We start from the raw sequence: 117,100 nt of genomic DNA on the forward strand, positions 1-117,100 counted from the left end.
TTATTAAATTTTCATAATTCATTAAAAATATTTTTAAAGTCTGCACAAAATAGTATTTTATATATATATATATATAACAAAAAAAATATTAATGTACATGAGCAAAAGAAGATAAAGAAGGAATGTAATTACATTAATGACCCAATTGAAAAAAAAATAGCTTAAGGATCAAATTGAAGATTCATGAATAGATTGAAGATTCATGAATAGATTAGAGACGAATGTTGCACGCTATGCACTCTTCATTCACCTTTAAGTACTTGCTCTTTGCTGACAAAACTACATCCACACATGGAGGTCCGACCCCACAATGCATTGATGTCATGCACAAGGCTTTGAGTTTTTGATTCGCAAAATCTCTGAGCCTTATCTGCACACACTCAGCTTCTTGGTTTCTCCACCAAACACTCCTCTTTCTGTATCTTCCACAGATTCTTGCTTGCATTATACAGTACTTCACAAAGCTCCCATCTTCCATTTCTATTATTATACCTTCTCATAGTTTTTCTTCTCTTCTTCTGTTCTTTCCTTTTCTTCGTGGCCGAACTCTTTCTTTCTCTTGTTGTTTGGCCAGTAGTTTCGTGGGAAAAAGATTATTATCATTTCAGGCTGTTTTTTGAGCTCCTTTGAAACATATGTTTCACCGTCTCATTTACTGTATGCTGAGTACACTTAAAAGGTAGAGAGAAACTGGAGAAGGTGTAACCAAGTGAGGATCTGCTAAAAGAGAGGAGGAGGTTTGGTCTGTTTTAAGCAAGATGAAGATTCAGTGTGATGTGTGTGAGAAAGCACCCGCCACAGTGATTTGTTGTGCTGATGAGGCTGCACTTTGTGCTAAATGTGACATAGAAGTTCATGCAGCAAACAAGCTTGCTAGCAAGCACCAAAGGCTTCTTCTCCAGTGCCTCTCCAACAAGTTGCCTCCATGTGATATATGCCAAGTACTTTTCTTTATCACCTTTGGTATAATTATTTAATTCTCGACTATTAGGTGAACCTATTGCATTTGTGATCTATCTATGGCTAATTGTTTTGTGTTTGCAAAATATGGAATTTGAGCGTGTATATTTATTTATTTACTTGTACTCATTCTGAGTTCCAAGAAGACATAAGAGGGGGAAAGCCCTAAGGAATCATTGCTGAAGGTTGAGATCTTGAATGATGATTGTAGAATCAATTTCTTGTGTTGTGTTTTGGCAGATATTTAAGCATTAACTTATTGAGGACTTTTTTCCTAAGATGTATTCAATTGTTGATCTACTCTGATACCTTGTTCAAATCAAGAAATTCGTTGTAGATTTTATGGATCTTGAGATGTTTATGGTGATTCATAGGAGAGAAAAAAGTTAAATTGAAAGAGATAGAGTTTCACAGGGTTAGTCTATGGAAAAGGGACCGGCTAGGAATGTGTAGTTGAGGCATTCATCTTGAATTCAATTACAAAAGACACCTAGGCGGCCTACATTAGCCGATGAGAAGATGAAGCCTTGAAGGTTTTGTCCACTTATTAAGGGTTAATCTATGAGGGGTGCCTTTTATGTTTTTTGAATAACAGATGAAGTTACTTGATGTGTAAAATGCTCAATTTTAGTTTTAATTATCAAATGAGCTCTTCATTGAGTTTTCGTATATCCATTAATTTCTATTCTTATGATTGGGAGGTGTTTCTCATCTGTCTCTCAAATTTATTTGATTTTTCAGGAGAAGGCAGCTTTCATTTTCTGTGTTGAAGACAGGGCCCTCTTTTGCCGGGATTGTGATGAACCAATCCATTCAGCTGGTAGCCTTTCTGCGAATCACCAGCGGTTTCTGGCCACTGGAATCCGAGTGGCTTTAAGCTCGAGTTGCTCCAAGGACACGCAGACGATTTCTTCAGGGCCACCAAATCAGAGCGCACAGCAAACTCCCATGAAAATCCCTGCACAGCAAACATCGAGCTTCGCCACTTCATGGGCAGTTGATGACTTGCTACAGTTTTCCGAGTTTGAATCATCCACTGACAAGGTAATAAGAAGTTTTTGTGAGGACCAAATACATTCCCTTGGATTTTGTTTACATCCAATATTGTCTTCCCAGAGAATGAAAAGATTTGGATAAAGTGGGAATTGCCTGCCCAAGATCTTAGGACATAGACTATTGATTGACTGTATAATGGTATATAGTTCTTCCAAATATAGTTTGCCCTAATCCCAACCCAAGATAATCTGTCTCTCGGAGAACAAGGAAGTTATAGTAGCTCTCTAAATATGGAAACTAGCAGTTACTTTCTGATTTTGCATTTCAATGACCCCTCTGAGCACCCAACCTTGCCTTTGTGAAATGTAGGCTAATGTTTTTTCATTTTCCTCTTATATGATGACGAAAAATAATTGATGTCAAAGCTGTTGGATTGAGCATTGTCGCTCAAATGTCAATGTCCTTTCGTAACTTTCTTGTTTCTTACCTGTGCAGAAAGAGCAACTTGAGTTAGGAGAGTTTGAGTGGCTAGCTGACATGGGTCTTTTCGGTGAGCAACTTCCTCAAGAAGCTCTAGCAGCAGCTGAAGTTCCTCAACTGCCAATCTCACCGCCAACCAATGTGAACTCATGCAGACCCACCAAATCCAGCATGCCCCATAAGAAGCCTAGAATTGAAATCTCAGACGATGACGACGAGTACTTCACTGTGCCTGATCTTGGCTGAACTTGGAGTGTTGAACTCAGCACTTTCGGGTTGCGCTTGCACATATAAAATTGAACACGAAGCTAATGTTTGGTGAAGTTCAATGGATGACATTGGCACCTTGTTTGCTAAATTACCTCTTGTGGGTCAGAGTCTTTGAATTTCCTCCTTGAAAGAACATTTCTCATGCTGTTTTTTTAGATCAAAATTGAGGATCACCATCTTGTTTTTCTAAAGAAGGGTAGTTGAAATGGTTTCAAGTGGAATGACCGCCATGAAATCATTCTTTAAACGTTTCTAAATCACTTTCTTGCAATGAAATAGTCATGAATCATCCGTGTATAAGTGTGCGAAGTCTGTGATAGCCAAGCAAACCATCGAAAGTTTAGATCGCCTGCCTTTCCTTGAACCAATGGCCAAACAACTGGGCTCCCTCCTTTCTTCTTGCTTGCTTTCTGTCACTGTATCCATAGTTCTACTCCATATACCATCTCGAGTTCATTCAGTAACATTGAAATCAGATATTGAAGCCCTTCAGGCACTGATGCAGGCTGTCGATCCCGTCTCGATTGTGAGGTATTCCTACCTCCATAGCTGGGATTTCGCATTCGATCCATGTGAGGCTGCAGGGGTATTTCAAGGGATCTTGTGCACATTCCCTACAGACAAATCGGCCAACCGTATAATGGCAATTGATCTTGATCCTGCTGGGTATGATGGCTTTCTAACAGCATCGATCGGGAATCTGACAGAGCTTACCTCCCTTAGGATAAGCAAAAACAACTTTCGAGGGCCAATACCAGAAACCATAGCCAACCTTCAAAAGCTCACCAGACTATCATTGCCTCAAAATCTCTTCACTGGGAGAATACCTCAAGGAATCATTAATCTCAAGCATCTTCAAATCTTAGACCTGTCACAGAACAACCTCTCTAGCAAAATTCCTGCCGATATTACAACTTTGAGAAGCTTGGTGCAGTTAAGCTTGTCAAACAATGCATTGTCTGGCAGAATTCCAGACCTCTCCGCATTGTGGCAGCTGAGCACATTGGATCTTAGTAGCAACAATCTAGATGGAATTGTACCCAATCTTCCAATAAACTTGAGAAAATTGTCGCTGAGCCATAATGTACTATCAGGACACATTTCACCTGTGAGCGTCCTCCACCACCTCACAGTACTAGATTTGAGTGATAACAGGTTTTCAGGTCTCATTCGTCAGGAAATTCTCACTTTGCCTCTGATGGAACGCCTTAACATCTCAAATAATCAATTCACGGAAATGGAGCCAATGCCATACCCTAGGGAAGGTTTACAGCTTCGTGTGCTGGACGCACACGCTAACAGGCTGCATGGTCATCTGCCCATCAGCTTGGTTAATATAGCGAATTTATCATCAATTGATCTATCCCATAATCTGTTCTCTGGACGAATCCCACTAGAATATGGAGCCAAACTGGGGAGTTCATGGAAAAGCTTGCTCTTAGAAGACAATTTTCTGATAGGAAATCTTCCACCGCAGTTTATTAACGGGACAGTGGCAGTTAGAGCCAACCTTGCCCACAATTGCTTAAGGTGTCCACCAAACATTCGGTTTTGCAGAGGAGGGCAAAGGGCAAACACAGAGTGTGTCGAGCAGCAAGATCACAGCACTTGAGAAGTTACTGATAATTCACAACGGTTCGTCATAAAAATTCCATGTACTCAAGCTTATAATAAAGTCCAGTGAGGCAAGCTTCCACTTCCTAATCAGTGGTTCCGGCGAAGGAGAAGGTGTCATAATCTGTACTCTTCATTAATGCATTTCAAGTGTTGAACAAATGTCCATTTATCCATAGGATAAATTTATTATCTGTAATGTTGAAACTTACATTTTCTCAACACATCAAACAACAGACTTTCCCAGATTTCAAAGTGGATGAAAAGAGCAGTGGATTCACATGCTTATCAGCAAAAACAATCACCTCGAAATCAGCTAATATACCAAAAAATTTTGATATTTCATAACTCTACAAATACATGTTTCTACAACATAACAGAGCAGTTTAGAGAAACCAATTGACACTAACATTGCCAAGCCATGCGAAAAATGGGAACTGAACCAAAGCGATGAGGAGCAAGAGAAAATGGTGTCTGCTAGAATCAAAGCTCCTCACCTCTGCAAAAAGTACTCTCTTCATTGTCTTCACCAAGAAAATTCCCATGCATAAGCAGGCACATGGCATCAAAATGTAGTAAGAGTATCCAGATAAGATCTTTCCAAGGACAGCAAAACACATGCCTGTGAAGGTATACCCAGCATATGCAACAATGTCTAACAAGGGCGCCTCCCCACTACCCAATGAAAGGAGTATCATTTTGAGCAATGCAACCTGCATAAACCAGCCGAGCAATCCCTTGACAAACAGCCAATTGAGAGCTTCTGGGCTAAATCTGGAATCAAATGGAATTAAACTTCAGAGCTTAGAGCGTGAAATTAATTTCCAAATTAAAGATAAAGAAAGTTGAAGTTCAATGATGTGATCCAATTCCAGATATTTTTTGGCTGGTTTGAACAAAGCATCCTGTCCAGACCAGCCACAGCCAATTGATAGCTTCTGGGCTAAACCTAGCGTCAAATGGAATTAACTTGATCTCAGATAAATGAAGTTAAAGGCAAAAGAAAATGAAATAGAAGATCTGGTGGAATCAAAGATGTAATGCAGCTAATGGTTCATCAGGCTGAGAAATTACTTGCTTTATTAAAGCTTACAGGTACAAGCACACATATCCCTGGACAAGCACAAAAATTATGGAAGAGGAAGAAAAATATGAAAGACAAAGAAGCTGGAGTGCAGGATCAGGGGATTAGAGTGATAACATTAAACAACACTGTCACTCACAATTGCCAACATATGATTACTGCAACTAGGGTTAACAGAGGTGATATTCATAGATGCATCCAACACAGAAAAGTGATCAAGCTTGCTGGCAGCACATGTAGTAGTTATTAAGGTTAAGCTGGGTTGACTGGAGAATATAATCTACTTACTTTCCATTAAGTCCCAACGACAAGCCAGCAAGAACAACATAGGTACCAAATGCCATGAATGGAATGTACAGGTCTGGTGCATTTATATCATAGATTGGGGGTTTATAGGAAAGCCTGCCCCCTACTGGCTCGGTTATCCTCATCCAATGTCCCTGAGAAAAGCATGGTAAGGACAAAAGTTCACGACAATATGAAAAAAATGGTGTGGGCTAGAAAAAAGCATTAGATTAGATAAGTTACCCTGTGCAGAAATGGAAACAAAACAACCTTCAGTTTGTTCCTCACATACTGGTCATTCACTTGGAAATAGTACTGTGGATCAGAGAAGTATCTACTTATCTGTTTATTTAAACGAAAATGTGGTTAAAATCACATAGTTATCAAACTAAAGTACAACAATCTAATCTTCCCAAGAATGAAATGTTGAAATGGGAATAGAAAATTTTATCTTTCTTTTCATTGAAAAAATTTCTAAAATGAACCCATAACATTTATGTAAAAGAGGAATGAATTGGTGCAATGCCAGTGGTTTAAAGACATTGGCATGAGGTTTCGAGGTGTCAAACATAAATCACATCTGAACTGCATGCTTAACCAGAACGGAAGCATTTGGCTAACAGCAAGCTTAAACCACAATGATTTGACATAAAAGCCTCAGAATGCTACTTACATTGCTTTGTACATACTCAGAACTTGAGCCCAAAATTTTCTCTCCATATGCACCCAGCCCACCTTTCATAAGTCCTGAACCAGCTCCGTAGAAGGAATTCCCAAATGGATTGGGCTGGGAGTTGGCTGGAGGTCTTGGCACCCCAGGCTGAGGTCCCACATTGTTATACATTTCTGCACTTAGGAGCGAAAAAAATCAGAACAAATTTGTTTCCATAAGAACTGCTCATTAGCACTGAATGTCTCTTAGCTGAGTCAATCAAGCACTGATTACTAAGGATACTTAAATTCTAATTTTTTTCAGAAACCAATTAAATCCATAAGGTCATTCAAATAAAATAGAAGAAAAGTTTCAAGCTCAACAGGGAACAACTGATATCACTTAATATTATTAAGAAAGAGGATGACTTATGCATCCTTAAAATGAAATTGTTAACTTGAGGCTTATGAAGTTTCATATAATACTAAAATCAAAATACATTCTCCTCCATCTACTGCATATTCTCATGGTTTAATTGGCATATGGACCATCTTCCAAATACCCCCCCCCCCTACTATCAAATCACCAGTATATACAGGCCTGGAAAAGATATAACTTCCAATCTGACCACGTCCTAAGCAACCGACACGGACTCAGGATCTCATGTGGAGCTCATGAAAAAAAAGGCAAAAGGGAGGTTCCCAGTACATCCATTGTTTGTAAAAACACAGCCGCACCTCCATCCACAGTCAAAATCCTCACGCATCCTTTATTCCTAAACATATTCCTCTTTCTTTCTAAACAATTAAACACCGTCACTAAACCTCCCAAAACTCTCCTGCCAATCCAAAACACATCAAGCACCTAGCAGCACCTTTCCTTCAACTTCCCCAACAATTGACATCATACACCACAACTCAAAAAAAATTAACCTACCCAAAACTGCATGCCTACAAGACCCATTTACCGATCCTCTTCAGAAACCAAACTAATCACTCAAAGGCCACTAAAAACTTCTTTTTCATCCATAAATCCTCTATAGTTCCAGACTTTTCCAATAAAAACAATAAAACCACCTCTCTATGGCCCATCACGAAACTCCCTCAATGACACAAAATCTTAACAACCCATTTTAATAAATCCCAAAAAATTCTTAAACCCCGATTCCCATCAAAATCACAGCACAAACACGTGCCATTCAATCAATCTACCTAATCTATTTGCATTAAAACATACACACAAACGCATACAGAAAAATACAGTTAAACATGGATCTAAGAATGTGACCTGGAGCCGGAGATTTAGGTGGCGTTTTCTGGCGATCGTATCTTGGGTTTACCGGTGATGCGATTTTATTCTAAAAAGGAACCTAGGAAAAGAAAACTATGTATGCAAGTAACGGTTTGTGGATTCTGGAGAAGGAATGCGAATTATGTAAGGGTGGTGGCACGTGCTGTGCACGTGCAAAGGAGCGTTGGTTCTTTTTCTTTATATAGATTTGAGTAATTTTCTTTGCATCATTGGGCCAATTAGGGATTGACAAGTAATGGGTCGGAGCTCCAAATTAAAAGGTGAGAGTTTTTTACAATCTACTAGCTTGCCGACTGCCCTCCGCCATAGTTGGAATCATATTATTTTTAAAAAACATAACCCAAAAAAATATTCAAGAAATATTTTATATTATTATTAAATTTAATTTAATGTGTCATTCTTAAATCTTTTTATTAGACATTTAAAATTAAACTATATAAAAAATATTTTAATATGATTCAAATAATTTACCTAGATCATAAATAATTTGAATATTTAATAAAAAAAAGTTTGATAATAAAATTTTAAAAAAATTAAATTAAAAAATTCTATCAACCAAACTTTTTAGTGTAAAAATTGCTATGACGTGACTCGATCAATTTAATTATCGTTTTGTTATTATCTTAGAAAAAAAACGAAGATAATGAGAATATGTAATTCTATACTTTTTGTTTTAAAATATAAAAATTTATTCAAAAAATGTTGTAGAAAATAATTTATTTTAAGTTTTTATATCTTTAACCAAATATATTTTTGTTTTTTTATATAAGTTTTTATTTTTACTAAAGTTATAAAACCTGATGTGAGAATTAATTTAAAGCAAGTTTTAGATCACAAATTGGGAGGATAAATCCAAGTTGATCCATGTTAATCTTCTAAAAATTTTTTAATAAAAAACCCAAAATTATATTGTTTTGTAAAAAATATAAAAAAAAATTTGGTTGATTAACTAGGTGAATGCAAGTCATATACAAGTCACTTTTTTTATATATAGATAAATTTAATTTTCAAATTTAATTTTTAAATTTAATCAAATTTAAATTTGAAAAAGAATTAAAAAAAAAGAAAGAAGATAAAAAAAAAAGAGTTAAGTTATTTTCTCCTATACACAGTCTTCTAACCCGACGAAAAACACAAAGAGAACACGTGAGCCAAAACTCTCAACCTTTTCCCTCACATTGTTTTTGTTTTCCCATGCTCTTCTTTACAAAGCATACTTAGAGCTAATGGTTAGTTTCATAATTCCATTCTAATTTTTTTCTAAAATTATTATTTTTTAAAAAAATAAAAAACAATAAAAAAAACCTATCAACTTGGTAAGAGTTGGCTACAAAAACTTTTAAATACATGGAGGAATCAAACTAGAGTTTTGGACAAAATTGAAAGCTCAGTTGTACCTTATTATATCCAAAACTGAAAAACAATACAGATTCAAAGTCAAACAAAATAATTATTAGATAAATCTTCATAAAAATTAAGTTTGGGGATTTAATTAGACTTTTAATAGGTCAATTTGATTTAATTATAGATCTAATAAAGAATTAATTAAGTTTAAGAATTAATTTGGGTCAAATCAAAAGAATTAATTAAGTATAAGGACTTAATTAGACTTTTAATGAATCAAATTAATTTTATTAAAGACTTAATCAATGAAAATTAAGTTTGAAAGTCTAATTTCATCTTAATTGATAAGATTAAAATTTTAAAGGACAAAATATAATTTATACAAGCTCGATTAGGTGAAAAGACGAATAAAATTACAAGAAAATCAAAGTTTGAAAATTAATTAGACATTAAATTGAAGAATTTTGAAACCAAGGACCACTTTGTGAAAAAACATAAAAATTTAAGGGTCCAATCAAAGAAAACCAAGGGTGAAATTGCAAGGGATTCAAAAAATTAGTGCTGATTGAGGGTTTCATTACAAAATTCTAAAAGTTTAGGGATCAAATTAAAAAACACCATAATTTCACTATTCATCATCTTCTTCTCATTTAAACAAGAGAAAAGGATGTTTAAGTGCTCTCTTTCCAGCCCTAATTTCTTCCTCATTTCTTTACCATTCCACACAAATCTTATAAAAATTTATGCTCAGGTATTTGTACTTCACTATAAACTAAAATTCCAGCTCTTATTACATTAAAAAGACCAGCAAATTCTCTCCCAAAAAATTACCCAGCATACTCTACCTGCAAAAATAATCTTGTATCTTCTGTTGTCAATTTCTCAACATAAGGATTGATATTCCATTAACCCATGAATGGCAATACTAGTCTCAGCTAAGAAGTCACACCAACACCAGCACACCTGTGACTTCATCTTCTCCATTCATAGCAGCTACAACGACAAGTCATAGCAATACTAGTTCAGCCGAGAGCCACGTCAACAACAGCATAGTCTTCAAACCGTGAGTAGTTCAACCTTCACCTCCTCTACACTGTGAGCAACAGTAGAGGGTCTTTTTCATCAGCAGTCAACTGGTCACGATACAACAGCTTCCTTCACGTAGCAGTAGCAGAGTAACAACTGGTCTTTTCCTCTCCATCATAGCAACAGCAGAGGTTTACAGTTCGGTAACTTCTCTAAGCCCTGCACAGCAATGGAAGCAAACACATCCTCTGTGCAGTCGGGAGCCTCCAGGTATAACCCTTCCTTATCTTGTTACGATAGTACTGCATGTTTAGATGGACTGTGCTCTCTTTAGTTAACATCCTAGTTTGAAACTGGCAAAAACATGAATAGGAGTACCATTTCCATTTGGCTGGAAAATGCATGTTTCTGGGTAAATATGAATGCTGGGGATGTAGGTAAATTGAGAGTTTTTGGGTGCAGATCCTTTATCATTATTATGGTTTATGTCTTCTTGTTTGATGGGCTGCTATTTAAGGCTCGGGTATTTTGAGTTATTTATTTTGGATGGGTTGTGCTTCAATTTGAAATATTTGAATAAACTTTATCAGCTGTTTTGAATTTTAGTTGGATAAACTTTTGAGTTTTTGGTCGGTCCATGAGCCCGGTCCGGTCTATGGCTGGGATAAGCTTTTCAAAGCTTACAATATAAAAAAAAATTTATTGAGGAGAACTTTTATTAAATATTTAACAGATAAATAGTTAGAAAATATTACAATATATTGGTTTATATCAAAGAAATAAACAATGCAACTTACCTTATATAAAATGTATTTAGGGTGATATATCTTTCTTATAAATTTCTTATTACTAGTCACCTTATACAAATAATAAAACTAGTTAGGGTTTCTAATTACTAAAATACTAGGTAACAACTCTATTCTTTTTTAACTGATAAGAAATAAAGAAATAAGAATTTCTTATTCTTTTCACCCATCACCACAAAGATCCCGACCTGAAAAGACAATAATCACAATGCCACACACATGCGACAGTCAGGACAAAGAGGCAAAATTGTATTTAAAAGGCAATTTGATCCTTCAAGGTAAAAGTGAATAAAGAACACTTCTAGCAACAAGACAAGGGAGTAATGAATGATTCCCTCATATTGATAAGTGAGAAAGAGAATTTCTAGCAAGTAAATAGATTGTGATAGGCATTATAAAGATTGAACTGTGTAAAATTGAAAATATTATGGAAAAAACTTACATAGGCTAGCTCGAGTGAGATAAAAGTTAAGTGATCAAAAGGACTCGAATAAAAAATATCAGACCTCACCAATCAAGCAAGAAAGAGACTAAGAAGAAATGAGGGTCTATATTTCAAACCAGGTAAAGATGCATGTCGTCTAATTCCAAAGCATTGAACAATGTTTTTTTGCAGAGAATTTACAAGAAAAATCCCTACGGGATCCATTAAAAGGCAAGCCACCTCAAAATAACCAAATTTGAAAATACTTCTGAAAAATCTTTCTATATTTTTCACTTTAGCAGGTCACTCATTATAATGAAACCTACTAAAAAATCTTTGTATTTCTCACTTGGCAGGTCACCCATGAGAATTAGACCACCTGAAAAATCTTTGTGTTTTTCACAGCCGAGAAGGTTACCCATAAGAATTAGACAAATCTTTGTATTTTTCACAGTTGGGTTAGTCACTCTTTACAATGAGATCAATGTTGAAAAACTTGTATTTTTTTCATGAACGGGTAGGTCACCTGGAAAAAGTAGACCAATTGTGAAAAATCTTTGTATTTTTACTAGTGGGTAGGTCACCAATGAAAATTAAACCAATGTTAACATTACTTTTATGTATTTCACAAACAGGTAGTCACCTAAAAATAAAATCATTGTTGAAATCACTTTCATGTATTTCACAAATAGACAAGTCGTCTGAAACAATTAGAACATTTTAAAAAAATCTTTGAATTTTTCACACAACAGGCAAGTCACCTGAATCAATTAGATTTTTTTAAAAAAAATCTTTATATTTTTTTTCCCAATGAGCATGTCGTTTAGAACAATTGGATCACTTTAAAAAATATTTGATTTTTTAACAACAATGGGTAGGTCAGCTCTAACAATTAGACCATTTCTGAAAATATTTGAGTTTTTCATTGACAAGGTAGATCTCTTCTCAAATAACCGCTTTCGAAGTTTTTCAAGATTTGAAAAATAGGGAGGGGGCTTTCATGCTTATTTTTCTTTACAAACTCACTATACAAAGCCAAAATAAATAAATTTTTCAATGACTTTGTATCATAAGTATTGTAAAGAGGAAGCAATTGTCATAACTTAAATTTGACCCTATTTGTTTTAATTTATTTTTTTAAAGGGGCTAAAATTTAAAAATTAAAAGATAAGGGACCAACATTTATTTAGAGGTGTGATGAGTCAACTTGTGGGAAAATTAAGGGCTATATTGTGTTTTGTTTAAACAAACTATAGATAAATCTATTTTTCAAATTTAATTTTTAAATCTGAATCAAATTTAAATTTGAAAAGACATGTGTTTATATTTGTTTTGGAATTTGAGACTCTTTATACTCTATACTAAAAGGCATCATCCTTTCGTTATGCGAATCCACAATGAAATGGTGATTTTGCCTTTGGTGGGATAGCATGAGTTTAGGGGTTAGAAGGTAATTTCACATTTTTAGCTACAATATAATTACTAAACGGCCTATGGAGAAGGAAAAAAACCCTTTAGGTTTAAGGGCTTTTTAGATTTTATGTATTCTTTTGTACTTAAATGCCTCTCAAAGATAATCTCTATTAATAATGGAGGCAGGGGCACTTTTGGTTTTTTCTCATTGTTTTTTTGTAATTCTTATGTTGGATTAAAGGTGATTGGGTAATTTCATAAATGTAAATTAATATTTTATTCAAGAAGTGGTTAGCGCGTGCAAGAAAATGACGTCGTCCACGCCCTTCAGGTGGTGCATGTAGCGCACTAACACCTAACGCTGCTTTTCAGGGCAGCGTTAGATGCGTCGCGTCACCCCCATCATGATGGTTCGATGTGTGTACGGTGAAGAGGCGTGGTGGAGCTCCGGCAACAAGTTTTTTCCTCGCCCCCACTCTTTCCTCTTTTTCCTCCTAGAAAACCGTGCAAGTCATTGCAAAAATACAAGAAAGTATGTCTATTTGTTTGTTAAGTTAAATTAGATCCTTATTTTTTTTATTACAATATATTTGGTCTTGAATCATTTATTGAGTTGATTTGTTTTTTCAATTTCATCCCTTGATACTTGATTTTTATATCAAATTTGGTTATTATTCTTTTAATTACAAAGTGTTTAATCTTCAATCATTTATTAGATTAATTTATTTTTCAAATTCATCTCTTTACCCTTGATTTTATATTGAATTTTTATAAATTATTTAGGCATTAGTTTAGAAAAAAACAGAGAGAGCGCAGCGGACAAGGTTTTTAACAAATGTCTTCCTTGAAAGAACATTTCTCATGCTGTTTTTTTTTAATCAAAATTAAGGATCACAATCTTGTTTTTCTAAAGAAGGGTAGTTGAAATAGTTTCAAGTGGAATGACCGCCATGAAATCATTCTTTAAAGGTTTCTAAATCACTTTCTTGCAATGAAATAGTCATGAATCATCCGTGTATAAGTGTGCGAAGTCTGTGATAGCCAAGCAAACCATCGAAAGTTTAGATCGCCTGCCTTCCCTTGAACCAATGGCCAAACAACTGCGCTCCCTCCTTTCTTCTTGCTTGCTTTCTGTCACTGTATCCATAGTTCTACTCCATATACCATCTCGAGTTCATTCAGTAACATTGAAATCAGATATTGAAGCCCTTCAGGCACTGATGCAGGCCGTCGATCCCGTCTCGATTGTGAGGTATTCCTACCTCCATAGCTGGGATTTCGCATTCGATCCATGTGAGGCTGCAGGGTTATTTCAAGGGATCGTGTGCACATTCCCTACAGACAATTCGGCCAACCGTATAATGGCAATTGATCTTGATCCTGCTGGGTATGATGGCTTTCTAACAGCATCGATCGGGAATCTGACAGAGCTTACCTCCCTTAGGATAAGCAAAAACAACTTTCGAGGGCCAATACCAGAAACCATAGCCAACCTTCAAAAGCTCACCAGACTATCATTGACTCAAAATCTCTTCACTGGGAGAATACCTCAAGGAATCATTAATCTCAAGCATCTTCAAATCTTAGACCTGTCACAAAACCACCTCTCTAGCAAAATTCCTGCCGATATTACAACTTTGAGAAGCTTGGTGCAGTTAAGCTTGTCAAACAATGCATTGTCTGGCAGAATTCCAGACCTCTCCGCATTGTGGCAGCTGAGCACATTGGATCTTAGTAGCAACAATCTAGATGGAATTGTGCCCAATCTTCCAATGAACTTGAGAAAATTGTCGCTGAGCCATAATGTACTATCAGGACACATTTCACCTGTGAGCGTCCTCCAACACCTCACAGTATTAGATTTGAGTGATAACAGGTTTGCAGGTCTCGTTCGTCAGGAAATTCTCACTTTGCCCCTGGTGGAACGCCTTAACATCTCAAATAATCAATTCACGGAAATGGAGCCATTGCCATACCCTAGGGAAGGTTTACAGCTTCGTGTGCTGGACGCACACGCTAACAGGCTGCATGGTCATCTGCCCATCAGCTTGGTTAATATAGCGAATTTATCATCAATTGATCTATCCCATAATCATTTCTCTGGACGAATCCCACTAGAATATGGAGCCAAACTGGGGAGTTCATGGAAAAGCTTGCTCTTAGAAGACAATTTTCTGATAGGAAATCTTCCACCGCAGTTTATTAACGGGACAGTGGCGGTTAGAGCCAACCTTGCCCACAATTGCTTAAGGTGCCCACCAAACATTCGGTTTTGCGGAGGAGGGCAAAGGGCAAACTCAGAGTGTGTCGGGCAGCAAGATCACAGCAATTGAGATGTTACTGTGAATTCACAACGGATCATCAAACAAATTCCATGTACTCAAGTATAATAAAGTCCTGTGAGGCAAGCTTCCACTTCCTAATCAAGGGTGGGATGCGAGTTTAATTTTCATCCAAAATATAGTTCAGTGGTTCCAGCGAAGGAGAAGGTGTCATAATCTATAGTCTTCATTAATGCATTTCCAGTGTTGAACAAATTTCCATTTATCCATAGGATAAATTAATTATCTGTAATGTTGCAACTTACATTTTATCAACACATCGAATAACACAGACTTTCCCAGATTTCAATGTGGATGAAAAGAGCATGGATTCACAAGCTTATCAGCAAAAACAATCACCTCGAAATCAGCTAATATACCAAAAATTTATGATATTTCATAACTCTACAAATTCATGTTTCTACAACATAACAGAGCAGTTTAGAGAAACCAATTCACACCAACATTGCCAAGCCATGCAAAAAATGGGAACTGAACCAAAGCGATGAGGAGCAAGAGATAATGGTGTCTGCTAGAATCAAAGCTCCTCACCTCTGCAAAAAGTACTCTCTTCATTGTCTTCACCAAGAAAATTCCCATGCATAAGCAGGCACATGGCATCAAAATGTAGTAAGAGTATCCAGATAAGATCTTTCCATGGACAGCAAAACACATGCCTGTGAAGGTATACCCAGCATATGCAACAATGTCTAACAAGGGCGCCTCCCCGCTACCCAATGAAAGGAGTATCCTTTTTAGCAATGCAACCTGCATTAACCAGCCGAGCAATACAATTGTATTTTTTTATAGCTTGTATTTAAAATTAAATTTTATAAAAATTTCCGGTGACTTGTTCGATCCATAGATAATCTAAACAATTAAAAAAAAAATTTGATTATAAAATTAAAAAAAATAATGAAATAAAAAGAAAAAAATCTCTTGACTCGACTCCTTATTTAAAATCACGTTGCAAATTAAACCATGTTGAAATTTATACAACTTAACCATCATTTAGTTATTATTTCAAGATAAAAAATAAAATAAAAAATCAGAGGTAATTAAAACATGTATTTTTATATGTTTTGTTTCAAAATATATAAATTCATTCAAAAACATTTTATAGGGACAAAATTTATTTTAAGTTTTTATCTTTTAAACTAAATATATTTTTATTTTTTATATATATATTCTTTCTGAAACTAAAGTTGCTAAACCTAATTTGGGGATTGATTTAAAGCTAGGCTTGGATTACGAATAAAGAGGGTAAATCTAAATTGATGTAGGTTAACCCTGTACTTTTTTTTTAACAAATAGTTTAATATGATATTATTTTTATAAAAATCTTCAAAATAAAATCAACAAGTTGACTCACTTTTTTTTTCCCTATTTTTTCATTAACACCGGTTTGACCGATCATGGCCAACCAGCAGAGGCAGTTTGTGTTATACAAGAGTGAACACTAGACTAACTATAAAATCTTTCCATTCATATATATATATATATATATATATATATATATATATATAAAGATTTTCGAAAATTTTCTTTCCTTGCATGAAACTCGTGAGGGTGTACAAGGCTCATAGGCCTCCGTATAGACCTATCAACTGTCAAGGCCTTTTCTCCATGTACACGAACCCAATCTCTTCTTTCTGAACGCCAACACTAAACTCTCAGACAAATCCCTTGCCCATGTTTGTCTGTCTGGCATAACAGGTGAGTTTCGTACTCCATTGTTGTAAGTTGCAACGTTGCTCCATCTTTACACCACCCACATGGTTCTTAACAGTTTACATTACACCAACTGGGTTCTTACAGATTTTGGTAAAGTTGGTTTCTTTGGTCATGTTTTTTCCTGTTGTTTGTATATAACAGTTGTAAAAAGTTGTGTTTTTTTGGTGATTTATGGTGCTTGGGTTTGTTCTACTAGGCAATGCTTGGTCTCTCACCTGGGAATTGATGATGGAAGTTTAGAAAGGATTGTAATGTTAGTGAACCAAAGAAAATTAAACAAAAGAATGGAAAGAGATATCATTCCATTTTGAATCTTAGAGTGAACCAAATATTACCCTTTTGTCTGAAGTTTCAATCTTTTTTACTTTAGGTAGTGTTTGGTTTACTTAGGAATTGATGGTGGAAATTAGAATGATTTTGCTAATTGATTTTAGGAAGCCAAGAATGTTAAACAAAAGAATGGAAGGAGATTATGTTCCATTTCCATCAATCTTGTGTGAACCAAAAATGACCCATTTGTTTAAGATTTTTATCTTTTTTATTTTATTTTGATGAATATATTATCTATTTCTGCTTGATATTGCAGGGGATTCCATGGAATAATATCAAAAGCTATACTCAGTTTATTTGAAGTACTTTAGTGACTAATACGACTCTATTCACTTAATAAGAAAAAAATAAGACCCAAATGGGAATTTCTGCGCTAGGACCAGCTACTTCGCTCCGGTTAACCCCGGGGTCAACTCTCCGGTTGCTATCCTTCTACCCCAAATCAAACCCTAGTAACCTGTCTGGTATCCTCAAAACAATAACGAAACCTCATGCCATACCTCCAAAGTTCCACCATCTGTTGCAACTTTCGGGTTTGCCTTGTCGGAGGTTCTTCTGCAGTGTAATTTCCGGAGCTCTACAGTCTAGCGAGAGTGCAAAAGTAGAGAAGAAGGGTGAAATTGGGAATAGAGTTGGAGAATTTAGAAGGAAGGTGAAGATTGCTGATATAAAGGGTGGTCCAGATGAAGGGTTGGATCGTGTAGGGAAGACCATCATTGTGATGGGTTGGGTTCGTACACTTCGAGTTCAAAGTAGTGTTACTTTTATTGAGGTAATAATGGTGGTTACTCCTATGATTTCCATGTTAATGGTGTTTTAAATTTTACTTCTGTGATTAGCTGATTGGATCTCTGTTATTAAACACAAACAGGTTAATGATGGTTCATGCCTGTCAAACTTGCAAGGTGTAATGGACTTGGAGGCTGAAGGTTATGATCAGGTATCACCATAGACAATAATTTGTCTATGTATAGTTTCTAGATTTTAATTTGCTCTGGAAGATAATCTCTTTGGACTTGACATCTAAGCTTCTCTTCTTAAGTTTGGTTGGCAGAACTAAATTAACCTTTGTGTAAACAACTAGTAACAAGGGTACTTTTGTTCACCTTCTTTTTTCTACATTTATTTATTTATATGAAAATTTAGTTTCTGAAATGTTAAGCTGCATCAATTTTCTGTCTTTCAATAGAATTTCAAAAGCTCTCATAGTATGTTTATACAATGATGTATTCATCTTTCATGTGGTCTGTGTTGCTGTCACTTTACATTTATTCAAGCTTTGGAGCTTATTAACAGGTAGAATCTGGCTTGGTAACAACTGGCGCATCAATATGGATGCAAGGAACTGTGGTGAAGAGCCGAGGGTCAAAACAAAAAGTGGAACTGAAGGTCATTAAAATAGTAGCGGTATGATACTCTTTGGCATTCCTGGTAGATAGGGAGCTAATTTTCACTTGAACTCATCTATACATAATTTGATTACTTGCATTTACTAAGTGGTAAGGGATTGCTGCTGAAATTTTTACAGATTAATTAATTTTCTTCTCTCATGCCTTAGAAAGGGCTACTGCTAATTCTAATATCACTTCACCCCCAGATTACTGAAAAGCTACTGCCAGTAAAATTGAATCCTTTTGAATTTATAATGACAGGACTATCAGATGAGGCAAATTAAAAGATGGCAGGAAGAAACAGGGATCCAAAAAGAGTGCACTAAAGCAAATAGAAGTTATTAAGATTTTTCACTTTTTCACGTCTTATACGACTCAAATAAATTGCAGTAAATCTGTACTTGTATAAAACCATACACTTTAAAGAAGTGAAAGAATGAACTCAATGTCTTTGGGCGATTGTTTTCATACTATTCTATCCCCAATGATATTCTGGATAACAAGCAATTGAAAAAACTGGTCCTCGTATATTAGGATATGGTTCTTTCTGTTTCTCATGTGATCTCTATCGGCATTTGAGTGTCAATCTACATGCTAGTTTTCACCTGAAACCTCCTTTCTTGTTATAGGTTGGCAAGAGTGATCCTTCCTATCCCATCCAAAAGAAAAGGGTCAGTAGAGAATTTTTGAGAACTACAGCTCACCTTCGTCCTCGAACAAATACATTTGGTGCGGTATGGTTCTAGTTCTTCTTTCTGTTTCCACTTTTTGGTTGGGTGTAGTGCCTTCTCAATGATGTATAACATTACCCACTTAATATGGCAAGCATGTTTTATACTCTCTTTTTTCCAATGGATCTTATTCTTGATTTTTTTGACATCTTTGTAAATGATGCTAATTGATTCTAGGTTGCAAGGGTGAGGAATGCTTTGGCATATGCCACTCACAAGTTTTTTCAAGAAAATGGGTTTGTTTGGGTCTCAAGTCCTATTATTACAGCTTCAGATTGTGAAGGGGCCGGTGAACAGTTCTGTGTGACTACTTTGGTATGCACCGCTTATGTTGTTTATGACTTTTGATGGTTAATATCTTAATGTTCACATATTTTATTTTCTTGTAGAAACATTATTATTAAGATACTGAAAAGTACACCAAGATTTCTGTTATTAGCTGTAATTTGGTTTACATGGTTTGCTTCAATCCTATCTAACTAGTATTTTGAAATATACAAACGTGCACAATTTTGCTAACATTACTTGAGGACAGAATGCACTTGACAAAGCTATGTAATTCCCCAGTAACTAACATTGCAATAGTTTTATAAAAATACTGTTGCCCTTATATTGTAGGGATTTCATTGTGCTTCTGAAAAATAATTTTAATGAACAGATTCCAGGTTCTCAAGAAGCTGTCAATTCTCCGGTGGATGGGATTCCAAAAACAAAGGATGGGTTAATTGATTGGTCACAGGTGAGTTGAACATTCTTTTTTCTTGCTAGTATGCTCAAAAGTAGACTTTTAGTATAGCATGTCCCTCCCTCCATTCCCTTATCTGTCCTGCCGCAAAAATCAAAGTGAATTACAGACAGGTTTCATAAGGAACAAGGTACATCTTTAGCTATCTGAAAATTTTATTCTTGCATGTCCCTCGGAAAACCTTCATGTTAGATCAACATTGTGATTAAGAAGCTTGTTAGTGCTGGCAGCTGACAGACCCCCCCCCCCCCCCCCCCCCCAACCAGCAAACTGAAACTGAGCTTATCTCTACATCAATTTGGAAACATGGAAAGCAAGTTGATAATGCAGTGTTATTGAGCTCCACTGATACAGTTTTCATTGCCTTCATTCATTTCTCAGGACTTTTTCGGCAAACCAGCTTTTCTGACGGTCTCTGGCCAGCTCAATGCTGAAACATATGCTACTGCTCTTTCGGATGTATATTTTTCCACTTATTCTTTACTCATTATTTTAATGTCAGATAGTAAATAAAAAACTATTTGAACCTTTTCTTATAGTACAATTTTTCTCTTCTTTAGGTATACACATTTGGTCCCACGTTTCGAGCTGAAAATTCTAACACTTCTAGGCACTTGGCTGAATTTTGGGTAGGTGTACTCTGTTTTTTTAAAGAGACAAGTTTTGTTCTTCTGGATAATGCATTATACGAGTTTCATATAATTTTTCTGTTTCTTTAATTAAGATGATTGAACCAGAACTTGCATTTGCTGATCTGAATGACGACATGGCCTGCGCCACTGCCTATCTCCAGTATGTAGTATGTTACTTTTTGCACATCTTCTCTATTGTTAATTTAACACTATACGGGCTAAAGGCAAGCTTGCACATGCACTTATGCACACAAACTTACATATTTTTCCCATCCCATAATTGATTGACAAAACTTTATATGGAAGGTGAGACATATCCTTGAAAACTGCAAGGAAGACATGGAATTTTTCAATACTTGGATTGAGAAGGGAATCATTGATCGATTGAGTGTATGAGCTCTCTAGTGTAACTTATCTTTCTCCAAACTTTCTATCTTGTGCTTCATACTTTCCAGTTGTTTCAACACAGTTCTTGTGCTGTTTTGGCTCTGGATGTAATTTCCATATTTTTCTTACACAATTTTCTTTGCTTTATAAAGGATGTGGCTGAGAAAGACTTTGTTCAGTTGACTTACACTGATGCAATTGAACTTCTTCTGAAAGCAAAAAAGAAGTTTGATTTCCCGGTACTACATACTAATCCTGATATTTAGACTTTTCTGGTGACTTTCTTGCAGATGCTGATGTGTATGAGCCCGCTGTTACTACTAGCTGTGTCTTAGATTAGATCAGAAACTGTATTTCTCTGTTAAATTTCCTTTATTTTTCCTGATTACACGCCAGAAATAGTTATATCATACTTGTAGTATCATAAACCTAAATGCATATATGCTGATTATGCCTTTGAAGTTTGTCTTGCTCTTGGTTTCTAATAAGATTCATCACTATTATCGGTTTCTGTCTCATCTGAGTGATGACAAGATCACTTATTGCAGCCTTGATTCATTACAGTAATGAAATGTTGTCTGATTTGGCAAAATGACACGTTAATGGACTGTGGTGAGCCAGAGGATAAGCATCATAGTCTATTGATTAAAACATGAAAACCTGCATTTTAAGGCAGTTTGAAGTTGCAATGTTAAACTTTCACTATGAAGTATTGATTTAATCTTTCTATGGTTGGAACTGCTTTAGTAATCTTAGCCAATTTACCATTCCTTAAATAATAAATGAAGATTATACAGGGTATTTACTGCTTAATAATGAATCTGGGACTTGTAGTTGGAATGGGGACGTGATTTGCAAAGCGAGCATGAGCGATATATAACTGAAGAGGTATTTGGTGGGTGCCCTGTCATCATCAAAGATTATCCAAAGGTATGCATCAGATAGCCACCTGGTCCATATTATTTCCGCTTTTAAAGGAAGTAAAAACATATTGTGGAGTGTATATTGTCCTTGGAATTAATGTTAATGTCTTGCAGCTCTTCAATCTAAAACTCTCAGGACATCAAAGCATTTTATATGCGGCAAAATGATGATGGTAAGACTGTTGCTGCCATGGATATACTAGTTCCTCGGGTAAATATCCATTTCCTGATTCCATTTTAACTTGTTTTTTGACTGTCAAGGAACTATTGGTTGTCATATTCTAAAGCATTTAATGACCTCATCACAATGGAGTGGATTGCATAGAGCAAGAACCTATTATGATTTACTTCAACGTGAGCCCTTGTTAGGGAGGTTAAAATGAATTATTCAGGCATAAGTTTAGAAAAAACAGAGTGCAGGGGACAAGGTGTTTAGCAAATGTTATCTTAGCGGAATGTATCATGTAAGAATTTGTTGATTTGTCAGGTTGGTGAGCTTATTGGTGGAAGCCAAAGAGAAGAACGGCTGGAATATCTAGAAGACCGTTTAGATGAGCTAAAGCTGAACAAGGAGAGCTTCTGGTGGTATCTTGATTTGCGCCGTTATGGTTCAGGTGAGAATCAATTTTTGAAGTTCACAATTTCTCTCAAGTTGCTGAGGTTTGTGCTTTGAAGCTGATGGTCTAATTTCTATCTTGGTCATTTGAAGATTTTAGTTCTGAGCATTTCATTTCTATTTTGAAGTTCTCTAAGTTCTTGGAAACTTCAATTAAGTACGGAAAACAATTTGATGTCAGTTTTTATCCTACATAGATTTCAGTAGTACACAGTGCATACAATGCATAGTTTTCAGGAATTTGTCTTATTTTTATTCGATTGCTTCAATATCCTCAAGTAGCTGAAAATCTGCCTAACATGCATTGTTCTGATCTCTTTTGTTTCGGTATGGTCAGTTCCTCATGCAGGTTTTGGACTGGGTTTTGAAAGGCTCGTTCAATTTGCTACAGGAATTGAAAATATAAGAGATGCAATACCTTTCCCTCGGGTACCTGGTTCGGCTGAATTTTAATGGAAAATCATCTGATTTGATTTTCTTTTTTCCTTCAATCTTCTCTGTTGTTATTCCTGTTACTTCAAATCATTGGTCTTTGTTTTCTCCTCCCTTACCAATTTTGTATTTTATAGCTCCAAAACCTCTTAGGTAGCATAGAACATTTAAGTCTCAAGTTTGCTGCCTTTATCCAGCATGATGGTTAACATTCTATGTACAATATATGAAGTGATTAAACCAATTGTACATCCATTTATCACTGAATCACAATCTGACTGCGAGAATTCCCAGCATGATATCTGCTAAGAGTCCTGGATTGCCTATCGATGAGTTAAAGATGAGTGCTTTAACATGTTCCTGCCAACACTGCTAATTGATTGATGAACAAACTTAATGGACAGCTCATGATAAATCACTCAATGGTTCTGGCCCGATGAGAAGCCAGTAAGAACAAAACAGTGGCTCTGCATGTGTGCATTGCATGAACTGTCTCATGTTCTGAGGGAAATGTGTCTGATCACATTCCAAATTATCAGCATTAGGTGTGAAATAAGAGATGATTCAAATCCAGAATCTGAGGTCCAATCAGGAGTTGTGTCCCAGTGGGTTCCTTAACTAAATGTCAAATTTTAAATTAGTGCTTTGTTGGATTCTTGAGGCTTGGTTGGGATGGTAAGTGAATTTGTCATCGTGAGTTATTGTCTTTGGTTCAAAACCAAGGGAGGGAGGCTATTATAGAGTAATCTCCTATGTTTGGATTATTGTGGATATGAAAGTCTATCTAAAATCTGATCGAGAAATGATTTGGAGTTGGTGTCTGAAATACTTAAACATTTGAACAAAAAAATCAAGAATTTTGATTGCACAACATCCCCGACAAAGAATCATAAAGCCTAGCTAATAAGTTGTGGTTTATGGATCTCCCTGTTTTTCAGACTGAGGCTCTTTCGATTTAAAAGCATGTATCCAACCTAGCATTTTGATTTTTTTGTAATTCGTCAACTTGGAGCTTGGCATGACAGGTTTATCTGATAATCTCTCAACCTAAAGACAAAGTTTGGAGGATTAACCTAGAAATCTGTTAGCTTTAAGTCTGGTCTAAGTGTGTATTATTTCAAGCAGGTCTAGAGATTGATTCAAATAAACCTGAATAAGACCTCGCGACTTGATTTTGTAGGTTAAAGGTTGTTTAAAAATGTCATTTATTGTTTTTTAACGTGTTTTTCATGCTGAAATATATTAAAATGATATTTTTTTATTTTTTTAAATTATTTTTAAGATCAGTGCATTAAACGATTTAAAATATAAAAAAAATTAATTTTTAATAAAAATAATTATATTTTTTAAAAACATAAATATAATTGTATTTTCAAACACTCACGAATCAATTTGGAGCTTGGCTTGTCAGGTTTATTTGATATTATGTAAACTCAAAGGAAAGGAAAGCATGATATGTCAAGCTAGTAACATGTAAGTTTTAAAGATTTGATTGGCATTGTTGTCAAAATGATGTTTACCTAAAATTTAAATATTTTTTTAGTATTTTATTATCATTTTATTATGCTAATATCAAAAATAAATTATAAAAAATAAAAACAATATTATTTTGATACACTTCTAATTAAAAAAAAAACATTTTAAAATACAATTTTTACCCTATTTCTAAACAAAAACTAAATTAATTCTGTGTTTTATTCCAAGAGGTCTAGAAATTAATTTCATCTAATCCAAATAAGACCTTGTAAGGCCCACTTTAAGGTTTTTTTATTTTAATTGATTCAGATTAAATCAGCAAACCTGTGAACTTGGCAGGCTATGATAACCATGATTCAAAGAAAAGAACCACCGAAGCCGAAAGCAGGCAAGTAAACGACGAGTCTTTAGATGAAGATTTCTGTTTTAGACGACCTGTCACCTTGTTAGATTTTTGGGCAGAAAGAGAGAACTTGTCCTCCCCCTTGTGTCCGGATAGGAAAAAAATATATGGAGGAAGCAATAAATGTGTTGGACTCTGCTCTCTCTCACATCAAATGGCGCCTCAAATTTCCAGCCAAAAATCGTCTTCAAATAGGTCCCTCTCATCGCTTTATGATATATAGATTTCTGGGTTTCCTTCAAAATCTGGACTTGATTTCATTTTTGTGGTTTTTCTTTGCGGGTTATCTTTGGCAGATATTGTAGCTTTGCTGACAGAAATGAGGGCAGTTATAATGGTTGACTATGGTGGAAAGTTGCCTGAATTACAAGACCATCTTTGTGCTCTTGTTAAATTTTGTCAACAGGTATTATGTATGTCCCGTGTTGTCCTAAAAATTATCACTTTTTAAGACAATATAATGCTCAAAGACATAAGCTTTTGCTGTTTTGATGATAAATTTTGTTTTTTACTCCTGATTAAGGCATAATATTAGTTTTGGTTAAAATCTTTTAAAGTTCGATCAAGTTGGTGTTTGATAAACTACGTGATTGTTAACTTGTTAGTCTTGCTGTTAGTGTTGTGCCTTTGAATTTCTGTTTTGTTCCCTGATTGCCATTACTATGTTCTATGTGTAAATTTGGCAGGAGTCGGCTATTTTTGAGAATCTTAGAGTGATGGTGATAGAAGATATGATATATTTGATCCATGTAAGAGGGCTTGCTGAGTATGTTAAGTCAAGCTTGAATTTGGAAGTAGAATTGTTCTTCGTCAATCTTGAAGAGGATCCTCCCAAGGTTGCTGTCTTCTTTATTCTTTTATCAAGTAATAGAGCATTTAATCATTTGCTGCTTGACACGCAAATTCTGCCTTGAATCTGTCCGTGATTAAGACTCATTTCTTTTTTGTTTTTTTTTTTTTTCCTTACAAAGATGGTAACACAAGCGGAGGAAAGCACTTTAGTTACAGAGCTTATAAGAGTTCAGAAGTTGTTCTCTTCATTTTTTCCCTTGAATGGAAATAGCAATGACCTCTTGTCACATCAGATGCTAGATAGTGTGGTTAATGCTGAATCCTCCATCAATAAGCCTGCCACTTCTCAATCATCTGAGTTTATTGATCTTAGTTGCTGCATGCAGGACACCGAGATCACCGTGCCAACTTTAAATGGGTAATTTCCTATTTAAAGAAATGTTTTGATTCAATCTGTATTAAAAATGTGTTTACTTCATAATAACAGACATCTGGTGGACCATATTCTTCTATATTCTCAGCCAATACCAACTGTATAAATACGTATTCGATGTGTTAATAGCTTTGTATTTGATGCAGTAAAACTGAATAACTGATTTGTTTGACACAGTAACTCAGTTAGCGCTGCAAGTGTTAGTACAATCCTGGTATAGTGCAATAAAACCGTTCATCTAATGTGCTTCAGGTGGCTCCTTGGCTATCCAGTCGTGTACTTGTTCAGCAAGCAGCACATTGAAGATGCCATATATAATCTTTCCACTAAATATCTTCGTATCTTCCAAATTATAGTCAGCAGGTTTGTTTTACCTGATTCTCCTCTGCTGATTATAAGAATTACTTGTAGTGGTCATCAGAACAATATTAATAACCATTTGGCCAGCGTACTGTAGAAGCCTTCCATCTTGAAGTCAGCTTTAATTCACTTCTCGAATACTTCATTAAAATTCCATCACTTTGTTGGCATCTAAGAAAGTGATTTTGTCCAAGTGGAAATTTCATTTAGTTGCAATACTTCACAAAGATTTAACTTTGTTAACAGAATGATAAAAAAAAAAAAAAAGAACTTTTGCGTGAATACTATCTAAAATTCTGAATAATCTTTGATAACAGAAAGATAGTCAGGTCATTTATATCGTGCTTTGGAGTCTGATTTGTACAGTCTGCCAAAAATATGATAGTGGTCTTTAACATCACGAAGCAAAATGCATGTTTATAGTTGATGAACAGCATGAGATAGTTTCTTATCAAAGATGTTGCTAGGAGTAGTGGATAGTATCAATCGATGCTAAAACTTTATTAAGTACTATCAAATCATGGTTCCTGCAGGTATGCTTCACCCAAAAAAGGATCTCAGCCAGAAGAACTGCTGAGGTAATACTCTATTCCATATTCTATTGCAAAATATAGGCCAGTAGGTGGCAAAGATGTGTTAAGTTTGACTAGAAATTTGTAACAGAGACCAAGATAAAGGAACAAAATATTTTAAGAGATGAAAAGGTGGTTGCGGTGGTGGTGGAGGTGATAAGGTCACAACTGGGTTTCTGTGGCCTTGCAGATAGGAAAAAAGAAAGAGAAAAACAGAGGTACACATGATTTTGCTGGTGAAAAATGCATTAGAAAGGAGGGTTATCCTAGTATAAATGTGTAATCTGGTTGGGGTTCGTTAAAGCTGCTGCTAATCTGAACTAGCCTCGATTTTTCATCCTTATTTACACAAACCAGCCCATCTCCATTTCATTTCTCCTGTACAAGGGATCCAGTTGGGGCAGGACGGAGCAGCTGTGACCGGTTAAACATCGGAGATCTCATCTGCAGTCATTTAGATACTACTTGTTTAATGCTATCCTCGTTCTGAACATCTGCATGCTTGTTTCAAAATGTTGTGACAGCTTCTCAGTGCCATATGAACTGAGCATGGGAGGAAGCAAAGAACCATGGGCCGTGGCATTTCTTGCCCAAATGCAGACAAAGTGGGCAAAATGCAAGCCAACTTGGAGGTCCTTGAAGATGGAGGTGAGTGAGTGCTATCCACAGGCAATCGTCTTGTAGCAATGACCCGTCAAACTCCAACTCTTCAAGCCCACAGAAGGAAGTGGAGGACTGGTTTCTTTGCTCAAATATAATTATTTTGCTGTGTCGGTATGCAAAATGTCATTGGAGGATACCTTATACTTGAAAAGAAAAGGAACAGGTTCTATTTATGCATGTATGAAAGACCTGACTGAGTTCCATCGTTTTAATTAATCCGATTTGCGATCAGATCGCTGATTTGAAATGAAACTCGGTCTAGGTTCTGGGTTGTTAACTCACTAAATCAAGTTTTCTTTGCCATGTTTTATAACTAGTGATGAAGAGGCTTGCAACTCGATTTTCATTAAAATTTTAATTTTTTGTTTTAAATTAATTTTTTTAATATTTCTACATTATATTTTATATTATTTTAATACATAAACAACGTCTGCAACTTTTTTGTTTGGCAGAAATTTTAGCTTTAAACAAATAGTATAATATTTGGAGAAAGCTAACACTTTGATGATTGCTGCTTGATGCCCAGGATCAATTTGTTTAAAAGAAAATATTTATTTGGCAAGACCTTAAAGCGCAAGTCTTTTCCATCATTACACTCAAAGAGAAAAAGGCGAAAATTTGAGATTGCAACAGCTCTTCGATTGAATTGAGAACCAGGAGCTGAAAAGGAAAGGGATAAAATGCAGTGCGGATTAAAAAAAAAATAGTTTATTTTCCTTCTTTCACCAGTTTGAGGGCATCGGCCGGAGTAGGCAGAGCAGGGATTGCTCCCTTTTTGGTGGTTGTAATGGCTCCACAAGCATTTGCAAATCTAAGTATCTCTCTCAGCCTTGGCTCATCCTGAAAATCAAGATGTCAACAAATGTTAGAGACAGCAATACAAGAATTGCTTTTTTATTACCAATTTAAATGGAGACGGATGGTTTATAGAATTTACCTCAAGCACAGATTGGTCATCAACAATCTTGCAAAGGAGAGCACCAACAAATGAATCACCAGCACCTGTGGTATCAACAGTGTCCACGTGGAAAGCCTCAACTGATCCATGGAAATTCTGTATTTCAACAACACAATTGGAGAATATTTAGAAAATCCAGTCCGTTTATGGTTAGATTGGATATTTTTCATTCACCTAACATTTGTGTTCACATCTGACAACTATTTATGGCACAAAGTCTGAGTCTCCTATGAAACAAGACAAGAGCACTGTTCTTGGGTTGCTAGGAAATAACACAGCAACTAGCTTGGTGCAGAGATCACATAGCAAGCATTAACTTTTTGAATGCCCCCCAAGAAAGAAGATTGTTATATGATTTAACTTGAAGATCAATCTTGTAACCCAAAAGAGAAGAAGCAAGTTTCCAATCTAATCATATAAAAACTTATTACAAGCATTTTCCCTGTAAATTATGTACAAAAATCATCCATATTTGCAGTAAATGTTTCCTGTCATCAAACAAATCAAATTAAGTTATTAATAGAGCTCCAGGTTCATCCAAAGCACCCCACATACGCTTTTTTCCGATCTAGACAATAGCTTCATCCGCTTAGCAAGTAATCTAGTTAGGTAAACAATTTATACTTTAGTTGGCCGCACTCCACTATGCTTAGGATATAAATAAATGCAAACCAAAACTCCCTTTCAACATGCAGTGTGGGCCAAGAACCAACCATCATATACAACAAACAAGGCAGCTATATCCATTTGAGTGGTTGGGGATTTTGACTAGGATAATGACAACACGCCTAAATGGACACGCCTGGTTTCTGACCCAAGCCAGTAGTTTTGTCAGCATTTAAGGGATTTCTTGATCAATGCCACTGCAAGCTTATTTGACCGCTATTATGTTCCAAACAAAATTCATGCACATAAGCTTTGATCATGATTTCAAAATTAACATCATGAAAAGCATGAATGAGGACTGCCGACAAGTATCAAATCCTACAAGATTAAAGCATACTCCTTGTTAAACAAATCAGGTTTGTATCCCTAATTAAAGCAAGTTTACTAAAATATATGGTCTTGCATCTGGGAAAAAGCATGAGATCCAACACCCCATTAGCAAGTAGCCTCATAGACAGTCATAAAATTCATCGCCTACCCTTCTTCCGGCCAAAATCCCGGTTGAGTGACAATGTAACAGACAGCATTACTTACAACAAGGATCGTATCATAGTTAACCAAAAAAGATTAAGAATCTGACACTGAAAGACTGAACTAAAATTACTCACCTTGGTGTAATAATTGCAACCCTTTTCACCAAGGGTGACCAAGAGCAACTTAAAGTTAGGACGCCAAAGTGACATGGCAGTTTCATCATCAATTTTGTTACTTCCAGTGAGGAACTCAAGCTCATTATCACTGACTTTGACCACATCTGCCTCGTCCCAGATGCTCAATATCTGCTCACGCGCCTCCTCTTCTGATGGCCACAATGGCAGCCTCAGATTTGGGTCATACGAAAGCAATGCACCAGCATCCTTCGCCACCCTCATTGCCTGTAAATGTGCTGATCTGCATGGCTCCACAATCAAACTTATGGATCCATAGTGGAAAACCTTAGCCTGTATACACAAAAATCAAAGACAACACTTCTGAGAACATTTTAAGCGCGTGGGCAAACACAAACACAATCAATAACATAAATACAAGATTTTTCCGCAGTTTGCCTCAAAAACCCGCGACAAAAGACCGATCCAAACAGGGTTTTAAATTAATCTTTGTGAAAAATGAGTTCTTAATCAGAATTTTTTTACAGTTGACTCGGCAAAACTCAATTCAAACTCGGATCAAAATTAAAAAACAAAAGAACTTATTTTAATAAAAATAATGGACACGGATTGGAACAACTACCCGATAAAGCGGGTCCTTTTCCGGGTATAAAAGGCTATGACTTTAGCTATATTTTACACACAATCTGTGCAAATTTTCTAAATACAATTCTTTTTTCTATATATAATATTTTCCACCAATTTTAACCGCAGTAAGAAAAAAAATCACTGTAAAAATAAAATCTTTAACCATAAATCATTTACGGTAAATAATTAAGACAGAAAATGACAACACTTACAGATCTAATTAACTCAAGATTTAACTCTTCTGGCCTTAGTAACATATCAGCACTTGGATTTCTATAAAACATAAACTCACGCTCTCCATCAGCGCGTAGAGTAACAAACGCGAGAGCAGTCCTAGCACCTGTGTCAAAATTGATCCCAGTAGCGATCACGCCGTTTTCCTTCAAAATTCCGGCGAGCATGTTGCCGAACTCATCATCACCAAGTTTTCCAACAAATGCCGCCTTTCCTCCCAGCCTCGCCACCGCTATCGCCACGTTCGCCGGAGCACCACCCGGTGCCTTCACAAACCCCGGAGCTTCAGCGAGGGAGACGCCAGAGACCGTCGGGACGAAGTCTATCAGCATCTCCCCGAAGCTGACGATCAGTGGCTTGTCGTTCACTCCATTGGAAGCCATTGCAAGAGAACGAGAGCTGTGTGTTTTCTAGATAGAGAAAGCAAAGGAGGGAATGGCAGGGAGAGGGAGAGGGAGAGGGAGAGAGTTGGGAAGGGAAGAGAGGTTCATTTATAGAGGGAGAAAGAGATCAAGTGGAAATTTTTGTAATTAATGTTAATGACGATAATTGAGGTGTATGATTTTTAATTGTTTTTGTTGATATTGTGGATTTTTCTTTAAGGGCCCACAAATGTGGATTTTTTTTTTTTTGGGAATATGATAAATAAAATATGGATTGAGAAGAGTTTAAATAGCACGGATTTTTAGATGGAGGTAACGGTTTTAATATTTTTTAATATTTTTTATTTAAAAATATATTAAAATAATATATTTTTTAAAAATAAAAAATATATTTTTGATATTATAAAATTTTTAAAACTGAAAAACTAATGAAGTATGGTTGAATTAAAATTAAATGGATTTTTTATTGTAATATCCAAAATGAGATTGAAAAACAAATTGGGTTATAGAATTAACTTATAGTTTGTGGGATCAACTTAAATTGATTATTTTTATTAAATAATTTTATTTTATTAAAAACATAATTTAATTTAATTTTTACTATTCAATCAATTATTAAAAACCAAGTCAAATTAAATTAGTTTTATCCTTTTGTTAAGGTTTAACTTGCCGATCTTTTAAATCAACCTATCTGATATGCTTTTTTAGAGGGATTAATTTTATAAATAATAGATAAGGATATTTTTTAAACTTGTGGATTAGGTTTCTTAATAATATTAAAAGTTGACCAGGAATTGCAATATAACTATATATAGATATATGCGCATTAAATCTTGGATAAGCTTGGGATTTTTTATATATATACAACTATGAAAGGTTTTTTTGTAATTATAATTTTGGATCAAGATAAAACTCCTTTTATTTATGGATTTATTGTAATTATAATTCAATTTTTTTTCATGAATCTGTTGATACTGTAATATATTTTTATTTTATTATGGATATATTTATTAAACTAGTTTGCATTTGGGATAATGGCTAGAGTGGAAAGTAAATCTGCTCCCATATTATTATTATTATTATTATGGAGATAGTAGGAGGAGGAGATTGTGGGATAAATTCACATGAAGAAAAGTTATTAGGTGATCCAATTTTCATTAAAAAAAAAGGGGGAGAGAAGGATGAATTATCCAAATTAATGAAAAAAAGTAAAATAAAAATATATGGTAAATTCTCATTCAATACATTATGCTAAAAAATTTAAATGTCCGTGCTTTTATATTAATTTGAGTTTTCAATAGGATATGTTATCAAATTGTTGCATGATCAAGTTTTTTTTAAAAAAAATATCATGTATCACTTATATCCAGGAGTGTTTGGCACTGTGATTGGAAAGTGTTTTTGAAACATTTTAAAATTTTCTTTAAATTAATATAATTTTTTATATTTTCAGATTATTTTGATGGACTGATATTAAAAATAATTTTTAAAAATAAAAAAATAATTTTAATATATTTTTAAATGAAAATTACTTTAAATATTAACCATTATTATATTTTCAAATACCCTTTTGCAATTAAATTAGAGGAAAATCACTTTAAATATTAACCATTATTATATTTTCAAATATCCTTTTGCAATTAAATTAGAGGAAAAGTGTTGATCTTCAAAATTTAATTAAAAAATTAAATAAAAAAAACAAAACACAGCTTGGCCCGGCCGAGTTGAGTCATAACCAGATAAACTAAAATCTTGAACAAGTTTTACAAATTTAAAACGAGAGTTGTAATTAACCGGGTCAAAGGAGGTTGACTTTCCGGTTGATTACAAACCATTGTTTTGCTTGTTGTTTTGGTTGGTAGTTTTCACCCATGGTTTTGTCATTAAATAATTGGGTGTGCATGTATAAGGATATGTACATGGTTTATGATTTTTTATTTTATTTTATTTTATTTTGTTCTTCTCTCAGCTGCCATGTCAGCTATCAGTCTTGCTACTGTATTGCCCCTGGAAAGGAAGCATGAAATTCATTATATAAAATTATCAATAAAATAGTTTTTTTAATATTACACGCATACACTATGATTGGTTTGTTGAGATCGTGTTTTTCTTAATTTGTAATCTTCTATTAAAGGACTTCTGTCAAGTAATTGTTGTTGTAATAGTGATTATTTTTAAAGTATTTTTTATTTAAAAATATATTAAATTATTATTTTAATTTTTAATTGTCATTAGAATATCAAGATAATTTAAAAATATTAGAAAAATAATTTAATGCAAATAAAATTTAAATTTTTATAAAAATATTTTTCAACCACGGGATTTAAATATATTGATACAATTTCTAAAAAAGTCAGTACTCAGGTGTTCATAATACCAATCCGCCTAAAAATTCCCTTCCCGACAGAACTGTCTGGTTGGCAAGATGCCAAAATCCCAACCACAGCAGTGAAAAGATAAATAAATAAATTTCTATATTATAAAAATAAAAAAGATTTGCATTACATCATCATAAAATAAAATAAAAAGATTTTATTATAAAAATAATAATGTTTAAGTGTTATAAGTGTATTTTAAAGAAGTAAAAAAACATTTGTTACTCGACGGATAGTAAACTTGACTTACATTCAATAAAGTAATATTATTTAGTCAAATGAAAAAAAAGCATCTATGATTAATTAACAAAATTTTTAAAAAAATGATTATAATAACCTCAACAAAAAAAATATTTGTAAAAAAAACCTCAATTTCAAGCTAATTTAATACAAAATAATGATATTAAAAAAAAACGACTTGAGTTAACCCGATTTAGTATGGAAAACCTGTAACCCGAGTCATCAAATCAGGATAACTCAATAAAAAATAAATTTATAAAATATTACAAAACTGAATTCTCAATAATCAACGGTAAAAGAATGAAATCAATTAACAAAAAAAAGCACTAATAAACTCAGGTAAGCCCAACAAACTCAAGAAAAAGCACTAGTAAACTCAGGTAAGCCCAACAAACTCAAGGATCCAAATCATATTCTAATATTTCCTTGCAAATACTGCATTCCCTGTGGCAAAGCATATCATATGAAATAAATATATTTTGGAGGATGTATAGCATATTTTATAAAATATGCTTTGACGTAAATATTTTATAAATTATAATGTTTGCTTGCAAATACTGCATTCCCTGTGGCATTGTTTCCTCGCCCTCCTCTATTCTTTATTGCAAACTCAAACTTTAATGTAAAAAAAAACTAATGAATTATTGAAGCAAGGAGACAGAATTTGACTCATGGGGGCAGGGAAAAAGGGTCCAGCATCGTGTAGGCCATGCACATTGTCATCATGAGGATGAGACATGACTCCACTCAGCCTCCACAGCCAAGCAACACCAGCCTTTTTCAAGGACATGATCAGAAGACTTATGATGCACGTGGGTGGTAAATTTAGGGTGTTATTTAAATATAGTTATCGGTTTAAAATGTTCTTTTATTTAAAAATATATTAAAATAATATTTTTTATTTTTTTAAAATTATTTTTATATCAAAACATTAAAATAATTTAAAAATATAAAAAATTAAATTTTAATAGAACATAGCTGGAAACACGTTCCCAAACGGGACGTTAACCTTCTTTTATTTGTGTTATTAGTATGAGTGTTTTGATTAGTTTGTGTATATTTTTATAAATTTTAAAATTAATAATTATATAAATTTTTAATAATTATGATATTTATAATATTTAAATTTAAAATTTTAAAAAATAAATTTAAAATTTAACAAGTTAAAAAACTGACGTGCCCGGGAAGGGGAAGCTACATGCACAGCTTATCCCCGTGGGACACTCGTGTAGTTGAGCTGTAATTGGTGTATGGATTTATGCGTAAATAGAACTAATATCAAGAAAATAAAGTGGAAGTGGACTTGTCAACGCGCACACACAAGTTGCAAATTAAGATCTTAATAATACAAAAAGTATCTATATAATAGTCTAGTAATAAAAATTTAAAATTAAAATATTTTTTTTATGATTTTAGATTTGAGTTTTATAATTACTTATATGATATCATTAAAAAAATTTATAAAATTAATTAAGTTATTCACAAACTAATCTGGATATTTATACTAATTAAAAAAAAACTCAGTAATACGTCTTTTTTTCTCCAGCTAGCTTCTCTGACAGGGGACCTTTTTGCAGGTTTGAATTACCTGTCAAGCAGTGAGTTTGCTGAAACTGTGTGCCAAGGAAAAAGGATTAGATTTAGAACATCAAGGCACGTTTGTTTTGTATAAAGCATTTTTTATGAGAATATTTTATTCTTTATGGATTTTCTAAAATGACTTATTTTTTATTATTTTAAAAAAATATTTTTTCATTCATAAAATGAGAAAAAGATTGCAATACTTGTTGTAAAGGTGGTAACAATAATATTAATAATTATAATTATAATATTTATGATATTAATAATATTAATAGCAACAATAGTAATTATAAAATAATAATTGTTATGGTAATAATGATGATGATAATAAAATTAAAATTATTATTATTATTTTAATAACAAAATGATAGCAGTAAAAAAATTACGATAATTATAATGTTAATGGTGGTATTAAAATATTATAGTCAAATGATAATAAAATAATATTTATATTGATAATAAAATGGTAATAAGTAATGTTGGGGTGATTATGATAATTATGGTGACAAGTGACCGTAAAATGATGATATAATGATAGTTATATTAAAAATAAAATTGAGATATTAGCATTATATTATGAGTTGTTAGTTTGAATTAATATTATTCAAAGTTGATTAAATAATATTTTATATTATTTATTTTTTAATGTTTGTTTTGGACTAAAAAAACTACTTGAACATTTTCTTTATATCAAGAAAAATAAGTTATGATAATTTATCTATTGAAAACCAGATTTGGTTAATTTATTTTTTATGAACCGTGTAGGTATTTACGGACAATTTTTTTATTTCATTGAGATAATAGATGGGAAGGGTCGATTTAATAAACATGTTCATTTGATGAGAGAACATCCCTAATTATTTTATTTTTATATTGAATAATAACTAGTATTCAACTAATATATATTCATATAAATACTCAAAACTTATAAATCCTATATGAATATTTAAAATTATTAACTGTTATAAAAGAAATGAGGTGTGAATATTGTAACAATTCTATCCATTACCATCCGTAATTATTTTCAATAATTTTTACTTTATTTTAAAATATATATCAAAAAATCATTTCAATCTAAAAACTTAAGCTGTTAGATGAGATCTTAAGATATAATTTATATTATATTTAACACACTCTCTTAAGTGAAAGCTCTTTGGACTTGAAACTTGCACAGACCTATGTTACTTTGTGCTTAATTTTTATTAAATAAATGGAGATGATGAGATTCGAACTCGTGACCGTGCCTAGTCATCAAAACTCTGATATCATATCAAAGAACCTTCTCAACCCAGAAGCTTAAGTTGTTAGATAAGGTTTTAAGATATAATTTATATTATCTCTAACAACATGTGAGATTATAAAAAATAAATCCATTATGTAATCTTAGAAATTAAAAAGAAAAATGACTAAAATTAAATAAGGAGGGAAAATTATTGTTCCCCTCGTAAAAAAGAATTGTTCTAATTAATAATTTTTTTAATTTATTCTTTAATATTAAATTTATTGTGGATTAATTTTTATAATTAATTTTAATTTATTTTTTTATGTTATTTCAATCTTATGACTCAAGTCACGAGTTTTGTGAGTTAACCTGATAGACTTAGGTTTTTTTTGTTCTTTTTTGTGATTATTTTTTTTCAATTTCATCCTTCATCATTTGAGTAAATTGAAAATTAAACTTCATAATTTATTTTGATTTACTTTGTACGAGTTTATCCTAATCTCATGATCTGGTTTGTGAGTTAACACAGTTGACTCATGTTTTTCAGGTTTTTGTTTGAAATTATTCTTTTTTACTATCACTTTCATACTTTAATTTTTGGACTGATTGAGAATTAAATTTCATAATTTATTTTAATTTATTTTTTATAAGTCAAAAGTTTGACAAGTTAACCTAAGTCTTTTATATCCTTTTTTTAATTATTGTTTTTTAATTTTATCATTCAACATTAAATTGATTGAGAATTGAGCTTTATAATTTGTTTTGATTTACTTTTTATTGGGTTATCCGGGTTTCATAATCCAAGTTTAACTTGGGTTTTTTTGTATTTTTTTTAATTTTATTTATTAACATTGAGTTGATTAAGAATTAAACTTCAATATATTTTTTTTATTTACTTTTCATTAAGCTATAATGTTCTAATGACCAAGTTCGAGGGTTTTATATATTAACTTGGGTTGACTCAAGTCCATTTAATATGTTGTTGTTTAAATATTAAAAATATATATATATAATCTTGAAGTTTCTTTAGTCAAACTATATTTTTTTGTTATCTTGTTTATGTTGTCTTTTAACTTGTTAAATCAACCAAATTATTTTAAATAAATTTCTACACAATTTAAAATATTTTTTTTTCATGAAAATATGTCAGCCATGTCTATATATATATTTTAAATTTTTTCAAAAAACATTGATTGGACTCTATGCGTACCGTGTGTAAATGATTTTGGAATACCTATGCAAAGAATGCAAGTTTTCCAAAATAAGAAATGAGGAAACAAAGAAACAAAATATTTTGTCATTTTAGCAAAAGAAATCTTTCCACCATGTTAAAGTTCACGTGCTCCTTCTAGAAACTCACGCGACTTGTAGTAGATTCTACAGTTTTGAAAACCCAACCAACAATTTGTTTGCCTTTTTTCCAAACGACAATCAACATCCTGACCTGTAGGCTGTAGCTATCCTTGGAGGCTCTCTTGTCAGCACAGATTCCCAGATTGAGGGAATAGCAACAGCCGGATTTATTCTTTTATTTTAAAAAAACAACAAAACTTACTCTAAGCTCATTTAAATGTGTGTGGGGTACTGTGGTTATAGTAAAAAGTAATTTTTGATTAAAGTTGATTTGATATTTATATATATTTAGTTAAAATTATGATTGAAATTGAGGGGAATAAAAAATAATTTAATGTGTTTAGTTAATAATGCTTTTGAAATTGAGGTTGTAAAATAATTTTTAAAAATATATATTAATATTGATGATTTTTAATTTAAATATTGTAAATTTAACCATAGTTTTAAGACCGGTCTGGTGGCCGGCCCGATCTAAGGCCCAGGTTCCGGGTTTTGACCGGGTCACTGGATCGGCCGGGTAAGTTCTCTTTTTTAAAACAAATTAAAACGATATCGTTTTAGTAAAAAAATAAAACAATAAATAAAAGTCAATGGGTTTGCAACCGGGTTTTGACCGGGTCGCGGGTCAACCCGCCAGGTCAGTCGGGTCCCGGGTTGACCGGCCGGGCCGATTTTCAAAACTATGGATTTAACTATTGTTATTACATCATGAAATAAATAATACTTTATATAAAATATTTTTTATTATTCCATTAAATTATCTACAATTCCATCACGTATGAAATACATCCGACAATAACTACAATTTTTTTGGTTTCTTAAGTGCACAACAACATCAGGTAAATTATAATTAGGAACAAAATTGAAATTGCGATCAAATTCTGCAAATGCTACGTAATCAAGTGATTTCTGTCTAATTTATGTATTGTCATTGAATAATGTTAAACACTAGTTTTTCAAATAAAACACAATTAAAAAATAAAAAAATAATTTTTATTTTTTATTTTACTGGGTCTGACTTGGTTCAATGCATTTTGATTTTTGACCGGAACTGGTCGGACCAGAACAGTAGAGCTAGCTACACTGTTCACGTGAACAGTGTATGCTACACTCTACGTTGTTCATGCTAATTACTTAGCATGAATAGTGCGCAAGAAGCAATATTTTACTGCTTTTTTTTTCCATGCGTCTCGGACACAAAATTACGTGGGATCTATACACAGTAAACTGTGTTTTTTTGTTAACTAAACAGATTGCATCTGCGTTTTAAACAAAACACAGATGCAACCTTGTTAACAAACATACCCTAAATCTAATCCAAAATATATATTTATATTATATAAATAAAAAAAATTATCTTAAAATATTTTTAATAAAAAATATTTTAAAAAATAACCCCCGTCTATTTTATTTTCAAACATACTCTTCATCATAAAAATTTTATAAAGAACTTATTTCACAATTAATTTAATTGAGTTGATATTTTTATTTAACTTATCATCTATACCTTATGTAGAAATCTTGTAAAGAACTCATTTTACTATCAAGATCATGTTGACTTGTCATCTATATTTTATTTAATTTTATCTATTATACTTTTTATTTGAGAATCTTTTTATTCTTATCTAATCTTTGTTTTTACATATTCCAATTAGAAGAATAATTTGTTTGTATAATTTTTCAATAATAATTCTAGAACTAATAATGATCGGGAAATTAACCTACGAATCCCTTGCTTCATATAAATGATAAAATAAATTTTATTTTATAGATTATATTCTCCTACTATTTTAAATATATATTTTTTAAATTATCACCCGTGGTATTTTTTTTAAATAACTTCATTAATTAATTTAGAATATTTTTACATGTTAGTATATTGTCTATCAATATTGTTTTTGAGATAAGAGAAATATGAACAAAATCAATATGATATGGATCAACCTTTCTTCTTGCATCAAGAACTTACCAATCTCCTCTTTATTTTTATTCGAAAGTTCTTCATGTGTTTTCACGTCTCTTCGAGACCCTGAAAAATACAAAAAATCATCACTATAAAAAGATAACGATAACCCCATCAGTAACTATTAGATGGGTAAGAATCTGATTCACACAGAAAGAAGTCTTGAACTTCAGAATCATCTTCAGCATTGGACAATCTTCCAAAGGTGGAATCAGCTTTTCTCTCTGATTCCTCGGAGTCTTTTTGCGCAGGACTGTCGAAGATTGATGCGGGATTCCTCTTGTTCGAGTCACCGTAAAGTGCATTGTGCCTGTAGTAGAGCTCCGATTCTTTTTTCCGAGATAGCAATGAAGAGCCTCACAGTCTCGAGCGACTGTTCATACTAGTTCTGAATAGGAGACACATCAATGTCCATCGTCACCATCGTATACAAAAGCAACAACGTTAACGGTAAGAAGAGAATATGCCAGATGCAATGTTTCCCTTTCCAAGATAATAGAAAGGGAGGCTGCAAATGGTAGAACAGAGGCGAATAAAGTATCCTTGCATGGTACGTTCTTCTTGAGCAAGAACACGAGCAAAATCACCAATAATGGTATCACAAAGGCCATATAAGAGCCGAGCTGAAAATTAATATAATAGTTCTGCGCATAAAATCATGCAGTGGAGTTTCAAGGACAGCAAAAGGTTACAAATTAAGAGTTCAAAAGACTCACTTATTAGTCAAGAACACTCTTGTTTCCAAAACCTGGATTTATGATGACTTGATCGTGACTTGGTATTACCTGAACCAGTATTGGCATGCAAGACTACAGCCAGAAATCAGTTGACAGGTCTTTAATCTCATCCTAGAGGTCGCAAACTCCCTGTTGCGAGAGAAATTGTAGTAATTATTGATGAATATTGTAATAAAAAATAAATTAGAAAGGATATAAAATTTAATTTACTTCGACAGCGTATCTATATTTTTATTACATCTTCGTTCCACTTTGCTTCACTGGATGCACTATAAGCTACAAACTACAACAATCTCTTAAATAATATATAATGGGAACAACAATGGTAAGTTGATGCCAAATACATCATACTAGTATATTAACCCATGCTCCGTAACAAATCAATACCAATTTTTTTAAAATATAAAAAAATATATTAAGAGTACAGAGAATGCATTAAACATCTCGAGTCTTACATCTATATTAGATTTAAGTGCCTTGAGTCTAATAGACTTGCCAAATCTAAGTAACTTAGATTTGATAGCCTTGCCAGACACACCAAACCCAAGCACCTGGGCTAGCAACCATGCTAGGTCTGTCCCTAGGTCTGGCACCAAACATGGTTGCTAGAGCTAGGTCTGTCCCTAGGTCTGGCACCAAACATGGTTGCTAGAGCCAAGGCGTTTGAGTAAGTAGCTTAGGTCTGGTATTTTTTTGGGCTTGGCCTGACATGGGTCAATTTGAAAAAATTTTAAAAAAATATTTGAAATTTTAATATTTCATATGAAAATATTAAAAAACAATCTATGTGAATATAAATTAAGACTATTTCAAAAGGTTTTTTTTATCTTACATTGAAAAAATATAACTTTTTTCTTGTGAACATAAAGAGAGAGTATGTGTGTGTGTGTGTATATATATATATATTAATGGACTTCAAATCTTATATTGAAAATATAAAATATTTTTTTAGTATTTATACAATAAACTTAGATATGGGTTAATAACTAACTGAAAAAAATAAAAAAAAGGGGTCTCTGACTAGGGGAAAAACACATTTGAAAAAAAAAATTTATATCGAGTTCTGCTGGGTCATCCGGGTCTCGGGTTGACCCACCGTGTCGAGTCGGGTTTCATAACTATGCTTAAAACAATAAAAAATGAGCTTGAGAGCATTAATTATAACTTATGCCGTTCTTCTCTAGTTCAATAAAACCAATTAATTGATTCTTAAAATTTCAAAATATAGATTTAAGTTTGCTTTTGCATTGTTATTTTTGAATATTTTTTAATTTTATTTTTGACTCAGGCGCCTGGGTCTGACAATCATGCCAAACGCATGCGTCTTTTTTTGAGTGCTAGACCCAAGGCGCTTTGGTCTGGCAACCATGCTAGATCCAAGGCATTTTTGCCAGACCAAGACGCGAGCCAATTGATCACCGACGACAACCCAATCACTATCTATTTACATGCGACACATCATGTGAAAGAGGGCATCGTTGCACATTTAATGAGACAACGAATGATCAAATTTGGCCACCGAGAAGTATCACACACCTTTCTTTAATGGCGCGGATGCCACCCTTTTACTGAGGAAGAAAAAGAAAATCAAAGAAACATTTTGTGAAAAGATAAAAAATTAAAAGTGAAACTACTATTACAATTCACAATAAAAAGATCTCTTAATCTATATTGATTTTTTCACACCATTTAATTTTGGTTATAATGAAGCTACATAGTACTACGAGGACATTTCAAGAGTTCAAAGAAGTCACAGTGCAGCCATGCTATTGCATCGCAAATTAAAACACAGACTGCACAAACACCATAAGCATCCGGAAAGAGGAAATCTTAGGCAGTTGATAGTGCTGGAGGCTGCAGCACCAGCACCAGCACCAGCACCAGCACCAGCACGCACCTTCCTTTTCAACAACATATCCATCGCGTAGCTTTTGGCTGCACACAGTTCTTCCCTCTATAAAATATGATGGTACCTCTGAACATGGTTCTTCCCTCCACTCAATCTGGCATGGCCAAATTTGCAAGAAGATTTGCAAATGACCTTTACAGTTTCGTGCTTCTTTCAGTGCGCATATGCATATTAAGAAGGACACCTCCAAATAATCCTCTTCTGCCATCTTTTTCGTGAAAAAACCGCTGCTCACCAGTCAATCCATGTGGTTTGACCTCAGGACCCTGCATTTTAGGAAATTCATGCCGCTTGAGTCTTTCAATCACTCTGTCTTCCTTAATTTTGGCCTGTGATTGATCCTCACATTCGCTCCTCAATTCTTTTCCATTACATATGCTAGTAATAGAAACATTGATTCCTTCATCTTTTTTGGATGATGCTTTGTTCTTTTATCCTTTTTTTTTAAATATATTTACCATGGATATATCTTTCATATTTAATGACGCAACTCACATGCAAGTGATCACTCTCAGAAACTAAACCATCATGAAAAAGCTAAGTCTGTTTGAGATTGTAGTAGTGGTTGCGGTTTAAAGTACTTTTTACTTAGAAATATATTAAAATGATATTTTTTTTTATTTTTATAAAATTATTTTTGAGATCAGTGTATCAAAACGATATGAAAACATAAAAAAAAATAACTTTTAATAAAAAAATTTTAAAATTTAAAAACAATTAATTTGATCTACCCTTCTTGATTTTATGAGATAGATTTTTTTTTTTCTAAAAACAAGTTATTTAAACAAAAAAAATTCTACTTTTTAAAATTGAATCAAAAGATGTTTAGCTTGTAAGTGAGTGTTTGATATTTTTGTTTTAAAATGTATTAAAATATTTATTTTTCGTTTTTAATATTAGGATATAAAAACCATCAAACGGAAACATAATCTATGGGACCTTTTGATGGATGAACAATACCATCTACAAATTCAATTAAAAAATGGGATTGAGAATTTGATTATCGGATGAGTTCCAATTGGGTGGCAAAATTACAACAACTCTTAGTTTGATACTGATTTTAACTATACTCAATATTTAAGAGACCAAGAGGAGAGATTTATAGATAAGTTGTGATCATACGTGTAAATGTGCACTCTTCTTACCACGTGTTGACCCACCACTCGTTAAAAATAGGAAATCTTGACTTCCTCTTTTTATCAAGTCCAATCAATGTTTGCCACGTCACCTTTACCTCGCGTCCCCATTCTTATTAGCCTGAACTCGCACTTTCCTCTTTCTGTCTCTCCCCTCTGTGTGGCTTCCTGGAACTTTAGCCCTAAATCGATCTTTGCAATTTTTTTCAAGTAAGTAAAAATTCTTATCAAGGTTTTAATCTTTTATTAGTTTATTTATTCATATATTTTATTTTAATCTGGATTTTATATTAGTTCTTTAAAATGGGTTGTGAGTAATAAATAAAGAACTGATTTTTAATGGGATTGGAGTGTATATTATGGATTAAGAGTCTGTTTGGATTGTGGGGAATCAAGGGAGTGATAAAGTTTTAATCCTTTTTATGGAAGTTTAGATTTTATTTTTTTAATTTCTATCATTTTCTTACTTGTTGTAATTATTGTTTTTTATTTGGATATTGGTGGCAATTAGAATTGTGGGTTTAGGGTTTTAATGTGCTTGAATATGAGTTTTGTTTGGTCGCTGAGAAAATGAGCGGAAAAGGGAGAAAAATGTTTTGGTTGTGAGAAAAGTTCACCAGTAAGCAGAAGTTTGAGAGTATCAATTTTTTGTTTCTTTTAATGATTGACTGGTCTTGAGTGTTCATTAGTGTGTTTTAATGTTCTGTTCCTTGTTTTTTTGTGTGGAAAATTTCAATTTCAATACATATGCAAATAGTAAGGAAACTATTTGCATATGTATTGAAAGTTCTGTGAGGATACTGAAAGAAGAATAAAGAGAGAGCAATTTCTTGGGAATAATCTCGTTTTAAGCCTTTCTCATTAAGGTTGAAAAATAACTAATTGACAAATACAGGTGCCAACTAACTCAGTCTAGTGAGCATTGTAATAGGTTTGGCATTGAATCCTTAGCTGTACTATAGAATTTCACTAATTGATTTAGGCAAAGTGTTGATCCTGTTGTGACGATTAATTGATACGGGTAATACGTGTATGCTCTATTATGGAAACTTTGTGATTTTAATGCATGAATAGTTGCAATACATGGTCTAGATCTGTTTTTCTTTGCAAATAGAGCTGATCCGATTCGTTGGTGTAAAGATTCAAAGTCTGTACGAACCAGTCTTACAATGAATCGATTTTGGCCACTGCTACTATTTTCGTAGCTTATTCTTAGGTAATAAACTAGAATTTTGCTTGTTTTAGTTAAATTTTATAGGAATTGTGTCATAAACAGGTACGTTTTGTTTTTCTATGACTAAACAAGCTTTGCTTTTATTTTTATCTCTTAGTTCTTCGTAGGGCGCAACTTTGCTTCTTCCTTGGTTCCTAAAACCGCTGTTTGCTAATATAGTGATGAGTCCGTAGACTATAAAGGAGCTACATGATGATGTGGTTACTATATATGCAGAATGCCTTTTGAGGCTGCCTTAGCCCTGCCTACTTCTATTGTCTGTCTTACCATATCTCCAACCATAATCTTTGAACATATTGCTGGAGTCTATCTTGCAAATAGAATAAAAGAGACCTTATTTGTAAGAGACAAGCAATTAGTAACAAGCAAAAAGCGTAATTTTTTCAATAGTGGCAGGGGGTGCCAAGACAATTTCAAAACCCACTTTTGCTCATAGATTGGCCCGACTGTTCATCCTTCCAAGTCATTTGTTTTCTTTTTAACTCTATGACTACATGAGCAAAAATAATGGTTTAGGAAAGAATAATGTTGGAGTTATGAATGTGAAGCAATTAAATGTAACAATGTCAGAGCTAAGTTTGTTTAGTTTTGAAGAACTAGAGGTGCCCATTTATAGATCAAATTCAATTAAATATTACTATACTTAGCAAATTCTAACTAAATTAGCCAAGAATAAGCTATAAAAATTGACATCAATGAACAAAATTGATTCCTTATAAGACTATTTCATAACCTTTTTGACACATTCTACCAGACAACTCAGCCCAACTCTCTCTTTGCGAAGAAAAATGCATATACACCAGGTAATGCATGTATGCATGCATTACAGCTGTGAAAGAGTCCACAGCATGTATGCGTGACTCAATTGGTACGACTAAGGCTAACACTTACTAGACAAAGGCCATGTGGGTTTTGTTATGAGGAAAGATTGTTAGGCCTTGTTGTTTTATGCCATCTGTGCAATCCCTTTGTTTACCTGGCTCAAAAGAATTGCTAGAGTTTTTAAGTATTCAGTTCATTAAGAACATTATGGCTTAGAGACTGGACCCTCATCCTTTTCATCTCTATTCAAATATATGGCCTTTAATAGCATGTTTTAGCTAATAAGATGTCGTGTGGGCATGAAAGTCATTGAAATTGTTGATGTTGTTTTTGCAGTGGACTTCATCGTGGATAATGATGCTAATGGTGATATAGCTGGAAATGTGGCCGTGGACATTGCTAGGGCTAGAGATGAAAACGAAATCGTTGAAAATTCTGTTGAAGGAGAATTTGAACAGTATGATCATAAAATGGATAAAGAGTCTTTGGCTATAGATATGATCCCAGATGCAGTTCCAGCTATGTCAATGGTTGCTGCAGATGAGCCATACATGGGACAGGAGTTTGATTCTGAAGCATCTGCGCATGCATTTTACAATGCTTATGCCACACGCATAGGATTTGTCATCCGTGTAAGCAAACTTTCTCGATCAAGACGTGATGGATCTGCTATTGGCCGAGCGCTTGTTTGCAATAAAGAGGGCTTCAGAATGCCTGACAAGCGTGAAAAGATTGTAAGACAAAGGGCAGAAACAAGGGTTGGTTGCAGGGCAATGATTTTGGTGAGAAAAGTAAGTTCTGGAAAATGGGTGGTTACAAAGTTTGTGAAGGAGCATACTCATTCCTTGACACCCGGAAAAGCTCGAAGGGATTGCATTTATGATCAATACCCGGTTAGTTCTTGCGCCATTATCATTAAGTTAATATCAGCTGATTGAGTTTTGACATCATAAAGTAATAAATTCAAAGAGTGAAATGATCAAGTTATTTACTGGGATCCAAAAACTTGATAATGAGGTCCTTAAGCATTAAATTAATATCAGTTTAGGAACTTAAGAACCTATGGACCTATATTTTTGCTTTCAATTGGTCCAAAGAACTAGGCAACTAAGAGTTATGCATTCTTTTTGAGATGCTATTAAATTTTGGATGCAATATTTTAATGTTAATAAGCTGTGCTTGTACGCATCTCGAAGGCTGAAAAATCTCTATGATGTACATGTAATGGCCTTCCACTGGTTTATTTTTGTTGCTGTTACAACCAGTGTTTTTTCTTTCCTTTTCTTTTGCAGAATGAACACGATAAGATTAGGGAATTATCACAGCAGCTGGCCTTGGAGAAAAAGAGAGCTGCGACCTATAAAAGGCACCTGGAATTGATTTTTGAGCAGATTGAGGAACATAACGAGAGTCTATCAAAGAAGATCCAACATATAGTACACAGTGTGAGGGGCATGGAAAACAAACCACAGCAGAGTCAGACATAGTTCCAGCATTATTTGTTCCAGAGCACACAGTTCATAATGGTATACAGAATGCTGCTGGTTGTAAAGCATACTCTTCCTCTTGGCTTAGATACCAGATGCTGACCTTGTTCTAGCGTTTAGTTTTAGGTGTCTAGTTAGTTTATTAAACCATGTGAAGATGTTTGGTTCATTTGACATTCATTTGAATACATTGTATAACTGTGCTCCTCTTTCTGGAGCACATGGTGAGCAGGAGAAATAGAGAGTTCTTGTACAGTTCTTCTGGTCCATGTTTGTCAGAGGATTAGCCAAAAGATAAAAAGTCCAGTTCATAGAGAGCATAGGCGTTGCCATGGTAAGCTGAAAATAAAACCCTGTTTCCATTTTTTTTGGAAGCCCATTTGAGTCGTGTTCTGTGTATAGCATATGGATGATTTTTGGTTTTGCTATTTATAGTTGTTGAATATCATTATCGTTAAATCCATTGTATTGAGGGTTCATATTCTTCTTTATGGTCTAAGAATTATGTTTCAAGGTTCTGAATCCTTGTTGAGCCAAAATAAAAAATAAAAAATAAAAAAAATAAAATTCTAACATAAGTTTTGTAGATCACGTATATATGAATTCCACTTTGTGGGACTCATTGAAATTATATTATAAATCATTATTATTGTTTTTACATCAACAAATTACAAAACCAATGAATTTGAAAAGATAAAAAATTCAGTCATAAAAAAATATTAAAGGGATAAAAAAAATATGTTCATTGCAATCCACAGTATAACAATTTAATAAATTGTTATTTGGAAGTAATGGATTGTTGTTTGGAAATATAACAGTGATTGCGGTTTAAAATACTTTTCATTTAAGAATATATTAAAATAATATTTTTTTTAATTTTTAAAATTTATTTTTAATAACACTACATCAAAATAATTTAAAAATATAAAAAAATATTTTTCAACTTTTTTTAAAAAATATAATTTCAATCATATTTCTAAAAACTGTATAAATATAGTTGTTGAATGTTTTCAGCAAGAGGCTTAGGTTTCAGCTGATGGCCATGATGGTTAAGACTAGAACGTTGTTATTATTATTATTATTATTATTATAATAGAAAACACTAATCCATGTAGGAGATTTATTGTACAAAAATGCATTGTGGATCCCATTTGTGTATTCACTGCCCACAAATGTTTTTCATCCTTTTTATTTTCACCTTTCGAGGATCAAATTAATATAACCCGTCTATAATAACTTTTATTTTTTCAATACTCTTTTAAAATATATTTCTCTTGAAAAAATATAAAATTAATATATTTTTTTAGTAATTTTAAATGATTTTGATGTGATAATATTAAAAATAAAAATTTTAAAAATATTATTTCATTTTAGTGCTTTTAAAAAACCTACATCACCATGCCATACACGCAATCAAACCGAAATAAATTTTCTCTTCAAATCATTTTCTTCCAAACTGCTATACATCTAATAGCATCACTCAAAAACCTAAAAAAAAAACAACATATTGGAAGGTTTTAAAAAATTATAATTAATATTGGGAAATTCCACCAAACTACAGGGATTGAAATGGAATATATCTGAATCTATAGGAGCTAAAGTATAGTTTGCGCTTAAAAAAACCACAAAGAACAGGAACAAACCCTACTGTCAGTCTTCCTGCAGTTACTGACCGTTATCTTCATCTCCCAGCTCCCAGCCTCTCATTCTCGGTCGCCACAGGTAAAGCTCCAAACTTTGCAACCCCTTGTAACAAATTCTGCATCCCCCTCCCCTCACGCACAGAGAGAGAATTATCTATTGTAATATGAACACAACCCTTCACATGAACTTGTAAGTCAAGGCAAAACATAGCATAAAGTTTTGATCTTTTTATGAAATTCACAGGTTCCCTTTTGATATTTTGTTCAGAAAATGAAGAGAATGATAGCACTAGGATTTGAAGGTTCTGCAAACAAGATAGGAGTTGGGGTTGTTACATTAGATGGGACAATTTTATCAAACCCAAGACATACTTATATAACCCCACCTGGTCAAGGTTTTTTGCCAAGAGAAACAGCCCAGCATCATTTGCAGCATGTTTTACCACTTGTTAAGTCTGCTTTAGAGACCGCAAAGATAACCCCAGATGAAATCGATTGCCTTTGTTACACTAAAGGTCCTGGTATGGGAGCACCTTTACAAGTGTCTGCTGTTGTTATTAGAGTTCTTTCACAGTTGTGGAAGAAACCAATTGTTGCTGTTAATCATTGTGTTGCTCATATTGAGATGGGTAGGATTGTTACTGGGGCGGATGATCCTGTTGTTTTGTATGTTAGTGGTGGGAATACTCAGGTTATTGCTTACAGTGAAGGACGGTATCGGATTTTTGGTGAGACTATTGATATTGCTGTTGGGAATTGTTTGGATCGGTTCGCCAGAGTTTTGCAGCTGTCTAATGACCCTGCTCCTGGATATAACATTGAGCAGGTATATTGATATTAGTGAGTTCTTTGAGATTTCTGTTTGAGGGTTTGTTACTTCCATTTTGTTTTTGGTTTCATTAAAGTTTTGCTTGGCTTTATTTGTTTTATTCCTATTCTGATTAATCCTTGTGTGCATTGAACTGATAAAAAAATAACCCTGATTACAAGTTTTATGTTTCGTTGAAGTCCTTTTTTTTCTGGTCAAGTCATAATTCTTGTTCTTGTACTTTCATCAACAATTTAAATAAACATACAAGTTTGAAGCCCTGGTTGTGAATGCATAAATAATAGGAAAACTGGTGGCTCATCTATGTTGTAGTTATGTTTCTTGAATTCAAGCTTGATAGTCATATTGCACTCTTTGTAGCTTTCATGTTCACATAATATGAAGCAATTAAAACATTATCAAGAGGATATTGGAATTCATCTTTCATGGCTTTAGTTTTCGAACAATTAAACCTGTCATTTTATTTTTATTTATCGGCTTATTATTCTTCCTTCTTCCCCTGTTTTAGTGGAATTCATATCTCAAGTTTAGTAGCTCTCTACCAGGGTTTATAAAATGCCTTTTGATACTAGTGGACCTAAAGTTCAGAATACTAATGAGCTAATTTTCATGCTCAGTACTTGAATTATTTTGTGAAGTGCTTCAATAGTTACTTACATAATGTTGTTGTAACCAGCTTGCTAAGAAAGGAGAGCAATTTATAGATCTTCCTTATGTTGTCAAAGGGATGGATGTTTCTTTTAGTGGAATATTGAGCTTTATTGAAGCCACCACAGAGGAGAAGCTTAAAAATAACGAGTGCACTCCTGCAGACTTGTGCTATTCCCTCCAGGTAGACCATGCTAGCTGTTAGTAATATGTCTTTGAGTGGAAGAATCTGAATCATTCTTATCCTTTTTTTTTTATCATGTCACAAGTTGCCGAAGTACATATATCTTGTCTTAATGTATTAGCTCGTCATCTTCTAAAATTGTTTAGGAAACAGTGTTTGCTATGCTTGTGGAGATCACAGAACGGGCAATGGCACATTGTGATAAGAAAGATATTCTTATTGTTGGCGGTGTGGGTTGCAATGAGCGCTTGCAAGAGATGATGAGAATAATGTGTGCTGAGCGGGGTGGAATGCTATATGCAACTGATGATAGGTATTGCATTGACAACGGAGCAATGATTGCATATACTGGTCTCCTTGCTTTTGCTTATGGTGAAACAACTCCACTAGAGGAATCAACTTTCACCCAGAGGTTCCGAACTGACGAAGTGCATGCAATTTGGAGAGACAAAAAAGAGCTGGCTAGCGTGACTGGTATTGACGAACCTGGAGACAAAATTGAAGAAAACCAAGGTATGCCTTTTTTGGTCAGATCAAAAGATGACTTCATGCTTTTTTTTCCCTTCAAATTGTTCGATACAGTATACCATTAAAAGTAAAAGGTGACTTACAGAAGTGTGCTACTTTTTAGTAAGATGCATACACTAAGACCAGATCGTTTACTTTGATTGCACTCTGCTCGGTTATTGGGACTTTTCATGCCCAGGGAGATATGTTTTATGGGTGGAAAATATTTTATTGATTAATTGGCTTGATATGCCTTCCAACTTGGTGCTTAAAAGTATGAACTGGGACATTTTTATACTATCTAGAAAAGATCTAATTTCTTGCAGGTTCATTTGCTTATGGACTTCTATGTTTTAGTTACTGGAGATTGATACCCGAGTAAAACAGTGTAGAAGTGAAAGGAATATAAAGAAGCTAGATGTTAAAGCCAAGCTTACCGATTGACTGTCTATTAGGTAGCTGGTTGATGCAAGGAAGTTGATTGGGCTTCTATCTGATTCATGAGTCACCATGTTATGATAACAATTTTTTGGTGGCCTTTGTATTCATCATTTATTTACACAAGGAATGATGCTTCAATCTTTAAGAGAGTGATTCAGGCTCCGGGTCTGTTTTGATGGTGGTTCCCGGTAGCTTCAGCCATTGTGTTTGTTTGTATGGAAAACAAAAAAGGAAGCTGAGGGAATGGAGTAAATTGTGGGTGGTAACTTGAAACAAAACTCCGTTTTGTGGTTCTCAGCTTCCTTAGAGTATACCATGTATAGGTTTTGGTCTTCTGGCCTCTCTTTCTGCTATTCACACATTCCAGATCTTACATCTTTGTGCATCTTACCTTATTTTACACAACATATTGATATCATGTAAGCATCATATATACCGCTAGTTCTACCGCTAGTCTTTTGACCTAAGTGTTCTTGTGTATACAGGTTGAATTACCTGATGTAACTTCGGAGATCGAGTCCAATACTCACCCACTGAATAGGCTCTTTATGGAGAGTGGAAATCATTGCAATGTCTATCTAGGTAAATTTTCAAGTAATCTATCAAAAGATAATTGGTGACCATACCACGGGCGTTGCTTGCCAATCTTGCAGATTATACTGTGTTACAAAATTTCGCTGGAGTTATTCATGTCCCTGTGTGAGATTGTTGTGTGCACCTTTTCTTTTGCCTGGATGATATCTCTATCGAAGAGTTCATATTGTTATCATATGAATATAGTTTTTCCATTCTAGAAAGATTATGTTGCTGATGAAAGAATGCAGCTCCATGAGTGTAGTGGATGAATGTGACTCAAAAGCTGCAGGGAGCTGTGATTATGTTCCCTGATTATTTTAGCATCTGAGGGTTGTCTATGATACCAATCTCCTCTCCTGTCCTATGCTCCAAATCCATACCAGTGGGAGCAAATTAACCGAATTATACGGAATATTTGTAAAAACCGATATGAAATTAACCGAACCGAATGCTTTTATGAACTTTCCTGGATAACTAGAGAAAGACCTAGGTTATAGATCGAGAGGGTCAACACGAGTTGACCTGAGTCATTATATGGATAAAAATAATTATTGTTATAATTTTAAAACTTAACTTGAAAGTTGACTTGATACAATATTCAGGTCATGAGTTGAGACTTGAGAGGATCAACTTGGCTAATCCAAAATGTTTTAAAATTATTTTTTCAAAAAAATCAATGGGTTTTTGACATGTGTTATATATTGAGTGACTGGATCAGATCGAGTGAAGCATTCCTCAATTTTTTTTTTTAACTTGGATTAGTCTAGGTTTCATGTCAACCCATTTAGTTTGTGCTGATTTTATAACTAAAATTATTATAATATAATTAATTTTAACACTCAATATAAACAAATAGAAAAAAATATCAAACTAATTTTTTAAATATGTAAGTTTGACAACAATATATATTAAGGTAAAATAAATCTTTTTATATTTTATTCTGTCTTATACACCATAACTAAACATAATACTTAAATAATTATTTTGTTTTGTATATCACTATTAAACATAATTTTGTTTCAATCTTCTTTTTTATTTTATCTCCTTTATCTCTATTTTCTTTGTCTTTTTTATTTTAGAACAATATTTTTATTTTATTTTATAATAATAACCAAACATCACCGCAAGATCTCGTGACTAATGAGACTTTACAACTTCAAGGGATACAAAGATTAATAAGATTTACTTTATATCTTGATTTTCCTTAAGTACAAACTTTATGAATTATAATTAGGGAAATTTATTAAATGTTTTTGAATGTACCATGTTTATATTAAAAATGTATCCTTAGGATTATTTAATTAAAAAATTAATCTCAATTAACATCAAAATTAGTCTTAAAATATATTTATCTTCAAACAAAAAAAAAAGAAAAAGAAAAACACTCATTATTCTTGAAAAAAAGAGTGCTTCCCCCCCCCCCTTTCCTACCTGCATAAAGTAATCACTACCTAATTATCTTAATTCTTACAAAATTTTTAATCTTATTACTTATTATCTAATTATTTTTTTTATTTAACGTGGCTTGCAATTATTTAATTCCTTGAGTAATTTATATAAAAAAGTACATTGTAACCATATTGTTCCCTTTGATAATGTTTTTGAAATTAAAAAAATTACTGATGTAACATTTGAATTTACGATCTTTTATGACAAGAAACACAGAGAATACCACCATTCGGATTTCTACCAACCAAACCTGTACAGCCACCGTGTTTGTCACCAAGAAAGTCTCCATCGAAATTAATTTTGACAGAGGAGGCTGCCATGAAACCTTTTTTTTATTTTTGATTTCAGTAAACTTTATTTCTTGAAAAGTGTATTTTGTGAATCTAGATGAACGAGTAAAACCCTAGCTGTTCTAGATTCTTATAAGAGATATACGTCCTGACTTGAACTCGAGACCTGCTATGCAGATCTCAAATTCTTTGCCATCAGGCTACGCTCACACTGCCATGAAACCTGCTAAGGCTTGTCATATGAACCTAAAAAAAGAAGCCTTTTAACCAATTTGATGTTGGCAAGCTGCCAGTGCTCGGATTCCAGGCATGTTATCGATCAATGCTATTCCATAGCATAAAGGAGAAGAGCTGGAAATTAGAAGTGTGTTCTTGTTCAAGATTTTAGGTTTGACACTTGCTAGATGGAAACAATGCTAGGTGCAAATAATTCTACGAGGCCATCGCTTTTGGGCAAAGTTTACGTATTAATCGTGGTTCACTTGCATCAAACTCCGAGGATCTGTGTACACTCATGATAAGTCGAGCCTTAACCTAGATACCTGGTGCTAATCCAAAAAAAAAAAAAACTGTTTTATGCATATATATATATATATATATATATATATATATATCCACTCTGCAGAAACTGTTTCTGTTCGAGGGAAATCAATATTTATTTTTCTTAAATTAGATTCACAAGATTCATTTGATTTTTTATGGCCACGTTGTTATTTCTTTTTAATTAAAAGCAATGAAATAATTCAAAAAATACATTCTCTTGCCTATGTGCTAGAAACATATTTATTATCTTTATTATATGTTTTAATTTAGATTTAAGAAGAAAATATTTATACCAAGTGAAATACAACACTTGAGAAAATTAATAAGACACTTTAAATAGAACTACAATAAATAATATGTAAGTTAAACATTAGAGACTTAATCCTTGCTCTTATTTATTAATTTTAAACTTGCTTGTATACCATATATTAAGATCGGTATTAAATGAATATTAATTCATAAATAACTGTCATATTGCACCCCTTTTATCATCTAAGCCATATATATATATATAGGAGTATATGCTTCAACATCAAAATAGAATTTTAGCCCCAAATTATCTAAAAAGAACGCAATGGCAAGGTCTAACAACGTTTCATTCGCGGTGCTTTTGTTTTTGGGGATAACGTTAATAGCCTCTCATATCATTGCCATCGAGAATGAAGATGAATCAACCGAAGCTGGATATATTGATGATGAAAATCTAGCTGCATCACCAGAAAGTTCCACGGAGGTTTTGCCGGGTTTTTTGAAAAATTGTGCAAATACGATTTCAAAGTCTGCCGGAGACAAAGTCTTCAATTACATATTTGGGGATGAAAAGAGCCTGGACTACGATACTTGCAGTGAAGTCACGGGATCCGGTAAAGAATGCAACGATGCTCTAGTGAAATATGCTGCTGAAGGACCAATGTTTAAGGCTAATTACGATTTTTATTTAAAAAGGGGCGATGACCTGTATAATATTTGCTTGGCCGTGTTCGTGGATTAGGGCACATATTTCCTTTTTATATTTATCAATGTCAATGATTTTCTATATTGATTGTTTCGATATAGTATAATGTAATAATATGTCCGGATGCGATACTGGTTTAATTAATTTTACATCACATGGTATTAAAATTAGTGTCCTCTCATCATTAAAATATACTCATGATCACATCTAATTATATTTATGAAAAAAGAAGAAAAACAAAGGTGTTTTATATTTATTTCTATCATGATGTTTTAATTTATTGTTGTTGGCTGTAAAAACAATATGATATTCTTTAAATAAAGAACTCTAAACTTGTAGAAAAAGAATTGGTACTAGCAAGTGTATTCGCGCAATATCCTTGAGCTTTTTTTTTTTAAGAAAATATATTTTTATTTGATTTTATGAAAATTGAAATAGGTATTCGTAAAAATCCATGATTTAAATTTTATTGAAAAAAAATATTTTTTTACGTAAATTTATCTTTTTATTCATGTATTGTTTTTTTTTTTTGACAAAAACATGTTATTATTATTAGCAACATAGTTTTTTTTTTTGAATAAAAGCTAAAAACAATTAAAATTATTCAAAAATAAAAAGAAAACTTTTCTTTAATTAAAGCTCTCTTTTCTTATTCATGTTATTTTGTTTTATGAAAACACCTTTTCTTTTTTAACAACAATATTGTTTATAAATAAAAACTTACCATGATCACCTTATTTTACAAGTGGAATGCTCACATAATAGAAATTATTACCCCATCATTTTGTTTCATTTTTCATAGCAAGTAGTCTATTTGATTATGAAAGTTGATAATTTTTCAAGAAAAACTAAGAGCTCCATCGTCTCTCATAACTAGAAAGGATATTTAGCAAGGAAATACACCGATCAGGATGACAAACATCACTCAAAGTAGCTCTGAAGCCACTTGTTTGATCTAAAAGTAAAAACAATAATGAACAATAAATAGACTAATTCTTATTTAATAACAAGACCTTTATACAAAATGTTGATTATAGAAAATCAACTAATATGTATAAACACTCATATATACCCCTGAAATAACTGTGGTTCACATGCAGGAAACACCTTGTCGTGGAGTTGTGCACCCTTAGGATTAGTCGGGCCTTGGCCCGGATACCCGGTGCTAATCCGAAAAATAAAACTGCTTTAGCCATATAAGTTGTAATTTGTGTATATGCACTGTTTAGAAGATGGTTCTGTTTAACGGAGATAAAATTTTGTTTTTCTTAAATTTGATTCGCAGGATTCGTTGGATTTTTGATGACCACGTTGTTGTTTCTTTTTAATTAAGAGCAATGAAATAATTCAAAAGATACATTCTCTTGCCTTTGTGCTAGAAACATATTTATTGTCTTTATTATATGTTTTAATTTAGAGTTAAGAAGAAAATATTTATACCAAGTGAAATACAACACTTGAGAAAATTAATAAGACACTTTAAATAGAACTACAATAAATAATATGTAAGTTAAACATTAGAGACTTAATCTTTGCCCTTATTTATTAATTTTAAACTTGCTTGTGTGCCCTATATTAAGTTCGGCATTAAATGAATATTAATTCATAAATAACTGTCATATTGCACCCCTTTTATCATCTAAGCCATATATATATATATATATATATAGGAGTATATGCTTCAACATCAAAATAGAATTTTAGCCCCAAATTATCTAAAAAGAACGCAATGGCAAGGTCTAACAACGTTTCATTCGCGGTGCTTTTGTTTTTGGGGATAACGTTAATAGCCTCTCCTATCATTGCCATCGAGAATGAAGATGAATCAACCGAAGCTGGATATATTGATGATGAAAATCTAGCTGCATCACCAGAAAGTTCCACGGAGGTTTTGCCGGGTTTTTTGAAAAATTGTGCAAATACGATTTCAAAGTCTGCCGGAGACAAAGTCTTCAATTACATATTTGGGGATGAAAAGAGCCTGGACTACGATACTTGCAGTGAAGTCACGGGATCCGGTAAAGAATGCAACGATGCTCTAGTGAAATATGCTGCTGAAGGACCAATGTTTAAGGCTAATTACGATTTTTATTTAAAAAGGGGCGATGACCTGTATAATATTTGCTTGGCCGTGTTCGTGGATTAGGGCACATATTTCCTTTTTATATTTATCAATGTCAATGATTTTCTATATTGATTGTTTCGATATAGTATAATGTAATAATATGTCCGGATGCGATACTGGTTTAATTAATTTTACATCACATGGTATTAAAATTAGTGTCCTCTCATCATTAAAATATACTCATGATCACATCTAATTATATTTATGAAAAAAGAAGAAAAACAAAGGTGTTTTATATTTATTTCTATCATGATGTTTTAATTTATTGTTGTTGGCTGTAAAAACAATATGATATTCTTTAAATAAAGAACTCTAAACTTGTAGAAAATGAATTGGTACTAGCAAGTGTATTCGCGCAATATCCTTGAGCTTTTTTTTTTTTAAAAAAATATATTTTTATTTGATTTTATGAAAATTGAAATAGGTATTCGTAAAAATCCATGATTTAAATTTTATTGAAAAAAAATATTTTTTTACGTAAATTTATCTTTTTATTCATGTATTGTTTTTTTTTGACAAAAACATGTTATTATTATTAGCAACATAGTTTTTTTTTTTGAATAAAAGCTAAAAACAATTAAAATTATTCAAAAATAAAAAGAAAACTTTTCTTTAATTAAAGCTCTCTTTTCTTATTCATGTTATTTTGTTTTATGAAAACACCTTTTCTTTTTTAACAACAATATTGTTTATAAATAAAAACTTACCATGATCACCTTATTTTACAAGTGGAATGCTCACATAATAGAAATTATTACCCCATCATTTTGTTTCATTTTTCATAGCAAGTAGTCTATTTGATTATGAAAGTTGATAATTTTTCAAGAAAAACTAAGAGCTCCATCGTCTCTCATAACTAGAAAGGATATTTAGCAAGGAAATACACCGATCAGGATGACAAACATCACTCAAAGTAGCTCTGAAGCCACTTGTTTGATCTAAAAGTAAAAACAATAATGAACAATAAATAGACTAATTCTTATTTAATAACAAGACCTTTATACAAAATGTTGATTATAGAAAATCAACTAATATGTATAAACACTCATATATACCCATGAAATAACTGTGGTTCACATGCAGGAAACACCTTGTCGTGGAGTTGTGCACCCTTAGGATTAGTCGGGCCTTGGCCCGGATACCCGGTGCTAATCCGAAAAATAAAACTGCTTTAGCCATATAAGTTGTAATTTGTGTATATGCACTGTTTAGAAGCTGGTTCTGTTTAACGGAGATAAAATTTTGTTTTTCTTAAATTTGATTCGCAGGATTCGTTGGATTTTTGATGACCACGTTGTTGTTTCTTTTTAATTAAGAGCAATGAAATAATTCAAAAGATACATTCTCTTGCCTTTGTGCTAGAAACATATTTATTGTCTTTATTATATGTTTTAATTTAGAGTTAAGTAAAAATATTTATACCAAGTGAAATACAACACTTGAGAAAATTAATAAGACACTTTAAATAGAACTACAATAAATAATATGTAAGTTAAACATTAGAGACTTAATCTTTGCCCTTATTTATTAATTTTAAACTTGCTTGTGTGCCCTATATTAAGTTCGGCATTAAATGAATATTAATTCATAAATAACTGTCATATTGCACCCCTTTTATCATCTAAGCCATATATATATATATATATATATATATATATATATATATATATATATAGGAGTATATGCTTCAACATCAAAATAGAATTTTAGCCCCAAATTATCTAAAAGGATCGGAATGGCAAGGTCTAACAACGTTTCATTCGCGGTGCTTTTGTTTTTGGGGATAACGTTAATAGCCTCTCCTATCATTGCTATCGGGAATGAAGATGAATCAACCGAAGCTGGATATATTGATGACGAAAATCTAGCTGCATCACCAGAAAGTTCCACGGAGGTTTTGCCGGGTTTTTTGAAAAATTGTGCAAATACGATTTCAAAGTCTGCCGGAGACAAAGTCTTCAATTACATATTTGGGGATGAAAAGAGCCTGGACTACGATACTTGCAGTGAAGTCACGGGATCCGGTAAAGAATGCAACGATGCTCTGGTGAAATATGCTGCTGAAGGACCAATGTTTAAGGCTAATTACGATTTTTATTTGAAAAGGGGCGATGACCTGTATAATATTTGCTTGGCCGTGTTCGTGGATTAGGGCACATATTTCCTTTTCATATTTATCAATGTCAATGATTTTCTATTTTGATTGTTTCAATATAGTATAATGTAATAATATGTCCGGATGCGATACTGGTTTAATTAATTTTACATCACATGGTATTAAAATTAGTGTCCTCTCATCATTAAAATACTCATGATCACATCTAATTATATTTATGAAAAAAAAAACAAAGGTGTTTTATATTTATTTCTATCATGAAGTTTTAATTTATTGTTGTTGGCTGTAAAAACAATATGATATTCTTCAAATAAAGAACTCTAAACTTATAGAAAATGAATTGGTACTGTATTCAAGTGTATTCGCACAATATTCTTTGGTTTTTTTTTGAAATATATTTTTATTTGATTTTATGAAAATCGAAATAGGTATTCATAAAAATCCATGATTTAAATTTTATTGAAAAATAATATTTTTTTAGGTAAAATTATCTTTTTATTTATGTATTGTTTTTTTTTGACAAAAACATGTTATTATTATTAGCAACATAGTTTTTTTGAATAAAAGCTAAAAACAATTAACATTAATTATTCAAAAATAAAAAGAAAACTTTTCTTTAATTAAAGCTCTCTTTTCTTATTCATGTTATTTTGTTTTATGAAAACACCTTTTCTTTTTTAACAACAATATTCTTTTTTAAATAAAAACTTACCATGATCACACCTTAGTTTACAAGTGGAATGCTCATATATTTTTTAAATAAAATGGAGAATGAAGATTCTCAACCTTCCAATTGATTTTGTAGAGCACAAGCAAAAGCATCAAGATCTGTAGATGTCTGATTGATTTATTGATCATTTTCATAATCATGAGTCTGTTTGACACAATTTATATAAAGAAAAAGGACTATAACTCTTCATAGTCATAATTTAGAAGTTGTTTTTGATAAATAAAATAGTTTAAAATGAATTTAAGTTAATTAGATGAGGTATTTAAGTTAAAATGAAATGTACAAAAGAAATTGAATGATTTAAAAGACAAATAAAAAAGAAAAAGATGAAATTGATAGAAAAAACATCTCAACCCAACCCATTACTTAGCCCCAATTTAAAATTAAATCATGTGAAATTACTTTAACATAATTATTTTAAAATTAAACTTATTTTTTATAGATAAATTAATTAGGATTTAATAATTTGTCATCTTCAAAACGATATCGTTTATATATAAAAAGTACATAAAAAGTAGGAACGCGAAAAGAAATTGCTATGGTTTAGATTTTATTTATTTATTTTGGGAACAGTTGACATTGCACAAAGTTGAGAAGCTGTGAAGGGCAATAATCTTGTAATATAATTTAGACATTATTCTTCAATCGAGAATCAGTGAGGGCAATAATCTCAGGGTCTTGTTGAAAAAGGATCATGTCCTTTTCCTCTGCAGTCATCCATACTTCAACTCCACCATCTTTGGTGTCCAGCAAGTTCACCACTGGTACTGGCTTATGGGGACTGCTCACCCATGCAGGCTTCCCCCAGCCAAAATCCACTTCATAAATGGGGAAACCACACCAGCTAGTAAACGTATACACATCTATCTCACTTTTACTTGCTTCCACATTCCATTCACTGAAACTCCCTGCTGCTCCCAACAACAAATCATCATAGCTTATTGCGTTTTGGCAATCCGAAACGGCGTCCCTTATCGCCTGCCTTACCGGAATGACCAGGTCAGGCAACCCCATTTTGCTCTCGTCTGCCGCAAATCGAGCCATCGAAACCCTCAACATGTTTCCGAAGCAATTTGGTGGTATCGGTAATGCTGACCTCTTTCTCATTTCCACTCCATGAATTAAGGCAGATGGCCTCAGGTATCCATGCTTAAGTTTAGCCACCTTAATCAGAGCCCTCCATACAATTGCAGTCACTACTTGGACTCGCGAAGGTTGGCCTTTCCCTCCTTCCAAATCATCATCTCTTGTTCTGGCGATCACTTGCAGGTTGGCTACTGCAGGCCTGCTAAACACAAAAGTTCTTGTCACGACCCTAGCTCCATTTTTAACCGGAGTTGCTTTCAGGATTTGAGTTGTCTCTCTTGTCTGAAAGAGGGATGGCAGAGCAAAACTCGGCCGGGGCACTTCATCAATACCAACTCGACTTGTTGTTGCCCATCCATTGACAAATGAGGTTAATGTCGCTGCATCACATATCTTGTGTGAAATGCGCAAGCCGACAGCCAGTCCACCGCACTCGAAAGTGCTTACTTGCACAGCTACTAATGGACTTGTGGGTGATGCAACAGGATACGGAAGAAACTGATTCAACTGCTCAGGCTGCAACTCCCCATTTAAAATTTGAGAGAGTCGTCCACTTACTTCAGCTTCCAAATATTCTACCCCTTTGTCGTTGCAATCGATCAACAGCTTTTCTTCATCATATCTCCCTGCCACCGGATAATAGAGGGTTAAGATTTTGGATAATGATTCCTCCAACTGCTTTCCTCTTTCGGAATGCTTGGCTCCTTGAATGTTTTCGTCAGCCGGGTAAAAATATGTTAATCCTACATAAACTGGAGGAAGAAGCTGATCCAAGGCTGATATTTCGCAGCTTCTAAGTTGAGGTGGGGTTGAAGATGATGGAGTAATGAATTTCCTGGAAACAATTTCAACCCTCATGTTCTCCAGTTGGGTGCCTAGTTGAAGAGACAGATCTTCTCTTGGCTAGACCTTAGAGTTGCAGACAAGTTTCATAAATATTATAGTAGTTTGAACTTATTATCTGTACCTTAATAGATTAAAATGAAGATATTTGTAGGTTTATTCTTCAGTTGAATTTTCAATACCTTTAAAGTAATTAAATTACGAGTTTTCTTTTGGTTATTAATTACTTTTAATGTTACATTATTATACTTAATGTTTGATTTTTTTATCTTCATTATTTTAACAGTACTTGGAAAATGTCAGGTTCTTGATAATCATTCTGATTTTCTATTAGAAAAGAAAAACCAGAAAAAGAGAAGAAAACTGAAAATATAAAAGGAAAATTGTTTTCCATTACGGCCATTACATTATTTTGCAAACAAAACAAAGTAATTCTTAGAATTCCATATTTCAATCCCACAATTTTCCTTATCAAATCCCATAGACAGGAAAATCAGTCAAAGAAACACAAGTACAGGTGAAAAACAGAAGCTACAAGGAAAAAAGCATCTAGTTGCAACTAAATAGAATTTTATAAAAACTGCTTAAGATCAATTCTTATAACTTATTCATCATAACCACATAAACAAAATGATTGATGAACACATAACTACATCGTTCAGAGTTATGCCTCAATCAAGATTTTGCAATGTTTCATGAAAGTTGATTGATGGGTAAACGCATGAGTTGCTTATATTTAGCATGTTTCTCAAAACTAACCATTATAACAAAAGCTAAATATTATGAGAAAATCAGTGCAGATCAAGAGACATGGGACCGGCATGTCTCTTCACAATTAAAGTGCATTTATCTTATATTTGTTTGTGTTTGCTTGGGTTAGGCAAGGGTTGGGGCTGACATGGGACCGGCATGGCCGCCAGACCCAAGCCACTTGGAACTGACATGGCCGTCAGATCCAAGACACTTAAAATACTATTTATGCTCTTAATATTTTTTTTATATTTAAAAAAAAATTATTAACCTGCTGTGGAGTGCGGATAAATATACTAGTATTATATACAGAAAGTCAGTTGGTTTCAACAAGAAGCAGAGCAAATTTGAGGTGATAAAAATAACAATTGCATTCATCTTATACGGTGACAGCATTGCTACAACACCAGGGTGAACAATGAGTTAATCTGGAGAGTATGAGAAAAGAAGAGAGGGTTCCACCCATCTATTTGAAAGATCCATGTCCTATCATAAAAATGCATCACTTGCAAGAGCATACTAAATCATACCCTGCCAGTACTTCATATTACTAGTTTGCTATACAAATCAAGACTGCTAAAAAAGGAAATTTTTGTCTTCAAAAACTTCCATAACTTATTGTGGCGCCTCCATCGACATGTGCACTAAAACATAATAAACCTGCAAACTAGCCCGCCGCCGCCCAACCCCCCCCCCCCCCAACAAAACTCGCATGGATTACAAATTCGAAAACATAGCAATATCCTATAACTACATTTCTAATTGCTGTGTCAGTTTCTGCTTCCGATGAAGAGACAAAACAGAGAACAACAGTCAAAAAGATTGTACAACTACCGGAGTTGAAGAAGTAATAGCTAAGTACTTACACCAAATGCTGAGACTATGTATGCTGCATGAGCTCCTGCTCAATAGACTCAAATTCTTTTAGATTTTCTACCGCATTTTTAACTTTCTTGGATAGCTTCTCACTGTGATCTTCAACAATTTTCACAAATGCACTTAGCTGTTCTTGATAAGTGGCACATAACCTCTTCTTATTTCTCAATTCAGCAGTTAATTCTTGAATTTTTTTGTCTTTTTCATCCTACAAGGTAAATATAAAACAATATTCAGATCACGTCAGATATGCAGATATTATCCTTCCACAACCTCAAAGCAATAGAAATCTTTCTTCCAAGCACATATTAACCACATCCCAGTTTGTTAGTCTGGAAGAAATAGCATGTGATGCCCTGGATTTTTACACTTGTATTTGTCAATCATGAAAACCAACAAAAGAACAGAGAAAGTGAAAGTTTTATTCAAGGAATTAAATATTTTCCTTAAAAGCTTATTTAATTACCAGAGAGAATAAGGCTACAGAATCACATGTCAATGGCATATAGAGATGGTAAAGCATGGAAGCAGCATGCATAGTTAAAAAACAGAGAGGAAAACTCACCAACGTTTGACGAGCTTCACGTGGGGCTACTACAAGTGGATGATTATGGTCCTTTACAAATTTCGTTATCACCCATTTTCCAGACTTATCAAACTTAACATGAATCATCGCTTTACAACCTTCTCTAGTACTTGGTCGTGGCTTTCGAACATTTCCAAATTTCCCTCGAATGCTTACACAATAACCCTCCTTATTACACCCAAGTCGCCTGGCAAGAATCCTCCCATCTCTTTCAGAACGACGACAAGACATTACACGCATTACAAATCCTATCCGCCGGGCATATTCATCATAGAATATCTTGGCAGCATCTTCTGATTCAAACTCCATGCCCTCAAGTGGTTCTACAACCATATCATCACCTTCATGTTCAACCAATTCACCACCATGTTCAACCAATTCATTTCCAATAGAGCTCTCTGCTATATCAATCCTCTCATCTACATCCACTGCCACACAATAACACAATTCAATATTACCTTTAAACCCATTTAAAATCCCTTATTCATCTTTAAACATGAAGCTCAAAATTTGACAAGAATAAACCAAAAACAGCATAATTCACTCTTCTCTACAGCAGCTAAAACCAAGTAAACAATAAATTAAACCGCCCACCAAAAAAAAGCCCAACTTTTATGTCAAGAGCATCATTCAACACTATACAAAACATCAAGAAACACTAACAACAACTGTTTCATTTCTTCTTGTTTTCTCTCTTTCATTTTCCTCTCTTTTCTCAGAAACCAATCAGACCATGCATTAAAACAACATCAAGAAACCAAAAGATTCATTCTTTCTTTTCTCATACCACAACCCAATGAAAAAATGAAAAAAGAAAGATGGAAACTCTATAGCATTAAAAAGTAACAGTGAGCTATACTTTGCATTCAAAAACACAAACTTTTTGTATGATTCAATAAAGAAAAGAAAATTAAAGATGACCCAGAGAGAGAAAGATTGCAACTTACTTGATGCAGCGAAGATCAGAGAGACCCAGAACTGAGAAGGGTATGGCAGGTAATTTCGAGAGTTTAGAGAGGTATTTTTGGGTTTTGGTGAGTAGGGATAAGATGGATCAGAGTCTAGAGAGAGATGATCGTGAAACTCAAGTGTTTTGATGCCACCAGACAAACTTGAATAGATTTGACAACATGTCGTTTTGATCATGAATGACATGTCAGTTGTCGTTGAATTAAGGGGTTTCTTTTAGGCAAGCCTCAAATATACCCCCATCTACTTGGGTGGTATAAATTTTCACCCAAAAACAATTTGTTTATCAATTCTATCCCAAAACAATTTGGATTTCTCAAATGGGTCCTGCTTCCAGAATTCCTTGTATTAAATTAACTTACTTAAGGTATAAAACTGATAAATAAATTATTTGAGAGCAAAATTGAAACTAAGTCCAAGAAACTTGTGAATATGAAATTTAGCCGCTCAACTAAATCTTAAACTATAATTATCAAATTCATCTCAAAATTAGTTTCACGAGTTAACTACATCAAGTTATAGTTGGAAAGTCAACTTGAATTTATTTTAAAATAATTTTATTTTATTAAAAAAATCATGAGTTAATTTTAGAATGATAATTTTTTTATATAAAATATAAAAAAAATATTATTTTTATAATATTTTAAGAATCTGAGTCAGATTTGATAATTATGAGTTAGATAGAGGGGAAGAGGCAACTCACATCCTTAAATTTCTCAAAATATTCATTTTAATATTCTTTAAATTTACTAGTTCAAATCTATCCTCTTCTTTTAAAATGTTCGCCATCCACATTTCAAATCTATACTCTGGATCGTTCGTAGCCGAGACAACATACAGCCCGCTGGCAAATCTGACTGGCTAGTACTGGGCTCTAGTTCTAACAGAATCTAGTTTCAAACAAAGAAAGAGATCATACATATTTCTTGAAGTAGCTCTTGGCATGGATGGTGGAAAGTAAATGCTGATTGGCATCAGTTCCCTTGCAAATCCTGGCATGACGGAAACCAGATTGGAGGTTTTTCGTGCAACATCTGGCCATAAGCTGGGGTTTTAAGATAAATGCATGTTCAAATTGAGTTTGATGCTTAGGATTATCATCAGTTACATTGAAGAAAGTTTCCTCCGTGGGGCCTAAGCAATCTGCACGCAGCTGCTGAAACGGGCACTTCCCATTGTAGTAGAGCTTCCCCGATATCAGATGGGGAGGACACACCAAAGAATTTTGATGCTGCACAGATAACCTCACCGTTATCATTTCTGATAATAGCGTCTAAGCCAATACCTTCGTTGTCAAAAATGGCAACTTCTGTGTTGAGTATCAGGCGGCAGCAGGTGGGTTCCAGTTTTGGTGGCTCGCCGTGGTTCCATATTGACCTCAATCTCCAGGGCTGGTGTTCCCGTCATATTCTTAACCTGCACTCCTCTCTTTTCCAAGTTATCCTTGGCGGGAAGGACATTGAGGCACGCTCTCCAAATAAAATTTATGATCCATCTTCCTGACCATAAGAAAAAAGAAAAATCCCAAAGCAAAATAATCTTACAGCTTGCAGCATTATTACGTCCTGTTGGGAATTTTAAACACTACTGATTCATCAAAAGTAAATGTTTGAACTTGCAGATTTAGAATCCAATTCCATATACAATAAGTTTTGAAAAAAAATGTTGAAGGTTCACCTTTGCTCCAAACAGCAATACACTAGGATCATGTTGTGTGCAAGATGGTTTATTCAAGAAATTAGTATGATCTAAAATCTCAGCAACATTTCCACCACTGTGCATCCAAAGCTCCATATATCAGTTCGAGAATCATACCCACCACTTCTACGATTAGCAATTTCCGGAGCCATCCAATATGAACTTCTCGAGCCAGGCTTCAAAGACTGGCTATCTTCCATAATAGACAAACCAAAACCAGCAAGTTTTATGTTTCCAGATTCGGTCACCAATATGTTTGCACATTTAAGATCTCTGTGAATCACATTACAACTATGAACATACTTCAGACCCTGCAAAATCTGTCGAGTATAATGAGAAACTTGGGATTCCATGAAAGGGTGATTGATTCTTGTATGCTTGTTCAAGGGTGCCATGGCTTACAAGCTCTAGAAAGATATAAAGCTTTTTTTTTTATCCTTGTCTGTTCCATAGTACTGAATTATGTTTTCATGATCCAAAAGTCTCAATATAGCAATCTCCTTCTCAAGAGAGCAAAGAGGTTTCTAATCACTAAGTGAAACTTGCTTCACAGCAAAAAATATTCCATCTTCACTGGATCCTCTGTATACTGATGCGAATGACCCGCTTCCAAAATAAGATCACCCTTGTTCCAGTTCTTAATTGTACGTCTTCGTTCGTCTACTAATCTGCCAAGGATTTGGCATAATTGTTATGCTTTTCACTTTGTCTTCTACCAATCCACAAGTGAACTGCCAGATATTAACTATTTTTGCAGGAAGAGAAAGATCTCAAATCCGAGAGTTATCCCTGCTTATCAACAGCATCTACAAATGGTTTTAACTTTTGAGAGTTGGCTTGGGATAGTTATTTCAAGATTTTCCTTAAATACACCACTTGTGTATGGAAGGTTTTACTAATACCCTTGTGTATCTTGTATGTCATTAGATTTATCACGCACCACGATGCATGTAATAGCTATTTTTTTTTTATAAAGATATTTAGATGCTGCGAGTGTTTTTTTTTTTTTTAAAAAGAAATCCAATAATTTAGGTTATAATTTCAACCAATTAAATAAATTAGCTTTATTTACATCATACAAAAAAAACACAACAATAACAAACAAAAAAAATATATTAAAAAACGATTATGATTGAAAAAAAAAGCTTTATTCAAGAGCGAAAAGACAATATTGTTTATTTTTTAGTTAATTAAACATGGTAAGACGGAATAGAGTAAAAAAGGGATAAAAAAAATGATGTAAGCCAATCCGAGCTAACATGATAGACATGTAATTTGAGCATTAAGGGTTGAGCTAGTTAAGGTTAACCTGTCAAACTTATGTTTTAGATCATGAAATCAGGATAATCTAAAAGAAAAAAAAATATAAAAAAACCAAAAAGTTATTGAAAAAACAAAACAATATCATTCGAGGATATCGAAAGAGAAATAAGAAAAAAAAAAGATGTCAACCCCCTGTTAATTTTTTAAACTCGTGACCCAGGTTATCAGACTGAAAGCACTATACATGAAAAAATTATAAAGCTTGATCCCCAAAAAATAAAACACTGAAGGATGAAATTGAATAAATAAATAAATAACAATAAAAGATTCGAAATAAAATATAGCAATTAAAATAATATTTTAATGAGGGTTAAACTCGGAAAAAAGAGAACAAATTAGATGGCAACAACAAATTTTCAATTTGAGTTTTGAATTGAAAAGAATAAAAGCATTAACAAAAGGAAAAAAATAAAAAAAATAAGGACCAAAATGACAAAAATAATACTCTATAAACTTGGATTGTAGAGTGAAATTAAAAAAAAACCCTTTTATAATAGAGCAAAGAAAAAAAAATCAGGAATAAAAAAAATAAGGACTAAATTAAAAACATAAATACATGAGAAATTAGAATTGAAGAATTAAATTGAAAAGAAATAAAATTTTCACAAAAGAACTAAGGATAAAAATTAAAAATAAAAAGAAAGAGGATTGAAGCTGAAAAAGCTTAAATAAAGATGACAAACTTGTAATTTGTGGGGGAGGAGAGGAAAAAAGAGAGAGTCTATCAGCTGCCCAGCGGCCATGGATATGCATTGCACTATGAGAAAAAGGATGTTGTTACACATTTAATAACATTGTAGAATGACAGGTTTTGCACTAGAAGATATCGTACAAGCTGCATAAAGTGCATGGGTGCCTTCCTAACGCCTACAACTTTTTAAATTTTAATATTATTTAATTTTTATTAAAAGAACATAATGTGCTCAACCAAAAAGCAAATTAAAAAAATAAACAAACAAATATGAGAAGAAAAAAAACCCTTGAGTGAAGGGGTTTTTTACTTAAAAAGAAATCAAGTAATTTTATTGTACATTCATAAATAACAAAAAAAATTTGAAAAGACATAAGAAACCCTTGACTGAAAGTTATTTTTTTTACTTCAAGAGCATTTAATTAATTTTAGTATATATTCAAAAATTCAAAAAGGAAACTGAATTGCTACTAGGGTATTGTTTATTTACTTAAAAGTAATTTTTTGAAAAGCAAATTATTTTTTGATATTTAGTAGTATAATGAAAAATAAATTGGAAAATATTTTCTAGTATTTGACCATGTCATGAAAAATAAGCAGGAAAATAAATTGTTAATATTTTTATCAAGTTTATTAAAATAATAAGAAACAAATCTTATAAATTAAAAAGTTGAATGAGAATAAAATTGAAAATAATCTAATTTCATAAATTATTTCAAATAAAATATAGAACAATCAAAATAATAGCGATCAAATCTAACAGATAAAAAAGTTGAAAGATGATGAAATAAAAAAAAATATAATTTTATAAATTATTTCAAATAAAATAAATAACAATAAAAAAAATAAGGACTAAATCTTATAGATAAAAAATTTCAATTAAGAAAATAATAAGAGAAAAACAAATAACAATCATAAAAATGAGGACCAAAGTCGATATAAAAATAAAATTAAAGTCTTGTTTGTTTGCTGGAAAGTAGTTTTCTTTTGAAAAGTGGTTTCCTTGAAAAATACATTCCTGAAAAGTGAATTATTTTCTGATATTTGGTAATATCATGGAAAATAAATTGAAAAATATTTTTCAGTGTTTAGCTATGTCATGAAAAATGAGCTAACAAATAAATTGTTAATATTTTTTTTTCAAGTTAATTAAAATAATAAGGAACAAATCTTATAAATTAAAAAGTTAAATGAAAATAAAATTAAAAAAATTATAATTTTATAAATTATCTCAAATAAAATAAATAATAATTAAAATAATAGAGATTAAATATAATAGATAAAAAAGTTGAGAGATGATGAAATTAAAAAAAAATATAATTTTATAAATTATTTCAAATAAAATAAATAACAAAAAAAAGAATAAAGACCAAATCTGATTGATAAAAAATTTCAATTGAGAAATTAAAAAGAGAAGTAAATAAAAATCATAAAAATAAGGACCAAAGTTGATATAAAAATCAAATTAAATCAAATTCTAAGGGATGAAATTGAAAAAAAAAACTTAAAACAAAATATATAATAATAAAAAATTTAAGGATCAAATTTGATATAATCAACAAATAATATAATATTTTTAATTTTTTCAGAACTTATGAAAAGTGTTCTCCATGTCAGCCCTTTGTTAGGCCGTATAGCAAGTCCTAGGTCCCTCCAGTTTTGGAAATTAGTCACATTAGTCCTTCTACTTCAATTTGGGTCACTCAAGACTTTCTACTTTTAATAATTGGTTATGCATGGTCCCTCCATCTGTCACTAGCATTGTAAGAAGCCTGTTCATTCCAGAAAATCAATGATATGAATAACGCCATAGGGAGGGATAGGATTAATCCCATTGTGGTAATCTGCTTGCAGCTGCTGGAACGGGTACTCTCCACTGTAGTAGTGCTTAATGTTTCTTTTCTGATCTCGCAAGCGCTGAAGAAATATTATTGATGAGAAACATGGTTTGCATCAGAGATAAGAAGATTATGGATAGACTGAGGTCAATCCTCAATCCAGATTTGCTGCTGATCTGAGCTAATAGCCAGTTTGCTTAAAGTATGAGCATCCTGATTAGTACATCTAGGAGAATAACCAGAAGATAAGGATTCAAAAAAAAGACCAGAAGATTATATGTCCTCGGCTGGCTGGCTAACCAACTTCATTGAGTACTGCTGGGAATGTTCAGCTGCACAGAGTACAGATTCATCAAAACTAAAAGGTTGTATTGAATATATTTAGTCAAGCAGACGTCTACGGCTTGACACATTGAAGATATTACATTGGGAAGAAACTACTAAAGCTAAAGCTGCTGCACTGATAAGTTAGAACACGTTGAATACTAAAGCTGTTATACTAAGCATGGCAGGCAGTTATATTCAGTTATATTCTGTTGCAAAGTTTGTTATTTTTCAACTGATTCTGTTATTATACTAAAGGTAGTGCTATAAATATTGTATCAATTAATTCAATGAATAAGAAGAATTCAGTTTACACTTTCATATTGTTCACCGAACAGCAATTCGCTAAGATCAGGTTGGGTGCAAGATGATTCATTCACGAAAGGATGAACTAAAAGCTCGGCAGCAGTTGGACGCATGCTTGGATCTGGCTGCAGGCATTTTTTGATGAAGTCCTTCGAAGTTTGTGAGAGAGAATCAGGAATGATAGGTCCTGTGCCCTTTCTAATGGCACGTTCTAAGGCAAAGAAGGTACTCCTAACATTATACTGTGGATACTTTCGGGTCAGCATTTCCACCACAGTGCATCCAAGGCTCCATGTATCAGCTCGAAAATCATACCCGCCACTTTTAGGATTAGCAACCTCCGGAGCCATCCATAATAAACTTACCAAGCCTGGCTTCAAAGACTGACCATCTTCCATAAATTTAGACAGACCAAAATCAGCAAGTTTTATGTTTCCAAATTCGGTCACCAGTATGTTTGCACATTTAAGATCTCTATGAATCACATTACAACCATGAAGATACTTCAGACCTTCCAATATCTGTCGAGTATAATGAGAAACTTGGGATTCCTTGAAAGGGCAATTCTTATATGCTTGTTCAAGGGTGCCACGACTTACAAGCTCTAGAAACATATAAAGCATTTCTTCATCCCTGTCTGTTCCATAATACTGAATTATGTTTTCATGATCCAAGCGTTTCAATATAGCAATCTCGTTCCGGAGAAGGCCTAGACTTTTTTTATTACCAAGCGAAACTTCCTTCACAGCAAAAAATGATCCCTTTTCATCAGATCCTTCGTATACTGATCCGAATGAACCTTTTCCAATAAGACCACCCCTTTCCCAATTTGTAATTGCAAGTCTTCGTCTACTAATCTGCCAAACATTTGGCACAATCGTTATGCTTTTCACTTTGTGTATACCAATCCACAAGTGAACTCCAAATTCAGCGCATAACTGCTACCAATAATAATTAAAAAAAAATGATAAAATGGAATAGAAAAACTAGACCAGCAGCTGGTTACCTTCAGTGCAAGAGAATTAACATCATTGTAGTGATTGCCCCTTGCAATTTCCTCTAGACACTGTAAAACAGAGTCATTATAATCTGGTTTGCTGAAAACAGCAGCACCTGCAGAGGATGAAAATTAAGGAAAATAAAAGGAGAAACCCACAAGAAGTATAAGAAGGACCTCTTTTAGGGATAGATACAACAAAACGTTAACGTTGAAATTCAAAGATAAGGATGGCATACCTCCAATCTCCTCATTCTGAATTGGACTGTCTAGCTTTTTCAGTATTGTTTGAGGAATATTTTCTGTTAATCCTGACACTCCACTACAAAGGAAGGAAAAATTGGCAATAAGCATTAGGTCAAATCAAGTCAGGATAAAACATAAATGTTTCTCTTTACCATGACTCATGAGCATGGAACTCAAAAATTGTGTCTGATAGTATTTTAAGACATAACACCTGATATGAAATCAAAATAATGAATTGGTGTATTCCAAGAATAAAAATGAAAGTAAGATTACCCGATATATGGAGCACCATATCCAACAGAATGGGCCGCTGCCTCAATAACCGGCCTCGAGGTTTGTACCAACCCTGTTTCAAGCTGAGCAAAGGCGTCCGCATTATCTGGAAAAGAAAAAGATGATGAACAGGCAGCTTGTGTGCTCGAAGAAGGCATTGGAGAAGACCAGGCAGGAGGACAAGATGATCAAAAGAAATCAATTGGGGAAGGTTGAGAAAGGATTAACTGAAGTGGGGGTTGAAAAGGGGTGGAGGAGGAAGGGAAAACAGAGAAAGTGCTGCCCTAATGAAGTTGAGCTGGTTATTGCGATTGTTTTGTCAACATTTTCAAATCTCGTAGCTAGAACAAGCGCTGAGGTCATTGTCAAAGGAATAGTATCGTTTCGCACAAGGTGCTGTGTACTCGTCCCCCGGGCATCAGAGTGGTATGAAAAAGAAAAATATCTCCAAGTAACTAATGTCAGCAAGCGCTGGGTTTTTTTTTTCTTTCTTCGTTGACTTTGTTGAACTTTGGAAGATGAAATGGTAAAATCAGGGTTATATTGGTTTCTACCAGGAGTGTTTACGATTTTAACTAAAAAATACAATCATATCAGAAAATAATATTTTTTATTAATACAACCGGGACCGAACTGAGAACCGGTTCAAATCGAGAACCGGTTCAAACCGAACCGGTTTTGTTCGATCTGTTCGGGTCGGTTTTTTAGCAAAAAAAACCAGAAAAACCGGACTGTTCTATGGTAACAGTGATAACCATTGTTCACTCGCTTCCCCTTCCCCTTTCAGATGATGTTAAGAAATATTTGTATATTAATAATCAAATTATACAATTTTGACATAATAAAATAACTCCTAGAAGAAAATAACTTCTAGAAGCCCTGAATAGGCCAACGATTTCTCCTCCACCAGCTCTTTTGCTATTGCATCCATCTTCGCCCTCGAGAACTCGTCAATCTTGAGTCCTGACATTGTCATAACCAGAGGACTCGGTCTCTAATAAGAAAATAAAAGGAAGTAGAGATTACCCTGCATAATAGACCATTTTGTTGAAGTTTGGTACCAAAGCTGGAACATGATTACTTGTAGTAATCTACTGTATTGCTATCTATCTGTTAGCTGATAGCTATCTATTTGTTAGCTAATAGCATTATCTAGATTAGGATGTTTCTTTCAATTCATTTGTTTAAGCTTATCTAGGATTAGATTAGCTTGTTATACAACTCCTTTGATAAAGGAGAACATAACTGGTACGTTTCTTTAGTATGTTTCATTTTTCTGTAATGTTTGTTTCCTTCTATAAATAAAACATTGAGGATGACAGTAACCAACTGAGACATTTTCTGCTCCTTGTTCTTTCAACTGTAAAGACTTTGTTCTTTTTCTCAGTTCATAAACATTAATCTGTTCTTTATACAGCAGTTTTTTACAACAATTGGTATCAGAACTTTTCTGATCTTTGAAGGGTTTGTGAGTGAAAACACGAGAGAATAGTAAGGTTAAATCAAAGTTTTCTACTTTGAAGGATTTGTGAGTGAAACACGAGAGATTAAGTGAGTTTTTTTTTTAAGTAATGGATTCTGCAAATTTTCCAGCAAAAACACCAGTGTTCACATGGCAGAATTATGGCATGTGGGTTGTAAAAATGGAAACATATCTCAAAGCTTTTAACTTGTGGGAGATAGTGGAGAGTGATAGGCAACCCACTCCACTAGGAAACAATCCTACGATTGCACAGATGAAATTTTTCAATGAAGAAAAGGCAAAGCGATTCAAAGCTCTTACCTGTCTTCATAATGCTGTGAGCGAAGAAATCTTCACAAGGATTATGGCTTGTAAATCTGCCAAAGAAACGTGGGATAAATTAAAAGCAGAATTTCATGGTGATGAGAAGTCAAGGACGATGCAAGTTTTAAATCTCAGAAGGCAGTTTGAAGGTCTGAAGATAAGAGAAACCGATACCATTAAAGACTTCTCTTCTCAAATTTCAAAACTTGTGAATCAAGTGAGACTTTTGGGAGAAGATTTTCCAGATTCAAGAATAGTAAAGAAAGTTCTGGTAAGTCTACCAGAAAAATTTGAGCATAAAATTTGCTCTTTAGAAGATTCTAAAGATTTCTCTGAAATGAGCCTGCAAGAACTGGTAAATGCATTGCAAGCTGTGGAGCAAAGACAAGCTTATAGACAAGAAGGAACAAATGAAGGAGCTCCTGTTGCAGTTTACAAGGAGAAGAGTTGGGCTAAGAATTTTTACAGAAACAATCAAGAAGAAAAAAAAGAAAAAGGGAGAGGCTGGCAATCTAATAACTGGCAACAGAACAACAATAACATCTTCACTAAAGGGAAAGAGAAGAAAGAACATTTTCCTGCTTGCAAATATTGTCAGAAAACTAATCATCTTGAAGCCTGGTGTTGGCTCAAGAATGCACAATGTCGAAACTGCAAGCAATTTGGTCACATTCAAAGATTCTGCAAAAATAAAACAGAACCATAAAAACAAGCTTAAGCAGCCGAGAGTTCAGAAGTGGAGGAAGATTTTTTATTCATGGCTACAATACAGGAGATGTGTAACACAACCAAGGCAAATGACTCATCATGGCTTATTGATAGTGGCTGCACTAATCACATGACTGCAGATCTGAGCTTACTCAAAGATTTGGATAAAAGCTATCTATCTAGAGTTAGAATTGGGAATGGAGACTATGTGAAGGTTGAAGGAAAAGGAGCAATTGAAGTAGAAACTTTGTCAGGTATAAAAACTCTTAAAAATGTTCTTTATGTGTCTAAGATCAATCAGAATCTAGTTAGTGTGGGACAATTAATTGAATCTGGTTACTCAATATTCTTTAATGATGGAGTATGTGATATTAAAGATAAAAATGGAGTGCTACTGCTTTCTGCAAAATGATGAACAGAAGTTTTAATGTTGATTGGAAAGAAGTATGTTTGAGTGCTAACACTTGTGAAGGCAATGAATCTGTTCTTTAGCACAAACGGTTGGGGCACTTCAATTATGCAACTTTAAAGAGAATAGCTGACCTGCAGATGACTCACGGTTTACCAGATATACAGGAACAAAAGAGTATTTGTGAAGCCTATCAGTTAGGAAAACAAACTACAGTTGTTTTTCCTGACAATGCATTCAAAGCACTGTCAAAACTCCAGCTTGTACACACAGATGTGTGTGGGCCGATGCATAATGAATCATCGAATGGTTCAAAGTATTTTCTTCTATTTGTTGATGATTATAGTAGATTCTGCTGGATTTACTTTTTGAAATCAAAATCTTATGTGTTTGCTGAGTTTGTTAAATTCAAAGCAGCAGTTGAACTACAAACAGGAAACAGGTTTGAAGATCTGAGAGGAAGAATTGGAATGTGTAGCTTTGGAACCAAGGAGGAGTGTTGAAGTTTGATACCAAAGCTGGAACAGGATTACTTTGTAGTAATCTACTGCATTACTATCTATCTGTTAGTTGATAGCTATCTATTTATTACCTGATAGCATTATCTAGATTAGGATGTTTCTTTCAATTCATTTGTTTAAGCTTATCTAGGATTAGACTAGCTTGTCATACAACTCCTTTGATAAAGGAGAACATAGCTGGTATGTTTTTTTAGTGTGTTTTATTTTTCTGTAATGCTTGTTTTCTTCTATAAATAAAATACTGGGGATAACAGTAACCTACTGAGACATTTTCTACTCTTTATTCTTTCAACTGTAAAGATTTTGTTCTTTGTTCTTTGTTATTTTTTTTTCTTAGTTCATAAATATTAATCTGTTCTTTATACATCAGTTTTTTACAACACTTTTACCGTTCTCGCAAGTAACAAGAAAAGAGTATAGAAGATCAGGTTAAATCCCAAAAGATCCATCAGAATATACCCCCATGGCTTGGCTATGGCTTGGCTATGGCTGGGTTCCCTTTTCCTTGTTAGTATATCATTGCAATACACAATGCCACTAGAAATCTACAGCTACAGTGAAAACACCGTGGACGTCACGCTTTTCCTTTTAGTTTATTCTGTTACAGTAACACCTACACGGCTACACCCATGACATTCTCCATGTCAGCCCTTTGTGAGGCCGTAAAACAAGTCCTAGGTCCCTCCAGTTTTGGAAATTAGTCGCATTAGTCCTTCTACTTCAATTTTGGTCACTCAAGACTTTCTACTTTTAATTATTGGTCATGCATGGTCCCTCATCTGTCACTAACATTGTAAGTGATATCAGCACGTTTAAATAATTCAACCAACACAAGTTTTATATATATATATATATATAGAAAATTGAATATATTTTAATACTTCACATTTATTCACATTTTGGATTTCCAAAGCTCTCTCAATGATAAATAAATAACATGTTAATATATATATGTTAAATTGGAGGAAAATAATATGCCTTCTGACATATTTTTTTATTATTAATAGTACTATCGTTTAATCGAACTTTAACTTTCAACCAGCACAAGTTATATATATATATATATATATATTAATTACTTATACATATTTTTTCAACTAATTCACTAAAAAAAGTCACTCCGAAAAATATGAATTAAAAAACTAAAATATAGTATTAATTCTAATATGATTATAATTCTGAATCGCAAGGTTTCTATTGCTAAAGAGAGTGTTAAATAATCTAAAAATATAAAGAGAAATATAAAATTTAGAGAAGATAATAGGGTTTCTTTAATATTGTATAATATAATGAATTACTTAAAATAAATTAATTTAACCTAAATAAATACAAAGAATATATATGTGTGTGTGTGAAAACAAAAAGAACAGAAGAGATTGTTATGAATAATAAAAATAAAATAACTCTATATTTTTTAATATTTTTTTTTCAAACTCATGACATCAACTACACTAAAAAAACAAACATGAAAAATAGAATAAAACTTACGCTATGTTTGTTTTCCAAAAACTAGTTTTTGGGAAATTACTTTTTAAATATTTTTGTGTTTGTTTGCTATTAAAAAAGTTGGTCAATAAAAAATACTTTCCAGTCAAAGAAAGTTTTAGTTTGGTTTCCAGGAAAGTGTTTTTAAAAAAAATTTGAGCAAAAAATACTTTCTGGAAGTTATGAAAAATTTAGAAATGTCATATTATTTGTTATTTATATCAAATTTGGTCCTTAAACTTTTGATTGCTATATATATATATATATATATATTTTGTTTTGAATATTTACTTTTCAATTTCATTTTTTAAAATTTAATTTTTATATTAACTTTGATCCTCATTTTTATAATTGTTATTTGTTTTTTTCTTATCAATTTTTTATTGAAATTTTTTATTTATCAAATTTGATCTCCATTCTTTTAATTGTTATTTATTTTATTTGAAATAATTTATGAAATGTTAATTATTATTATTTTAATTTCTTCATCTTTCATTTTTTTTAGATTTGATCTCTATTATTTTGATTATTATTTATTTTATTTGAGAATTTATAAAATTATATTTTTTTTCAATTTCATTCTCATTCAACTTTTGAATTTGTAAGATTTGTTCCTTATTATTTTAATAAACTTGAGAAAAATAAAGTATTAATAAGTTATTTTCCAGCTTATTTTCTATGACATAACCAAACACTGGAGAATGTTTTCCAATTTATTTTTTATTATACTATCAAATATCATAAAACAATTCACTTTTCTGAAATTTATTTTCTAAAAAAAAACTATTTTCCAGCAAACAAATGGACCTTAATAAAAAAATCTGTAATTTATAAAAAAATAAAAATAAAAAGTAAAATAATAATGTCATATTTAAAACGATAACAAATAAAATAAAAATCAATATCGATATCAATGTAATTAGCCGGAACAAAACGGAATTGACAGCTTGTCCCTAACAGCAGCTAGCCAGCTACCGTCTTGTAATGTGGTTTCTTGAAACTGTACTGTCCTCTGTATATCCTTCTGCGGGTCATACTTCTTCCCCCATAGCTCCAAACTTCCAAGTGACTCCCGGAAAAGAGAGAGAGGTAGAGAGAAAGAAGAGGAAATGAGCTGAGAAAATCTTTGGTTTGGAGGGTTTTGATTTTGGATTCTTTTTACTTACTCAAAGGTTAGTGTTTCTCACTCTCTCTCTATCGCATACACTTGATATACAGCTCTATATATGTAGACACTAAAAAGATGCAATCTTTTTTTAACTCTCTTGCTGGGTTTTGTTTTTTTTTCTTTGTTGAACTTTTGAATATGGATTGAGGAAGTGGAAGAAGCTGAAATGCTTTTCAAATCCTTTTATTGCTTGGGTAATAAATTTTGTTTCTTTTAGTGATCTTGAACTGATAATGAGAATGTCATGGTGTTAATCAAATTGAATTGAATATATTGTTGTGTGTGGTCCCGCACCATGTGATGGTGGGACCACCACATTAATTAGTAAGAGACAGCAAGGCAAGGCTGTCTCTTTGAATTAATAGAGGAGCTGCCACTGTAGAGGCAGTAGCAAAAAACAGGAGAAAAACAAGAGAAAAGAGAAGAAGAGGCAGCAGAGCAGCTGTGTTCGTTCTTCGATTTCCAGCTCGTTCACCGTTGGATCGGGTTGAGATTTTGACAGCAGCTTCTAGACACATTCCTCTTCATTCTGGACGGTTGGATCGAAGATTGGTGGTGTGGAAGCTGGCCGTTTTGACAGAAAACGGAGCTGTCAGTTTTGTGAGTTTTTCTCAAATAATTCTCCTTTAATCTTGTTGTAATCCGAGAATAAGTAGTTCTTGATGATATATATGTTGTATCCCTTAGTTGAATCTGAGGAAGAACAGTTGTGAACCCATTATTTGTGATAGTGGAAGTTTTTAGGTGGACTCCTGTGCCGTGGTTTTTCCCGCATCGGGTTTTCCACGTAAAAATCTTGGTGTTAATTTGTGTGATTATTTGCATTATATTTGATCATTGTTTGAATCTGTTTTTTACTGCACAAAGAGGGAAAAAGGATTGGGACTTGTGAATTGTGAATGTATTCCGCTTAATTGATCCGGTTAGTTGTCCCGAGTTTTCCCAACAAAGTGGTATCAGAGCATTTGGTTGTGTAGATTGAGTTCTTGTGCAGTTAAAATGGAAAAGGAAGATTCGGGCATGATAAAGCTCACTTCCTCAAATTATTTTCTGTGGAAAACAATGATGGAGGATCACTTATATTGCAATGATTTGGCTTTGCCGATTGAATGTAAAGGAATAAAGCCTGATGACATGGATGATGCAAAATGGAATGGACTAAATAGAAAGGCTACCGCTAATGTTAGAAAATGGGTATCTTCTAAGTCCATTAATCATATTTCTCAAGAACATGACTGTTATACAGTGTGGAAGATGTTGGAAGAAACATTTGCCAAGGAGAGTGCACAAAACAAGGTTTTTGTAATTAGAGACCTTGTGAATTTGAAGTATAGAGATGGTGAAGATGCTTCAGTGCATATAAATGTATTCCAAGGGTTCTTGAATCAGCTGTCATTGATGAACCTTGAGTTAGCCGATGAAATGCAAGCATTAATCCTATTGAGTTCATTGCCGGATAGTTGGGAGACTTTGGTAGTGTCACTTAGCAATTCTACTCCGAATGGAAAGCTCACTTTGAAAACAGTGAAGGATTGTATCCTCAATGAAGAGAAGAGGAGGAAAGGGACAAGCACTTCCGAGTCTCATGCACTTGTTACAGAAAGTCGAGGGAGAAGTCAAAACAGGTTCTCTCACGGCAAGCAAGATGGAGAATCCAGCAATAGAAAAGGCAAATGGAAGCCAAGAGGAAGATCTCAGTCAAGGAAGGGTTTTAAGTGTTATTATTGTGACAAGCCTGGGCATATGCAAAAAGATTGCAGAAAGTATAAAAGAGATAAAAAGGGTAGAGATGAAGACAAGAATGAAGAGAATGGTACAGCTGCAGTTGTATCTGATGGTGATGTTGCCATTGTGTGTGATGATGGCTGTGTTAATCTTGCATGTCAAGATACCACCTGGGTTGCAGATTCAGCAGCTTCTTACCATGTTACACCCCGATGTGATTTTTACACATCCTACACTGCTGGTGACTTTGGTCAAGTTAGGATGAGAAATCAAGGGATGGCTAGTGTTGTGGGCATTGGAGATATTTGGTTGGAAACCAATACTGGGTGCAAGTTGCTACTCAAAGATGTTAGGCATGTGCCTGATATGCGCCTACATTTGATCTCTACTGGTACTCTTGATGAAGAAGGCTATCACAGTTACTTTGGAGATGGTAAATGGAAGCTCTCCAGAAATTCCCTAATTGTTGCTAAAGGGAAGAAGATGGGTCTCTACATGTCACAAGCCAAGGTGATCAAAGGGGAGGTAAATGCAATTGAAGATTGCTCTACTGATTTATGGCATAAGCGGCTTGGACATTTGAGTGAGAAAGGCCTTGGAATCCTTGCCAAGAAGAATTACCTTCCTTTAAAAGGTATGAACTTGAACACATGTACTCATTGTTTAGTTGGTAAACAACATAGAGTTGCATTTCAAAGATCATCTTCACATAGAAGGTCACATGTTCTTGATTTAGTTCATACTGATGTTTGCTCAATGATTGATAAGTCTCTTGGAGGTGCATTGTACTTTGTTAGTTTTATTGATGATCACTCCAGGAAGATTTGGGCTATTTGTTTGAAATCCAAAGATCAGGTGCTTGATGTCTTTAAGGATTTCCATGCCAGAGTTGAAAGAGAATCTGGTAGAAAGCTGAAATGTGTTCGAGCAGACAATGGTGGTGAATACAGGGGTCCTTTTGAGAAGTACTGCAGGGAACATGGCATCAAGTTAGAGAAGATAGTTCCTAAGACTCCACAACAGAATGGAGTGGCTGAGAGAATGAACAGAACAATTGTTGAAAGAATTAGATGTATGCTCTCTCATGCAAAGCTGCCTAAGTCCTTTTGGGGTGAGGCAATGAAGACTGCAGTTGCCATGATCAACCTTTCTCCATCAGTTCCTCTTGAGTTTGATGTTCCAGATAGAGTTTGGAAAGGAAAGGATGTTTCCTATGCACACTTGAGAGTGTTTGGATGTAGAGCATTTGTACATGTTCCAAGGGATGAAAGGTCTAAGCTTGATAGCAAGACAAAGCAGTGTATTTTCTTGGGCTCTGAAGATGATGAGTTTGGTTATAGGTTATGGGATCCAAAGGAGAAGAAAATTGTGAGAAGCAGAGATGTTATCTTCTTTGAAGATCAAACCATTGAAGACTTTGAACTGAAGAAGAAAACAGAGTCTACTACTTTTATTCCATCTAATTCAAATCCAGCACCTACTCCACAGTTATCTTTGATGCCTACTAATCATGGGGGAGACTTGCAAAATGATGAAAATGGTGGTTTTCTTAATGAGCCATTAGTTGGTGATCCTGAATCAGCTAATGATGATATTGATGTTATTCCTGAACAGGTTATGCAGGAAGCTCCAGATGAGCCACAATTGAGGAGGTCAACTAGACCTCGCCAACCTTCCACCAAATACTCTCCTCATGAGTATGTGCTGGTTACTGACGGGGGAGAGCCAGAATGCTTTGATGAAGCTATGTCACATGAGAAGAAAAGTGAGTGGTTGAAAGCAATGCAAGAAGAGATGAAATCCTTGCATGAAAACCATACCTTTGAGTTAGTGAAACTTCCTAAAGGTAAGAGAGCACTCAAGAACAAATGGGTGTTCAGGTTAAAAATTGATGAACATTGCTCACAGCCAAGGTACAAGACAAGATTGGTTGTGAAAGGTTTCGGTCAGAAGAAGGGTATTGATTTTGAAGAAATCTTTTCACCAGTGGTCAAGATGTCTTCAATCCGAGTTGTGCTTGGCTTAGCTGCTAGTTTGAATCTTGAAGTTGAGCAACTTGATGTGAAAACTGCCTTTCTCCATGGTGATTTAGATGAGGAAATCTACATGGAGCAGCCTGAAGGTTTTGAAGCAAAAGGTAAAGAGCAGTTAGTTTGCAAGTTGAAAAAGAGCCTATATGGATTAAAGCAAGCTCCAAGACAATGGTACAAGAAGTTTGATTCTTTCATGGTGGATCATGGTTATGACAGGACCACTTCTGATCATTGTGTATTTATGAAAAGGTTTCCAGATGGAAACTTTATTATTCTCCTGTTGTATGTGGATGATATGTTGATTGTTGGCCATGATGCTAAGAAGATTCAGATGTTGAAGGAAGAGTTAAACAAGTCTTTTGCAATGAAAGACTTAGGACCGGCAAAACAGATTCTTGGCATGAAGATCACACGTGACAGGAAGAAGGAGAAACTTTGGCTATCTCAGGAGAGATATGTCCAAAAGGTACTTGAGAGATTCAACATGAGCAACTCCAAACCAGTTTGTTCTCCACTTGCAAGCCACTTTAAACTAAGTTCTAAGCAGTGTCCTTCAAGTGATGAAGAAAGAGATGAGATGGAAAAGGTTCCTTATGCATCCGCAGTTGGTAGCTTGATGTATGCCATGGTTTGCACAAGGCCGGATATAGCTCATGCAGTTGGTGTGGTTAGTCGGTTCCTCTCCAATCCTGGTAAAGAACACTGGTCAGCAGTGAAATGGATACTCAGGTATCTCAAAGGTACTTCTAGTTTCAGCTTATGTTTTGGTAATGATAAACCTGTGTTGGATGGATACACAGATGCAGATATGGCTGGTGATGTTGATTCTAGAAAGTCCACATCAGGATACTTGATGAAGTTTGCAGGGGGAGCAGTCTCATGGCAATCAAGGTTGCAAAAATGTGTGGCATTATCCACTACAGAGGCTGAATATATTGCTCTTACTGAAGGGGGCAAAGAGTTGTTATGGATGAAGAAGTTCTTACATGAACTTGGCCTAGTTCAAGAGAACTTTGTGTTGCACTGTGATAGTCAAAGTGCAATCCATCTCAGTAAGCATCCTACTTTTCACTCTCGGTCAAAGCACATTGAAGTTAGATATCAATGGATTCGAGATGCTATGGAGATGAAGTCATTTGTTGTTGAGAAGATCCATACTGATGACAACGTGTCAGATATGATGACCAAACCTCTACTGAGAGAGAAGTTTGAATTTTGTAGAAGGGAAGCAGGCTTATCAGAGCCTCCTAAATTGAAGCTTACATGTTGATCGCCAATATGGCGAATTCCTCACATGGTGCGTGAGGGGGAGATTTGTTGTGTGTGGTCCCGCACCATGTGATGGTGGGACCACCACATTAATTAGTAAGAGACAGCAAGGCAAGGCTGTCTCTTTGAATTAATAGAGGAGCTGCCACTGTAGAGGCAGTAGCAAAAAACGGGAGAAAAACAAGAGAAAAGAGAAGAAGAGGCAGCAGAGCAGCCTGTGTTCGTTCTTCGATTTCCAGCTCGTTCACCGTTGGATCGGGCTGAGATTTTGACAGCAGCTTCTAGACACATTCCTCTTCATTCTGGACGGTTGGATCGAAGATTGGTGGTGTGGAAGCTGGCCGTTTTGATAGAAAACGGAGCTGTCAGTTTTGTGAGTTTTTCTCAAATAATTCTCCTTTAATCTTGTTGTAATCCGAGAATAAGTAGTTCTTGATGATATATATGTTGTATCCCTTAGTTGAATCTGAGGAAGAACAGTTGTGAACCCATTATTTGTGATAGTGGAAGTTTTTAGGTGGACTCCGGTCCCGTGGTTTTTCCCGCATCGGGTTTTCCACGTAAAAATCTTGGTGTTAATTTGTGTGATTATTTGCATTATATTTGATCATTGTTTGAATCTGTTTTTTACTGCACAAAGAGAGAAAAAGGATTGGGACTTGTGAATTGTGAATGTATTCCGCTTAATTGATCCGGTTAGTTGTCCCGAGTTTTCCCAACATATATGAAACCATGAAAGACTCATGATCTTAAATTTGGGACCTTGGTCAAGTTATGGAGGCACTAGTTCAACTAAATTGGTTTTACAATTCCTTGATTGAACAATTTTTCTTGGAGACCAGGATGGTAAGAAAACCATGAAGACATTGTCTGGCCAGGAGGTGCCTTCTCTGTATCCATTTTATGGTTGCTCCATTTCGCCTCTTCCTTGTTGAGAGATGTGAAACCAGCCACCTAAGTCAACAATGGTGGGAGTCAAGAATGGTGGTGAAGCCATCCTTCCTTAGTCACAAATTGTAGGCACCAAACTTGTGCCACTTGCCTTGCCTCTTGATTAAGGATTATACTGTGGATACTTTCGGGTCGACATTTCCACCACAGTGCATCCAAGGCTCCATGTATCAGCTCGAAAATCATACCCGCCACTTTTAGGATTAGCAACTTCCGGAGCCATCCATAATGAACTTCTCGAGCCAGGCTTCAAAGACTGACCATCCTCCATACATTTCGACAGACCAAAATCAGCTAGTTTTATGTTTCCAAATTCGGTCACCAGTATGTTTGCACATTTAAGATCTCTATGAATCACATTACAACCATGAAGATACTTCAGACCTTGCAATATCTGTCTAGTATAATGAGAAACTTGGGATTCCTTGAAAGGGCAATTCTTATATGCTTGTTCAAGGGTGCCATGACTTACAAGCTCTAGAAACATATAAAGCATTTGGGTGCCATGACTTCCAAGCTCTAGAAACATATAAAGCATTTCTTCATCCTCGTCTGTTCCATAATACTGAATTATGTTTTCGTGATCCAAACCTGTCAATATAGAAATCTCGTTCCGGAGAGGGCCTAGACTATTTTTATTACTAAGCGAAACTTCCTTCACAGCAAAAAATGATCCCTTTTCATTAGATCCTTTGTATACTGATCCGAATGAACCTTTTCCAATAAGAGCACCCTTTTCCCAATTTGTAATTGCAAGTCTTCGTCTACTAATCTGCCAAACATTTGGCACAATCGTTATGCTTTTCACTTTGTGTATACCAATCCACAAGTGAACTGCAAATTCAGCGCATAACTGCTAGCAATAATAATTAAAAGAAGATAAAATTGAATAGAAAAACTAGACCTACAGCTGGTTACCTTCAGTGCAAGAGAATTAACATCATTGTAGTGATTGCCCCTTGCAATTTCCTCTAGACACTGTAAAACAGAGTCATGATACTCTGGATTGCTGAAGACATCAGCACCTTGTGGGGGGATGAATAGTAAGGAAAATAAAAGAGAAACCAACAAGAAGTATAAGGAGGACCTCATTTAGGGATAGATGTAACAAAACGTTAACGTTAAAATTCAAGATAAGGACGACATACCTAGCTTTTTCCGTATTGTTTGAACAATATTTGCTGTTAATCCTGACACTCCACTACAAAGGAAAAGAAAAATTGGCAGTAAGCATTATAGTCAATTGGATTCGTACATGTAAGGATTTATATACAAGAAAGGACACGATGTTACTCAAAAAACTTGCACTCATGGGATTTTGAGTTCTTTTTTATGTGTAAGCATCTCAAACTACTTATTCCAGGTAGACTTCCCACCAAGGAACTCAAAAATTGTGTCTGATATTATTTTCAAGACAAGACATTACACATGATATGAAATCATCTCCAGGGATTAGTGTATTCTAAGAATAAAAATGAAAGTAAGAGTACCCGATACATTGAGCAACATATCCAGCAGAATGGGCCGCTGCCTCAATAACCCGCCTCCAGGTCTGTACCAACCCTGTTTCATGCTGAGCAAAGGCGTCCGCATAATCTGGACAAGAATAAGATGACGAACAGGCAGCTTCTGTGCTCGAAGAAGGCATTGGAGAAGACCAGGCGGGAGGACAAGAAGATCAAAAGAAAGCAATTGGGGAAGGATGAGAAAGGATCAACAGAAGTGAGGGCGGAAAAGGGATGGAGGAAGGGAAGACATAGGAGTTGTTTCCTTACCATGGAATTGGCCAGGAATGTCTTCATGTCCATTGTTCGGGGTCAACTCTCTTTCCCAAACGATAAAGTGTTTAATGGCGAGGCAAAAAGTGTCGTTATCAGTTGATGAACAAGATGCTTGTGTTCTCGTGGAAGGCACTAAAGAAAGATTGGGGAAGGATGAAAAAGGACAGTATCAGTTAGCCTTAGAAAGAACCCCCACTCATGACAGCCCTTTTCTGGAGCGTGAAAAAATCCAGGATCTTTCCTGTCATTGTCAAATACAAACGTGGAACTACTGTACAAATTACAGACCTTCCCAATTAGGTCATTGTCAAGGACTGTCCCTCCTACCAAACTCCCAAGGACTGTCGTTCTGGATGTAAGAAGAGAAGCTATACATATTCTTTTTAGATGTAAGAAGCGAAACTATACAAATTAAAATTATTTATCTCTATTTAAAAAAAAAACTAATAGTAAAAATAGCTTCTGTGTCTTTTTTTTATTAACAAAAGCACAATGCATATAAAACTTATATTCTCGATCTATTTTCCTATTTTTTATAACAAAAAATGTTACTCTTCATTCAATTAATTAAGCCTTTCCTAATCTCCAACATAACACTTTTTTTTATTATTCATCAACTAGTATGAGTTCAAATAGCAAGAAATATTTTTGTATCACAAGTTTTTACAAAAGTAAATCAACAAAAAATTATTTATTATCTAATAATATTAAAAATTTAAATGAAGCTAAATGCCTACAAGTGAAAAAATAACTATATATGAAGTCTATATATTGTTTGACTTCTTTATGTATAATTAACAATCTTTGGAAGCAACAATCTCTTAATGACTGAGACTAGGGGTGAGTAAAAAAACTGAAAAATCTATTAAATCAAAAAAACTAGAAAAAATTTAACTGAAAAAATCGAATTAAAAAATAAAACTGAATAAACCGATTAAAAAGCCTAAGAAAAAACCGGTTTGGTTCGGTTTTAGTTTTTGAAATATTAAATCGATTGAACCGAATCGAACCAAACCGGTTCAACCAACATTTAAAACCACTATAAAAAAAAACCCTAAAACTAAACTTTTCAATCCTTCAGCTCTCAGCCGCCCCCTCTCCCAAATGTCTTCCCTCTCTCACCACTCTCCTTCTCTAATTCTCTCACTATCTTTTGATGCTTTGGATCAAAAAAATTCAAAACTAAAGCCTTTATAAACAGAAGATGAAGGGATAGAAAACATTTGCCCCAAATTTATGTCTTTCCTTCTTTCATACTGTATACTCCATTATTATTTATAAACAAAAAATGAAGACATAGAAAATGTTTTTTGCTGTCTATTTTTACATAAAAAATATGTGCATTAGAGATATTTTTGCCATCTGATTTAATTAGAGACAGTTTCAGTTTGATGGATTTTACAGGATTGTTTTGGATTTTTTATGAGTTGGTTCTCTTGTCATTTAGATCATTATTTTACACTTTATATACGGCTAAAATCCTTGCTATTTAGACCAATCAATTCATCATCCATCTTCTCCATTTGTTGGCATCAGCATGCCCTTCACATGAAACAAAACTTGATAGTATTGGTTTTTTTAATTTTTTTTCTCAATTAACCGAACTGAACCGAAAATGATCAGTTTGAACTGGTTTCAGTTCTGAATTAAGAAAAAATAAAAATTGGGTTTGGTTGGTTTTTAAAAGTAAAAACCGAACCGAACCAAAAATGCTCATCCCTAACAAGGACCGTTAAAATCTTTAGTTTCAACTTAATTTTTAATAGATCAAAATAACCTCTTCTTAAGATAATAATAAAAAAATTTGGTATTTCTTTTTTAACTATGATAATCATTTATTAATAACAAGAAAAAAAAAGTGCATTGAACTATTATTTTATTTGACTAAAGATTCGCAGTTACAAGCTTTCTTTATAATAATAATAATATATAATAATAAAAAAAGATAAAAATAAAAGTCTGGCTACAAAGATATATAATTGTTAGCAAATTGAATAAGTGGTAACTACTCTCTCAATGATAAATAAATAACATGTTAATATATATGTTAAATTGGAGGAAAATAATATGCCTTCTGACATATTTTTTATTATTAATAGTAGTACTATCGTTTAATCGAACTTTAACTTTCAACCATACACGAATTATATATATATATATATATATATATATATATATATATATATATATATATTACTTATACATATTTTTTCAACTAAATTCACTAAAAAAAGTCACTCCGAAAATTATGAATTAAAAAAATAAAATATAGTGTTAATTCTAATATGATTATAATTCTGAATAGCAAGGTTTCTATTGCTAAAGAGAGTGTTAAATAATCTAAGAAAATAAATAGAAATATAAAAGTAAGAAAAGAAACTGGGGTTTCTTTAATATTGCATAATGTGATAAATTACTAAAAAGAAATTAATTTAACCTAAATAAATACAAAGATACTATATATCCTTCATGAATATAAAAATAAAATAATTCTATATTTTTTAATTTTTTAAAAAAATTTATAATATAACAGCTACAAAGTTTATCAACTAAACACGCCTGGTGAAAGTACTGTTGTTTTTTCATATATTTTTTTATTTTTGTATTTTTTTTTCATTTCCCACATATTTTTTATTTTTTTTCCATTTTCCACATGCTTTTTTTTATTTTTTTGTTTTTTTCCCCAAAATTATCTTCTTATTTTTTTTATTTTTTTGTTTTTATGTTTTTTTTCAAAATTATCTTTGTCGATTTTATTTTTTTACTATTAAACTGGTAGAGAATTTAGCTTGATAGTTTTTTTTGAAACATTGTCGATTGCTACAGTGTTTCTCCACATAATTTTTGCTTTGCTATAGTGTTTTTCCACATGTATTTTTCTAAAATTATCTTTGTTGAATTTATTTTTTTAATATTGAGATGGTTAAGAATTTAGCTTTGTAGTTTTTTTTCTTTAAACATTTTGGATTGCAACAGTGTTTCTCCACATGATTTTTATGTTTTTTTTTTATGATTTTCTTCAAAATTATCTTTGACAATTTTATTTTTTTAATATTGAGTTGGTTAAGAATTACAACTGTAGTTTTTCTCACAAAACATTATGGATTGCTATAGTGTTTCTCTACATGGGTCTTTTTTTTATGATTTTTGTTTTTTATATAATTTTTTTTAAAATTGTCTTTGTTGCTTCTATTTTTTTAATATTAAACTGATTGAGAATTTAGCTTTGTATTTTTTTTCTTTAAAATATTATGAATTGCTACAGTCATTCCCTACATATTTTTTTATAATGAATTTTTTCAAAATTATCTTTATCAATTTTTTTTTTAATATTGAGCTGATTGAGAATTACAACTGTATATTTCCTTACAAAACATTATAAATTGCTAGAGTATTTTACTACATGGTTTTTTTTTTGTTTTTTTTATGTTTTTTTTTCTAAAATTATTTTGATAGTTTTTTCTTAAAAACATTATAGTTATAGATTGCGACCCTTTTTTTTATATAATTTTTTTTCATATATTTTTTTATAATTTCATGGCAATATACAGACATGTAACAAGCCTCCGCGCGGGCATGGCTTCTAGTTTATAAGCAAGATGTGTAGCTTCAGATCAAAGTCTTCCCTTGTTTTTCTTGGTCGCGTGATATCGCGCGATGAGAAAGTTTCAAAGACTCCATTCGGTCCCATTAACATGAATTTGACATTTTGTTTTGCCCCTAAATTAACTCCACAGGCCTGAGAATTTCTTAATTCTTTACTCTTGGATACAATGCTCTCCCATATATATGTTCTGAAATGAGAGGTTTTTTTTTAGCTGACATGGCATATTTATCAAGTCAACATGAAAGTTTCGAAATCGGAATTGATCAAAGCTTTCAAATTTTGAATTTAAATTTCTATAGCAGGCGTATGGGGTTTTTTTATGTGGATAGAAAATGTTTTCGTAAAAAATTATTTTGTTTTAAATTTTTTTGATGTTAAAAATAAATTTTAAAAAATAAAAAAATATTTTTTCCATGCATTTCCAAGTAAAAAATACTTTAAAAAACAACCGCTATCATAATAACAAACAGGTTCTTAGATTATATTTGAGAGTGCGGTGACTTTTTGTTTTTTTTAATACTTTTGCTTTAAAGAAATATTTAATTGATGTTTTTTAAGTATTTTTTTATGATTTTAATTTTGATGTGCTGAATTTAAAAATTAATAAAAAATTAACAATTTATTTTTAAAAAAACTATATACAACGTGAACAAACACGCAATTGATTCAGATTAGATTTTTACAGGAGACTTTAATTTAACAAAGCGAAACTAGCCTATTTTAATCTTTCAATTACGAAGTAAAAAAATAAGCGCTAGTTCTGTTATAAGTTTTGTTGAAGGAGTTCTATTCATTGATTTTTGCCTTTTGAGCAGCCATCTATGAAGTTTTTTCTTTTTTTCTTTTTCTTTTTCCCACAACAGCATAGAGTCAATTTCATCTTTGTATTTTTTTTAAAAAAAATTCTTTTTTTTTTGTTATCATATATTTAGGTAGAAAATAAAAAAAACAATATTATTTAACCTAACAGCATAGTTTTGAAATCCGGCCCGACAGGTCGACCTGGGGCTGAAATCGAGCCGGGCTGATGAAAAAATAGGAAAAGTCATGACCCGGTGTGACCTAGCTGACCTGGCGGGTTGACCCGGCAAAACCCGGTTACAACCTGTTGACTTTTGCTTTTTTACTAAAACAACGCCGTTTTGAATTTTTTTAAAACATAAAAATTGACCTCGTCGACCCTATGACCCAATCAAAACCTGAATCTTGAACCGGGCCGGCCACCAAGCGGGTTTAAAAAGTATGCCTAAAAGAGTTTATCTCCCAGGTTATGAATTAAGCCAAAAAATAAAGTTAAAAACCAGAACAATCAATCCAATATCTTTCCTGTCATTGTCAAATACAAACGTGGAACTACTGTACAAATTACATGGACCTTTCCCAATTAGGTCATTGTCAAGGACTGTCCTTTTAGATGTAAGATGCGAAACTATATATATTCTTTTTAGATGTAAGAAGCGAAACTATACAAATTCAAATTATTTATCTCTATTTACAAAAAAAAACTAATAGTAAAAATAGCTTTTGTGTCTTTTTTTTTATTAACAAAAGTACAATGCATATAAAACTTATATTCTCGATCTATTTTCCTATTCTTTATAACAAAAATGTTAACTCTTCATTCAATTAATTAAGCATTTCCTAATTTCCAACATAACACTTTTTTTATTATTCATCAACTAGAATGAGTTCAAATAGCAAGAAATATCTTTTAATTACAAAAATAAATCAACAATAAATTATTTATTATCTAATAATATTAAAAATTAAAATGAAGCTAAATGCCTTCAAGTGAAAAAATGACTATGAAGTCTATATATTGTTTGACTTTTTTATGTGTAATTAACAATTTCTAAAAGCAACAATTTCTTAATGACAGGGAGGGACTGTTAAAATCTTTAGTTTCAACTTAATTTTTTATAGATCAAAATAACATGTTATTCAGATAATAATAAAATTGGTATTTTTTAACTATCATAATCATTTATTAATAACAAGAAAAAAAAAAAACAATCATAGCAAATGAAAAAATAAAAAAGCGTTGACAATAACCTGGAAAGAAAATCTTTATCCAAGAACGGAAATACAATGTTTATTTTTTAGTCAATTAAAAAGTTGAATGAGAATAAAATTAAAAAAAATCTAATTTCATAAATTATCTCAAATAAAATAAATAATAATCAAAATAATAGAGATTAAATCTAACAGATAAAAAAGTTAAAAGAAGATGAAATTAAAAAAAATATAATTTCATAAATTATTTCAAATAAAATAAATAATAAAAAAAATAATGACTAAATCTGATAGATAAAAAATTTCAATTAAAAAAATAATAAGAGAAAAACAAATAACAATTATAAAAATAGGATCAAAGTTGATATAAAATTTAAATTAAATTAAATTTTAAAAGATAAAATTAAAAAAAATATAACAATTAAAAATTTAAAAATCAAAATTTAATTTTTTTGCTTCTCTGTGTAGCGCGCCTGTTTTCTTGCACTGGCTGTGTTTTGGGTTGCTGGCTTACAATCAAAATGGAGTGTTTGCGCCTCTTGGTTGTCGTTTTGGATCTGGGAGAGCCTGCTGATGCACTAGCAATTAACGCTGTGATTTCAATGCAGCTTGAGGTTCATGAATGGTTTTGGCTTGGATGTGGCTGGGTCCCTTCTCCTTGCGTTTTGGCTTGGCTATGGCTGGGTTCCTTTTCCTTGTTATTTTCTAATTGAGATGCAAAACACAATTATATTCTTACAATACACAATCCAAATAAATCTACAGCTACAATGAAAACACCATCGCGAGCAAAAATATCAAAAAACCGATTAAACTAAGAAAACTGGAAAAAAAATAACTAAACAAATCGAACCGAAAAAAAACAATTAAACCGATTGAAATTTTGAAAAAACTGGCTGGTTCGGTTCGGTTTCGGTTTTATAAACAAAAAACCAAAAAAACCGAACCGAAACCAGAAAAAAACCGAGCCAAACCGGAAAACCGAGCCAAGACCGGAAAAACCGAGCCAGACCAGTTTGACCCGGTTTCAGTTTTTTTAAAAAAAATTCAGTTTGGTTATTTTTTTTTATAAAAACCGAACCGAACAGAAAATGATCACCCCTACCGTTACCCTTTCCTTTTAGATTATTTTGTTATATTAACACATAGGGTGAGAAAAAAATCAAAAAACCGATTAAATCAAGAAAATTAAAAAAAAATTAAATTGTAAAAAAAATAATTAAACCAATTAGAATATTTAAAAAACCAACTAGTTTGGTTTCATAAGCCTGAAACCAAAAAATGAACCGAAATTAATAAAAAAAATTAAACCGAAAAAAAAGAGTCAAACCGAAACCAAACCCATTAGAAATTACAATAAAAAAATCCCAAAAAACAATATAGTTTTTGGTTTTTAATATAAAATAACCGAATCGAAACCGAATTGAACCGAACCAAAACCAGTCGGTTGGGTTTCGGTTTTTGTTCTAAAATAACCGAACCGAACCAAAATCGATCGGTTTGAACCAGTTTTGGTTTTTTTATTCGGTTTGGTTAGTTTTTTAGGTAAAAACTGAATCGAACAGAAAATAATCACTCCTATTAATTAACACCTATACACCACAGTTTTAAAACTCGGTCTGGCCAAGCGGGTCGACCCGGGACTAGAACCGGGCCGAGTTTAAAAAAAAAGGAGAAGTTAAAAATCTGGGTAATCTGACTGACTCTGTGATCTAGTTTATCTGGTAAGATCCAATCAAAAACTCGGTTGCAACCCATTAATTATTTATTTTTTTTAACAAAAACGATATCGTTTTGATTTATAAAAATTTTTGGGCTGGATTGATTCGGTGACATAATCACAACCGTGACCCAAGCCTTGAACCAGATCGATCACCGAATCAGGTTTAAAAACTCTGCTACACACATGACATTCCCCATGTCAACCCTTTTCTAGGCTGTAAAACAAGTCCAAGGTCCCTCAAGTTTTGGAAATTAGTCACATGAGTCCTTTTACTTCAATTTTGGTCACTCAAGACTTTCTACTTTTAATTAATGGCCATGCATGGTCGATCCCTCCATCTGTCACTAACATTGTAAGAAGCCTGTTCATTCCAAGAAATCAATGATATGAATAACGCCATAGGGAGGGATAGGATTCATCCCATTGTAGTAATCTGCTCGCAGCTGCTGGAACGAGTAATTTCCATTGTGGTAGTGCTTAATGTTTCTTTTCTGATCTTGCAAGCTCTGTAGAAATATTATTGATGAGAAACATGGTTAGCATCAGAGATAAGAAGATGATGGATAGACTGAGGTCAATCTTCAATCCAGATTTGCTGCTGATCTGAGCTAATAGCCAGTTTGCTTAAAGTATGAGCATCCTGATTAGTACATCTAACCAACTTCATTGAGTACAGCTGGGAATGCTCAACAGCACAGAGTACAGATTCATCAAAACTAAAAGGTTGAACTCACAGATTTAGAATCCAAGTTCATAATACAATATATAAGATTTGAGAAAAAAATGTTAAAGGTTAATCTTTCACCGAACAGCAATTCGCTAAGATCAGGTTGCGTGCAAGATGATTCATTCACGAAAGGATGAGCTAAAAGCTCGGCAGCAGTTGGACGCTTATTTGGATCGGGCTGCAGGCATTTATTGATGAAGTCCTTCAAAGTATGTGAGAGAGAATTAGGAATAATAGGTCCTGTGCCCTTTCTAATTGCACGTTCTAAGGCCAAGGCATCCCTGACATTATACTGTGGAGACTTTCCGGTCGACATTTCCACCACAGCGCATCCAAGGCTCCATGTATCAGCTCGAAAATCATACCCGCCACTTTTAGGATTGGCAACTTCCGGAGCCATCCATAATGAACTTCTCGAGCCAGGCTTCAAAGACTGACCATCTTCCATGCATTTCGACAGACCAAAATCAGCAAGTTTTATGTTTCCAAACTCGGTCACCAGTATGTTTGCACATTTAAGATCTCTATGAATCACATTACAACCATGAAGATACTTCAGACCTTGCAATATCTGTCGAGTATAATGAGAAACTTGGAATTCCTTGAAAGGGCAATTCTTATATGCTTGTTCAAGGGTGCCATGACTTACAAGCTCTAGAAAAATACAAAGCTTTTCTTCATCCTCGTATGTTCCATAATACTGAATTATGTTTTCGTGATCCAAACCTGTCAATATAGAAATCTCGTTCCGGAGAGGGCCTAGACTTCTTTTATTACTAAGCGAAACTTCCTTCACAGCAAAAAATGATCCCTTTTCATTAGATCCTTTGTATACAGATCCGAATGAACCTTTTCCAATAAGACCACCCTTTTCCCAATTTGTAAGTGCTAGTCTTCGTCTACTAATCTGCCAAACATTAATTTGGCATAATCGTTATGCTTTTCACTTTGTGTATACCAATCCACAAGTGAACTGCAAATTCAGCGCGTAACTGCTAGCAATAATAATTAAAAAAAAATGATAAAATGGAATAGAAAAACTAGGCCAACAGCTGGTTACCTTCAGTGCAAGAGAATTAACATCATTGTAGTGATTGCCCCTTGCAATTTCCTTGAAACACTGTAAAACAGAGCCATGATACTCTGGATTGCTGGAGACATCAGCACCTTGTGGGGGGATGAAAATTAAGGAAAATTAAAGAGAAACCAACAAGAAGTATAAGAAGGACCTCATTTAGGGATAGATGGAACAAAACGTTAACGTTAAAATTCAAGATAAGGATGACATACCTCCAATCTCCTCATTCTGAATTGGACTGCCTAGCTTTTTCCGTATTGTTTGAACAATATTTGCTGTTAATCCTGACACTCCACTACAAAGGAAAATAAAAATTGGCAGTGAGCATTATAGTCAATTGGATTCGTACATGTAAGGATTTATATACAAGAAAGGACACAATTTTACTCAAAAAACTTCTCAAGGGATTTTGGGTTCTTTTTTATGTGTACGCATCTCAAACTACTTATTCCAGGTAGACTTCCCACGAAGGAACTCAAAAATTGTGTCTGATATTATTTTCAAGACATTACACATGATATGAAATCATCTCCAGGGATTAGTGTATTCTAAGAATAAAAATGAAAGTAAGAGTACCCGATATATTGAGCAACATATCCAGCAGAATGAGCCGCTGCCTCAATAGCCCGCCTCCAGGTCTGTACCAACCCTGTTTCATGCTGAGCAAAGGCGTCCGCATAATCTGGACAAGAATAAGATGACGAACAGGCAGCTTGTGTGCTCGAAGAAGGCATTGGAGAAGACCAGGCGGGAGGACAAGAAGATCAAAAGAAAGCAATTGGGGAACGATGAGAAAGGATCAACAGAAGTGAGGGTGGAAAAGGGGTGGAGGAAGGGAAGACACAGGAGTTGTTTCCCTATCATGTAAATGGCCAGGAATGTCTTCATGTCCATTGTTTGGTCAACTCTCTTTCCCAAACGACAAAAGTTATCGGAAAGGAAAAACGACCGAGTCGTTATCAGTCATGAACAAGATGCTTGTGTTCTCGTCGACGCCATTGGGGAAGGATGAAAAGGGATAGCTGAAGTGGGGATTGTCAAGTGGTGGGGGACAAGAGTTTCCACAGTCTTTGAAAGGTTCACGTTTGTATTTGAAAATGACAGGAAAGATCCATGACAGCCCTTTTTTAGGTGGTAAAACGAATCCAAGATCTTTCCTGTCATTGTCAAAATACAAACGTGGACCTTTCAAAGCATATTTTCTTTACCATGATCACGAGTTCACCAGTGATATAATAATCGACAACAAACGAATAAAAAATATCAAAAGATTAAAACTACAGAAAACTAACATACTACATATTCTATTTTCCTCTTTTTTATAACAAAAATGTTACTCTTCATTCAATAAAAAAAATGTGAATCAAGAATTTATCATTTTCTTGCTTCTGTTTTAAAACCTTGAATTATGAATAAAATAGCCATGATTTCAGGTTTTATCGGTGGAAGATAAAAGTCTGATCGAACGTAAGCATATAAATCACTAGAGGCATAGCATAAAAAGTCAAGTAAAATCAGCCACGACGAAACACACTCTTGGCGAGAAATTCATCTCTGTGAGGGGGGAGTGGACCCATATATGGCTGCTATATTTTACTGATTAATGTTTTGATATTGTGGTGTATAATTTTTTTTTTGTAAAATATATTATAAAATCATCAAAAAATATTTAAAAAAATTATTTTAATATTTTTTTAAGTAAAAAATGATTTGAAAAACACAAAATAAGATAATAAAAATCTCGCTATTTCAAAGAGTTCAAATGGCAAGAAATATTTTTTTATTCATCAACTAGTATGAGTTGAAATGGCAAGAAATATTTTTGTATTACAAGTTTTTAGGAGTTGTACGGCGGGCGAATGGGCTTTACCATATGCAGCAACCGTGCACGTCTGTCACTTAAAGATAACTCAATAATTATTTGCTCAAAAGAAGGTTTTCGTGGAGGAAAGTGTCCAAAGGGAGAAGGAAGTTTTTCAGTCACGGCGAATCACCAGGGAGGGATGCATTGCAATGTTGAGAATAACTGCCAAGGATGGATGAAAATGCCATGGGCTTTTATATATGGTTTCATAAAAGAACGTAATCATGAGCTTAATCCTAGCAAAATAGCACCTCGCCACTCACACAGGACAGGATTAATGTACATTTGCATTTCAATTTTAGAACTTCATTAACGGAACTGTTTTTGTTATCTCTTGCAAAAGCTTGTATTTGATGATATTAACTTTCTTTAGGATGAGAAAGATCTCAAAATCCGAGAGTGATACGGTTCAACCTTGTGTAAAGTCAGATTCAGATTTTGACGTAAAAGTTTCTACTGTTTAGTTTTACACTATTGAGCATAACTTCAAATCCAACCGTTGGATCGAGCTGAAACTTTACTAGAAGATTTCAGAGGTGTTTGTCTATGTTGGAGTATATTTTCAGGAGAATCCACATTCGAAAAGGACTTACAACATAGGTCCAAATAGGCTATATGAATTCTGTTAATTACTTCATTTTGACTTGTGGACTTTCTATTTTGCAAGGATCATTTTCCTACAATGATGTGGGAGCTTAATTATTTTGGGAATTTTCTAGTTCCACAAGGATCTTTAACGAGCTGTAATATAATCTCCAAGTGTGGTAAGGATTCATTAATGTTTCAGAATCCTTTTCTTATAAGGATTCCTTATTCATCCTAGCTACACAAAGAAAGAAGAGTTGGTGGTATTTAATGACAAGTTAGTTATTTTTGTTATTTTCTTCCATGTTTGAGCTTAATTAATACTTTGTTTTCAGTTAAGATTCAAGGCTTGTTTGGATTAAGTTATGAGCTTTTCAGTTTAGGGTTTTGGGTCAGTTTTGAGTGGACCTCATATAAGTCCACATAAGGGGTCCATTAAGGTTAATTTTTCAATAACTATTTAAACTCATGTAAGCCAAAATTTCAGCAGCTTTGAGGATTATTACTTCTTGCATTCTTCAATTTTAACATGTGAGAGTGATTCTTGCATTTTTCAGTTCTTGAACGAACTGAATCTGACTTATTGAAGATTAACTAGCTTTGTGGCGTCATTCTACTCATTCCAATAGTGTTGGTGCCTTGGGGCAGGTTTCTATTGTGTCACACTCCTATCAGACCTATTTCGGCTTTTCGGGATCAGATCTCAATCTTGATTGTGGGTTGCGTGACCACGTAATCATGAGGTTCGCATCATAGAGTTATCTGCATCGTGAAGAAATCCGCTGCTTATCAACAGCATCTACAAATGGTTTTAACATGTATTGAGGAGAACACAACGTTTATCCCTTAAGGCTGAAGTTGTGGCTAACAAAGTGAAAGAACTTGAGTCTGAAGAGCAAGAAGATTCAGATTCTGATTGGGATTATAGCTGAGAATTTCTGGTAGCATCTGAAGCTAGCTGATTCTGGTTTTGCTTGACAAATTACAAATGGATAACCTCATTTTAGAACTTTGCTTTCGCGAAGATAACTGTTGCTAGCTACATGCAAGATTGTTCGTGCCATCCAAACCTCTAGACCCAATTGTAATGTGAATTTGCTCTATTAATCTCTTCAACAGCAAGGTTCGATTGGATTCGTAAGAAAAGGCTGGTTTTGGAACTGCTGTACACTGAGATTACTAGCTGAAAGCATGACAAACTTTTAATAGCTGATAATGATTTAGGAAAACCATGCATCTGAATTTTAAGCAGATCACTGATCAATAAATCAAGATTTAATTCTGGGCTACGAGTTTCCACTGAAATGAATTCCTCCCATTTAAAGTGCAGAACGTAAAAGGGGAAACTAGGATATCGTTATACCTGAGCTTCTCGAACTCAGAGTCAACTAAACTTTTGAGATTTGGCTTGGGATAGTTATCTTGTTTTCAAAATTTTCCTTAAATACACCACTTGTGCATGGAAGGTTTTACAAATACGGTAATAACCATGACTATCAGGGCTGATTGGGATTGTAGTAGTGGTGGCGGTTTAAAATATTTTTTGCTTAGAAATGTATTAAAATAAATTTTTTTTATTTTTTTAAAATTATTTTTGACATTAACATATCAAAACGATCTAAAAATATAAAAAGAAATTATTTTAAGCAAAAAAAATTCAAAATTTTTAGGAACGTGGTGCAAACACACCCTAAATCATTAGATTGGACCCGTGTTACATTACAAATCCGTACTATTTTTATATAAAATATTTAGACATCACAATCATGTTTTTTTAAAAAAAAAATCCAATAACCTGGGTTATAGTCTCATCCAACTAAATAAATTGGCTTTATTTGAATCATATAGCAAAAGAAAAAAAAACAACGATAACAAATGAAAAAAATATAGAAAAAAAATGATCATGTTAACTTAAAAAAAAAAAACCTTTATCCAAGAATAGAAAGACAATGTTATTTATTTTTTAGCTAATTAAACATGGTATGATGAAATAATATATAAAAAAAAAGACAAAAAAACCAGTGTGAGCCAACCTGAGATAACATGATAGACATGTAATATGATAGTCTAGATTAATATGTCAAACCCGCAAGGATCATGATAACTTGAAAAAAAAAAAAAAAACCTTTATCCAAGAATAGAAAGACAATGTTATTTATTTTTTAGCTAATTAAACATGGTATGATGAAATAATATATAAAAAAAAGACAAAAAAAACCAGTGTGAGCCAACCTGAGATAACATGATAGACATGTAATATGATAGTCTAGATTAATATGTCAAACCCGCATCTTAGGTCATGAGGTCGGGATAATCTGATAAAAAATAAAATTTTTAAAAATCACAATGCCATTTAAGAAAAAAATATCATCCGACGATATCGGAAAAGAAAAAACACAAAAAAAATATCGATCCCTATTAACTTTTCAAACTTGTGACTCGGGTCATCAGACTGAAAGCACTATATATGGAAAAATCATGAAGCCCAGTCCCCAAGTAATGAAACGTTAAAGGATGAAATCGAGTAAATAAATAAATTACACTAAAAGATTCAAAATTAAAAAATTAAAATTAAAAGAATATGGGTTAAAATAGAAATAAAAGAACAAATTAGAAAACAATAACAAACTTTCAATTTGAGGGTTAAAATGAAAAGAAAAAAAACATTAACAAAAAAAAAATCAAAAGAATGAGGACCAAAATGATAAAAATAATACACTATAAATTTGGATTGGAGGATGATATTAAAAAAATATATAAAAGGGCCAAGAAAAAAAAATCAAGAATCAAAAGACAGGCGATTAACATCTCAACCGCCAACTACATGTATCGTACCATGAGAAAAAAAAAAAACACTGTGGCACATCTAATGCCATGGTAAAAGGGAAGGTTGAACCACTAAGAGGTGTAACACAAGCCGCATGAACTTTTCAAATTTTAATATTATTTAATTTATGTTAAAACACTATAATTTCCTCACTAAAAGAGCAAGTAAAAAAACCAATATGAAAAGACATTAAAGACCCTTAGTTGAAAGGGTTTTTTTTTTACTTTAAGTGCAATTATTGAACATTCATAAATAAAAACATTATAATACCCTCAACAAAACACAGTAAATAATAAGAAAACCAAACTTGATATAACATAAAAAACACTTCACAGAAGGGTTTTTTTTTATTTTCTCCAAGAGCATTTAAGTATTTTTACCGTGTATTCAAGAGGAAAAAATTGAACTGACCAGAGACACCAAGCATATATTCTTTGATTTAAATGTCGGTTTTAACATAGCGTGGTTTACGGGTTTAATATTTTCACTGTTAAAAAAATAAAAATAAAAAACCTCTAAAAGTCAGGCCAATTACGAGAAAAGCTAATCATGAAGGAAAATACCGTAATTTTTCCCATGAAATATTATGAATTACTACATTGTATCCTTACATTTTTTTTTTACACATGGTTTTTTTTTCCTTTTCTTTTTGTTTTTTGTTATGATTTAAAAAAAATTATTTTTGTTAATTTTATTTTTTAATATTGAGATGGTTGAGAATTTAGTTTTATAATTTTTTTTTTATTTTGTCTTTCTATGAGGTTAGTGTGATTTACAGGTTTATCAAGATAACCTAGATTGCCTCAGTTTATGAATTTGGTAGGGTTTTTTTTTTAATTGAACTTGAATTTTTTATAGTTTTTTTTCCCTTTCCTTTCCTTTTTATTTTTTTGTTATGATTTTTAAAAAAAAATTATTTTTGTTGTCATTTTTTAATATTGAGATGTTGAGAATTTAGATTTGTAATTTTTTTTCTTTTTATTTTGTCTTTCTATAAGGTTAGTGTGGTTTGCAGGTTTGTCGAGGTAACGTAGGTTATCTCAGTTTATGAATTTGGAAGGTTTTTTTTAATTGAACTTTACTTTTTTATAGTCTATTTTTTTGTCATATTTGTCACGACCCGATTCCCGGATCCATGACCGACACATAGGCAAGGTTCCCCTCCAAGGTTCCATACCTATGCGAACCCAAACTTACACACAAACTTATCCTAACTCAATTAGAGTTCAGCGCAGCATTAATAACAAAATCAATTTCATAATATAATTGAATTGTCTTAATACAAAAGTTTATAAAAGTTCAGAGTTTTGGAACACTAACTACACATAAAGGAAAGGTACAAAGTACAACCAAAAAGCAGGTTCTGAAGGTCCAACAAAATGACCTGCTATCAAGCTATAAGCCTGAAAAGGATAAATAATGAGAGGGTGAGTTCAACAACTCAGTGAGTAGATAACGTTCAATATACACACACGAGGTAATACAGCAATGAGAAATATATATACAAGTATGACTTTAGGTTCTTATTGAAGTGTTCTCAAATTGGCCATAACAAGAAGATCATATGGTAAAACTTGTCAGAAAATCAAAATGCAATGAGCATGAGGCTCCGTACTGTGGGATGATCAGTCCACACAGGTTGGTGACTCCCCCGACCAACTAGGGTTCAGATACGATGTGCACAAAGACTAACACTACCCTGTTAGCATGGGTATTCTGACTGACATACCATAGGTTCATAATCATAATCTAACAAACATATTCATATCTCAAAGCTCAACTCATGACATCAATAAAATGAGGAGCTATCAATTCAGAAGTCAATTCAAAATATATGTTGGTTCATATCAAGAATTCATATTCAATAATTGATCATGCTTTATCAAAACAAGGATAATAATCAACATATATATTATCAAGAAGCATGATCCAATTCATATTAACAAATCAAATATTTATAATATTTCTCTTGCATATGAAAAATTATCCACTCACCTGACTCGAAAGCAACAAAACTCAAAGCTGATATCGAAGAAAATCCTACTGACGTCCCGCCGGTAGAATATCAGAATTATCTGAATATAAAGGAGACATATTTAAGAATGACTCAAAAGAATATATATAACCTATTTAATACACTTATCTAAGGGTGTATTCCATAACCCTAAATGTTTTTGAACTAACTAGTTATCTTTCCTAAAAACCCAACATTTAACGGTTTTCCTGAAATCTAATCCATAATAAAACAATTAATAAAATTGGTAATAATTCACTAAATAACCCTCAATTATTCATCAAACCAATCTGAAAAAGGTAATATTACAGCTAGGGACTAATCTATAATTTATCATATTCTTAAGGGTTAAATTGCAACTTTTGTCAAATTGGAGGACCAAACTAAAATTTATCATAAATCCATGAATATACTGAAATTATGTCCATAATTCATCCTCATTTCTGTCCAGATCATCTCATTATACTCCAGGGACCATTCTGGAATTTTACCAAATTTTTAGGGTCATTGTATTTTTTGTCAAATTGGAGGACCAAATTGAAAGTGTTAAATTCTCTTATCTATACAGTAATTCTGTCCATAATTCATATGTTATTCTGTTCAGAATCTCGGAATAGGCTCCAGGGACCATTCTGCAAATTTTCCAAAGTTTGGGGACTAAACTGTAATTTTCCAAAATTGAGGGACCAAATTGAATTTTCATCATCTTCAACCTCCAACTCAGAATTCTCACAGGTTACCTACTGTTCTTGCCAAATTTCTAACTCAACATTCACCATTTACACAATTCATAACTCAAAATCATCATCTTTCAATTCAATCTCTCAAAATCATCCAAATAATCAAATACCCACAACAATTAACTCTATAACATTCAACTTAATTCATCAATTAACCCAAAACACAAATTTTCAAAACCCTAACATTTATCAAAACCAAAATTAAAGCTTAATTAACACATATTTATACATTTAACAACCTAAATCTTACCTTTAAACTTATTTCTTCCAATCTCTTCCTTTTCCCTTATTTTCCCCTCTTTTCTCTTCTTCTTCTTCTTTCTCCCTTTCTCTCCTGCCGGTTCTCTCTCAAAATTCAGATCCCTCTTTCCTTCTTTTTTTTACTTCTATTTATATTTATCAAGTTTTGTTGAATTACCACTATACCCCTTATTCATTTATTCTAACCTTTAAGCCTTCAAGGGCTTTATTGTATTTTCCAATCCCTTTAATACAAAACATCACAATATTATTAAAAAAATAGTTTTAAAAAAAATCATGTTATTAAACTTTATGAAGTAACAAAAATTAAAGGAAGTGGTGGAAACTATTGTTCACTCAACACTCGTTGCACTGTAGATTACAATAGTAATCCACATTCCACAGTGTTTTGCTTTCTTTTTTTTCTATTTTTTTTCTTTTTGAATTTTTGTTATTATTTTTTTCAAATATATTTTTGTCGATTTCATCATTTAAAATTGAGATTGTTAAGAATTCAGCTTCGTAATTTGCTTCTTTTTTATTATCATTATTTATATGAGGTTAGCGTGATTTATGGGTTTGCCAAGGTAACCCAGGTTGTCCCAGTTCACGAGTTTGATGGATTGTTTTTTTTATATATATAATTGAACTTAATTTTTTTTATAGTCTTTTTTTTTTAAATTCAAATTTTTTACTCGGAAAAGAAAGGTGAAACTGATTCCATTTATTTATTTGATTTCTTGTTGAGGAAGGTGAGATCATCAATGTTATGTTGTTTTGTTAACAAACTCACATAAAAAAGATTTTGTCAAAGAATTAAGAACCTGGTTTTCAAGTTCCTAATGTATATGCTAGTATTCAAGATGAAAACGGTTTGCGAGAAAATGTGCTATTTGAAGTGCTTGAGATCGCAGCTGCAGCAGTCATGTGGTTACCTATTCTTCTTTCTTGTGAATCTTTTTGTCAGCTTGAATGCTTAATGTTCTGGCTTTGTCACTACAATGAAGTGATCAATATGCATAGCACCCAAATCCATCTCTCAGGGCCAGGAGGAGCACTGGATATTATCATTTCATTAGGAATCATTGGATAGAATTCTCTTTCTGGTAATGTAATGACCAGCACCACTGATGGGAACTGTTTTCTAGATAGTGATGGAGGTTCAGATGAGGAAACCTTTGAAGGTTTTGGTGAACATGAAGCTGCAGGAGATAGGCTGCTTCAGCAATGCATTTCACAGAGTGTTGTAAATATTGGCTTGATTTTGACAGAACCGTCTATGGAAAGTTCAAATGTGGATGGTTTAGAACCATATACTGGGATGACTTTTCCATCTTTAGATGATGCAAGAGATTTATGTTGTGAATATGCCAAGCGAACAGGTTTCACCACACGAACAAATCGTATTAGGCATTCATTAAAGAATATGGCAGTTATTGGGCATGACTTTGTATGTTCTAGAGAAGGCCTTCGCGCTGCAAAGCACTCACTGAGAAAAGACACAGTTCTTCCTCCACGTCCAGTTACAAGAGAAGGATGCAAAGCCATGATAAGGTTGTCAGCAAGGGATGGAGGGAAATGGGTAGTTACCAAATTTGTACAAGAGCACAATCACAAGCTCGTGACTCATTGTAAATTTCTTGGCGAATTGCCAACTTTAAGCACACTCAGTGAGGTGAGTCCGAGATATCGCTTGCAATTTGCACAGCTGTTTTTATAAATAAAGTCAGCAATTTTTAGAAATCAGAATATTCATGACAAGGGTATTGACCCGTCTTGAAATGCATCACAGATTTGTAAGGTGTCTGATTTTGAAGGTCATATACACCAGCCTAAATACATGCACTCATCAGTCATCACCATTGCTCAAGTTCCTCCAGAAATTCTCTTAGCGACATTTCTAATATCACACACTCCTCGAGCACTGTTTGTTTACAACTCCATGGATTCATGGATGTTTAAGTCTGTTATCATGTTTCTTATATCCAAATATTTGTTCCTAAAACCAGATCCAGACATGTCTTCTTCTGGTAATTCCAAAACTGATGCAACTTATATTTACATGATTGTGTTCTGAAAGGGTTTATCGGCAGTGGTAGGGATTGAAGTGGCAGTTTTGCCAGCAAGCCTTTCATTCTTGGCTGGAAATAATTAGTGCACATATTGCCAATTTTAGTGGCAGTATAGCGACACTCTAGTCCTGAGGCTCTTACCAATTTTATGGTTATCATAGCCCACAAACTCAAAGTTCTTAGATGTTCTGAGTCACATATTGCCACGTTTTCAGCAACGCCATGTCAATTTTCATTATCCAGCTCAAGTCTGTGTAACAGCAAAGGTTTCTGTCATTACATGGTTGAAAAATCAGTTGTTACCTGCAAATGAAAAACATAAAGTTTAAAATCCATTGCCTATGATATGTGCGTGTGGTGAGATGACAAGTCATAATGACACCGCCAAATATTTTTGCTATGGCGGTACTTCCCTGATATGAAAATGGGAGATCTTTGGTTTGAACTTAGTCATACAAGATGGGGAGGAGCTTCCTGTGTGGAAAAGATTTAGATATGTTAAAAGGAAAGTGGGTGAAATCAACTGAAATAAAACAATTCCTCATGAAGGCTCCAAGATTGATTTCAAATTGTAGTTTGCTCGTGTCATTTTGAAGTAAAACCAATGGAAAAGGCTAAAGCCTTCCACGTAGGCTGTGAAATATATTTGATCGAGGAGTTGTATTGATGATGAGATTCCGATACTGGATTCTTCCACCATTTCTACTACTTTCAACATTTTCCTTCTTGTCATTCGTCAACTTTGAAACTTTCAACATGTTTGCAGGAGGAAAAAGATAAGAAGATGCAGGATTTATACGATGAGCTTCAGCGTGAAAGAGAACAATCTGCAGCATTCCAACAACAGCTAAGCATGATTATCCAAGATCTCAAGGAACATGAAGAATTCATGTCTTTAAGAGTTGAAGATATAGTTAACACTTTGAAAGAAATTGAGCTTGGTGATCTATAGTTTGTGTAACACAGATAAATTGCAATTTTTCAGTGGATGCCAAACTAGAACATCGAGCTTGCTCTTTTCTGGATTTCCTCATCGAGGCTGACCGTCTGTATAATTGACATAAAACTTTTTCTGGAGAACACTGAAATAGAATGAATACAAGTCATGAACTTTTTTGGTGTATACACAATGCTTTTAGCTCATAGTCAAGTGGAGGAAGATGGCCATATTTCATTTTGGAAATTCCATTCCGAGTTTTTCTCTGATGTGAACATCTCAACAGCTAGTGGACTTGCAAGGGAACCAAATGCTTCATTTCTCTCCCCTGCTCAGATTTGTTTCAACCCTGCAAAATATGCCTTCTGTTTCCAGTTGTTTGGGCAAAAAGTTGTAATCCCATTGTAGGCCAACAGTGTCTGAAGAGACATTACAATCATTTTTAGTAGTGGTTTGAGTTTTCTTTGGATTTTTTTGTAGCTTCTTCTTCCTAATTTTACTAAAGTCAATGTTCAGTTGGTTTCTTCTTATAGTGGCAAATTTAGGTTAACATTTTAGGGTTTTAATTGAACTGCTATTCAAGGTCCTAACTCTTGACATGGACAAAATTTAATTTTCAGGTGTACCAAATTGGAAGCAATCCTACAGCTCATTTTTACTGCATCTCATCCTCAAGATAAGCAAACCCACAACTCCTTTTTATCTGTGTAGGACATTTCACTACAAATTGAAGTTATTTTGCAAAAATCATGGATGTTCAGAAGAGCTCTTCATGAAAACTATATTCTAGTTTGCAAGAGACAAAGCAGAAGTGAAATAGCAGCATGCTACAAAAAATCACATAACATAAAAACAATGATAAATAATGGAGGATTTAGCCAAGAAGAACAATGAAACCACCCACCAAGCCAATCAAAAAGATTTCAAAAAACTAGTAAAACCCCAAAACAAATTGCCTACTCTAGAGTTCCAACCCCCGTCAGGCTCAACTTTGATGGCTTTGCTTTGCCTCATGCCAGCAAGTGTCAATGATCGACTGCTGTAGCCGTGTGATATTGATTCGCAGCAGAAACGCTTTGTAAAGCTGATCCTGTTTGATGACCACCACTCTTTCTTTCTTGATGTCCAAACTATTTACACCCATAGTAAAGATTAGTGAAATATGAGCATATGATTAACCCAGAGCACTAAAGCCACCACCCTTCATCATCTTCTTAAACTCCTTGTAATCAACCATTCCATCACCATCAACATCCACCTTCATTATCATCCTCTTACAGTCCTCTAAAGTCCTGCCTTGTTTAAGCCCAAGTGATGCCAAAACAGACCTCAACTCATCAACGGTGATGAAACCATCCCCATTTTGATCAAAAACTTTAAAAGCCTCCCTCATATCTTCCTCCTCGTCTTTGTCATCCATGAGTGATTGATACAATTCACCAAACTCATCAATATCCACACAACCATCACCATTGACATCAATCGTTTCAATCATCTGAGTCAACTCTTTATCAGGGATAAAGATACCGAGATTCTCTAAAGAATCATTCAACTCCTTCTTGGTGATCTTCCCATCTCCATTCCTATCAAACATTTGAAAAACTCTCTTTAACTCAGCTTGGTCCATTCTTGTCAAAACAAAAGATGGAGATGGCAGCAAAGAAGAGGGTTTCTTGGTATTGGTATTGGTATTGGCTTGGTGGGGGTAGCACCAAGAAGTGTTGGTATTGGCTTGGTGGGGGTGGTACCAAGAAGTTGGGAGGAGGAACCTAAGTTTCTTGGGGACCAAAGAGAGGAGGAAAGAGTTAAGCAGGTTGTAAAGAAGGAAAATCCTAAGCAAAATAGTTGGCATTGAAAGCAGGAGTGCAGAGAAAATGTGGGGTGGGGAGATGTTATGCCTCGGTGTTTTTGCTCTGGTTTTGACAAGATTTTCCAGGCTAAATTTCGGTCCTTATATAAAGGAAATTAGAGCACAAATTGTTGGATTCATGATAGTATTTTAAAAGGAAAAAAAAAAGTTGGTCACTTTCGAGCTGGCCTCATCTCCCATCTTGTTCTACGCGCAGAAACTATCTATGAGAATTAACCTTTTTGTCAAAGACGCGTTGCTATTGTTGTCGTTGTTCTTGGGTTTGTGTCACATGGTAGATTACTAATTTATTGGTAAACTAACCTTGCTTTATTGTTTATTGCTATTTTAGTTGTGATATCGAAATTGGAGACTAGCTCAAAAAATATCTAAATTATTGAGTCATTGGAGTTAAATCATAGGTTTAATTCATTTTTATTAAAATAATATTGTTGTTTTTCTTCTTTTTCTTTGTTAATTCTGCAGCCGAATTTAATAGATCTATTAAGTTTTACCGAGTTAATATTAACTAAAAATCCAGCGTACATTAATATTTGATGTTGAGTTTTATAAGTTAACCTGCTGAAACAAGTCGAATTCAAGTTTATTTCATTAATTTATTAAGTTTTGCATCATGTTATTTTATCTGGATTAATTATATAAAAATATTCATTATGAAAATTGTCTAAAAAAATCTACAAGGTTATGTGATCAATCATAAAACTAGATTTTTAATGCATTGAATTGTCCTATTTTATTGGAGAGGGTTAATTTGTACTTATTCACTTTATTTAAAAGTTCGTTGGAAAACATGACCGTTGATAACGGATCTAAAGATTAAAGAGAAGGCAAGGCTATAAAGACACAGCGAGATTTGGGAAGGGAACGCGCCAACGGAAAAACTAGAGGTGATAGTGACCGTTAGATTCTGTAGCAAATAAACGGCTATTAACGAGTGATTGGTGGGAAGGTGACACCTGGCAACTTTAAGGGACAACGCCGGTTTGCCCCCGTCTTTCTAGATTGCGTTTGGCCTCGGTTTTTGGACTCGAACGGCTTTAAAAGAGACCCTTAATGAAAATTATTTGCTGGAATCATAAAATTAAGACAAGAGTGAAGACTTAACAAGTCATGTTAATGGATTTGATGTTCTTAATTAAAAAAATTAGTGAATGCCAGCTTGCAAGTCTGCACTATATCACAAGTAGGATAAGAAAATAAATTAAATCTTAAGGAAAAAAAAATTCAGAAATATTTGATATTATTATTAAATCTTGACCTAACATGTTAATCTTAAAACCTTTTAATTTAAATTTTTATCTAACTCAGATTTAAAATTAAATCTTGTGTGGGTTGTCTTGGTATGATCAAGTCAACTTGGTCAGTTCAAAAATAATTCAGTCGATCGGTAAATTGAGAAAGAAATTGATGGAAAAAACATTTCGACACAACTTCTTATTTATTTTAGATTTAAAATTAAATCATATAAGAGCTATTCCGACGTAACCCAATCAATTTGTGTATATCTTGTGTGAAAAGTGTATTATATGCAGGATTATTCGAGGATACGTTTTCTCTCTAAAAATAATATTACGGCATGTCATAATCTTAAAGTTCTTCTAAACTTTTACTCTTTTAATATTTACTTATAGTTTTCATTCTTATTATTTACTTATACTTACTAATTTAAATATTGAGAAAAGAACAAAAATCTTGGTTCATTTATTTGTCTAATTCTTTCAAATTAATATCTTTAATTTTCCTAACAAAGCATTACTCATGGAGTTGATGTTTGCAGAGGAAGCAATCTTTCTTGGTTAAAGCAGAGGGTTAAATTAACGCCCTCCCATCTTGGGTAATTAATTATAACTAGTAAAAATCCAAGCAGATTAGTGATTTTTTTCCATGATTTGGTTACTAAACACCTATCAATCGTCACCTAATACAAGATTAGGTATGCCATTAAATGTCATGGAAATACCAGATCATTTTCGGCATAATATTTCTTTGCCAAATTCTCCTTGTGGGACAAGAGCCAACGCGTTTGGACAGCTTCATCAGAAAGCATCGGCATCATTGCTGCGCAAGTTCTCTGCAATATAGAATTGAAAGCAAAGCATAATGATGGCCATTTCCTTGAAAATGCAAGATTTTAATGAGCTTGCTTGTTTTATAATTTAGTTTTCGTCTAATTAAGATTCGAATATCATGGACAGCATGAATTAATTTCTTTTTTTATATTTGAGCTTTTCTTTGATATTTCTTTTACATTCAACTGAGTCTTTTCAATCTTACATTTAATCTATTTTTAGGTTAGCTAGCTGCACGAGTTGCTGTTTTTTTTTATGAATTTTGCCATTGGATTAATGTTTTTTTTATTATTTGATTTATCATTTTACTATATATTCTATAAAAATCTCGTCCATTTTTTTTAAATTATGAAACATGTCAAAAATATGTGTGATGATTGATAAGATCATTATTTTGAGAAATAATAAAAATATATATACAAAATAAGAGTATAAAGATAAAATATGTCATTAACCCTACCTTTTTAAAATTATTATCATAGTAGCCTAGGGTTTGATTTGTTCACTCAATTGCTTGATCAATCCAAATCAGCTATTTTTTTAAAAAAAAATATCATCTTAATTTTTTAAAAATAATTCTTGAAGTTAACTTGGTCAAGTTACCGGTCAATTTACCGAGCCATCCGAGTTTGGTTAAGTTAATGTGTTTGAAATGAAACCCATTTCAGATCAGGTTTCAAGTTATCATATTAATCTACTATGATGAATTAGGTTTAATAACTATAATTGTTATGACAGTTGGCTAGACTTAGAGTCCCTCAAATAATACATGTATTTATTTTAATAATTATTAAACCTAACTTGACATGGTAAGTTGACAAGAAAAATCCATGAATCAAAGCTAAGCCAAGTCTAGTTTTAATTTGAGCTAAAAAAATATTGACTCGCTCAAATCCAATTAACTTGATTAGATAAATTCCAATAAACACTTTAAAAAATATAAACAAAACAAATTTGTTTTGATAAAAAAAAAGTTATCAACCCAATCATCCCTGAATTAACCCAATAACTTAATAACTAGAAACCTTTTTGGAATCAGACCTGGGGCCATGTCTGTTAAAAATAAAAAATAAAAAAAAACCTTGCATCGACAATATCTTCCAATTCGTCTAAAAAAAGCATTCTTGGCATGATTCTCTATCGTGCAGTTTTAGTCCAAGTCAAGTTACAAAGTCATTATGTTGATTTACCATGTTAGATTAGGTTTAGTAGCTATAATTGTTATGATATTTGAGCCCTCATCAATGTTTTTATAAAATAATGCATGCATGTATTTTCATAATTATTAAACGATTCGGTAGTTTGATGATAAAAATCCATAAATCAAAGCTTAATCAAATTGAGTTTTAATTCAAATTAAAAAAAAATTAACTTGATCAACTCCAATTAACTCAATTAGATTAAAACTAAGAAACACTTTTTTTAAAAAATAAACAAATTTATTTTAATAAAAAAATCTGACCCAATAATCCTGAATTAACCCGATAACTTAATAACTAAAATCCCTTTTGGAATCAGACCAATGGCCATGTCTGTTTAAAAAAATAACCTTCCATCGACAAGATCTCCCAATTCGTCCAAGAAAAGCATTCTATCGTGCAGTTTTAGGATAAGCATCGCTTATTTAATATTTTATGCAAACAATAACTGGAAACATGGATCTAATTAACTCCATACGCTAAAGTAGAATTAAATTTCCTATACTCTTCGTTTTCAAGATCTGAAAAGTGAAGAGTGGGAAAAGGGTTTACTTGTTTAGTTCACTGGATTAACTATAGATAATGTTAATTAGGAGTGGTCTGTCATGTGTACAACTTGTGATTAGGTCCTGTCCTTTCTTAATCAATTTATAATCTATATATTTTGGTAGCACAGAGTTGACTAAGCTACTAAGATGCTCCAGAGCGAAGGGACAACATTAGTCATTGTAGGAATTTTAATTACTAGCAGCCGAGGACATAGGAGACATGTCTGTCTCGGTCTCTTAATGAGCTGGCCGACTTCTCTTTCTCCCAATTGCATTGAAGAAATCATAAGATGCTGTTGCTCTTCTTCAATCATGCTCCCACGCATCAAAGAAAATAAGAGAGAAAAATGTCAACCTCCAGCTTTCATGTTTTCTGCCTGCCAAGGTTGTTAGGCACGTCCACACAACTGGAAAGGTATAGGTTCCTGCATAGTTTCAACTAGTTTAATAACACCTTTCGACTGAGTCACCCAATTTTTGTAGGGATCATTACCACGATTCCATATGTCAAGAGAAAAGGAGTCCCACTTATAAAGGGTTTTTGTTTTGTTCTGTAGGCCTATAAAATCTTGTCCTGAAGTTCGACCCATTCTCTCTTAGCCCGTTCAATAACAAACTATCGATGAGCTTTGCTTATTTCTTTGGATGTGCTCTCTAGGATCATAAAAATCATTATAATTGTCCAAATTCATCTTTATAACGATAAAGTCTTTGGGAAGGTGTGTGTTTAGCACATTTGGGCATAATGGAGAGTCTCTGATATGCCATGTGATATTTATGTCACTTCTATCCTCTTCCTAGCATGCTTTTTTAGGTTTCGGGCTACTATAATAAGATTCTGATGGAGAACGAGATTGTTGTCGAGAGGTATGACCAATAGCCTTGCCTATAGATCTGCGGCGGTCTTGATCTGATGACCCTGTATAGGAGTGGTCCTCATGATAATAGATATGTTTTTAGGAATAGTGGGAGTGTTATGCCTACTTTCATCCTTTTTGTTTTTCCCAGTTTCTTATGTGAAATGGAGCTGCTGGTGCACAAGAGGTATTAAATGAACATGTTGTCGAAGAATTGATGGTGGATGGATAGGAAAAGCTTTGATTTATTGGGTAACCAAAATAACTTCTATAAGTGCTCTCATTTACTAAGTGAGTTGCTGAAAATCGACTGGAGCTGATGATAATGAAAGGTTTTGATTTTCCTCACTAGTAGTGGACGAGGCTTGTATTTTTTACTATGAGAGTTGCTTGCAAAACAAAAACTCTCATGCTGAAACTAGTTTGAGTTTTTTTTTATTAAGATGTTGAGCTGGTAAAGATTTTTTTGAAAAAATAAAAAAGATGAATAATATTTTTTTTTTATAGGTCTCGGATCCCTCCACCCCACTCCCGTCCTTAAGTTTTTATTTATAAAAAAACTTTTTATATAAAGAGGTAATATTGGAAAAAATTAAAAAAAAACTATTCATTACCCGTTATGTGAAAAGATTCCTGGAAAATAATAATAAATCAGTTTTGTTAGTTCAAAGAACAATACTGAATTGGTTATGTAAAATGTTCAATAAAATTACTTGAATTGAATTTATTGAATTTTGTGATGAATTATGCTGCGAAGTAACCAATTGTGTGAAAATGTTAGCAGCAGCTGTGCTCGCCTGAGCCTGATCCAGGTGAGCAGCTTGTGGGCCTTTAACCCTGTTTTTCCCCCCACCACCACCAATAGGCTAAGAATTTGGTTCCTTGCTAACAAGATCATAAGATGTCTCCCATTGGCTGGTAAGGTATGATAGCCTATTGATTGTCTGATACTGGAAAAAAAATTGTCTTTTTCTTCTTTTATTTTTTTCTCCTTAAGAAAACCATTATTTGCGAATTAATAGTAATTAAATTTGGAAAAACAACATTACTAAAATATATCAATTTTGTTTTGACATTATTTTAATTTTATTTTTAAAAAGTATTTTTCATATGAAAATACATCAAAATGATTTTTTTTTCTCAATTTCTTTTATTTGAAAAAAATTATACTTTTTAAGAAAATTGTATTTTTAATAAGCATTTAAAAACAAAAATTATCACTACTTAATTAAAGATTAGTTTTGACTCTTTCAAATGCTAATAACTATTAAAGATTTAGATTGTATCCATATTAAATTTGATGCTAATTATCATCGCAAGAAAAATCCACTTTTATCATAAATCATGCAAGTCATGACTTAATGAAGTATATTTGGAGAAAGTAAACAAGAAAACCATTATTTGCGAATTAATAGTAAAAATATATCAAAAATAATTATTTGCGAAAGTATTTTTCATAAAAATATATCAAAATAATTTTTTTCTCAATGTTTTTATTTTTAACATCAGCACATCAAGATTAAAAAAAAACATAAAAAACAAATTTAGTAGGATAGATTAAACACAAAAGTTTTTTATTTATTAAGAAAAAATGTCAAAACCCAAAGTGCTAATTAGGGCATGAACAAGATCAAGAAATCCCATAAATGTCCAACAAAATAAGGGTTCTAAAAAGTATGCAAATAAAGCTCCATCGCCATAGCTTTGTTCATCAACCAATCAACAATAAAATTTTATTTCGTATAGATTTTGTCAAACACGTGGAAGATTGTAACTTGCCTATTCATCCCTTAACATTCTGAGCAACGACCAATGGACGGGGGCCAAAATCAAAATATAAAGGGAGTAAAGTAAGACTTTTCAAGAAAAGTGGGGGCAAACATCTAAAAAGAAGAGGATGAATTTGAAATGATAAAATTAAAGAGGACTAAAATGAAAGTATTGAGAATTTAAGGGTGGTAAATGCATCTCTTCTCCTCCATGGACCGTGTAGCTCCGCCTCTCCCAGTAAATTCATCACCACCACCGACATCCGGCAATTATTTATTTATTTATTTTTGTATTGTTTTAAAATGATATTTTTATAAATTCATATTTAAATTATCATGTAAAATTCATAGAGAAATATGTAATATATAAAGGAATGTTGATGGACCATGATGAGTTTTAAATATATTTTTTCTTGTATTTCCTCACATATACATTTTTGTATGCTAATTGATAGAGTTTTTTTTTTTCGGATGATCAAGAGTATCTTTAAATTAGTTTATGCATCAACCAAATATATATATATATATATATATATATATATATATATATATATTTGCAAACGATTTTAATTGTGCATTTCAATATCTATCTAGCGAGTTTTAAAAAACAAATTCTCATGTACGTTATTTCTATATATGTTGAAAAAAGCCAAAACCCAACTGACAAAAAAGAAAAAACAAGAGCACGATATATTAAAATAACGGTATTTCTTCGTCTTTTAGTACATTAAATATATTAAAATGCAATTGACTCTTTTAAATTGTCTTTTGCATATAAATGAAAAAAACTATATTTACAGTATTCAAAAAATCAAATTATCAAATTGATTTTTTTAAATAGCATTTTGTATGGTTGGTAATTTATGAGTATATAAAATATTTGAAATTGAAAATTCTCATAAAAAATAGATAAAAACAAATCAGAAATCCTCTGATTTGCTACAATAATGCTGAATTAAAAATATTATTTCAAAAATACCCTTCTTTCTTTTCTATCTAAACCTTACAACCATTATTTACTGTTGTTTTTTTTTCTTTTTGAACAGTCATTAGGTTTGAGAAAAGGGTATTGGTCAAGATAAAAAAATATCAATTTAAAATAAAAAAAATAAAATTTTTTAAAATTTTTAAAATGTAAAAACAAATAAGATTTTACTAAGAAAAAAAATACAGGAAAGAGGAACCAAATCTCCATGTTCTTTTGGTTTTGAGGCAAAATTGAAGTTGAAATGATAGGTTTTAGCCTTCAACTTTCACGGCAAGGGGGATGATACGTAGATAAGGTTCAAGTAATTAAAAATTATATAAATTAATAAATTATTAGTAAGAGTTTGTAGGCATTATTTAGTTCATTTGTTTGTTTAATTTCATCCTAAATATATCAATTTAAATATTAATCAAGTTTAATTTGTTATAGGAAAAATAGTCATGATTATTAATCCAATTCAATTTTCTAGGTATTTCAAATAATATAATTGAATTTAATTTTATAGTTTCATATTTTATTTCAAACATAAAAATTATAATAGGCTATCAATTAAA

The 117,100-nt window shown here is 33.1% G+C and overlaps 17 protein-coding genes across 23 annotated transcripts; 8 read left to right on the forward strand and 9 right to left on the reverse strand.

Annotated features, from left to right (window-relative positions):
* Window positions 1-285: 285 nt before the first annotated feature.
* Window positions 286-2,729, forward strand: LOC133671236 (B-box zinc finger protein 24-like). The gene is made up of 3 exons (XM_062091924.1): window positions 286-941; window positions 1,702-2,004; window positions 2,452-2,729. The coding sequence occupies exons 1-3, from the start codon at window positions 759-761 to the stop codon at window positions 2,680-2,682; spliced, it is 717 nt and encodes a 238-aa protein (XP_061947908.1). The 5' UTR covers window positions 286-758; the 3' UTR covers window positions 2,683-2,729.
* A 273-nt stretch (window positions 2,730-3,002) lies between these two features.
* On the forward strand, window positions 3,003-4,482 carry LOC133671234 (LRR receptor-like serine/threonine-protein kinase FLS2). Its single transcript, XM_062091921.1, has one exon. It carries the CDS (start codon window positions 3,074-3,076, stop codon window positions 4,316-4,318), a length of 1,245 nt encoding a protein of 414 aa, XP_061947905.1. The 5' UTR covers window positions 3,003-3,073; the 3' UTR covers window positions 4,319-4,482.
* A 160-nt stretch (window positions 4,483-4,642) lies between these two features.
* Window positions 4,643-7,811, reverse strand: LOC133671235 (uncharacterized). Its single transcript, XM_062091922.1, has 5 exons — window positions 7,629-7,811; window positions 6,363-6,535; window positions 5,933-6,031; window positions 5,693-5,844; window positions 4,643-5,094 (listed from the first exon to the last, which is right to left on the reverse strand). The coding sequence occupies exons 2-5, from the start codon at window positions 6,531-6,533 to the stop codon at window positions 4,707-4,709; spliced, it is 810 nt and encodes a 269-aa protein (XP_061947906.1). The 5' UTR covers window positions 6,534-6,535; window positions 7,629-7,811; the 3' UTR covers window positions 4,643-4,706.
* Window positions 7,812-13,695: 5,884 nt separating this feature from the next.
* LOC133671454 (LRR receptor-like serine/threonine-protein kinase FLS2) lies at window positions 13,696-14,998 on the forward strand. The gene has a single exon (XM_062092222.1). It carries the CDS (start codon window positions 13,754-13,756, stop codon window positions 14,996-14,998), a length of 1,245 nt encoding a protein of 414 aa, XP_061948206.1. The 5' UTR covers window positions 13,696-13,753.
* A 1,549-nt stretch (window positions 14,999-16,547) lies between these two features.
* On the forward strand, window positions 16,548-23,203 carry LOC133670985 (asparagine--tRNA ligase, chloroplastic/mitochondrial-like). 3 transcript variants are annotated; one of them, XM_062091591.1, is made up of 16 exons: window positions 16,548-16,702; window positions 17,307-17,822; window positions 17,922-17,990; window positions 18,347-18,457; window positions 19,071-19,175; window positions 19,350-19,487; window positions 19,831-19,911; window positions 20,299-20,376; window positions 20,478-20,546; window positions 20,642-20,716; window positions 20,856-20,939; window positions 21,089-21,175; window positions 21,771-21,866; window positions 21,996-22,070; window positions 22,347-22,473; window positions 22,813-23,203. In XM_062091591.1, exons 2-16 carry the CDS (start codon window positions 17,409-17,411, stop codon window positions 22,926-22,928), a joined length of 1,725 nt encoding a protein of 574 aa, XP_061947575.1. In that variant the 5' UTR covers window positions 16,548-16,702; window positions 17,307-17,408; the 3' UTR covers window positions 22,929-23,203. The 3 variants fall into 3 exon arrangements, with proteins under 3 accessions (XP_061947575.1, XP_061947577.1, XP_061947576.1); XM_062091592.1 differs by having other exon boundaries at window positions 16,554-16,810; XM_062091593.1 differs by lacking the exon at window positions 22,813-23,203 and having other exon boundaries at window positions 21,974-22,070.
* Window positions 23,204-24,757: 1,554 nt separating this feature from the next.
* Window positions 24,758-28,742, forward strand: LOC133671223 (uncharacterized). 3 transcript variants are annotated; one of them, XM_062091908.1, is made up of 8 exons: window positions 24,760-24,981; window positions 25,083-25,192; window positions 25,473-25,622; window positions 25,758-25,996; window positions 26,264-26,374; window positions 26,905-26,949; window positions 27,468-27,591; window positions 28,133-28,742. In XM_062091908.1, exons 1-8 carry the CDS (start codon window positions 24,894-24,896, stop codon window positions 28,145-28,147), a joined length of 882 nt encoding a protein of 293 aa, XP_061947892.1. In that variant the 5' UTR covers window positions 24,760-24,893; the 3' UTR covers window positions 28,148-28,742. The 3 variants fall into 3 exon arrangements, with proteins under 3 accessions (XP_061947893.1, XP_061947892.1, XP_061947891.1); XM_062091909.1 differs by lacking the exons at window positions 27,468-27,591; window positions 28,133-28,742 and adding an exon at window positions 27,035-27,430 and having other exon boundaries at window positions 24,758-24,981; XM_062091907.1 differs by lacking the exon at window positions 28,133-28,742 and having other exon boundaries at window positions 24,762-24,981; window positions 27,468-27,858.
* On the reverse strand, window positions 28,139-31,231 carry LOC133671222 (probable fructokinase-4). The gene is made up of 4 exons (XM_062091906.1): window positions 30,678-31,231; window positions 29,839-30,171; window positions 28,544-28,660; window positions 28,139-28,446 (listed from the first exon to the last, which is right to left on the reverse strand). Exons 1-4 carry the CDS (start codon window positions 31,080-31,082, stop codon window positions 28,315-28,317), a joined length of 987 nt encoding a protein of 328 aa, XP_061947890.1. The 5' UTR covers window positions 31,083-31,231; the 3' UTR covers window positions 28,139-28,314.
* A 12,433-nt stretch (window positions 31,232-43,664) lies between these two features.
* LOC133670870 (protein FAR-RED ELONGATED HYPOCOTYL 3) lies at window positions 43,665-47,604 on the forward strand. Its single transcript, XM_062091460.1, has 3 exons — window positions 43,665-43,808; window positions 45,991-46,547; window positions 46,947-47,604. Coding segments are annotated over exons 1-3 (753 nt in total). The 5' UTR covers window positions 43,665-43,807; the 3' UTR covers window positions 47,142-47,604.
* Window positions 47,605-48,735: 1,131 nt separating this feature from the next.
* On the forward strand, window positions 48,736-52,190 carry LOC133671576 (uncharacterized). 3 transcript variants are annotated; one of them, XM_062092359.1, is made up of 5 exons: window positions 48,736-48,863; window positions 49,053-49,610; window positions 50,290-50,445; window positions 50,592-50,958; window positions 51,879-52,190. In XM_062092359.1, exons 2-5 carry the CDS (start codon window positions 49,056-49,058, stop codon window positions 51,881-51,883), a joined length of 1,083 nt encoding a protein of 360 aa, XP_061948343.1. In that variant the 5' UTR covers window positions 48,736-48,863; window positions 49,053-49,055; the 3' UTR covers window positions 51,884-52,190. The 3 variants fall into 3 exon arrangements, with proteins under 3 accessions (XP_061948343.1, XP_061948344.1, XP_061948345.1); XM_062092360.1 differs by having other exon boundaries at window positions 48,743-48,863; window positions 49,029-49,610; XM_062092361.1 differs by having other exon boundaries at window positions 48,845-48,974.
* An 8,614-nt stretch (window positions 52,191-60,804) lies between these two features.
* LOC133671455 (acetyl-CoA-benzylalcohol acetyltransferase-like) lies at window positions 60,805-62,121 on the reverse strand. Its single transcript, XM_062092223.1, has one exon. It carries the CDS (start codon window positions 62,119-62,121, stop codon window positions 60,805-60,807), a length of 1,317 nt encoding a protein of 438 aa, XP_061948207.1.
* Window positions 62,122-63,209: 1,088 nt separating this feature from the next.
* Window positions 63,210-65,467, reverse strand: LOC133671010 (protein FAR-RED ELONGATED HYPOCOTYL 3-like). Its single transcript, XM_062091626.1, has 3 exons — window positions 65,266-65,467; window positions 64,298-64,746; window positions 63,210-63,940 (listed from the first exon to the last, which is right to left on the reverse strand). Exons 1-3 carry the CDS (start codon window positions 65,462-65,464, stop codon window positions 63,737-63,739), a joined length of 852 nt encoding a protein of 283 aa, XP_061947610.1. The 5' UTR covers window positions 65,465-65,467; the 3' UTR covers window positions 63,210-63,736.
* A 733-nt stretch (window positions 65,468-66,200) lies between these two features.
* On the reverse strand, window positions 66,201-67,380 carry LOC133671456 (mitogen-activated protein kinase HOG1-like). Its single transcript, XM_062092224.1, has 3 exons — window positions 67,107-67,380; window positions 66,665-66,786; window positions 66,201-66,518 (listed from the first exon to the last, which is right to left on the reverse strand). The coding sequence occupies exons 1-3, from the start codon at window positions 67,378-67,380 to the stop codon at window positions 66,201-66,203; spliced, it is 714 nt and encodes a 237-aa protein (XP_061948208.1).
* Window positions 67,381-71,466: 4,086 nt separating this feature from the next.
* On the reverse strand, window positions 71,467-73,953 carry LOC133671457 (mitogen-activated protein kinase kinase kinase 1b-like). Its single transcript, XM_062092225.1, has 5 exons — window positions 73,852-73,953; window positions 72,984-73,066; window positions 72,704-72,786; window positions 72,474-72,580; window positions 71,467-72,324 (listed from the first exon to the last, which is right to left on the reverse strand). The coding sequence occupies exons 1-5, from the start codon at window positions 73,951-73,953 to the stop codon at window positions 71,467-71,469; spliced, it is 1,233 nt and encodes a 410-aa protein (XP_061948209.1).
* Window positions 73,954-85,141: 11,188 nt separating this feature from the next.
* LOC133671458 (mitogen-activated protein kinase kinase kinase 1b-like) lies at window positions 85,142-86,686 on the reverse strand. The gene is made up of 4 exons (XM_062092226.1): window positions 86,529-86,686; window positions 86,187-86,239; window positions 85,957-86,063; window positions 85,142-85,810 (listed from the first exon to the last, which is right to left on the reverse strand). The coding sequence occupies exons 1-4, from the start codon at window positions 86,684-86,686 to the stop codon at window positions 85,142-85,144; spliced, it is 987 nt and encodes a 328-aa protein (XP_061948210.1).
* Window positions 86,687-94,753: 8,067 nt separating this feature from the next.
* LOC133671459 (mitogen-activated protein kinase kinase kinase 1b-like) lies at window positions 94,754-96,701 on the reverse strand. The gene is made up of 4 exons (XM_062092227.1): window positions 96,544-96,701; window positions 96,180-96,280; window positions 95,950-96,056; window positions 94,754-95,796 (listed from the first exon to the last, which is right to left on the reverse strand). The coding sequence occupies exons 1-4, from the start codon at window positions 96,699-96,701 to the stop codon at window positions 94,879-94,881; spliced, it is 1,284 nt and encodes a 427-aa protein (XP_061948211.1). The 3' UTR covers window positions 94,754-94,878.
* An 8,650-nt stretch (window positions 96,702-105,351) lies between these two features.
* On the forward strand, window positions 105,352-107,261 carry LOC133671460 (protein FAR1-RELATED SEQUENCE 5-like). The gene is made up of 3 exons (XM_062092229.1): window positions 105,352-105,912; window positions 106,525-106,575; window positions 107,076-107,261. Exons 1-3 carry the CDS (start codon window positions 105,352-105,354, stop codon window positions 107,259-107,261), a joined length of 798 nt encoding a protein of 265 aa, XP_061948213.1.
* Window positions 107,262-108,056: 795 nt separating this feature from the next.
* LOC133670625 (calmodulin-like protein 3) lies at window positions 108,057-109,188 on the reverse strand. The gene has a single exon (XM_062091164.1). It carries the CDS (start codon window positions 109,096-109,098, stop codon window positions 108,421-108,423), a length of 678 nt encoding a protein of 225 aa, XP_061947148.1. The 5' UTR covers window positions 109,099-109,188; the 3' UTR covers window positions 108,057-108,420.
* Window positions 109,189-117,100: the final 7,912 nt, after the last annotated feature.

Source organism: Populus nigra, chromosome 13 (genome assembly GCF_951802175.1).
Source record: "Populus nigra chromosome 13, ddPopNigr1.1, whole genome shotgun sequence".
In the NCBI taxonomy this organism is placed as follows: domain Eukaryota; kingdom Viridiplantae; phylum Streptophyta; class Magnoliopsida; order Malpighiales; family Salicaceae; genus Populus; species Populus nigra.

What these genes read in the sequence shown, in the direction of transcription:
- LOC133671455 (XM_062092223.1), bottom strand. Translation starts at nt 62,121, where the DNA reads ATGAGGGTTGAAATTGTTTCCAGGAAATTCATTACTCCATCATCTTCA.
- LOC133671457 (XM_062092225.1), bottom strand. Translation starts at nt 73,953, where the DNA reads ATGTCAGGACTCAAGATTGACGAGTTCTCGAGGGCGAAGATGGATGCA. An exon ending in CCTATTCAGGGCTTCTAGAA is followed by an intron (nt 73,067 to 73,851) that starts GTTATTTTCTTC and finishes GCCTTTGCTCAG; the next exon opens with CTTGAAACAGGGTTGGTACA. An exon ending in TTAATTCTCTTGCACTGAAG is followed by an intron (nt 72,325 to 72,473) that starts GTAACCAGCTGC and finishes AATGTTTGGCAG; the next exon opens with ATTAGTAGACGAAGACTTGC.
- LOC133671456 (XM_062092224.1), bottom strand. Translation starts at nt 67,380, where the DNA reads ATGGCACCCTTGAACAAGCATACAAGAATCAATCACCCTTTCATGGAA. An exon ending in AATTGCTAATCGTAGAAGTG is followed by an intron (nt 66,787 to 67,106) that starts GTGGGTATGATT and finishes TCTTATGGTCAG; the next exon opens with GAAGATGGATCATAAATTTT. An exon ending in CACCAGCCCTGGAGATTGAG is followed by an intron (nt 66,519 to 66,664) that starts GTCAATATGGAA and finishes TTATCTGTGCAG; the next exon opens with CATCAAAATTCTTTGGTGTG.
- LOC133671235 (XM_062091922.1), bottom strand. Translation starts at nt 6,533, where the DNA reads ATGTATAACAATGTGGGACCTCAGCCTGGGGTGCCAAGACCTCCAGCC. An exon ending in CTGAGTATGTACAAAGCAAT is followed by an intron (nt 6,032 to 6,362) that starts GTAAGTAGCATT and finishes TTAAATAAACAG; the next exon opens with ATAAGTAGATACTTCTCTGA. An exon ending in TCGTTGGGACTTAATGGAAA is followed by an intron (nt 5,095 to 5,692) that starts GTAAGTAGATTA and finishes ATTTGATTCCAG; the next exon opens with ATTTAGCCCAGAAGCTCTCA.
- LOC133670985 (XM_062091591.1), top strand. Translation starts at nt 17,409, where the DNA reads ATGGGAATTTCTGCGCTAGGACCAGCTACTTCGCTCCGGTTAACCCCG. An exon ending in ATGCTACTGCTCTTTCGGAT is followed by an intron (nt 20,377 to 20,477) that starts GTATATTTTTCC and finishes TCTCTTCTTTAG; the next exon opens with GTATACACATTTGGTCCCAC. An exon ending in TGGATATACTAGTTCCTCGG is followed by an intron (nt 22,071 to 22,346) that starts GTAAATATCCAT and finishes TTGATTTGTCAG; the next exon opens with GTTGGTGAGCTTATTGGTGG.
- LOC133670870 (XM_062091460.1), top strand. An exon ending in GCATTTATGATCAATACCCG is followed by an intron (nt 46,548 to 46,946) that starts GTTAGTTCTTGC and finishes TTTCTTTTGCAG; the next exon opens with AATGAACACGATAAGATTAG.
- LOC133671234 (XM_062091921.1), top strand. Translation starts at nt 3,074, where the DNA reads ATGGCCAAACAACTGGGCTCCCTCCTTTCTTCTTGCTTGCTTTCTGTC.
- LOC133671459 (XM_062092227.1), bottom strand. Translation starts at nt 96,701, where the DNA reads ATGCCTTCTTCGAGCACACAAGCTGCCTGTTCGTCATCTTATTCTTGT. An exon ending in TATGTTGCTCAATATATCGG is followed by an intron (nt 96,281 to 96,543) that starts GTACTCTTACTT and finishes CTCACTGCCAAT; the next exon opens with TTTTATTTTCCTTTGTAGTG. An exon ending in TTAATTCTCTTGCACTGAAG is followed by an intron (nt 95,797 to 95,949) that starts GTAACCAGCTGT and finishes AATGTTTGGCAG; the next exon opens with ATTAGTAGACGAAGACTAGC.
- LOC133671576 (XM_062092359.1), top strand. Translation starts at nt 49,056, where the DNA reads ATGAAGAGAATGATAGCACTAGGATTTGAAGGTTCTGCAAACAAGATA. An exon ending in CTGGATATAACATTGAGCAG is followed by an intron (nt 49,611 to 50,289) that starts GTATATTGATAT and finishes TGTTGTAACCAG; the next exon opens with CTTGCTAAGAAAGGAGAGCA. An exon ending in ACTTGTGCTATTCCCTCCAG is followed by an intron (nt 50,446 to 50,591) that starts GTAGACCATGCT and finishes AAAATTGTTTAG; the next exon opens with GAAACAGTGTTTGCTATGCT.
- LOC133671222 (XM_062091906.1), bottom strand. Translation starts at nt 31,082, where the DNA reads ATGGCTTCCAATGGAGTGAACGACAAGCCACTGATCGTCAGCTTCGGG. An exon ending in ATCTTGAGTTAATTAGATCT is followed by an intron (nt 30,172 to 30,677) that starts GTAAGTGTTGTC and finishes TTGTGTATACAG; the next exon opens with GCTAAGGTTTTCCACTATGG. An exon ending in ATGACCAATCTGTGCTTGAG is followed by an intron (nt 28,447 to 28,543) that starts GTAAATTCTATA and finishes CTTGATTTTCAG; the next exon opens with GATGAGCCAAGGCTGAGAGA.
- LOC133671458 (XM_062092226.1), bottom strand. Translation starts at nt 86,686, where the DNA reads ATGCCTTCTTCGAGCACAGAAGCTGCCTGTTCGTCATCTTATTCTTGT. An exon ending in TATGTTGCTCAATGTATCGG is followed by an intron (nt 86,240 to 86,528) that starts GTACTCTTACTT and finishes TTTCCTTTGTAG; the next exon opens with TGGAGTGTCAGGATTAACAG. An exon ending in TTAATTCTCTTGCACTGAAG is followed by an intron (nt 85,811 to 85,956) that starts GTAACCAGCTGT and finishes AATGTTTGGCAG; the next exon opens with ATTAGTAGACGAAGACTTGC.
- LOC133671454 (XM_062092222.1), top strand. Translation starts at nt 13,754, where the DNA reads ATGGCCAAACAACTGCGCTCCCTCCTTTCTTCTTGCTTGCTTTCTGTC.
- LOC133671223 (XM_062091907.1), top strand. Translation starts at nt 24,894, where the DNA reads ATGGAGGAAGCAATAAATGTGTTGGACTCTGCTCTCTCTCACATCAAA. An exon ending in TTGTTAAATTTTGTCAACAG is followed by an intron (nt 25,193 to 25,472) that starts GTATTATGTATG and finishes TAAATTTGGCAG; the next exon opens with GAGTCGGCTATTTTTGAGAA. An exon ending in TTCCAAATTATAGTCAGCAG is followed by an intron (nt 26,375 to 26,904) that starts GTTTGTTTTACC and finishes TGGTTCCTGCAG; the next exon opens with GTATGCTTCACCCAAAAAAG.
- LOC133671010 (XM_062091626.1), bottom strand. Translation starts at nt 65,464, where the DNA reads ATGATCAAAACGACATGTTGTCAAATCTATTCAAGTTTGTCTGGTGGC. An exon ending in TCTGATCTTCGCTGCATCAA is followed by an intron (nt 64,747 to 65,265) that starts GTAAGTTGCAAT and finishes ATTGTGTGGCAG; the next exon opens with TGGATGTAGATGAGAGGATT. An exon ending in GTGAAGCTCGTCAAACGTTG is followed by an intron (nt 63,941 to 64,297) that starts GTGAGTTTTCCT and finishes TTTACCTTGTAG; the next exon opens with GATGAAAAAGACAAAAAAAT.
- LOC133671236 (XM_062091924.1), top strand. Translation starts at nt 759, where the DNA reads ATGAAGATTCAGTGTGATGTGTGTGAGAAAGCACCCGCCACAGTGATT. An exon ending in CTCCATGTGATATATGCCAA is followed by an intron (nt 942 to 1,701) that starts GTACTTTTCTTT and finishes TTGATTTTTCAG; the next exon opens with GAGAAGGCAGCTTTCATTTT. An exon ending in TTGAATCATCCACTGACAAG is followed by an intron (nt 2,005 to 2,451) that starts GTAATAAGAAGT and finishes TTACCTGTGCAG; the next exon opens with AAAGAGCAACTTGAGTTAGG.
- LOC133670625 (XM_062091164.1), bottom strand. Translation starts at nt 109,098, where the DNA reads ATGCCAACTATTTTGCTTAGGATTTTCCTTCTTTACAACCTGCTTAAC.
- LOC133671460 (XM_062092229.1), top strand. Translation starts at nt 105,352, where the DNA reads ATGACCAGCACCACTGATGGGAACTGTTTTCTAGATAGTGATGGAGGT. An exon ending in CTTTAAGCACACTCAGTGAG is followed by an intron (nt 105,913 to 106,524) that starts GTGAGTCCGAGA and finishes CCACGTTTTCAG; the next exon opens with CAACGCCATGTCAATTTTCA. An exon ending in AAGTCTGTGTAACAGCAAAG is followed by an intron (nt 106,576 to 107,075) that starts GTTTCTGTCATT and finishes ACATGTTTGCAG; the next exon opens with GAGGAAAAAGATAAGAAGAT.